This window comes from Camelus ferus, chromosome 11 (genome assembly GCF_009834535.1).
Source record: "Camelus ferus isolate YT-003-E chromosome 11, BCGSAC_Cfer_1.0, whole genome shotgun sequence".
In the NCBI taxonomy this organism is placed as follows: domain Eukaryota; kingdom Metazoa; phylum Chordata; class Mammalia; order Artiodactyla; family Camelidae; genus Camelus; species Camelus ferus.
In genome coordinates this window covers 8,704,360-8,847,121 of record NC_045706.1, presented here as the reverse complement: position 1 = coordinate 8,847,121, position 142,762 = coordinate 8,704,360, and the positions used below count along the sequence as shown (strand labels likewise).

General features: G+C 44.6%; 3 protein-coding genes across 13 annotated transcripts; 2 read left to right on the top strand and 1 right to left on the bottom strand.

Annotated features, from left to right (window-relative positions):
- Positions 1–14,408: 14,408 nt before the first annotated feature.
- PLEKHA1 (pleckstrin homology domain containing A1) lies at positions 14,409–60,609 on the top strand. 10 transcript variants are annotated; one of them, XM_014568403.2, is made up of 14 exons: positions 17,048–17,189; positions 18,565–18,640; positions 19,007–19,059; positions 27,821–27,981; positions 31,254–31,310; positions 33,584–33,629; positions 39,789–39,886; positions 44,541–44,666; positions 48,444–48,587; positions 50,052–50,120; positions 53,457–53,521; positions 54,145–54,208; positions 55,442–55,531; positions 58,194–60,609. In XM_014568403.2, exons 4-14 carry the CDS (start codon positions 27,841–27,843, stop codon positions 58,506–58,508), a joined length of 1,215 nt encoding a protein of 404 aa, XP_014423889.1. In that variant the 5' UTR covers positions 17,048–17,189; positions 18,565–18,640; positions 19,007–19,059; positions 27,821–27,840; the 3' UTR covers positions 58,509–60,609. The 10 variants fall into 10 exon arrangements, with proteins under 10 accessions (XP_032346625.1, XP_032346628.1, XP_032346627.1 ...); XM_032490737.1 differs by lacking the exons at positions 17,048–17,189; positions 18,565–18,640; positions 19,007–19,059 and adding exons at positions 14,544–14,775; positions 56,839–56,879; XM_032490736.1 differs by lacking the exons at positions 17,048–17,189; positions 18,565–18,640; positions 19,007–19,059 and adding exons at positions 14,544–14,775; positions 56,839–56,909.
- Positions 60,610–84,089: 23,480 nt separating this feature from the next.
- Positions 84,090–133,642, top strand: HTRA1 (HtrA serine peptidase 1). Of its 2 annotated transcripts, XM_032490728.1 has the most exons (10): positions 84,090–84,706; positions 109,195–109,294; positions 109,721–109,925; positions 110,958–111,002; positions 126,430–126,624; positions 127,561–127,593; positions 129,509–129,623; positions 130,262–130,319; positions 131,780–131,875; positions 132,929–133,642. In XM_032490728.1, exons 1-10 carry the CDS (start codon positions 84,112–84,114, stop codon positions 133,080–133,082), a joined length of 1,596 nt encoding a protein of 531 aa, XP_032346619.1. In that variant the 5' UTR covers positions 84,090–84,111; the 3' UTR covers positions 133,083–133,642. The 2 variants fall into 2 exon arrangements, with proteins under 2 accessions (XP_032346619.1, XP_032346620.1); XM_032490729.1 differs by lacking the exon at positions 110,958–111,002 and having other exon boundaries at positions 84,105–84,706.
- On the bottom strand, positions 127,665–128,612 carry LOC102510211 (60S ribosomal protein L28-like). The gene has a single exon (XM_032490730.1). The coding sequence runs from the start codon at positions 128,095–128,097 to the stop codon at positions 127,699–127,701; it is 399 nt and encodes a 132-aa protein (XP_032346621.1). The 5' UTR covers positions 128,098–128,612; the 3' UTR covers positions 127,665–127,698.
- Positions 133,643–142,762: the final 9,120 nt, after the last annotated feature.

Sequence of the window (142,762 nt, the reverse complement as noted above, 5' to 3'; positions counted from 1 at the left end):
CTGAGGAAGGAGTGTCGGTGTCCCTTAACCAGCAATGATGCTGCCAAGTTGCCAAGGAAACTGAGGGGAATTGGAGGGACCTGGGACACAGTACTTTAGAGGACAAGACTGGATGTCAAAGAGCCTCAACAGCTTAGCAATAAGGCCAGGAGCAGAGCCAACGCCCTCCGGTGGGCCTCGATGCTCCAGCACGTGCCTGTTGGATAAGACGCTAGGATCATATCCCCAAACCCCTCAAGGATTATAGAATGGAGCTTTGTGCTACGTTCTGGATTTTGTGGCTGAAAGGATTCCAAGAAGACATGCAAAGTGAATGAAGAGTTTGGAAACTCAAACCTGTCAGTAAAGGTTAAATGGGCAGGGATTCTCAGGCTTGGGGCTTAGGGATTGGGTTGGGGGAAGGTGAGGCCGGTCAGTACTAGAGTTTTTTTTAACACATGAAAGGTGTTGGTTTTGAGAATTAGCTATCTTCTGTTTCTACTCAGGACTCAGCAGGTTTTAAGGACCAATAAGAAGGCTTTGAGTTAGAGTCTTAGGGAGAAACTTTCCTCTGCTTTTTATCAACAGAGAATGCTGATAAACATTGGAAGTTATAGCAAAAGGAGATTTTTTTTAAAACTATGATTAACTCAGTTCCCTAGAAGTGCATAACATTTTATATTTGAAAGTCCTTTTTGCAAAATATCTCACATTGTAAAAATTAGACTAAATGCTCATCAGTAAGGCCCTGTAATGAAGTAGGAATTAGAAGCGGATGCCTGCTTGAGGATTCCATGTGGTGGGGGATGTTCCGGCTCAGTGTTCAGGTTCTAAGGAAAAGTCTACGGAGAGCCCTCTCTTTCTACTTTCTGAGAACGCCTGAAAATGGACAAGCACACATGCTAGGGGCAGAAAATCTATGGACCTCCAGTATTATCTGAACCTTCCTTACTCCTTCACTTGAATGTTTCCATCTCAAGCAGAGCAGCTGTGGAGGCCAGGCACCCCCGTGCAGTTCAAGTTCAAGGTCATCCCAGACAGTTCACACCTCCACCCAGCATGTGTGCACGCCTGAACCAGGTTATCATGCGGCGCAAGGGGGCCTTGAAAGGGAAAAAGAAAGACAGAGGTAACTACAGGGTTAAATGATCTTCAAGGGCAGTCGGGGCGTAAGATCTAGTGTGGGTCGAGGTTGGGGATATGGACACTTTAGGCCTAGTATAAATTTACAACTTTTCTAGAAAATCAAAAGCCTTCAAAAGTTGCTTATCTTCTGGCTAGTATTCCACAATGTGCAATTTATTACTAGGATAAAGTATACAAAGATATTATATATATAATATACATGTTATAATATAGTATGTATATATAAAGCACAGCATTATTTGGCACTAGTTGGAAATTAACCTAATTGCCCATTCATAGAGAACTTCTCATGCAAATTATAGGACATCCATTCAGCAAAACTTGGTGAGATGGGTCTGTATTTGTGGCTGTGGGTAAAGATGTACAGGTCATGTTGCTGAATTAAAAAAATAAGTATGTAGACATATTTGTCTGTATCCCTTCCACTAAGCACAACAAAAAATCCTGAATATTATATATAAAATAAACATTAGAAAACTTCGTAAAGTGGAAAGAAGACACACTAGCTAGGGACTTCAGGAGTCAAAGAATGACATGGTAGTGAGTTCTCTGGTTTTTGCTTATTTTATTTAATTCATTAATTCATTAATTAATGTTTTTTGCCTCATATAGTCCAGACTGCATACTAGAGAAGCTGGAAACTCAAAAACATCAATGAGTACAGACCACATTAAAACCCCTAAGAGAGCCTGCTCTGTCCAGCCAAAGGACCAAGAAAGGCACAGTCTAGCAAGATCGAAAACTCTTGGACAATGACCACTCCCCCTCAGCCAAACACCACAGGAAAAACTGTGGTCCCCCCTCCCGCCACTCAAGCCACTCCAGCCCCTCCCCATCAAGGGTGTTGTCAGAGCAGGCCAAGTGGGAAGATAAGGCCTGCAGGAACAAGCCCATCCTCCCCCACAGTGTTGGTGCAGAACACCTGGGGAGCCTGGACTTCCACTGTCATCTAGAGATTATGAGGTACCTCTCACCCTCCTTGATAGGGTGGTGTCAGAGGAGGTGTAGTGGGAAGTTAGGACTTCCACTACTGCTCAGCAGTAACAAGGCCATCCCCCCAAATTCAGGGTCAGTGGAGGCAATGTGGGAAGCAAAATGAACACCCTTACCCCTCACAGCCAGGGTGGTGTCAGCCGAGGCTTAATGGAGAGCTGGAGCTTCCAGACCTGCCCAGCAACAGTAAGGACGTCTTCCCTCTGGTGTCACTAGAGACCAAGGGGAGAGCCTGGAATTCTATCCCCTATCCTGAAGTAGCAAGGTGGCATCTTGCCACCTGCCAGAGTGATGTCACAGATGACCTGCTAAAACACGAGTTAAATATGACCCTGAATCTCATACTACTGTACCAAAGTGTCCAGGTTTCAATTAAAAATCACTCGTCATATCTACAACCAGGAAGATCTCCACGTGAACGAAAACAGACGACTGCCAGACACCAACATGTGGTGACACAGGTTTAGAATGACCTGACAGAGGTTGTAAAGCTGCCATCGTGAATATGCTTCAGTAGGCCATTGCAAACCTGCTTGAAACAAATGAAAAAGAGAAATTCTCCATAAAGACATAAAGTCTCAAAACAGATTATTCAAAGAAGGAACAAATGGCAAATTTAGACCTGAAAAATGTAATATCCAAAATTAAAACTCAATGGATGTTGTTTTCATTCTACAGAAGAATGGAAAGGACAGAGAAAGGAATCCGTGACCTTAATGGTAGAAACACAGAAATTACCCAATCTGAATAAAAGAGGAAAAAATAGACTGAAAAATAAAATGAACAGCCTAAGGGACCCACAGGACTATAACAAAAAATGTGTTGTCAGAGTCCACAGGGTGAGGGTGAGGAGGCATTCAAAGAAATAATGTCTAAAAGTGACTCTAATTTGGTAAAAGATATAAGCCAACAGATTCGAGAAGCTGAGTAAACCTCGAATAGGATAAACCGAAAGGAATCTATGCCAAGAAACATCATAGCTAACTTCTGAAGATGTAAGACAAAGTAAAATATCTTAAAACAGCCAGAGAGAAATGATGTATCAATTATAGGGGGAAAAAGAGAAAAAAAAGGGAGAGAGAAACTGCATTTGAATTACAGCAGATTTTCCATCAAAAACCATGGGAGCCAGAAGCAAGTGGCAGTGCATTTTTTTCAAGTGTGGAAAGAAGAGAATCACCAACCTGGAGTTCCATATCCACTGAAAATATCCTCCAAGTTGAGAGGGAAATTGAGATACTCTCTGATGAAGGAAAACTAAGAGAATGTATTGCTTGCAGACATACTCTAAAACATGGCTAAAGGAAGTTATCTGAGCACAAAGAAATGATAAAAGAAGTAATCTTGGGTATCATTGCACACTAGAATAACTAAAAATTTTAAAAGTGACAATACCAAATTCTGGTGAGGATGTGGGGTTCAGGGCTTTAGCCCCAGGAGGGATACTGGCCACCTTCCTTGTGGTGTCAGCTTCTCTGAAGAGCTCAATACAGCAGCAGTAGCCTCTCTGATCATAGACAAGAGGCTGGGCAACTAACCTACCTCACCCCCATCACTGCTCTTCACTGTGGCCTTGAGAATGCCTCTTAAAACTCAGTTAACTTCAAATTCTCACTGGAGCTGGGAATTTTTAAACTTCATTTGAACTCCAAGTAGAGAACAAACCATAGAAATCCTACTGTTTCTACAAACTGGTGGATATTAAATATTCTAACTAATAACAACAATAGTAATACAGTAATATTTTGAGCCCCAACGCGCTAACCAATGGTGTATCACCAACTCTTCATACATCCTAGAAGGCCCCATTTCATGCAAGTAAATTAGATAAACACATGCCATTTTTTGACATTATTCTTGGTTTCGATGAGCAAGGATTTGTTTTGATTCTCCCATTGGGAAATTTACACATGCAGGATTATGATATGAGCATGAACTGTTGTGTGTGTGTTTCTATTAAGCTCAGCACTCTTCTGTCTGTTAAAACAGACACAGTTGGTGTAGCAGGAAATGCAAGGCCTTGAGTCCAGGCTTCTCCACCTCCTGGGTGTGTGAGCTCTGGTTTCCTCACCTGTAAAATGAGTGAAATGCCTGAAGGGGCTGTTGTAAGCTTTGAATGCGACAACATGCATAAAACAGGGTCTAAAACTGGGACTAAAACAGGGTCTGGCCCACATGGCAGTTTGTGACACCTCACTTGTCTGTTGGCAAAAGAGGGGATTAAAAGCCAGTTCCTTCATGGCCTTAAAGAAGAGGTAAATGGCTAATGCAAAAATGTCTTGAGGGGAGAATGAGGCAATAATTCGCCAGCTTGCAGGCTTGATAAATATTTTTGGCGGGGGAGAGTAATTAGTTTTATTTATTTATGTAACTAATTTATTTTTTTTAATGGAGGTACTGGGGATTGAACCCAGGACCTTCGTGCGTGCTAAGCATGCACTCTACCACTGAGCTAAACCCTCCCCTCCAACTGATTTTCATAAGATGTTCATGAGACCTTTAATTTAACTGAAAGTGGGTCTCAGCTTTATACTGAGAGCCTGTAGAGAAGGGTGGAGGTATTAAGAGATTTGTATGTTTTTTTTTATCTGATGTTTCACTCTCCTACGCTGGGCAAGTCTTTTTTCCTATCTGGGCCTCTTTATCTACAAACGGATTGACAGAGAGGCAAGCACTGCCTGGCTGCCTCCGAGCGCACTCGTATAAGAAAGGAGCCCACACCGTGAATGGCTCTCGGTCAGGGCGCCTTTGCAGGTGGGTCTTTGTTCCTTGCCCGCAGGGTGTGCTGTGACTGATACAGCCATCTCCTAACCCACAAGCCCACGATCAGCGGGGGTGGAAGCCACGCCCCGCCTCTCTCCAGATCCCCACCTCCTGGGAGTCTCACGTCCCTAGCTTATTCAAGCCAGTTGCCATCTTCTCTAGTGGGACAAATGATGCCCCCCTTCCTCGGCAGGAAGTCAGGGACCCCCAAGGACACAGCCCCAGCCCAAGCTGGGAGAGCACCTGGCCTGAGCTTGACCGCTGGCTGCTCCGAGAGGGCACTTTCTCTAGTCCGTGTGGCCCCAGAACGTTTGTTCCTGTTGCTAAGATAGACCTAGATGGGCTTTTCAAGGAGCCACATGCTGCTACTCTTCAGGAACCTGGTTACCCCGGTTACCTGGCAGGGGCATCTGTCTGCCACTAAGAGAGAGCCTTCAAGGTGACTGGTGCAGGAAAACGTTGCCAGGTGGGGAGCACGCCAATGGGGCAGAAGTGCAGAGAGTCTGTGTAGGGGGTTAGCCAGGGCAGAAAACCTGTAGTGGGTAAAGGAAGGAGAAGATGCTGAAATACAAGGTGGGTCCTTCCCTTCCAGAAAGACTCCTGAGAGAGTTCAGGGGATTTTTCTAACCCATAAGTCTGATCATGTCCCTTTCTTATTTAAAACCTTTCAGTGACCCCTCTTGGTATCCCCCAAAATAAAGCCTACACCATGTGCTTGGTTTACAGGCCCTCTGTCCCCATCACTCTGCCTATGCACCCCTACCTCCAGCAGTCCTGCGCACAGGGTATCCTACCTCTGACATGCCTGTGGAGGTGTTTGGATGTGCTGGCTTCTCTCAGCAATGACTCAGGGAGCAACTTTTGTTTCAAGGAACCGCATGGGCAGGCCCGCCACTCCCTGGCTGGCCTCCTGCATCCAAAACAAACAGTCTGGCAGGCGGCATGTGGGCAGCAGAATGAAATGGGGGAGGGCATTTCAGGACAACCAGGAGAACTTCCAGAGCAAAGCCTGTGGAATGGGGCTGAGGGGAGGGGCATGAACCTTCTTCAGTGGCAGACACAATCATGGTAGCTACTTATTGAGCACCTGCTATGCACTAAGCCCCTGCCTTACAAACACTTTGCAGCAGAGAGATCACTTAGCCAGTGAGGAATCTGAAGCTCAGAACATGCAAACAAGGGGCTCAGTCACACAGCCAGCAAGCAGTAGATTTGAACTCGGGTCTGTCTGGCAGCAACAGCATCCCTTTGCAACAGCACCGTGGGTCAAAAAGCTTAGACCACAGAGATGTGATCATTTAGGTCTTTGTGAAAGCAGATTTTCTAAACGATGCTGATCATCTCTCTCTGACAAAAGGCATGAATTGATGGCTTCAGAGACTGAGCTTTCTGAGTAGGGCAGTTGGTTTGCCGTGCTGGACTGAACACTGGATTGGTGGCCTTATAAATGAAGGGCCAGAGAGAGAGCAGAAAAAGGAATCCCACAGCAAGAAATCCAGGGAACCCCTCTCACTCAGCTTCCTGGGTAACTGTAAATGGCCCACTGGAAGTGGGGTGGCAATCATGAGGGATCAGGACCTTGTGGCAGTTCTTTGAGTTCTGGACTGTGCCAGGACTCAGTAGCCCCTCCCCACCAGGTCCCTCATAGCTGGCTGGATCCCCTGATACCCTACCTAAGGGCTCCATTCTCCCAGGCTCCTAAGCCCGTCTTCAAAGGTGCTCAGCATCCAGAGCTAAGCTTGGGGCTTGGAGTGAAGGCACCTGGGGCTGCCACTGGGCGTGAGCCCTGGGCAGCTGCATGCTATGCTCACGCCCAGTTTGTCCCACTGGACTTCCTGTCAGGCATCCTTTGTGGCCTAGGCCCTTTCTATGCCTGGAAACCACTTTGTTTCTGCCTGCTTTCCTTCCCAAAGCCAGGATCTGCCCCCAGGTGTCCCCACCATCTCTGGCGGGGAGCCTGCCTCCCAGAAACCAGCCACAGTCTCTTGACCCCACCTGTCTTAAGGGCACTGTTCTAGGGACTGAGGCTAATGAGGTAACTGAGACATGGTTCCTGCCCTTCAGGAAATCACAGCCCCTTGGCAGAGAGACCCTTATATTTCAAACTGGGGAACAGTGGGGTCACGGAGGAGACAGGGTCACTTCTCTCTGAAAAGTCAGAAAGATTCCCAGAGACAGTCTTGATTGATGGCTTAGTGCTTGCTTCTCAGTGTAGGCAGGTTTTATTTGTGGGAGACTAAGGGGTGGGATGGGGCAGGAGGGAAAAGCCATTCTGGGCAGAGGAAGCAACATGGAAAAAGAAACAGGAGGGGAAACAATCAAAATGTCCATCTATAGGAGAATAGATAAATTGTGCTTTATTCATAAAATGAAGTATTACACAGCAATAAAAGAAAAACAGACATTATAACACATAATGACTTAGGTAAATCTCACAACCACAATGTTAAGCAAATGATATTGGGCCCAAAGAGACAGAACATAGTGTGTAATTACAATGACATGAAGTTTAAGGACAGGCAGAACTAATCGATGGTGGTAGAAATGAAGCAGTGGTTACCGCTGGCTGTCACAGGAAGCCCTCTGGGGTGTTAGGAGTGTATCTTGATGTGGATGTTGGTTACACACTGTATTGGCCTTTATGCTTAAGAGTTGTAGACTGTACTGTATGCCTTAGCTCAGGTTGGTATAACAGAACACCATGGGCTGGGTTGCTTAGACAGAAATTTATTTCTCACAGTTCTGGAGGCTGGAAGTCCAAGATCAAGGTGCTTTCTGGCTGATTCAGTTCTTGGTGAGGGCTCTCTACCTGACTTGCTGATGGTCACCTTCTCGCTGAGTCTTGACATTCTGGGGAGGTGAACTCTGATGTCTCTTCTCATACAGGACACTAATGCTATTGGATCAGGGCCTCACCCATATGACCTCATTTAACCTTAATTACCTCCACTTTTTAAGCTCTATCTCCAAATATAGTCACATTGGGGGTGGAGCTTCAACATATAACTTGGAGGGACACATTCAGCCCATAACACTATACTTAAGTTATATTTCAAAAGGAAACAAAGTAAAAGAAGAAGAAAGAAAGAGCACTAATGTCAATTCCTCATTGCCAGAGATTCTGATTCATTTGGCCTGGGATGGGATCTTGTCCTAAGAATTTTTTTAAACCACTCCCAGTGATCCCAACATGCATCAAGTTTTGAGACCCACTAGAGTACTTCCTCTTGAAGACCTTCTCTCTCTGAGGTTCTAGGACTTGAATCTGGCAGGAGAAGCCAGCTGCCAGGCTTATCCTGGAATCCACAGACTGCAGTGCTGGATAAGAAAATCAGTGCAGAGCTCTCTTTTATCTGAAGGAAGTCTTGCATGAATTGCTGGTGCAGAGACGGCTGCTGAAGCCTCCAGCCTGGGGGCAGTCTGGCCTTCTCACCATGTGACTGTGCAGACTTCTCAGGGCCAGCCCCCGCGTGCACACCTGCACGGGCTGCTCTTGGCAGGGGCCCAGGCTTGGCATCCCTTTTCAGCTTCTCGAAAGCCCTGCTGAGGAGGCAGGAAAGCTGTGATTCGAATAAGCCACAGTGGGACTAGGACCAGGCGAATAATTGTGAATGGGATTCATGCTTGAGACTTCTGGTTCTCACAGCTGCGGATGGGGGGTGGTGGAGGGGGATCACCATGGGAATTCTGAGTATTGTTCGGGGCTGACTGCAGCTTCCATTGTTGGGCTCTGATTACAGCTTTGTTTCACCATAAAGTACAGTTATTAAATGCCAGCCAGGAACAAAGATGTATTTACTTGCCAGGGGGTTGGGGAAGGCAAGCTATTTTTAGAGCTGCCCTGCCACTAAGTCTGCTAATGGGGGAGGGGCTGATGGGGGTGGGGTGGGGGACACCTTCCAGCTTTTAGGTGAAATGTTTCTGAAGGAGCAAAGATAATTGAAAATGGTGAAGAAGCCATCGCAATCCTGCTGTAATCCACCTAAGTCAGTGTGTTTCTATTTAATTATTTTTGTGTCCAGGGGAAGGGGCATGGTGGAGGGCACTTGGGAAAGCAAACTGAAGTCCCCCTGTATTAGTCAGGGATCTCCAGAGAAACAGATTAATAGGAGATAGACAGATAATACATAGATAGATAGGAAGGAGATTTATTACAGGAAATGTCTTACACGGTTATGGATGCTGAGAAGCCTCACTACCGGCTCTCTACAAGCTGGAGAATCAGGAAAAGCCAGTGGTGTCGTTCAGTCTAAGTCCAAGGGCCTGAGGATCAGGGGGTCAATATTTGAGGGCAGGTGAAGATGGGTGTCTCAGCTCGAGCAGAGAGAGTGAATTCACCCTACCCTTGCCTTTTTCTTCTATTCAGGCCTTAAATGAATCAGGATGGTGTCAACTCACATTAGGGAGGGTGATCTTCTTTACTCAGTCTACCAACTTAAATGTTAATCTCTTCCAGAGACACCCTCATAGACATGCCCAGAAATAATGTTCTATCAGCATCTTGGCATCCCTTAACCCACTCAGTTGAAACATACAATTAGCTCCAAGACTGGCATCCTGGGTCCTTCCAAATCCGGCACATCTTATTTCCCCAGCACCGTATCCACATGGCCCTGCTCCCCAGCCATACCAAATTCCCCAAGGTCCTAGACCGCAATGAAGACTTCTTTCTCTCCCAGTCACCCAGATATGGGTGAGGTCCACAGCAGATGAAAATAACCTTGGAACTGACTCCCTGCCTAGGTGAGAGACTCTGAGACTGTGTCACCCACCTTGCTCAGGTGGGCTCAGGAACTGAGCTAAATGAGATGATACAATTGCTGACGTGGATGGAAGCATTAATATGTGCCAGGCACTTGGCTAAGAGCTTTATATACGCATTATTTTATTTACGACTCATGAAGAGGCTGTGAAGTATTACGGGGAGTGTCATCGACTCCATTTTACAGATGAGGACATGTGGAAGCTCAGAGAAACATTGTAGCAAGCCCAGAGTCACAGCTGGTCAGCTCAGGTGGACTCCAGAGACCAGGCTCCTTGCTTGTCTTTCCAGGGTCAGCTGGTGGAAGCTGTGACTTCTGCTTCCCTTCCCCTGGGGGTCCCAGCCTGGCACGCAGTCAGGCCTCCCAAACACTTGAGGCATTGGTTCTTGTTGACGGTAAAGAAACTCTTCTGACAAGCAAGACGGATGAGAGAAAGCAGTGGCTTTTGACTCGAGGAGGAGCTTGGTTGGCATCAGACGGGTGAGTTGCAGGGGTCTGAGGAGGAATTCCCACAGGCCCAGGGGCTTGTAAAGTCCAAGACAGACTCATTCCCAGATCCTCTCCCAGCCTCGTCTGGAAAGAGCCCTTCACTTTCTAGAATATTCCCCACTTTGGTGTGGTAATTAGCTACCTGAGCAAGCACCTGGCCTTCAGAATAAACTTCCTTTTCAAGTTTTCATGCCACTCTGAAGCAAGAGTCCACGTGTTTGAGTGACAGCAGGCATTGTGGGCTCCACATCAGGGCTTTACCACATCCCCCACCTGCCACATGTGGTCAGGATGATTAATGCATGACCTCCCTGGGGAGTCTGATGGGGCTGGAACCTTACTAGAGCCCAGGGGTCACAGGGGTTGCCAGGGACCTGTATTTAGAGCTCCTGTGGCATCAGGCTTCCCCTCTTGTTGCCTGATTGTCCGGAGGCAGGAAAGACCTGGTCCTGCTCTCTAAAAAATCTTGGAGGCAATCCTCTCCCCTGACCTGCAAATTTTTTTTTTTTTTTTTTTTTGCCTTTGTGAACCTGGGATTTGAGTTGGTTGCTGACCTGTCTGGAAATTCTGTTCCTGCACCTCAGTAAGCATGATATACAGACAGTCCCTCACAGCTCCTCCCTGAGGGGGACTGTGTTCCAGGCCTGGGACGCAAGAATTAGCTCCAGAAGGAGAATCAGTCACCTGAACTGTATTCTGGGCAGGTCATCTAATCCCGTCCCATCCAGGGTGATGATTGAGAATCATCCTTCTAATGGCTTGGCTGAGGCCAGGTAGGGCCGGGAGGGCCCGTGGGTCATCTGACTCCTCAACCACAAAGGAAACCGCACTGACTCCCCAGCATGTGGGTTTCATTTTTACATTGAAATATAGGGAAGACCTGTCTTTAACTCTCTGCTACCCAGTTTCTGGAGGGGACAGGAGGGGAAAAAGGTGGATTTAGAGAGTGTTCGACTCATGGTTTTGTGTGTGTGTGAGTGACTATAACTTAATTTTACTTATTCATTTATTTATTGAAGTACAGTCAATTACAATGTGTCAATTTCTGGTGTACAGCCCAATGTCCCATTCATGCATATACATACATATATTTGTTTTCATTTTTTTTTCATTAAAGGTTATTACAAGATATTGAACATAGTTCCCTCTGCTATGCAGAAGAAACTTTTTTTTAAATCTATTTTTATATATAGTGGTTAACATTTGTAAATCTCAAACTGCCAAATTTATCCTTCCCCATCCGCTTTTCCTGATAACCTGTCCTTTTTTTTTTTTTTTTTTGATTCCACAATTCATACTTGATTCCTGTTCTCTCTTGGTTCTGATTTCTAGTAAAAATGGGAGTTTACTTCTGGAGTTGCTCCTTCTGTTAACTTCTGATTCTGACTATGTCCATAAAGGGAGGTGGTGGCATTTATCACTCAACAAATATTTCTGTTCTAGGCACTGAGGATACAGTGAGGGACAAGACAGATAAAATCCCTGTGGGTGTGGAGGTTACATTCTAGTGTGACAAGCAGAGAATAGACAAAGATAAATAAGTAAAATATATAATGTGTGGGAACGTGATCACTGCTAAGAAGAAAATGATAAAGCAGAAAAAAAAAAGCAGGAAAGGAGTTAGGAAGTGTCTGTGAGTGGAGGGAAAGTCAAATGTGAGAGAGGCAACAAGTGCTCAGTCATTTTCTGCGTGACTTCAGGTCAGTCTCCTGACTTCTCTTCACTGCTCTATTTGGTGTTGTCAGAGGAGCTAATGCCTGTCTGGAGGACCCAGTGCCCAGCATGTCAGCATTTGGAAAGGGCTCAATAAATATTTTTGATCGAAACATCCAAGTGCTTTATACGTGCAAGGCAGGATAATGACGATGACAAGGATGTTTTAAAGGTAAACTGCGGATTCTTGTATGCAGACTCCTCCACTCTCTTTTCTTCAGATGACAAGAAATCCATGGAATATTCCAGCATTCCTCAGCACCGTCTGTGGGACCTGAATGTTCTTGGTTTGCTCCCAGACTGTAATTTCAACAAGGGAATATTCCACATACTTTTTTTTTTTTTAAAATAACACTGAAAGTACTGTTATGTAATAAACCTCTCCATCCAAAAAAAGGCTGGAGGAAAAGCAGAGAGTGTTTTTTTGTTTTGTTTTCTTTTTTCTGGTTTTTTTTTTTTTTTTTTTGTCATTGTGTTTATTGGCTGGTTATATTGCAAACTCAGAGTAGCCCTGGGCTTACCTTGCTGTGTGTCTTTGGGCAATTGAGTCACTTCTCTGGCTTTCTTCATTGTAAATGTGACTCTCAAATGTCAAGCAACCTTTGGGGCTTGTTAAGCAAAAACAGCAAAAGAATAATTTAAAACCACTCAGTCAATAATGTCCACTGTTAATAGGAATCAAGAGAAAGATTCCCTCGGGTTCCCATCTGGAGGGAACAAGAGGCTCTCTGCTTCAGTGGTCTGTCTGATTGGTGAGCTAGGGTTTTCACATCAAATACAAAAGGTTAAGTGTGAATTTGAATTTCAGATAAACCAAGAATCTTTTTTTTTAATTTAAATATGTCCCAAATATCCTGTCTAGAATCTTCTAGGATTCTGAAGCTGGAGATCCTTCCAGATCTTTTAGACAGGGAAGACTAGCTCAAATGTCTAGAGAGATCAGGCAGGTGACATCTGGGCTCTTATGGGAAAGCTCCCTATTTTTAAACCTAAGCCACACATCCAGTTAAAAATAAAACCCACTATGTGGACAAAAGGAAACAGCTCTGGCCAGTTTATAAACTATGATGAGGCCAAATCCTTTCAACCATTGTAAAAATGAGGAAATGAGGCCTGGAGAGGACAGGTGGCAGCAAGACTACACAGCTAAGGTTTCTCAAAAGATAACAGAACAATCATCTTGGAAATGTTGAAGACAAGTAGCCTGGAAAATTCAGGACAAGAGCATTCCATGCAGTCTGGAGAGTGTTTTCTCCTCTACCAGCTTATCAGACTCTGAGAACATTCCATATGTGGGCGTCTGAGGTCACTGAGCATCAGAAAGGCAAAATGTCACCCTCTGCCTAAGATCACACAGGTAGTTCAGGGGTGTTTTTCACTCCACCTCTGATTTGGATGAGATAATATCTAAGCTTCCTTTAGGATCTAAAAGAGGAAGACTTCAAATCTGATTTTCTGCCTCATAAACATAAGTCTGAAGTAAGGATACTGGCCTGAGTGCTGAGCCTTTTAACTCATTTCACAAACAAAGAAGGGGTAAAGTAGTCAGGGTTCCAGCCATGTCACCAGGCTCATTGGCATTTACCTTGTATTTTCTGTCCTAGTAGCTGTACACGTACAGCTCGTCCTACCGCTGGACATTGATTTGTCTTCTGTATATCTTCGCCTAGGAAGGATGTTCTGAAAGGTGTTGGTAAAGATTTTGAAGGGGGAAGGATGTGATCTAAGGCTGTGCAGGGGAAGGAACGGAAGGAGGACACAGAAGGAACAAATATTTATTGAGAGCCTAGTGTGTGCCATGCATTGTGAAAGGCGTGGCATATAATCCTTTCGCAGGTCTCTTTTTGCAGGTTTCAGCTCAAAAATTACTTACTCAGAGAGCCTTCCCTGACTACCCTCTCTAAAGAGCCCCCCACCCCTCTAATCTCTTTAACTCGCTTAGTTTCTCTGTTGCATTAAAGTCTGTATTTATCTTGCTTATTTAAAGACTAGCTCCCCCTACAGACTGCACTCTCCATGAGGACAGGACAGTGTCTGTCTTGTTCTCAAGTGTATGCCTAGTGCCTGTTATGGGACTTGGCATAGTAGGTGCTCAACAAACATGTTAAATATTTATGATAATACATATTTATGTTCCAGCCTTTCGACTAATCGAATTTCGACTAATCATTCTCTAGGTTTCTCTAAGCTCCCTGTTCTACTCAGTAGGAGGTGGAGCTACAGTTCTAGGGAGAGAGAAATTGTTAGGAGCAAAGAATTGGTGCGAAGAGATGTAAGGCGTTTTTCCTCCAGGTCACACAGCAGCCCGTGCATTTATGCTTCCTGTACTGATTATGGGGCAGCTTGCAAACAAATTATCTGCAAATGAAGGAAGCCTATTTTTAAAGATCCCTGCGCCTGGAAGCTCTAGGTGATCACACAAGAGAACCCTGAGTTCCACCCCGAAGCCAAGCCCCGGGGTTCTCGAAAACTACGAATCCCAGGATGCACCGCAGCGCAAGGGCCCAGTGCTCTGCGTGCGCCCCTCCCCGACGCACCCGAGGTCGCCTCCCCTGGAACCAGGAAGACCTCGGGAACCGGCCCGTCACGCCTCCAGGACCCGCGCGAGGCCTGCCGGGACTTGTAGTCTCCGCGGGCTGGGAGTGCCCGCTCCGGAATCTCGGCGACCGTCTGAGGGCTGAGGCTGCGCGGGTACGCGTGCGCAGTGCGCGGGCGGGCCGTCGTGGGCGCCGCTCTGGGCAGCTCAGTGCTTGTGGGACCCGGGGCCGCGGCGGCGCGGGTGCTCCCGGCTGAGGGCTGCGGGGAAGTTCGCCGTGAGAAGCGCCGCCGCGCCGGGGCGGGGTGAGCGGGGCCGGGCTCCAGGAGCGCGGCGCCGGCTGAGACGAGCTGGGAGGCGGCCGCGCGTCCGCCGAGGGGCCGGCGGGCGCTGGTGAGTGCCGGGCGGCGGGTGGCGGGCGGCGCAGGGTCCCGGCTGCGTCCTCGCCACCCCTCTCCTCGTGGGGCCGCCCGCGCGGCTGTACCTGGGCGAGGCCGCGGGGCTGGCTCACCTGCGCGTTGCGGCTCCGGCGGCGGGAGGGGCGGCGTCCTCTTCCCGCGGCTCCTTCCTTTATTGTTTTCCTGACCTCGGCCCTCGGCGGCGTCCGGCCGAGGCAGGGTGGGGAGCCCGGCGGCGGTCGCCGTCGCCGAGGAGCAATTGGGTCGGTGGCTCTGCTCAGAAGGACGGTGGTGCCCTCCTCCCGGACGCCCGCGCCGGCCAGCTGTCCGGGGATTCCCGGCCGCCGACGCCTGTCGAAGTGGCTCGACTTCTGGGCTGTGCCCCCGGGGGCTCCACTGCCTGGGGGCATCGTTCTCTGTCGTTTTATTGCGCTTTCACTTTAGGACTCGCCGAGTCAGAAGTCGGCTCCGCCCTGTGCCGGAGCATCACGCAGGGTTAGTGCGTTACCCTCGCACCGTAGTGGTGCAGACGACCAGTGCCAGAGTTGGAGGTGACTTATCCAGGGTCACTGCAGGTAGGACCAAGGAGGGGACCAGAACCCAGGTCTTTAACCCTGTCGCACCGCTTTGGGGCCGTTTTGAGTGGTATGTGGTTTATTTCAGATGCTTTCTGTTGACCCTCCTGGATAGACCATCAGAGGGGAAAGTTGTCAATGAAAGTCGTGTTTACTACCTTTGGTAGAATTCTAGTTATGCTGTGCCCCAAAGTGGAGCATCTGCCCTCGGCTGGGCACATAAATAACGAAACTCGATCTGTCTGTTTGGGGGCAGGTCCAGGAGGAGGTTATAGAAGAAATATTCAGGCAATTTGTGCCCTTTTCCTCTCCTGTTTCACCTTCCAGGCCTATAATGTTTGTTTTCTTATTTCACGATTGATAGTTGTCTGTTTTGATAGCATTTTCTTTGCTTTAATGAAGTCATTGACCTTTTTTGAATTAGTTTTCTAAGTAGAAAGTCTTATTTCCTGTGTGCCCAATGACTGGAACCAATAGCGCACTATGAGGTTATACTGTTGTCTTTTTAGCTTAGAACTACTGATCAGCCTGCTTTATTTCCCCCGCAAGCGCTCAGCTTTCATGCTTTCTATGTTAGTTTAATGCCATTGAACCACTTCACAGCAAACTTTGAGCAAGCGTTATGTGATTCAGAGAGAAACTTGAGAAAAATCATTTTGTAAAACTCTGTTTTTCTTCACAATCTAAATAACTTGAAGAGCTGTTATTTGAAAAATAGTAAGAGTCATTCTGACTAAAAAGCCTATTACTTTTCTTACTGTAAGATTTCCGCATTAACACATTTGTGGCAAAAATATTTCCTCAGATAGAGTTTGTTTAGTAGTCCTTATCTTGGCCATGTCTTCCCAGGGGAAGTGACATTTTGGTATACTTGTATGTTTGAAGAAGAATATTTAAGCTTAGCAGAATTTGAGTTAATAATTTATTTTATAGTGCTGTAAACCCTACAGTGTATCCATTGACAGGATTATCTTGAAGAGTAAACCTGTATCAAGGGATGTGACTGAATTTGTCCTTTGTGGTAAGCAGTGCGTAACATTTGGGACATTAAGGAGATGTGGTTTATATGTATTGAAACTGCTTCCTACCTCACTTTATCTTGTTAATTAGTATTTTTATTGTTGCTTTGGGAAGGGGAAAGTAGCAGGTTTGTATCCCTCCCCCCCAAGTTTTAGCAGTGTAGCAAAATAGGAAAGAGATGGTGTGTAAATTTGAGTTTGTCATGGGCTAGGAGAGACAGTAAAACAGGATAAGTGTACAATTGTTAGGAAACTGCCATGAGTTCATAAGCCGGAAGGACCTTTTTAGAATTGTTTAAGGACATTAAGAATAGCATTGGGTTATTTTCTTTAAAAAGTCACTGGGCAATACTCGAATGTTGGTTGTTAAAATATAGGGTATGATGATATTGAAGACTCCTGGAAAATACTTGGGAAAGATGGAAATATTTTATCTTTCCCTGGGGCTTTTTCTCTAAAAACTTTTAATGCAGCTTAAAAAAGAGACTTTTACTTAAATTAAACTTGAAAGTTCATATAGTCCCACTGCGAAACTCACAGTTGCTTCTGTTGATGATAATTTGTAACCCAGAATGAAATCTATGAAGTAATTTATTTATGAAGTGTAATTTAAGTCGAGCTTTGATACTGAAATGTTGATGTTAAATGATTATTCTCGTTCTTATTTAAATAACTGTCATTTAAGAATGAGGATGATAGTTTTCTGAATAGAATGGAGTAATTATTCAGAAGTGACAATAGTTACTCACACTCCGCTTTTATTAGACAGAGAATTTCAAGTTCTGTGGTAGTCACTTCCTGAGCTGCGAGCTGAGGTATGATATACAAATACTACTTTTTCATATGAGTAAAAGCATTTTACTATTGATAACATTAAAATTTGATTTAACATTTTAAGATGATTCTCTCATTAGATCTGCAATGATACAGTAAAATGGCTTTAGTAGGAGATAAATACTAAAATTTAATTTTAATTCTTTTGACCGTTTGTAAGTACACAGCATTTGGAAATTTATTGACGGATGTCAGAAAGGAGTTCTTAGGGCAGAAACTTTCTTTAGATGCTTGTCTATAATGCTTAATTATTTTTAGAAACATAAATGTATGGGATTTTTTAATTTAAAAATAAAAATTCCTGTTGGTGTTTGTTGGAACAATAGGATTTTATAATGCTTAATGAGTAACATTAAACCATTTGAACTCTGAGTAATATTTTTTTCCTAGTAGTTGCTGTGTGATGAAGAACATGAGAGTTTGTAATTCCTGGAAGATATTTAAGCAAACATGTGTTTGCTGTTTATTTTGGTAAGCCTTTGATTAGTTGAATGGCTTTGATTCAGGAAGATGATATTTTGAGGATTTTGTATCATAAGCATTCTTTGAATTGGAATTTCAGTTCAATGTAAAGGAAAATTAAAGTCATTTTGGATATTTTTTAACACTTAAATAAGTCTTTAGAGTCTTAAAAATATTGCAGTCTCAAATACTGTTTCCTGCATGGAACCTTTATCAAAGTTGTCAATCTGATAGTTTTATTCTTCAAAACGTTGTGGTTTTATTCCTTTAGGCAGGCTAGCCTTTAATAGCTTAGCCATTGAAATCTGGATTCTGGATTCAATTTAACCTCTTGAAGAAAAGACAATCACAGGCACGCAGAATTGGAAGAGATCTCAGAGAGCTTCTAATGTAGCATCTTACTGGGTACAGCAAAGCCCCCATGGGAATTTCCATGTCAGGTATTCCTTCTCATCACCAAGGGCAGTAATGCTGTTCCGAATGTCATCAGGTTATTGAGCAGTCTGAGCTTGGTGAGAACAAACATGAGACAGTTACATTTTTCAACACTGATCTCTCTCCCTACTACCTCATGACTTCATGGGCAAATGGTAGCTTTTCTAACATTTACAGCTATCAAAATCTCAAGTCTAATCTATTTCAGTTTAAACCTTCAGTCTCCTATTAAAGCTCCTCTCCTCCCTTACCCCAGTATCTAGCTACTTATTCCCTGAAGCCTTGGAGTGGGGAGGGGTTGTGGTCTGCTCTCTGGGTACCTCTTCTCTTCCGTCTTCGGGGACTTATTTGGACAGGGACTAGTCAGAAGAAAAATGGAAACGGGTAAGTATTTCTTACCTGGTGTTATTAAAGCCCTCTCTAGATTAAGAATGGCAAGCTGTTAATGTCTTTTGGTAGGCTTCCAAACTGGAATTTTTGGCGAGATCTTGCAGGGAGACTCCCCACTGCACAGTTCCTGGATATAAAATTTGCTGTAGGTAAACCTTACCAACCTACAGTCCTACCTCCTTGTTCCTATCCTGTCAGTGTACCTGTTGGTTCCTGTGAGTGTTTGTGGGTGACGTGGGTTTCTCTCTGCAGCCAGATTTTTTGATAACAGTAAAACATCTTAAGTCCAGCTACCTTCTGTACTTTCCACTTAACCCACTGGAAACTTACTTCCTTTTGATGCCAAATGGTGGCCTGCAGGCTGCTTAGGTCTGCCCCCTTTTTGTGCCCTGCCGTTTCTGATTAATTCTGCTTGTCCCCCTGCTCAGATAGGCACAGGGTCAGTCACTCAGTCTATTTCATAAGCAGACATCGAACCGGAGAATGAGATGACAATCTCTCCTTCTTGTAGGCACTTCTGATCTTGGTGAATGATTCTCTTGGGGCCCCCACCACTGTTTTGGGGTGAGTATCCCCTTCCTTCCCCTGTGTTCTGTCTGATCACTTGGAAGACTATTCATTTTTTCCCTCTCTTCTGTCATCTTGCCTGTATAGAGTGGAGTGATGGTTAGCATTGGTTGGGGTGCCAGAGCCCTGAGCTCTGTGTGTGTGGGGATTGTTGGTGCCAGATTTCACAGATATTTGATCTTTGATGTCTGTAGATCTCAGCTTTGAGTTTGTCAGCAATTTGGGCACAAGACTAACCCTACTCAACATCTAATCATTACATAATAGTGAAGTCCTGTGGATCTAATGAAGTTTCACTGTGCAGAATTTATTGTTTCTTTTTCTTTTCTTTCTCTGTCTCTTTCTGATTTTTGTTGCGTTTTTAGTTTTTGACTTCATGGTTCCTGACTGATCAAGTGTTGACTGTGAATATGTTAATTTATGAATGTTTGTATGATCTGACTACCCCTTAGAGTACCAGGGAAGCTGAAGGACAGATTTTTGTGGAGGTTTTAGGTTTTACTAATACAATTTTATCTGTTCTTGCCTCATACTAGTTTTACTAAATATATAAATCCAAACAGAAATATAGTATTTGAACCTTTTTCCTTCCATCATCTAAAGCCAGTCAGTTAAATCTGCTGAATGATTTCTTATCACATGAGGAGAAAGCAACTTTCTGTCTGGAAACTTAAATATTAATATTTGATGCAATAATTATGTACTTCTTAATATTTCATTCAACAAATAGTTATTGAGTCCCTTCCATGTTCCAGCTACTGTTTTAGGCATTGGAGAAACAATGGTAAATAGAAACAAAAAACCTGCTTTCCTGGAGCCCACGTTCCAGTGTGGGGAAACAGACAGCGATAGGTAAATAAGTAAACGATATTGTTTGTTAGCAATAAATGATAAAGAAATGAATAAAGCAGGGGAGGGAGATGGGAGTTGGCAGGACAGTTTGGAGCATTTGCATTTTAGATATGATGTCAAGAAGGATTCACTGAGAAAGTGGCATTTGAATTAAAAGGTTTTGAGTGGGGAGTTTGTCTAGGGCAGTAGGAGTCCAGGGGCCAGATGAGTAAGCAAGGGGAGGACTGGGACAGGATGAGGGGGTGTAGTAGAGCCTGTGTATCTTTGCAACAGCTTTGGTTTTTATTTTGAATGAGATGAGATTGCATTAAAACAATGGTTCTTAACCTTGGCTGAATATGGGAATTACTTGGGGAGCTTTAAAAATGTACTGATGCTTAGATCCCATTCCAGAATTTCTGATTTAATTGGTCTAGGGGTATCAGTCTAGACATAAGGATTTTCAAAAATTCCTAGGTAATTCTAATAGGCAGCCAGAGTTCTTCAGCTTTGAGTTTTGAGCGGAATAACATGATATACTATTGAGGAGCGTGAGCTTTAGAGCCAGATTCCCCTGGATTGAATCCTGGCTTTGCCACTTCTTAATCATGTGAGCCTTCATTTTCTCATCTGTAAAGTTGTTATAAGGATTAAATTAATATTTAAATTTTCAGAATAGTGCTTGGCAAGTAATAATATGTGTAGTGTTTTTTGGATAAACACTTGAATATATAGTTAATGAATATGTGTCTGATAAGCTGTGTTGAGAATAGAGGGAAGAGGGCAAGGAAGCCCTTGCAGTAATCCAGCTGAGAGGTGATGTTGGCTTGGACCAGATTGGCAAATGGTGAGAAGTGGTGGGATTCTGGATATATTTAGGAGATAGATCCAGTAGGATTTGTTGATGCATTGAACATGACATGAGTGAAAGAAGGCTTAATCAAGTGTGACTCCAAGATATTTTGCCTGAACAGCTGGGAGAAGGGAGTGGCTTTTTACTGAGATGGGGAGGACAGAGAGGAACAGATTGCTGAGGGGGTGTATCTGGAGTTCAGTTTAAATATGAGATGCCTGTTAGATAAGTAAGTAGATCTGCAGCATGGGTGGTTGTGTACACGAGTATGGAGTTCAGCAGAGCGTCCAGGGCTGGAGATAGCAATTTGGAAGTCATCGGTATTTAGACCCATGTGAATGAGTGAGCTCATCAGGAGACTGAGTGTGTATAGAGAAGAGGTCTGTGGACTATTCCCTGGGACACTACAGCATTCACAGGTCTGGGAGACGAAAATGTTTTTTAAGGTTTCTGATGTGCTCTAGAATGAAAAGACAAAAGACAAGTGTAATTCTTTTTTTAAACAGCTTTATTGAGGTATAATTCACCATTTAAAGTGTGCAATTCGGGATTTTTAGTATATTGGCAGAATTGTGCAACTATTACCACAGTCAATTTTGGAGTATTTTTATCACCTTAAAAAGAAACCTTGTACCCTCCCATCTCTAGACAACTCTTCATTCCCCCTTGTACCCCATACTCCTAGGCAACTACTTACCTACTTTCTGTCTTTATGGATTTGCTCTTTCTGGGTATTTCATACCAGTGGACTCATATGATGTGTGGTCTGTTTAGAGAGGAGTGATACCCATTAGTACCTAGCTTTTAGATTCCTTAGGTACTTAATCATCTGGCAAAGGTGGGGGCTGAAAGATCCCTCCATTGTAAAGATACATTTTCCTCTTTGTGATTAGATAGGAACACTGTGGGGTGATAATTTTGAGATTGTATGATCTAACAACCGCTTTTCTCATGATATTAGTGTTCATTGAATACTCTTGCTTAAATCAGTGATTATACTGGAATTGCAAAGTGATGTTTTTCTATTACTAACATATTTTCAAAGATCCTGAATTCATACTACCTCTAATTCAGATGTATTGTATAGAATTTTTCCTTTTGCTTTTGTACATCTTTTCTCTTACTGTGGAAATCTAGGTTCATAATAACAAATAAAATTTGTTTTATTAGTTTTGTTTTTAAATAGTCATAGATAGCATCAATATGTTTACATTATCCTATGATGCATGTGAAGTTCTATCATATAAATAGTTTACAGAATTACAATACCAAGTAGGATTGCTGGATCACAGGATAAATGCATATGTGATTTTGTTAAACAGTGACAAATTCACCTCAGTAGGTGTACCATTTTGCATTCTCACCAGCAAATGTAAGAGTCCCTATTTTCTTACAGCCTTACCAATATAGTGTATTGTCAAACTTTAAAATTTTTGCCAATCTCATAGATGAGAAATTGTACCTCTGTGTGGCATAGATTTAAAAAAAAATTTCTGTTATGAAGAATTGTGAACATCCACAAAAGTAGACAGAATTGTATAACTACAGTATCCATCATTTAGCTCCAACAACTGTCAACCCCGGCCATCTCTCCTTCATCCATTCCCTCCTTCCCAGTTATTCAGATAACATTTTATCTTTGTATCAGTAAATATCTCTAAATAATAAGGGTGCATTTTCTTGGTAACATAACCACAATACCATCGTCATACTGAAAATACATATCTAGTTCCTTAGTATCATGAGGCAGTATTCAAATTTCCAGTCTCCTTAGATGAATCAGTGTTGTTTTTAACAAGATTTAAAGAGCGGTTCACATGTTGTGATTGTCTTTTTAAGTCTTTTAATTTATTGATTCTTCCAGTTTCTTTCCCCTTACTCCCTTGGAGTTTATTTTTGAAGAAAGCATGCTGTTTGTCCTGAGAAATTTCTTATAGTTTGGATTTTGCTATTTGAATCTCTGTGATAGAGTCTAATATGTCCTTCCTCTGTCTTTATTTCCTATAAATTTGTAGTTGGATCTGGAGTCTTGGTCAGATTCAGGTATTTTTATGCCTTTTTTTTTTTTTTCGTGAATGTCTTACACATGGTGTGAATTCTAGGAGGCATGTGAGGTCTGGTTGCCTTTTTTTGTGACGGTGGTAGCAATGCCTACTTATCTCTGTATGTTATTTTGGGATTTTCTTGTTATGAGTGAAGTTGAGCATCTCTTTATATGTTTAAGGATCATTTTTATATTGTGTTCTGTAAAATGTCTTTTAATGTCTTTGGACCATTTTTCTATTGAACTTTTGATATATCTTCCTTGACATTTTTTGCAAACTCTTTTAAGTGTTAGGGAGATGAGCTGCGAGTATTGTGATAGAAGCTGCAAGTATTTTCTGCTGGTTTTAACTTGATCAGGCTTTTGCCATGCAAAATTTTTTAAAGAGTTATTTATAGTCAAATATGTCAATGAATTTTTTTCATTGCTGCTGGATTTTTAAAAACTTTTTGGAGTTTAAATTACATACAATAAAATGTATTCATTTCAAGTTTGCAATTTGATGAGTTTTGACCATACTGCTGCACTTAGTAGTGGTTCCTTTATATTATAGAGTGCTGTTCCATACTATAGGCATACTACATTTTATTGCTCTATTCACCTTTTGATGGACATTTGGATTGTTTCTAGATTGGGGCTATTATGAGTAAAACTGCTCTAAGTATTTGTGAATTAGTCTTTGCATGCATATATGTTCTCATTTCTCTTGAGCAAATAGTTAGGAACGGGCTGGCTAGGTCATAGGATAGATGTATGTTTGGTTTTATTGCCAGAACTTTTCCCATAGTGATTGTACCACTTTATATTCCCATCGACAGTACATAAATTCTGGATGCATCACATCTTCGACAACATTTGGTATTGTCAGTCTGTTTTAATTTTAGACATTCTGGTGAGTGTTGATGGCATCTTTTTTTTTTTTAAATTCAGCATTATTGAGGTCTAATTTACATACAGTAAATTTTGCCTGTTTTAGTATACAGTTCTATATAAGTTTTGATATATGCATGTAATTATGTAAGCACTACCACGATCAAGATATGCAACACTTATGTTGCCAGAAAATTTTCTCTCAAGTTCTTTTGTAGTCAGGCCTATCACAAGCCCTAGGAACTCTGATCTGCTTTCTATTTACTGTAGGTGTTTTTTTTTTAAACTTGTATACAGTACAGCTCACTCTGTAGTGTATGAGCCTATGAGTTTTGATAAATGCGTATTTTGTGTCATATCAGAATCAAGATACAGAGCAGTTCTGTCACTCCATAAGTTACCTTTTGAAGTCAACCTCTCTCTCTCCACCCACTCATGGTGATCTGTTCTCCATTCCTGTAGCCATTTGGTCTGGCTTCTTTAACTTAGCAAGGTACATTTGACATTTACCCACATTGTGTTCATCAACAGTTTGTTCCCTTACTTTGCTAAGTAGTATTTCTTCATTGTGGATGTACCACAGTTTCTTCATTTACCAGTCAGAAGACATTTGGTTGTTTCTGCTCTTTGCTAATTATGAATAATGTTGCTTTAAATATTTGCATACAGGTTTTATGAAAATACAAGTTTTCGATTGGAATTGCTGGGTCATGTAGTTAGGGATATGTTTAACTTTCTAAGAAACTGCCAAACTGGGTTCCCAAATTGCTGTGCCATTTGTCATTCCCGTCAGCAATATGAGTGTTCATTTGCTTCACATCCTTGCTAGCATTTGGTATTGTCAGATTTTTTTTTCAGTGGTGGTGATGGGAATTGAACCCAGGACCCTGAGCATGTGCTCTCCCCCTGAGCTATACCCACCCACTCCTTGTTTGTTTTTGTTGTAGCCTTTCTAATAGGTGTGTAGTGATATCTCACAGTTTTGATTTGCAGTATCTTCTAATGATGATGAGCGTGTTTTTGTGCTTATTTACTATTTGTATGTCTTCCTTTTTCTTTCTTTTTTATTATTTAAAAAGCTGCATATCTTCTTTGTTAACTTGTCTATACAGATTTCTTGCCCATTTTCTAACTGATTGTTTGTCTTATTGTAATTCCTTGCCTGTTTTTGGATATCAGTAATTTGATAGATACATGTGTACAGAATATTTTCTCTCATTCTGTGGCTTGTCTTTTGATTTCTTATCGTTGTCTTTCAAAGAGCAGTTTTTAATTTTGATTAAGTCCAGTATAGCAACCATATATAGTTCAGGCTTTTTGTGTCATATCTAAGAAATCTTTGTGTACTCCAAGACCTTCATTTGTGTGTGTGTGTGTGTGTATAAATAATGTTTTTAGATGCTTTTTAATTTTTTAATTGTACATTAGGTTTCTGATCCATTTCAAGTTAATATTTTTCCATATGGATAGCTACTTGTTCCAGCACCATTTGTTGAAAGACCATGTTTGAAATTGCCTAGACATCTTTGTTGAAAATTAATCAACTGACAGTATATGTATGGGTCTGTGTCTGGATGCTATTCTGTTCCATTGATTTATTATATCTTTTCACCAATCCTACACTGTTTTTATTGCCATAGCTTTATTGTAACTCTTGAAATTAAGTAATGTAAGTCTATTCTTTGGGAGATAGATTTAGCTTTTCTAGGTCATTTACATTTCAATGTATAATAGCATTACCATGTCAAATTTTATATAAAGTATCCTTGAATTTTGATTGGATATATTGTATCGGTACTTCATTCCTTTCTGTGTCTGGATAATATTCCGTTGTTTGGCTGTATCACATTTTTGTTTATCCATTCACCTGTAGATGGACATATGGGTTGTTTATACTTTTTGGCTATTGCAGATAGTGCTGCTGTGAGCATTCTTGTGTAAGTGTTTGAGTATCTGTTTTCAGTTCTTTGGGATATATACCTAGGATTGGAAATGCTGGTCACATGGTAATTGTGTGTTTAACTTGTGAAGAACTACCAAACTTTTACACAGCTGTTGCACCATTTTACATTCCCACCAGCAGTGTAGGAGGGTTCCAGTTTCTCCACATCCTTGCCAATACTTTTTATTTTCCTCTTTTAATTGTATTTGTCCTAGTGGGTATGAAGTGGTATCTCATTGTGGTTTTAGTTTACATTTCCCTAATGACAAATAATGTTGAGCATCTTTTTGTGTTCTGATTGCCCATTTGGTTATCTTCTTTGGGCAAAATGCCTTTTCAAGTTCTTTGTCTATTTTTCAGTTGAGTTTTTTGGTTGTTGAGTTGTTAAGAGTTACTTGCATATTCTGTAGACTAGACCCTGATGCAAATACTTCCTCCCATTCTGTAGGTTGCCTTTTTCTTGTTGGCCTTTGATGCAAAAAAGTTTTGTTTTGTTTTTTTAAAAAAACTTGTCTTTTTTTTTGTTGTTGTTTTTTGTGCTTTTGGTATCATATCTAAGAATTCATTACCAAATCCAAGGTCATGAAGATTTTCCTCTATGCTAAAAAGTTTTATAGTTTTAGCTCTTATATTTAGATTAATTTATTTTGAGTTAATTTTTGTATATAGTATAAAATGGGGTCCAGTTTAATTCTTTAGCATGTGGGTGTCCAGTTGTCCCAGCAACATTTGTTAAAGAGGCTGTTTTTTCCCCATTGCATGATGTTGGCACTCTTGTTGAAAACCAGTTAGCCATAGATGTATGGGTTCTTCTCTGGTCTGTCAGTTCTGTTCCTTTGATCTATGTCTGTCCTCATGGCAGTACCACACAAGTTGATAGTTTTTGCCTGTAGTATGTGTTGGTATAGTGTATTGATTTTTCAAGTTCTGACTACGTTTTGGAAATGTTTAAAAACTTTGGGTAAATTCATTAAAAAATTATCTCCTCTAAATGCCAGATTTGTAATAACACACATCAAACTTTAATGAATGAATAGTTTAAAACTTTTTGATGTGTTTTGATGTTCTTCTGGCTGCATATAGAATAGTGATTAAGATGTGCAGTGTATCAGGGCGTATTCTAATTGAATTTACACTGTAAGTTAAATGAAGAACTAGTTATATAAATAAATTCAACCTGCCAAAATGTGTTGACACTGGCTATAGCAGTACCAGAGTAGGAACAGTCTGCAGGTTTGCATCACATCAGGAGGGAATCACATTATGGTTTTTAGAGAAAATGTCTAGAAACAACTGCTTTTTACCCAAATCATGGGTTTTAAGTTTAATCAGTACAACAGAAATTTCAGTCCTTTAGAATCAGAATATGTGCCTCTCAAGTCTCTTTTAATCTGTAACTTCTCTCTCTCTTTCCCTATAGTAATTTATTTGCTGAGGAAATGGCTGTTTGTCCTGGCATTTCCCATAGTCCGCTTTTGCTGGTTGAATACCTACAATGCAGTTTATATGTTCCTCTGTGTTCTTTGTTTCCTGTAAATTGGAAATTGAATATAGGGAAATTTGGAGACTTGATCAGAACATCTTGTTGTTATATGCACTTCATTGGTGATGCTTGTGTCTTCCATTAGGAGGCACATAATACCTGCTTATCTCTCTTCATGATGTTAGCTTTATTTTGATTCATTTTGGTTTTAATAATTAAAAGGATTTTAGAGAGACAGGATGATGTAAAGGTTAAGATAGAAGTTCTAGAGTTCAAGAATCTGCGTTCATGTTTTTTTTAATAGAAACATACATACATTTGTTTTCATATTCTTTTAAACTATAAGTTACTACAGGATATTGAATACAGCTCACTGTGCTGCACAGTATAAGCTTGTTTGTGTTCATGTTTTGATTCATTACCTACTAGTTCTCTAATCTTCTCAGTGTTAAATATCTTAACTGTGAAATGGGGATCATATGGAAAAAAGTAAGTAAATTATTCAACTAAGATGAATAGTTCTCCTTTGTCCCCATCAATGTGTACAGTTGCATTTAATAATCACTCACAATAAGCTTAATTTCAAGTGATTTTTGCCCATGCTTTTGTGTTCACATTAACCAGCCCTCACCTAATGTTGGAAAGCAAGCTCTTTGTTGAATAAACCTTACCATAGCCTGTTTTATGCTTGAAGTCCACTGAGAAGTACTTACTGTTAATGTTTTTATTTTACAGTGTAATGTGCAAGCTCAGAAATGCCTTATGTGGATCGTCAGAATCGCATTTGTGGTTTTCTAGACATTGAAGAAAATGAAAACAGTGGGAAATTTCTTCGGAGGTACTTCATACTGGATACCAGAGAAGATAGTTTTGTATGGTACATGGATAATCCGCAGGTTTGTAAAATCCATACGGTTACCTCTTCAAAAGCATACAAGAATTTTCATTATTAAAGTATTTGGTATACTATGTAGGTGGCAGGATTTGTCTTCCTAACCAACATACGTTTAGATTTATTTCTGCTGGCTGTTCTCTCCTTGCCCTGTACCCCCAACACCTGCTGTCTTACTTGAATTTCAGAAGATGAAACTAAGTTTATTTGATAAAAACTTAACGCATGTGTTTACATTTTCCTTCCTTGGGAGAGCCCATTCCATCTCTGGTAAAAAAATTTTTAAATCATTTAGATTTAAGATACGGTCCCTAGGATAGAGACTGCTATTTTTTGACATTCTTGCATGTGTGAGTCCTTTCATCTTGTAGTGTCATATTTGAGTGTCAGCCATTTGTGAATTTGATTTTATTGTTGCCTAGCAAATTATTGGAGGTAAATACCATAAATTAAAAGTTAGAATCCCAGTTTAAAGATCTGTGAGAGAGCTTGAATTAGAGATCACCTGTTGAGTAGTTTTAGATTTTCTCTACCTTTTTATTCAAATTAAGAAATATGTTGCAAGAATGAGTCCCTAGCAGACTTTTAAGTTGATCTGGTCTAGTGGACTCCTTGTGCAGGTGAGGTACGAAGAGTTAAGGAAGAGCAGGGCCTGGTAGGAGGATCCATTCTGTTTCAGAGAGCAGGAACTAGATCCCCTAACAACTAGTTTAGTATTCTTTGCCTATGGTGACTTTAAATTAGACAAAATACATATGTGTTCATGCATTTATATTTATTTATATAGAATTCAAGTTGCAGGGGACCTTAGTATTAATTCAGCCTCTCCTTAATGCAAGAAACCCATGTACCCCTGATCTTCACTTTAACTGTTGATTGAACTACACATAACTAAAAAGTATTTATTATATTTGAGACAGCTTTAATTATTATTTGTTCCGTGAGCCAAAAACTAGTTCCTTGTATCTTTTACCCATTGATCCTACTGCTGTAACAGCACTGTTTAACTGGTCATAATAACCCTGATAATAAAAGAAAATTAGTTTGACTCATTTGTCCTTGGGAGCCATTCTTTGTCTGATCACTGCTTTCTTCATTACTAACCGTTGGTTTAAGAATCCATTCTAGTATATTACGAGGGATCAATTTGGGACTTTCTGTGTTGTGTTAATGGTGTGAGTAATGGTGGAGAATTAAATAATTAAGTCTCTTTATTAGGAAGTGAATTTGAAGAAACTTGGAAAATTATTCTGGCAGAATGAATAAAGGAACTTATAACAAATGGTTTATTTCCCTTTTTATCTTAAATGTCATATTAGTTTATTATTCCTTACTCACTGTCAAGTAACAAATTTTGAAACCCACTTTTTTTGTGGTTGAACTTGGCAGCAATCATACCAGTTCATAGACTCTAGTTATTTTGAATATCTTTTATCTCCCAGCTACTTATATTTCCTTGTACTGTGCCACTGTTTAATCTAGGACCCCTTATGGCATGCAGTCATGACATAGTTGCTTGTTTCTCTTCCTCACATAAGAGATTAGAGCTATACTCAGCTGGTTAAAATAATAGACTTATGGAGGACTTAAAAATAATTGTTTTGAGTGGAAGGGTAGCAATGCTTGAAAAAAAGTCACTTTGGTAGTGGTTGGGAGATGTTGAAGGTATTTTAACATTTCATTTCCTTTGTCCAAAATTAAAAAAAAAAAAAGCATAGAACATTTTGTGTAAGAACACAACCATTTAAAATTAGACATTAAAAAACTATAATTTGATTTTGTATACATATTGATGATTTATATATAGAAACTTGTACATAGTTTAAAGCAGAACATAAAGCGGTTTACTTTACATAGATGTGATAGTTTTGAAAAGACCTGTCCATATCAACAATAATTAGTTCATGTTTGGGAATCTTAAGTATTTTAAATGTCTAGGCTTCCATGTAATTAACTATTTTCACTAAGCTTATAGAGATTTGAGCAAGATACCTTAATCATTCATGAAAATACACCCATAGATTTTTTTTTAATGTACATTATTATAAAGCAAGTTAAAAAGTTGATCCTTAATCTACAATGGAGGAAACTTCCAAAATCAGGATTGTTTTACTTTTACTTTTGAAATCTTCTATCAGTCTTTACATTTATATTTATTACTTTTTTCCAGACTATTTTATCTGGTTTTTCTACCTCCATCTTCCCGCTTTATAATCCATTTAGTTTATTATATTGTAAGATATAGTAATTAAAGCACAATTTTGATCACAAAACTGCTCACAAGCCTTCTTTAATGGATTCACATTCTTTACAGTATAAATTCCTGGCTACTTTGTTTCTTATTTAGGTCCTCTGTGATTAGGTTCTTAGTTCAAGTTCCTAAGCCACCATTTCCCACTTCAACCCTATGTGAGCCTGTATGATAACCCAGCACAGCAGCCTTCCCATCTCAGTACAGAGCTTCTGGCGTCCTCATCTGCTGGCTGTAGCTCATGTGTTTTCTCTGCCTGGAATACTCTCTTCTTCTGCTCTTTGTGTTTCGGAATTTTTCTTTGAGTCCAGCTTAAATGCTGTTCGTTACTCTGCAGTCTTTCCTGATAGCCTCAGCCAGAATGAGTCTCTTCTTAATTCTTTACCCTTTGCTCTTTTGTGATTCAAACCACATCCGAAATTTGTTAAGGGAAGAATAAAAATATTTTTTATGAAAGTGGCAATATATACATTCCCTGCATATGGTTTAAAAAGTATCAATTTTTTTGAAAAATGGTGTCAATGTAGATTAGTAATGGCATAATAAATACTCATAATTTAAATGAGAGAAAATCTAATCTTTTTAAAGAGAGATTTTTGATTAAAAATTTTAATAGAACAAAGTATTACGTATACTCTTGAAATTTCTTACAGCTCCGTTTGTTTTATGTCTCTAAATAGTTTTTCTCGTTGTTTTCTGGAACAAAACCAGATCTTGTTGATGGTTTGTTAAGCTCATGAAAACGAAAAGTTTAGCTACAGTGATAACAAAATAGCCTTTTAGTTATAGAATGCATTGTGGTGGAACAGCATAGAGTTCCATTTTTTAATCCGTGTTGTCAACTTGATTTCAGACCTAGTAAATACTTGAACTGAAAAGTTAATTTGTAAAATTCTGTGTAAAAAATGTAAAATGTGACATTAAACGATCTAATTTCTTAACTTTTTTGGTGTATGTAGAACATTATTATATGAAATAAATTAGTAATGTTGAATAATAATTAGATATTAATAATTTGTTTACAGAACCTACCTTCTGGATCATCACGTGTTGGAGCCATTAAACTTACCTACATTTCAAAGGTAAGTCTTTCTAATATTGTCTTACATTCAAGCATGAGTTAAAATCCCATAGAATGAGATTGTGAATGAAAAAGACCGATTTCCTCTCTTTGTCATTTAATGATGATGTTTGATTCATATCTTGCTGAACACAGTACCTGATTATTATGTTTAGGAAGTTTTTTGACAAAATTAGGAAGAATATGGAGTTAACTTACAGGATGCAGCAAATTGCAAACTTTTATTATCAGATATATGAACATCAGAAGGGGAGAAATCCCTTAACAATTAGGTTCTGTCTTTGGGAAGTCTGGAGAAGATTTTTCTAAGTCTGTGTTTATTTATTTAAACTGTAATTTTTTTTATCTCATTACCTTTTGACTTTTTGTTTCTGTTTTACTTTGAGGAAACTATGAACCATCTTCACGATGAAAGAATGATTTTTCCCTCATTTCACTTTGTCTCTACTAATTTGTTTTCTTGCTTGTTTATTTTTCCAGAATTTTGCAACACTATTTTTCTTTTGTCTTCAAAAATTTAGATTTGGTATAAAGTATTTTTCCCCCTTACTTTCTTTTATTGGTGTTTTGGGAACTGAGACAGAGATGCTGAGGAACTAGCTTTATGGGTCTTTTGTGTTTTACGCAAAGTAAGAATAAGCTTGATGATGACTTGAGATGAGATATGAAAAGGAGCCACACTGTATGACTGAGTAATATGCATACTATTACTGCATGTATTGGGGTTTGTTAGCTTCAACAGAAGACCAATTTACAAGTGTGCCTCTGTTTAAATGACAGATATTTTGATAAATAAAAAGCTTTGTTATCACTATCACAATGGAGCTATTCATTCTCTCATTGACCGAAAAAAAAATTTTTGTCCTTGGACAATTAGAATTATTACATATTTAAAGAGAACCATTTTATGTTAAGGCCATATTATGTAAATTTGCAAAAAAACAAATACTGTTTAAATATACTTCAAGTGTTCCTGTAAATATAAGACACTTAGTAATACTTCAGGGTAGCTTGCAGCTTCAATTCTACAAAGATTATTATTAGGAAGCATGGAATTCCATTATAGAATAAATTTCAGATCTCCTTCCCCTCACATGATTGCCTGCAGTATATGTTTACATGTAACTATAATGTAAATATGCTGCCAAGGAGTTTTGATTCTTAATGAAGTGATAGTGAAAGGCCTATTTTATTAGAATAGGCAGTTGAGGTAGAAATTGTCCATGTGTCTGTATCTTTTCAATTGCTTGTTGCCCAGTCTTTTTAAAAATGAGAAGTGTTTTTAAAAATTAAGGAATTAACTCAGTAAAGCAAGCAGACTGGCCAGCTCTTCCCCTCCTCCACTGCTTCCTTTTAAAGATATGTTCTTGTCTGTGTAGTTCTGTTAAGTTTTATCTCTGTCTCACAGTTTACTGAAGTTTGAATTATACAACTTGTATTCTACTTTAGATATGCCACTTTTTCCCCAGAATTTATTCCTGGAACAAATTTCATTGTGACTTGGAACTCTCAATTTGTAATTGGGATCAGCCAGGAATCCTAGACTAGAATTGTAGCATCTGTTTTGTACCTTCAGAAGGAATTCTCATTTCTGACCCTGGGCAGCAGCATGGCACTAGTCATGAGTGGGCTTACAAGAGAGTCACTTTATTGAAAGGGCTGGCAGCAGCCAGGTGCAGCTAGCTGCTTCACCTTCTAAATGGAGCTATGTGCTGCATTAGTAAGGGGGGGGGGCCCATCATCCTGGGGGATTTGAATGTACAAGTGGGGATCCAGTGCCGTTTTGAGTTCCTCATTACAAATTAATGCCTACTTTTGGACTCTATTAAATATGCCATCTCCCCCTTACCCACCACCATTTCCTCTTACAGTTCACAGCTACTTTAGAAGTACGCAGTTTGAGACGAATTCAGTTTCTGTGGAGTATTATTCATTGAGGGCATTTTGAAAATTATATTAAACCAAAAACATTTATATGTGTACCATAAAACTTAATGGTTTATTTTCAATTTCTTCACATTTCCTTTGGAAAAAAAAAATTTTGTTCAGAGAGAACATGGAAGTATCATTTGTTTTAAGCATCTTACAATTGGAACACATGTCCTAAATTTAATTTATAGTTCTTTTCCAGTTACTTTTAAAGTTTAATTTTAGATCCATGTGCTAAATGTGTAAGATTACTGGGAAATCGTACATGTGGAAATTCACATAGTATTTAAGGTTGGTTACAGTAGCGTATGAAGAAGTGAGTGATTCATCTCTCTTTCTTGTTAGGTTAGCGATGCAACTAAGCTAAGGCCAAAGGCTGAGTTCTGTTTTGGTGAGTAGCCATATTTTATATGTTAGTTATTTTAAGTTAGACAAATATAATTACACCATATTGTAAGAGAAAATAGTCACCGAAAACCACACAACACAATCCTTTGGTTTAATGAATTATTCTAAGGCAAATTCCCTTGAAACTACCATCTAGGTGAAGAAATAAAACTGCCCCTCCACCCCTGGATCCTCTTTCCTGTGTCCTGTCCCAGTCAGTCTCTTCCCTCTCTGCCCACGGGTAGTCATTATCTATGCATTTATAGTGATCCCATCCAGCAACATTAATTTTAAACTTTCTACCTGACATTATTTGATATTAAATACTTTAATAGTGGAAAGGACTTAGTTTGCAGCATGTGGGTAATGAGACATTTACAGTTTGTGGGCAGGGGTAGTTGAGGGTATTTGATTAACTTTTAGTGAATGACTAGTATATGTGCAGTATGCTTGGCATGGGGGCTATGTGAATAATAAGAGGCAGTTGTTGCCCTTAAGAATCTCACAGGCTGGTTACCTCACGGGCAGATACAAACCAGGTAATTATCATTGCATTTATCACAGTTGTAGATAAAGGGGTGTACAATCTAGTAAAGAATCACAAAGGAAGAGCTTCAAATTCTTATCAAGGATGTTGGGCATCAGGGGAGCTACACTTAATGAGTCTAACCTGATCCTCCTTTATCCCTGGGGAGAAAAGATGGGAGGCCCACACGGATAGAGGCGTGCATGGAGACGAACGTGGTGTGTGTGGGGAACTGAACACTCAGCAAAGCTGGAGGGATTGGTGAGAGACTAGAAAGTAAGAAGGAAGGCAGGAGTCAGGGTGTAATATGTTGACAAGTCGATTTTTTTTTTAAAGAGGCAGTAAATTAGCATCTAGAAAGTAGGTATAAGGTGAAGGAAGGTTTTGTTGTTTGTTTTTGACTTTTTTTTTTTTTTTTTGTATGGATAGGAGAGTTTGATGCAGATAAATTAGTTAAGTGACTTTTAAACTACTGTTCTTAATGTAAGAGCCTGAATTAAGGTGATGGCGTTGGGGGAAATAGGAGGGATAAAGAATATTGGAAGGTAAAGAATAAGGACTCAGTGACTGGATATGTGGGAGTCGGAGGGAAGAGAGAGGTGTCAGGTAGGTTTGCTCAAGAAAAATGAGGAATCAAAGAGAGCTGATTAGACAGGATAAAATGTTTGGTAAGGAGTTTGAAATGGAGTGGAGGAAACATCCAAATGGAAATATTCTGGTGACAGTAGTTGAGGACTGGTTGGTGCTTAAAGATCAAGGATGGAGAAAGTTAGAATCTGTTAAAATAGTGGGTGATCATTGAAGCTGGGAGAATTGATACACTTTCAGAGAGTAAGTTAGTGGACATTAGTGATGAAAGGGACAAAAGTTAGGAGTTTCCAGCTGACACCAAAAGGGACTCTTTTACGTTAAAGTAGAAAAGATGCTTCTTGGAGGAGAATTGATGTTAAGTTTCTTTGTTTTGTTTTGCTTGAAAAGAGTAGGTTTCTTCTGTAGGCAGTCTGTTAGGGATAGCATCTGATGGCAATCATATATGTCCAGTAAGAAAATATATGAGCAGGATGTAATATAGCTGTTCAGAGAATCCTCTGTAATGTCTTTATCACCACTAAAAAACTAATAAAAAGTCATTACAAATTTATAACTTTTGGTTGCTAAATAGGAAAATATCTCAGAACCTTGTGAGTGAAAGGCTACTGAGGGCAAGTCAAGTGACAGAAGCTTGTGTTTTAGAGTGTGTTGTGTACATACTCTTGACACATCTCTAATGTAAAATCTCGTACAGTTTGAAGGGCTAGTAATATACAGTAAGGGATTTGACATTCAGTTATTGGAGTATTTAGAATGAGTGTTTAGTTGAAATCAAAGATTAAGGTTAGTTTTTTTATTGGTCTGCCAGTAGTGTTAGTCTTCCACTACCAGAGGGAGTAAAGATTCTGTAATGTTCGCCTTCAGAGAGAGGCACTGGTCTCTAAAATGGAATTAAAATTCCATTCAAAATGGCAACATAAAGACTTCTCATCCTCACTTTCCTCTTATATTGCCTCCAAACCTTGAGAACAAGAAACATTCAAACCATCTTTGCTGAAGCTAGCAGACACCTGTAATCTATAGTGTATAAAGATGAAGAGTGGATGGAAGATGAGTAAATGACCTAGCAGAGTCATTTCAGTGTCCTGCCCCCACACCAATAGACTAGGTGCTGAATCCTGTCTAGGGAAGCAACAGAGGGGAGGGACTGAAAACAGGGGTTCATTAGAATGTCTGTATAAGAAACTGTCTCTGGTTCCTGCCTCCATCTGGCCCAGGCAGGCAGCCACCCTTCCCCCATCCCAGCAAGGAATGGCATGTGTAAGTATCTCCAGAAATAGAATCTGTGAGGCTATGTGCCTGGAGACACTAGTCCCAGAGAAGGGGGGAGATGAGGCATGAAATGGGAAACAGGAGGATTAAATGAAAGTCTGCACGCTGGGTGCAGCCCTTTCCTCTGTCTAGCCCCAGAGCGTCAGGCAGCCAGGTGGGTGTGGGACAAGAATCTGAACCCCCCAGAGAAGAGAGCTGTAGGCACTGACATCTGGATGTTTCTACCAGGGGAGCTTGCCATGCAGTAAAGTCCACCAGTCAGAAACCCTGTGTGTATTTAGGAGAGTTTCCAATCAGTGTTTTAGTACCTTGTTTTGAGTATGAATGGACAGCCCAGGATTACATGACATTTGATGAGAGAGGACTGTCAACTAGGAAAGGGAACAGGAGACAAGGCAAAAGTCAGATGAAAAAGTCAAAGAAAGCTAAAAATAGAACAAAGATAATAGGAGGGAAATAAAAGTAAAGCTTCCATTAAGAAAGTCACCATCTAATAGGGAAGGAAAGGATAGGGAAAGAAGAGGGAATAGAGAAAACGGGAGAAAATTGGCAAAGAAATACGATAAAAATGACTCATAACCATTTGATCCATAATCATGTTTGAACCATAAGCAGTTGATCCTAGGTTGTGAAATGATTTTTGTTTGGAGTCAAGCTAATGTTTATGCTTCACATTTTATCCATTTGATGTATTCACTTTGATGATAAAGATTTGAAATGAAATAAAGAAGTACTCAAGTGAAAAGGTAGTGAGCACTCAAGCCTCTGCTATACATTTATCATACACAGTGGAATCATTGCTTTAAAAGCACAGAGACTTACAGGTTTCATGTAGTTTTGTTATTGTTGTTGTTGTTGTTGTTATTTAAAGTTCTTTCTCTTCCTGTCCCTGTCCACCCTACCCCCAACATTGCTAATATTAATTTGTAGTAATTTGCTTTCCATTTTCCACAATGCTTCCTTACTTGGAAATCTCCAGATGATGGTGTTGATTAAAGGTGGTTAACAAGGATATCTCTTCTGTTCAAGCACTGCATCAGTTTCTTCACATACATCACCTCCACCCCTAAAGGAAGGGACGGATAGCATTCCATTTTATAGATGAGGAAAATGGGGCTCAGAGGTTAAATGCATTTTACAAGATGATACTGCTAGTAGGTGCATGAGCTTGTCAGGTCTGGCTGACTCCAGGCTCTGATCCGCCCCCCGCCCATCATATCACTATACCTCTTCCTACCATGAAGTAAAACTTAAAAGCACTTGAGTTTTTATTCAGACCACAAAGTGTGCTAAGAGTCTTTTTAGAGGTATATTTGCCTCTTTTATTTACCTTAAAAGAGATCCTTATATAAATATTATTTATTCAGAACTGTATGTATTAAGCAGGTGTAATGTATTACCAAGTGCTTAAATTTTTAAACTCTTAGATATTCTTGGCAGATGCTTGAAACAACATTGAAGAGAAAAAGCCATTTTGAGGAGAGCTCAGCTTCTGCCTAATCTGGAAAAAGATTATGAAAAGATGCTTTACTGATTGCTAGAAATTAGAAACAAAAGCTGTATATTGACATATATAATAGCCTTCTGAGTTACTAATTTATCTTAATTTATATTCATGGCTTTTACAATTTCTCCAGTCTCTACTAAGGTATAAAAGAATGGCTTTATAGTGTGTTAAATTTCTTTAGGTCCAGACTAATTGATTTATGTCATTTCACAAGATGAGACTCGTATCAATTCAAGGAAGCTCTGGTTTAGTGTCTTTGTGTCAGTTTCAAAATCTTGTGCATTTGAGAAATACCCTTTTTTTCTTTGATTTTCATTTCCTCATTCCTATAGTCACATTCAACTGAGTGTTAGTATATTATTTAAAATTTTGATGGAGGCTTCTGGAAGCTATTTGTATATTTAAAAAAAAATTGCAGCACTGTAGCTATTCAGATGCCTTAGCTCCTCAAATAATATTTGTTTTTAAAAATGAATTTATCTAAAATATAATTAATAAGCTTTAATTTAAAGGTTGACTGTAGTAATTTGTTGACAGCTGTATACGTAGGTATGCTTTGCTTTATAGAAGTAGGTAGTAAAGGGGTATTATACAAACTAAATTGCATAAAAAGTTCCAAATGTATTAAGATAATAAATATAGAGAAAACACATGTGGTTGGAAAATTAAGTGGTTTTTTTGTAATCTTGAGTTTCATCTTTCTAAATATAACTTGAAATCTAGAGTCATTAAAGGAAGAGAAAAAGACTGATAGAATATTTCTGTTTGATCAAAGATACAATGAACAGAGTGAAAAGACAAATGACAAACTGGGAAAAGTGCTTGAAATAAAACAGAAAGGATTAATATAAAATCTCTTACATATCAATAAAAAAATAAATGAACAACTCAGGAGAAATATGGGTACAGAAGATAAACAGAACTCATAAAACAAATGCAGGTAGCTGGAAAAAAAAAACACAGATGGCCAATAAACATATAAAACTAATTTGTCTCTGTAATCAAAGAAATTCAAATTTAAACAATGTATAGTTTTTCACCAGTTAGGTTGGCAGAGTGTCATGCTGTATCCGTCAGGATCGGGTCAGGAAAGCACACCACCCTGGGCATTTCTAACCCAGGGGATTTGTTACAGGGAATTGGTTTCCCAGCAGATGAAAGGCTGAAGGAGCACAAAGGGAATGCTGGAATAACCTAGAAATTAGAAACTGTATGAAGCAGCTATCACCCTCTCAGCTGGAGAGAGGAAAGGGAAGAGGGATGGTGTTACCAGAACCTAGGACTTTGAGGAGGGGCCACCATGGAGCTAGTGACTGGCGTCCGAGGGGACTTGTGAGTGGACTGCATGGCTGGTGTAGGGAGTAGCAGAAGAGCCTGAAGCAGTAGCTGGTTGTGTGTTGCTGCTGCTGGAGGGAGATCAGCAAAAGCAGGAATCTGCAGGAGAGTCCTTCTCCTCACCTTCCTCCCACCTTCCAGTCTCCCAGCAGTACCTCCCATTGGCAGAACATGGCCCAAGCTGCCAAGGAAGCCTAGAAAATATTGTTTGCAGACTTGCAGCCCCATTGCTACAGAGCCTTGGGGCTGAAAACGATATTAGGGGTGAGGAATATTACACAAAACAGGCCTTTGCATGTACTGTTGGTAGGAATGTGAACAGCCTTTAGTGAAGACAGTTTGCTAATATCTATAAAATTTTTATATATTTATTTATTTATTTTATATTGAAGTACAGTCAATTACAATGTGTCAGTTTCTGGTGTATAGCACAATGTCCCAGTCATGCATATACATACATATATTCGTTTTCATATTTTTTTTCATTAAAGGTTATTACAAGATATTGAACATAGTTCCCTATACTATAAAAAATTTTAAATGTGAATTTTCTTTGACCCAACAAGCCTATGTTAAGAAATTTATCCTATAGAAATGCTAGCCCAAGTATGGAGAAGTATATTTACGTGCTGTTTCACTGGGATATTTTATACAATTTCAAAATTTAGAAATAGCCTAAATTTTCTTCATTAGAGGATTGGCTAAATATATTGTTGTATTTCCACATTTAATGAAAACTGTGGCCATTAAATGTAAGAGTTTTACCTATGTTACTGAGTGATAAAAGCAGTTTTATGTGTGGTTTGACATTTTGTCAGGCTGAAGAGTCACTGTACTGAAACCAGCAAGATTTTTCAGCTGCTGCAGACATAAACTTAGAGATAATAAGTGCAAAATTTCATGTGTTGTAGTTTATTTTTTTCTCTCAACAGTTATGAATGCAGGGATGAGGAAATATTTCCTACAAGCCAATGATCAGCAGGACCTAGTAGAATGGGTAAATGTGTTGAACAAAGCTATAAAAATTACAGTAAGTATTTGTATTTTTTGTGAAAAAAATTTTAATGTCTGAAAGTGATTTTTACATTTTGAAAATATACCTACTGAATGTCTTCAGCTTACCAACAGTTTGTCCCAGACTTACTCAAAGTTTGTTTAAAAAACCGATGTTTATAATGGGAATATATTTTCTTGTACACGGTAACTATTGGCCCTTAAAATCAGCCCATAGATAGATGCCTTTTTAACCCCTTGTGTACTTAATAAGGATACATGTTACTGCAGATTTTAACCACTTTACAGTGGTGTTTCTAGGGGAAAATGCTTGTAGAGTTCTGCCTCGAGGTTGTGTCCTCTCCCCTACCTGACCCTAAGAGTAGATTAAGAGGCCTGAAGCCACCCACCCAGGGAATAGGAGGAGGCCTCCGTCTGTCCTCTGAGCTGGGGCTGGGACTGGTGTTAGATGTGGTGGGAGTTGAAGCTAGGAGCAGGACGAGGCTGGGCAGGGCTCAGAAGGGACTGATAGGGACTGATCTGAAGAGCTGTGGCAGCCAGAGTCCTGCCTACGTGGTCCTTGGACCTTTGTCTCAGGCTCGAAACTCCTTGCTGCAGCTGTTTGCCCTCCAGTTCCCAGGCCTGCTGTGCCCGCACTCCTTTTCTGTGCTGCAGCTTCCCCTTCCAGCCCGGGCTTCTCTTCTTGGTCTTCTGACGAATTTTAATACGCCCTGATTATTTACAGTGTGCCAGGCCTTGCACTGAAGGTTTTACCTAAATTATCTGGAAAAGGGAGGCTTAGAATTGTTGAGTAACTTTTACAGGTTTCGTAGGTGGTAATTGTGGAGCTGTGAGCCACACCCAGTCGGCTTGACTCTGGATCCTAACTCTGAGGCACAGTGCCTCACTGCTTCCTGAACAGAAGAGCCTCCATCCTTACTCTTTGACCCTAAAGCAGAAAACAGACTTCTCTGGGAGAGTTTACTCCTGCTGACCATAAGCGAGTAGACAGATCCCATGCCCTGATGAAGCCTCTCCTTCCCTTTCTTCTCAACACTGGTAGAGAAACAGAGTAGGCCCGCCCAGAAAAGGTCAGGAAGGAGATCCTGTGTAAGATTTGTGTAAATTGAAGTGTGTTTTGCTAAAATGAGATTATTTACTGACCATAAACGACTTATTCTTTCAAAACATATGCCCTGAAAGACAGCATATGTTTGTTTCCATTTAAAATGAATGATTCCATATTTATATCATAACACAATAAAGAGTTAATATAACTAAAGCTGTTCTCAGAGTTAAGTCGATTTTTTTATCTTGCACCAGAACAGCTTGTTACCACATGACAGAAAACACCCACGCACTGCATCTGATCTGTACATGAAGCAGAAGTTATTTTAGGTTTGTGCAGTTTCAGGAAAGGAATTTTTTGAACTTATTCAGAAGTATGAATTCTTAAAGAGTTTTAACTGATTGTTTTTAACTCAATAAATATTCTCTATTTGGAAAATTTCTTTAGAAAGTATGTAGTAACTTTACATAATTCATTTTTATAATAATTTGTAATAATAAGCAGCACTGGTTTCTTAAGAGAAAAAGTAGTGAATGGTCTCTGGCTTTTTATCATTTTGGGGGCTCTTGAATTAAAGATATGAAACCATCTTATACAGATGACACTTTAAACTTATTCAAATACAAGAGAAACTGATCAGGGATTGGGTGATGTTTCAAAGTATGCAGACTTTTAAGTAGCTTTTGTGGTCTTACAACTTTTACATGTTGAAATTTTCAAGTGTTTAAGATAAATCTACTGGTATTCATGTTTTTATAGTTCACATTTAGAAAACATAAATACGTATAAGATATAGAAATCCTTAGCTTGTTAACAAAGTGATTATTACTATGTTGAAGTGAATATAGAATAGATAGCACTTACTGAAAAATCAGCTTTATATAGATACACATTCACTCATAGGATAGAAATGAAAGGGTTTCCCATGCTTTAATAGGGTATGTTTTATTTAATTGTATTCTTTAAAAAATCTTAACTAGTTTTAATTTCGTATGGGATTTACTCATTTAAGTGTATTAGGGTGTGGAATCCTTAATTTGTCATACTTGCCTATGGAAATTGCTGGTGAGTTACATGTAGATTTCTTTGAAAATTTGAAGTTTACATTTTAATATGTGTGCAGTTCATCTTTCTAGGGAATCACTCCAAATGACATTTTGGTGAACTATGTGATTTTGTTGTCTGCAGAATACAATGTTATGTATAAACTTAAAATTTTTGAAAATCTAAAATTAGGTTTTGGAAGTATATGGTTTCATAACAGAGGTGATTAGAGGGTAGTGCGTAAGGAAATGGTGATTATTTAACTACTTATTAATTATTGTACCTTGCCATCTTAATAGACCATCATCCAACACCACAGTCCATGGTTTTCCTTACTTACTTTCATGAAGTGTATGTGAATGTGTGTTGGTGGCTGCCATTAAAAAAATTTCCCCTTATTAAAAAAAAAGCAACAGTAGAGGAACCAACCCTGAAGGGAGTATTGATGACTAGAGTTCATAAAATGAAATTTTAAAGTGAGCTTTCAACTAATTATTCATTTATATTAATAACTATAAATATGGTGGGATCTGGTCCCCTATTGATTATTAAAGATTACCCAAGATGTATATGGTATATTCCTAAGGAGAAACCTACTTTTAAAAATAGTGTCTTTTCCCACTATAGATTTTAATTTAAAAATCTATTAAAGTTTAATCTAAAAATTAGAGTTTTGAAATTGTGGCCAAAATTCCACACTTTTTTATTTTAATTGGCAAGTGGGAGCGAGTAGAATAAGCTAGAGGACTTTCAACCTAACAAAATGGTATATGCGCTGGTATTTGTGCCCCAAAGTTTAAAGCCTTATAATGTGTTTTTCAACCTGCAGGTCATGGGTAGCCCTCAGAGAGACCATAATACCCAGGGGTTTGTGTTTGATCTTTTTTAGCTTTCAGTCTTCAAGCCCTCCATTTTGTTCATTTCTTCTCTAGACATTTTTACCTTTTCTTTTTCTACTGTTGGAATTTCCTGCAGTTAGGATCATGTGCAAATGCCTGCTAAAAATACATTCAGATCTCTCACTGGAAAAAAAAAAACACGACAGTTATAATAAAAGAGGATAGGGAAGCTAGGGAGGGGGCAAGAGGTGACAGGCGATGAAACCAAGCGTGTTCAATGTCTTTGACGTTATCCTAGTGAGCTAAACAGTTGCCTGATTGGTTTTCTTGGTCCTGAAAAATATGTTTTTTTTAATGACCGAATTTAGACTAAATTTTCATTCAGAATTTTTAAGGGAGTTACTATATTCCAGGGTATTTTGCTTGTATTCTTCTGGTTCTTAGGGAATAAGATGATTACAATGTAGATAATTTTTTATTGTAAAATGTAATTCTAAGTAAATTATCAAACTATAAGGTTAGAATTATGCTATATTTAGCATTTTGTTTTATTATAAGGACAAATGAGAAGCAGTGGGTTTAACAGTATAGGCAGAGATTTTTAATATACTGTCATTTCTGGAAGAAAAATGGAAAAACAAATATAAATTTCAGTATATTTTTAGGATGTATTAAAGCTTTTTTTTTTTTAAGGAAATTCTCATATATGACTAAATTCTCAACTTCTTGAAAGAGGGAATAGGCACTTTCCATATGGGTCAACTTTAGCAGCACATTTCAGCTGTATTAGATAATTTTCTCTCTGTTTTCAAATTATTTTAATGCTATTTTCTGCTCTTAATGGGATAACTTGGCCACTTTTTCTCTATCAAAATAATTGAAATACATGGCGCTGTTCATTAGAAAACACTGGGGGCTTCCTTAGCAAATTGTTTCTAGGTGCAGTCTTTTGTAGTAGTGCTTTTACTCTTACATGTTTCTGTGAATCTTGTCAAATAAAATTCTGCCCATTATCATAATTGTCTTTAAAAAGCACTTCAAAATGTGCAACCTCTTAGAAAAAACTCTTAGAAGAATTCAGGAGGCATTCCTCTCTAGCATTCATTTCTCTTCTCTTTCCCGTTTTTTTCTCTCTCTCTCTTGTTTCTGCCCCTGACTGGTATTGTGGTGTAAATATGGATGACAGCATGGAGGGTTGGCCTAAGACCTGGGGAGAAAACCTTGAGGGGAAGCGTCTAAAGGGGTCTAAAGGGACAGGATCCCTTGTCCTCACGGATGTTGCAAAATCATGAGCAGAAATGGAGGAAAGGGAAAGGTAACAGCACTGAGCTATAATACAGCGTCAAGTGCTCTGATAAACTGGGGATGTGGGGTAATGGTGAGTGAGGAAGAGAGTTGCACAAACTTAACTAGGGCTTAGCATAGCCAGGGTCTAAAACTGTGTTCCTTAATGCCTCTGAGCCTGTTTTCTGAGGCTACAGTGGCGATGCCGCCCCTACACATAGGGTTAATAAGAGGATTAAACGGGAAAACACAGGAAATTGCACCTGCCCAAGCAAGCACCCAAATGATGGCTGTAGTACAGTAATACTGTAAAAGAAAGGTTAGTATGAAACTTACAGGGGTACATACACATACTAGAAATAATTTTTGTATGTGCCAATTATATATAAATTATTAGTTGGAAATATTGTGAGGAAGAAGGGTCTCATATAATGCTTGTTGACGTATTATTTTAGGTACCAAAGCAGTCAGACTCACAGCCTCATTCTGATAACGCAAGTCGCCAAGGTGAATGTGGGAAGAAGCAAGTGTCTTACAGAACTGACATTGTTGGTGGCGTGCCCATCATTACCCCAACTCAGGTGACAAGTTAATTCTTCCAGGGTGTTATGGTTTCACTGCTGTGTGTTGATTTTTGTCTTGTTATCAAAACTTAAAACAGTACATCTTTACTGAATTAATACAATAGTTAATTAATACAAAAAACTTTTGTATTTGTTTCTTATTTCAAAAGTATGCTTTTATTGTAAACATTTTGGAAAGCATAGATAAGCAACATGTAACGCTTTTCATGTTTTCTCTGAGCTTTTCTTCTGTGTACTTTTGCCCCAGCAATGAGAATACTTTATAAACAGTTTTTCACTTGCATCTCAAACGTTATTTCACACCATTTTAAATGACTGTGTAATAGTTTTGCCATGAATTTACCACAAATTACAAACCCTCTGTTGTTAGACAGAGTTCTTTTTCCTTTTTCTTCTGCAAACAGTGTAAGTAGGAAAAACCCACCTTTCCTCCTGTGTTCCTCCTTTATTCTCTCACTGCTGTTACACTCACAACACTTCTACCATAAAGTGAGTGGGATTTTCCTACAAAAGCAATTATGTGACACCAGCTGGGTGTCCTACCGTTTAACTCAGTTCTGACACTGTCTGCCTGGATCCCACAGATTAAGGACTCAGTCCCACAAGACTGCCCCTCCACCTCCTTCCATTGCCAGTCGCAAGTCCAGGTGCTTCCGACTGATGGGCTGTAAATTGGAGGCTCCTGTGAAACCCCCACGACCCCTTGGGTTCAGTTAATTTGCTAAAGCATCTCATAGAACTCAGAAAAACAGTTTAGTTACTGTATATCTGCTTATTATAAAAGGATATGATAAAGGATACAGATGAACACCCAGATGGAAGAAATGTGTAGGGCAAGGTATGTGGGAAGGGGGTGGAGCTTCCTTGCTTTCTCTGGGCGCACCACTCTCCCAGCACCTCCACGAATTCACCAACCAAGAAGCTCTGAATCCTGTACTTTGGGGATTTTTATGGAGTCTTCATCATGTAGGTGTGATTGATCTTTAATTCCATTTCCAGGCCCTCTCCCCTTTCTGGAGAATAGGGAGTGGGGCTGAAAATTCCAAGCTTTTAATTGTGGCTTGGTCTTTTTGGTGAATAGCTCTTATCCAGGAGCCCAGCAAGTCATCTCATTAGAACAAAAGACAGTCCTATCACCCAGGAAATTCCAAGGGATTTAGGAGCTCTGTGTCAGACACTAAATATTAGAACAAAAGAAGCTCCTAGTGCTCTGGCAACTTAGGAAATTACGAGGATTTTAGGAGCTCTGTGCCAGGAACCGGGTTTGGAGGGGTGGGCAGAGACCTATAGATGCATTTTCTATTATCTTACAAATGCTTTGATGAACATTGTTATAGCATAAACTTTAGAGACATAGATAATTATTTCTTAAAGGACAAACTCCTAGAAAGAAAATTGCCAATTCAGAGTGTTTGTTAATATGTGTAAATTTTTGAACTTGTTTTTCTACAGCCTGGCCTAGATGAGCTAGACAGAGGACTAGAATTTTGACTCATTTCTATCCCCGAAGTACTGATCTGCTAAGTTAATTCTTATTTGGCTACTATGAAAAATATAAACTTATTTTAAAACTCTTGTTGAAATTAAAACTTTTGTATGAACTTATATTTTTTGTGTTGATATTGAGTTGAATGAGTTTGTAATGCAAATTACTAGCAGTTGAGAAACTAAGAATTTTAAGGTCATTAATTGGTATTGCCAGTGTTGGGCATTTCATTACCTGTGTGCCTTTTTGGACTTAAATAACTTATTAGTTAATTAGTTACTAAGTGGTTTATTTTGCTAGGCAGAGGATATTTGTATTAATGAGCAAAAATTCCCTACTCTAGTGGAAAGTTACATTTTCCACCAGAATTGAATAAAAAATAAACTAGGATTTTTGTTTATATGTGTATGTGTGTTTACTTTTTTTAAAAAGTAATAATTTGCCTATAGTTGTATTAAGATATTGTAATAGTTTGTATCTGTGGCTGTTTTAATTTTGTATAGAATTAAGATTAAGTGTTTTAATTTTAACATAGATAATTCAGTAGGTTCTAAGAGTTGATGGCAGGTGCCATATTAAAAAGATCCCAAAGAATTTATTGCTTTATCACTTTGTAATATAGTTTATTTAAAGTAGTATTTACCCATTATAAAAGCATTTAGAGGCTATATTATCAGGAAAATTACAAACACATCTTATTTGCATGATTAATTTATTCAGTAACTGTTTAGCAGTGAGTTAAGTGCTAATTTACAAAGTTAAATACGTAATTAATCCTGTTGATCTGTCTAAATGTAGAACAGATTGAAAATTCCTTAAAATATGACTCGAGTTACTTAGTTTTTCTCTTGAAATTTAGGAGTTCTTGAAAATACGCCTTTGGTTAATTTGTAGAATAGATTATCACATGTGTGGTATGCTGTAACTAAACAGGAAGCTCATGCTTTGGGGAACATGAAAACCTGAGTATACTTTTTTTTTTTTTTTTAAAGCACTGGACTTAAATGTTAAAAAAATAAAACTGGGAGACTTTTAGAAAAGAGCAAAGGAAAAATGTTTAGTATCTAGGACAAGGCAAAGAGGTTTTGGACTTGACATCAAAAGCACAATCTATAGAGGGAAAAAGTTGATAACTTGGACCTTATCAAAATTAAAAATGTTCCCTGAAAGATCCTGTTAAGTGGATGAAAAGAAGCCCCACACTGGTAGAAAATATTTGCAAACCACATATCCAACAAAGCCCTTCTATCTGGAATATATATATAAAGAACTGTCAAAACTCAACAGTAAAAATATCAAACAACCCAATTAAAAATTAGGCAGAACTCACCAACAGAAATTTTACCAAAAAAATAAAAGATATGCCAATGGCAAGTAAGCGCTAGAAAGGATATTCACCATCATGACCCAGTAGAGGAATGCAGATTAAGGCCACAATGAGATATCACTGTGTACCTATCAGAATGACTCTACTAAAAATAAGTGATAATACAAATGCTGTCAAAGATGAGGAGAAACTGAATCACCCCCGTATATTGCTGGTGGGAATGTAAAATAGTATAAGCACTCTGAAAATACAAAGGCCAACGTGGATGAATCTTCAGAGAATGATGCTGATTAAAAAAAGCCAGTCTCAAAAGGTCACCTACTTACTGTATGGTTCCATTTATATCAAATTCTCTAAATGTCAGAATAATAAAGGTGGAGAACAAATCAGTGACTGCTGAGGAACTGGGAGTACAGGCTCTAAAGGGGTCTTGTGATGAACACTTCTGCACATTGGTTGTGGTGGTGGTCACACAAATCTGGTGATAAAATTGCACAGAACAGTATAGAAACAGAGACAGAGGAACGCGTGTAAAACTGATGAAACGTGAATAAGGTTGGTGGAAGGTTTCGGTATCAGCTTTGATACTGTGCTGTCGCTTTCCTGTGGGGGGAGACCAGTTGAAGGGTACATGGGCCTTCCTGTACATTTTTTTTAAACAACTTTCTGTGAATCTTTATAAATTATTTCAAAATAAAAAATAAAACCTCCCATCCAACCCCACTCAAAAAGCGCTGATGGCAGGACTTCTGCTGTAAAAGAGAAATCTGTGGTTTAATCAGTGGTATTGAAAGTTAATGATTAAGTATCTCAAATTAATTAGAAAACTCTTCAAAATCTGTGTTGCTAACTGACCTAAGAAAGATTTTAAGATTTTCTACTAGGATAATGACATGAACTACAAGTATGCTTTGAAACTAAACAAGCAAGAAAATAATTTCTTTATTTTGCTTCATTTTAGAAAGAAGAAGTAAATGAATGTGGTGAAAGTATTGACAGAAATAATTTGAAGCGGTCACAAAGCCATCTTCCTTACTTTACTCCTAAACCACCCTCAGACAGTGCAGTTATCAAAGCTGGATATTGTGTAAAACAAGGAGCAGTGGTGAGTAGCTGAACAAAGTACGTGAAATAATGGAAAATGAGTGTGTATTAGCGACTCCCAACATACAGATGGTTTACTTGGTTTTGTGAAAGCCCAGCATGCTGACCCGGAGTCAGGAGATAGAACAGGGTTGTTCTGTGTTCAGAACTCAGCGCTGTTATTTTCTTGGTCTGTCGGCAGCTGCGTAAGCTAATGCTTATTAGCACTAACCTTCAGTTTTAAATGAGCTTTCCTAACAGTTTACGTTTATTCCAGAAAGTCAGAGAAAGGGAGCTCTAGTAGGAAGATGGCAGGAAAGGGAGGGCCAGAGAACGCGGTGTAGAAGGGTCACTTACGTGACACGGTGCTTGGCTGACCCCAGTTGAAGGCGCTGAGACCTCGGGCTACTTACTTAACCTCTCAGGCTCTTCGTTTCTTTTTAAGGAAAATCATACTATAAAACCTACCATCCAGAGTTTTTCTTTGAAAGATGTAAGTAAGAGGGCAGTTATCACAGCACCTGGCCCTTAGTAAGAGCTGTTACGGGTTAGCCTGGATGCTCGCACCCAGCCAGATCCACGATGGGGAGTTGTGGGAAGAGCAAGTAAATTTCTAAGGTTCCAAAGCACCTTTCAAAACAAACTAAATCATAGACTTTCATAAGAAAATAAACTTCAGAGTTTGAAAATAATATTTACAAAATTTCTGTGAATAAAGAAATACTTAAAAGTCTACTGGTGGTTCTGCTTAACTTCACAACACTTCTGGTAACTCTAATTAGCTTACGTCAGCCAAAGGAAAGTTCTTTTGTTTGACTTTCTTTAGGCTAAGGAAAATGAAGGTGAGGGAAGAAGGTTTTTCATTCTAGCAAGTCTGTGAGTAAAGCCAGAATTCTCATTAGGCTGTGACTCACTTGGGTGGTTAATTCCTTTCTTTTAGTTTTACTCTTAAGTCCAAAATACTAACCCTTAAAGATATTGAAGTGCTTTCACAAAAACTATGTTTCATTGACAAAAAAAATTTGTAGAAAATAGGTTCATTTTATTAAATATTTGTTGCTTTGTTACTTAGTATTATAAAGTACCTGTAGAAGGATTCATGCATTCTACAGACAAAGAAACTTGATGTGGTTTAATAACATTTCCTGTGCTTGCTCTTGAACTCTGGTGGGGGGTGGGGGTGGGGAGGATGGGGAAGTGCCTTTGTTTTTTTTTTTCCTCCAACTTTTAGAGCATTAAAAATATAAGGCCAGATTATAAAATCATGTAGTAAGAGCTGAAAGCCAGCCATCAAAGTTGATCTAGGAGTTCGAGTCCTAAGTAGCAAAAGAGATGAAGTTTTATGTGTCTCCAGGGAGGGAGGGTAGTGAGGTTTGTCAGTGCTTGATTGTTTCTGACTGTGGGTTCACATCAGGATGATTAAGTGGTTATCAACATTTGACATTCTTAGAAACAGAAGTCTTATGTCTGTGTTTATCTCTGGTAGATGAAAAACTGGAAGAGAAGATACTTTCAATTGGATGAGAACACAATAGGGTACTTCAAATCTGAACTGGTATGTTGCTAATGTCATAAATGTTGTCAAGAAAGGGCATAATGAATATGGAAAAGAGGAAGAGTTTTCTGTTAGATTGGATGTATTGGTGTGAACTTCTAGTAAAGAGAGATGGATATATGAATACATGTAAATGTCCTCATGTGTTTATATATATATCTGTATGCATATAATATACTCCCTGGCTCTGTGTACTAAAAAGAAACTACCATTTTCCATGGAAAGAAACCTAGGCTCCCTGAAGAAAAGATAAGATTCCAGAGTCGGGACGGGAGAAATAAATATAAAATAAGATTGGAATGTCTTGTATCAGAAAGCAAGGAAGTGCTCACATAATGATAAGGACATGTCAGAAGGACCTCAGATCCAACTTGAAAATGTTACCCCACCAAATTTGGGTCAATTTGAGCATCAAAGTAAGTAATGATGATAATAGATTATTGCCCATTGAACAAAATAGGAATCCATGAACCCATATTCATATAATGAATAAATAAATGAACAAGTGGCTACATGCATGATGATGAGGAGCAACAGATTACATAGTTTCAAAGAACCTACCTACAAAATACGTAAGTACAAAGAGGGAAAGAGTAACTTTTCAGTAAAGAAGCCCAGCAGCTGCCATCTTAATCAGTGTGTCAGATGATTAAAGTGAACTTCATCAGTGTTCAGATGAATTAAAATCATTTACCACCTGACAGGCTAGCTTGAGAAGAATGCAGCATCACTCTGTGAAAATTCCTGCCAAAGCTGCGTAACCTGAATCTGAGCATGAGGAAGCGTTAGACACACCCAAATGGGGAACATTCTACAGAACAGCGCCCCTGTAATCTTCAATAGAGTCACGATTGTGGGAGTCAAGGAGAGAATAACTGAAGGAAAGGGAAGGACATGGCAAGTGAATGCAGTCTGCGATTCTGAACTGAATTCTTTCGCTTTAATGGAAGACATTGGTGGGGCACCATCCTGATTTTGACAGTTATATTGTGATGATATAAGAAAATATCTTTGTAGGAAATACACACTAAAATATTCAGGTTAGTCGTGTGGGCCAGGTTAGCAACTCACTCTGAAATGGTTCAGGAAAATCGGTTCTGTTTTCCTTGCTAGTTGGTTCAGAGTTTAGTGAAAGAGAAAATCAAGGGGAAAATATCTGGTAGAAAAATGAGCAGAAGACACGAACAGACAATTCATTTACAAAGAAATCTAAATGGTTCTTAAACATGTTAAAAATATGCAGCATCAGTCAAAGAAGCTCAAACTGAAACTTAACAAAAATATTTTTTCCCTCATAGCTGAGTGGAGAGATGGGCAAATCCTTTTTCCCAAAAGCAACTCTGAATGCCATTTCTAACAAAAGGACCCAGGGCGCCTTGGAGAAATGGCCCGTTTCAGAGCTGGGACAGGGAAAGTGCAAGAGGAGGCCATCTAGAGCTTCTAGTTGTGACAGAAAATACGGAAGTGGCTCAGAGGGTGATGGGGACAGGCTGAAAGGACACACAAGTCAGCTTGAAGGGGCTCCCAGTGCCCAAAACGAAGACAGTTTGAGCAACAAAATTAATGATAGTGTTGAATTACAACCCATAGAGCAAAATGAGTCATGAATAAATAAATGGAGAAGGAAAACATTTCCTTAGAGTAAAATTCCAGCTAATATATGTAGATAATTGATAGGGTTAGAAAAATCACCATTTGACAGCCACTATAGTAATGGTGGTTTCAGGCAAAAAAGCCTCCATGTTTGATAAAACTAGTGGGCAAAATTATGATGGGAACTGGGTATTACACAAGCTCCAGGTGTCTCTCCACAAGATACTTAACAATGATAAAGTGGAAAAGAGCAGTTTTACAGTTATGGGCAAATGTGACCTTAAGCTAACACACTAGTAATAGGACAAAGTACTCTCAGGTGCCCCTGAGAATGATGTGCTCGGAAGAACACATCAGCGTCTGTGGTTTCCTGCCAAACCCTAACCTGAATCCAAGCACGATTAACATCAGACAGACCCAGATTAAGGACATGCTACAGAATAACTGGCCTGGACACTTTAAAACTCTAAAAGTCGTGAAACAGAAAGACTGAAGAGCTATTCCACGGTAAAGGGGACTGAGAAACGTGACGACTGAACATAAGGTTATGATCCCAGATTGACCCCAGATTGACCCCAGGGTCAGAAAATGCCTAGTTTTTCTTTCGCTGTAAAAAGATACTGGTGGGGCAGTTAATGACGTCTGAATATGGTACTATAGATTAGATAGCAGTATTGCATGAGTGGAGTTTCTGGGTTTTGTAATGATACTGTGGTTATATAAGAGAACGTGCTTGTTTTAGGAAATATACACTGAAGTATTTAGTAGTATCATATCTGTAACTTGCCTTCAAACATTTCAGGGAAAATATATATACATACACCATATTCACATATATGTACACAAACAATGATTTAGCAAATTAAAAATAGTAATATCTTGGAAAACAGGGTGCAAGGTATACAGAAATTCTTTGTACTATTTTTCTATCTTTACTTTCTGAAAAGAATTTAAAATGAGCTGTTTTGTAAAATTTTTAAAAAGTGTTCAGCCATGATTTAATTATTTTCTTAGTGTTACATAGAATAATGGTATGTTTTAAGCTCATGATGTCATTCAGTAAAACACAGTATGTAGTATTTCATGAAACGTTTAGTGTAAATCTTACGCTGTTAGGAACTAGTTACGTCTTATACTTGAATCTCACATCAAGCTTTATAGCCTTAGGTAAGGTGCTTACTATGTCTAATCCTCGGTTTCTGCAGATAAATAGCAGTGTATGTATTCTAGGGTTGTGGAAAGTGAGATAACACATTTAACACCTAGCAGATGTCTTGGCACTTAGTGGATGTCTAATAAATTGTTCTTGTAATAATGCATTTATATAAAAGTAATATTCTTAAAATGACACATTTAACTCAAAGATGCTGGGTATTCACTGCTCTGGTACTTTCTATATGAAAGTAAAATTCCAAAAGAATAAGTACTCCATTTACTGGGTACATAGCGGTTCACTGGGGAAGAGTCCGATGGGTGATGGCTTTTAATAAGTTACACTGTCATTAAGGACGTAAATAATGTGATTATGGGTTATATGCCAGTTTCCTTGTTTCAAATCACAGTGTATGTAAGGTTGTAGTATTTGAGCTATTCGGATGCTGGATGATTCAAGAAGGTAGATTTATGTCTTAGATGTGCTCCAAGAAGCATGATTTTTACACAGATCTCCAAATAAGACAACCAATGTGTAAAAGGATTTTAAGAATGTATGTCATGTATCTGTTTATTTGCTTTTTTTGATAGGAAAAGGAACCTCTCCGTGTAATACCACTTAAAGAGGTTCATAAAGTCCAGGAATGTAAGCAGAGGTAAGTGCCAGCTCTGACTCGGTGCCTGACACAACTTTTTAATACCCAGTAGTGCCTTAATTTAATTGCTGTACGTAAAGGTGATATTTTTCTGTATTATTGCTAGTGCTAAAATCTCTATAGTTTGGTTATGCTAAAACTTTGAAAACCTTCAGATTAAATAAAATATTGAGATTTTTTTTGTTTGAAAACTAAAAATTATCGGTTTTTAAGCTTATTAATGGAAAGGACAAAATTTAATGTGAACAACTTCTGTCATATGTGACAGATTGATGTATTATTAATTTTAGTATTTCAAGGTTGCTGAAGAATAGCTTTTATAAGAAAACATGTTTACCTGTGCCATTGTTTGAGCAAGCTGATTTCTTCACAGTTGAAAACTTTGAATTTTAAAGTTGTTGTATAAACCTTTCTAAAAATACGTATACCTATATAAAATATGTAAAATTTAATGCAAAAATAAATTGAAAATCAGTAATTTGGTATTTTTCAGTTAAATCAGCATTTTACCGCTAATATTTATTTTCTTATTGACACATTTGGTACTGAGTAAACAAATGAAAGGAAAACTGTCAAACAACTGCAATTTAGGTACAATTGGAAAAAATTTTTTTTTGTTACAGTGACATAATGATGAGGGACAACCTCTTTGAAATTGTAACATCGTCTCGAACTTTCTATGTGCAGGTAAGATACTTCTTTGGAGATTATTGATCCTCCTAACAAGAAATTAATAACTTTAGAGGTAAAATAAATATGTTTCTCATAAAAATAAGCAAAAAATGTGAAAAATGTAATTGCCAACTTAATTTTAAAATGTTATATGTAAGATTATTGGTAGGTCATATATTCAGCAAATAGGGGTATTCTTTGCAGTAAGTTAGTTGAATAGAACTAAGTATTATTTGGAGGAAGGGAAATGTTATTTAACTTAGATACTAGTGTGTACTTTCAATTTAGATTATTTTGCACATATTTTGGAATTTTAGTTACATCACTTTTTGGTAATTTTATAAAAAAGGGGGCTCAAATGCTAATAATAAAAGTAGACAATAGGTCTTAAATTTTCACTAACGGTAGGTAAATATTCTGTGGTTAAGTTTAGATACACTTTTTACTTACCACATTGATTTACTGAGAAGTTTTTTAAAAGAACATTTGTTTTTGTTTTATAAAAATAAACATATGCTTATTGCAGAAAATTTAGAAAATAACAAGGCAGTGAATGAAAGTATTTGCAGTGAATGAAGGTATACTCTGCCTTTGACTACTCTGAGTTTTCCCTTTTAAAAAGTTTTTGTTAATATCATTGGTTCAAAAATATTACCTGTGTCTTTAAAATATTTAAACTTCTAGATTCTAGAATTACGTCTCCACCCCTCCGAGGGCCTTGTTTAGTTGGATTTAAGTCATAGTAATGTGTTTAATCCACGTTGGGAGCCGTGCTCCTGTCAAGGAAGATGATGATGCTTTGGAATAGGCCTACCAGCACTTCGTTTAGGGTTCAGGGTACGGTTAGACATTATTTTTAGAAAAATGATATAAAATGAAGTCAAAATGGCTTTTTTAAACTGCACAATTACATAAATATTTTTTCTGAAGATTCAGACAGTGCAGCAGAATGTAGAGCAAAATGAGGTCTTTGACTTCTTCCTCTCCGTGTTGTCTCCGGAGTTATTCATATTGACACTTTTTGATGTGTCTTCATCTTAAAATAGTAAGTGCCCAACTTATGTCTCTGTCATAACTTACCCAGGAAAACTTGGCTTAAAAAAGTGATTTCTAAAGTTTTTTGGAGACCATTGCCTTAGAATGATTTTGTTGTTGACACTATTGATTATTAAAATAACTACATTGGACTTATAGACGTAGGAGCTGATTTTGTGCAAAAACTGACTGAACGATTCCTTCCTTCCTTAGGCTGACAGCCCGGAGGAGATGCACAGCTGGATTAAAGCGGTCTCGGGTGCCATTGTAGCACAGCGGGGGCCCGGCAGATCGGCAGCTTCTGTATGTTTCCTGTTCCCTGGGGTGATGCTCCCATGGGTCCCTTGATCCTGTCAAGTTATTTTTCTTCCTCTCCCCTTAATCCTTCTGGTTTCTTTCTGTTTTGAGATTTATCTGCATGTTGACTTTCATACCAATTGGATTTGCAAAAAAAAATAATGCATTTCTAATTTAATGCTTCCTGTAGTGTTATGTATACATAACTCTCTGTGCATTGTATTGTCTTAAATGCACAAGCAGGGCAGCTAAAGAATGAACGTATCCTTGTTTTGTTTTAAGAGTTCTTACTGGACAGTAGGTCCAGGTTTGGTATAACCTTACCAGTTCTTAGCTTGGTATTTGACCTAATCATGTAAGGCACCTTCAGTTGTAGCACTGTACAGTTTTGTGAGTGACTCAATTTCCTTTTTATTTCCTATAATTTCAGTTTAGGTTTTTTGCCTTAATAGTTCCATAAGACAGTTGAGCAGCTCAAACCGTAAATATAGCCTAGTGTTCTCAGTCAGTATTTTACATCTCATGATTTCCTTCTCATTTTTCACTAGGTTAATTTAAAAGGCTGATTTTCTCTATCTTAATTATCTTTGTGGTAGTATTATAATAATAAAACTGAAACAGCTAAACATTCTCAGATGGTAAGGAAAATGTATTTACTTTTTTTCCCCCAAGAGGAGGAAGTAAGGAGAACGCTGGGGATCTTTCTTTGCTTTTTAGTTCACCGTGTACATCACAGGAGTAAGGTTTGGCTTTAGAATACTTTGTCACTGATCTCTGAACTGAAAATGCAAATTCTACTGAGGAATGAAAAACTTTTTAAGAGTCTTGAAATGCAGCACAGCTGCCTGCAGAAGGCGGTCTCCTACCTACGTGACGGCCTTCATTATCTAGCCTCACGGTCCATGCTAGGTATTTTGCACTTCTAGTACTTTCCTGGCACTAATATTGCAGTAATGCTGTCTTTTAATAGTTTCTTGTTAGAAATAATTGAAGATCAGTAAATACAAATCCATTTTTCTCATTTTAAAAGTTACTCTTCTATAATGTTTTTGAAATATCTCAGAAATGATTTTCATAGTTGTTAATTTTGTAACTGCCCGTGTTTTCTGTGACCCTTTCAGCAGTCAGGTATGAGATTCTCTGTAAAAACAGTGTCTGTTGGGAAGAGGAGAAGCTGGAGAAGGGCGTCTGTGTTTCTTGCTTCGTGGTGGGGCAAACTGGGCTCTCCAGCTGTCACTGTCAGCAGAACTTTCTTTTTCCTCCTCGTCTCCAGTATAGGTTAACTCTAATCTTAGCTTTGCACTGTGTTCCAGATGCGGCAGGCCAGAAGGCTGTCGAATCCTTGTATACAGAGGTATACGTCAAGAACTGGGGAATGCAGCACGTATGTGGGCTCTCATGCAAACGTGCCTTCTTACTAGAGGGCCTGGACTTAACTCACTACTCACAGCTGATTCTAGAAAGTTGAGTTAACCACACTGCCTTCTGCAGTTACCATAACTGACTTTGTCAACACTAACGCAAACTATTTCACTACAGTCGACAGGTTGGATATGTATATTTTAAAAAGTAATGAAAAAATAGAACTTAACTAATTTTGAAAAAGTTGTAGCTATCTTCTAAAGTTTAATTTACTGAATTACCACGAGAATTTCAATTTCTGTATTTTATGTATTTTGTAATTTTTTATACTACACCACTTGAAGTGCGCCTTTGTGGTAATAATATGTGCAGACTCATGCATGCATATGCATTGGATAAACTCCCCATTGCTGTAGTTTGCATGGCGTATTGAATCTCAAATGAAACAGGAGTCTGTAGTGTTCTGGTGATTTGTAGCTCTTTGTTTTCAAAGCCACTAACATCATAAATGAACACAGTATACTAGGAACTATATGGCAATGCATTTGGAATGGTCATATTTAAGGATAGCTTTAGATTTGATTTAGTTAGAAGCATACCGAAAATAATATTCACAACTGAAATTATCTCACCACAGTTTTAATAAATGCTTACATTTGTACCCTTTGTTACCTTTAAAATCTTAAGCCTATGAATGGATGGCATAGGCAAAAATAAATAAATGCAATTAAATAAGAAATGAAAAGTCTCTGCTATTATTGTTTGCAGTGAAATTCAGGGAAGCAAAAGCTAAGTTTGTCAGGTTGCCAGACAAAATAATGCGTTTGAAAAATGTTGAGTTCTGCTTATTAAAGAAATAATGGCCTTTTATTTTTAAATTCTGCATTTTCCATTTTTAATCTTTCAGAATTATGTGGGGTAATTCCTAGTGTATTGAGAATGTACCCTTAAATAAAATGATCAAGCTGGCAGGCCCCCTGTTAGACACAGCTGAGTAGCAGTTGGAGCACTGCATTCTGGTTTAGGCTGACGGAGCCTTCAAAGTGTCAAAGCTGCAGATTTGGCTTTGGTGGCAGAACTGGGTTTCTTAGCGGAAATGGTTGTTGGCTGTCATTGCTTTAAACTCACTCCTAAAAATGCATTGCTTTGGGAAAGGACTTGCACATGAATGCTGCATGGCTCATGCTTCTGCTCTGTGTGTGTATGTGTTTTGTTCTGTTTGTTTTTCAGAGAATAAAGTCTCAGACTGAGTTACTAGCCTTGTGGTTAATGATTGCGTGTGTCTGACCACCACTCCTCTTTGCAGGAGCATTCCAGCGGTCCTTCCGAGTCCAGACCCTCTCTCCGCTCGGCCAGCGCCGCCGCAGCCACCTCACATTCCACAGCCTCTCGCAGCAACTCTCTGGTCTCAAGCTTTACCGTGGAGAAGCGAGGATTTTACGAATCTCTTGCCAAGGTCAAGCCAGGGAACTTCAAGGTCCAGACTGTCTCTCCAGGAGAACCAGCTTCCAAAGTGACTGAACCAGCTGTGCTAAAACCTCAAAGTAAAAATGGCCCTCAGGACCACGACTGTGACCCTGTGGACCTGGATGACGCGAGCTTGCCAGTCAGTGACGTGTGAGACAGAGACGCGTGGAGCCCGGGCCGCCTCGTCCACCCTTGTGTCCTCTCGTGAGGCTCCAGCCAAAGATGGTCACGGGGAAACGGTTTTATGTGCATGTGTTATGCTGCCTTGTAGGTGTTCTATTTATAGGCTGGTAAATCAAGAGTCTAGGGACTGGCCAAACTAAACGTAACATCTTTAAAAAAAGAAAGAAAACCCCTAAGTCTCTCAGTATCAACCGTCGAAGTTTTGTCTGTTCTCATTGGGGGGATAAAAATGTGTGATATTTTTTTCCTAGTGAATGACAATTTAAATGTTTCACCATTTAAAACATTAAAAATGCTTATTAGTCGTTTTGGTTATTTTAAAAATGCTACTGTGACTTCCTATCAGATGTTCAGTCTTTACACATTCTTACTGTTTAATATTACTGAGTGAACTATTGTCAGACAAAGATCTCTGAACTTACGACGTCTGTGGTGCTGTTAAATTTGTAGTACAGTGTGGACAGTTTTGAAATGATACCCGTTGTTGACGCTCTGGATCTCCAGGTGAGTGGTGAGTTTTGCGCAGAGGATATTATTGGACCGTTAGTGAGAGTTGTGGGATGTACTGGGGTGGAGAAAAGGGGAAAATTAGAATTCAGGCACCTGTACCTCAGACATTGGTTTGTAAACGCTGAATGGAGAGCTACAGCAGTCATTGCTTTATTCAGTGAAAATTATTTGGTATGAAATTTCTGAGTGATCTGATTTTCTTATCAAAGTTTTGTAAATAGTTCTTATTTCTGTATTTGGATCAGTGAAAGACCTCAAGTTTATATGTAAAGACATACTTTCCTGAGATGCGGCTGTGACTTCTACTGTTTGTCACTAATAACCTATATTCAAGTGCCTGTGTTTTTTCATCTTGTTTAGGAATGTTTTGAGATTAATGTGCTCAAAAGTCCTACATGATTGGTTTTAAGTAATTGGAATAAGATTAATTTCCAGTAGCATAGGGTAATATGTTAAATAAGATACCATTTTGTGTTAGAGATACCAGAGTGCTTTCCGCTACTACCTGTGCAATATGTATGTTTTAAAACACAGATTTGAGTGTACATTTAATCACGGGGGTATCACAGATATAAGCACCTCTCTAAAAAAATCCTTAGTTTCAGGTGTTGACTAATAGACCAGTTGGAGCAAGTACCGTTTTTACGGTTCAGTCTTAAGCATTTGCTTTAAGAAAATAGTCTTGAATTCACATGCTGCTATTTTTATGATATTTTGCCATACTACAGTACTGTTTCGTTTTGAATTCATACATGTCACTCTTTCTCCTTTTCATTTTCTAAGATGATTTCTTGTTTGAGAAAGAGGTTTCTTACTGCAGTGGTGGGGTCCAGAGGTTACTGTTATCCTCGGATTCTTAGAGCATCCGTTTAAAAATCCAAATACATAAAGAATGCACCACTCAACCTTTTTATCCATAAGCTAGTATTTTTAAAGTTATATTTAGGTTGTTCTCTTTTTTGCAGCTACATTTAAAAATGAGAGAATGAAAAGTAATAAGTAGTTATTCTGCTGATGTATCCATTAGAGCGGCTCTTTTGAAAGCTCCTATTTTGTGAACACACCTAAGAAGTCTTGTGTGGACAGTTGGTGACATTCATGAGCCTAATGCTGTTTTTCTCTGGTACAGCTTCCACATTGCATGTTCACTCTAACATACTTTGGAATTGGTAATTTGATATATTTCATAGTGGCAAAATATTAGCTCTATTTTGGGACTTTTTATAGAACTATACTTGTATTCAATAGCATAAGAAAATGTTCTTGTGATTGTCAGGGTCTCCTAATATTTATCTCAGTACTTTTATAATTCTATGAAAATTATTTAATTATTTTAAAACTTATACATTTTTCTTGTAAATATGTCACATCTGAATTGTCAGAAATTACTTTGAACACCTTAATATTTGCTGCATTTTTTTCTGTATATATAACATGTCTTCTTTCAGAATGGGAATACATGTGTGCTTCCCAGAGTTTACTTTTACGTCTGGTATCTTTATATGTCAAACTGGTTGAACACTGTAATGATTTGAGAATAAACTGCCCCAAATTAATTCTAACTCATTTCTCATTTGTTCTGGCTCAGCTCTTGGGTGAAGTAAACAGAACTAGGATAAAATGTGTTTGGTTGATTGAATTTACATATTTAAGGACAGGCTAATTATTTGGTAACCTTTGAAAGGCATAGCTTGATATGCAATTGCACAAGGAAAGATGAGTCCTTTTGGAAAAAAGAGCTTGCCTTTTTTGCTTAGTTACAAAACATGTTCTCAAAAGCAGAATTATGTTGGCTTCGGAGCATAGTTTGAATCATCTGGGCTGCTTTTGCAGTGCTTGGTTATTGGCTAGACTGGATATGACATAAGTAAGGTTGAGTGCAGAGGACATGCTGGTCCCCACGTGGCTGTGGACATGCACCCATGAAAATGCCTCGTCAAGTGTTAGAGGCTGCTTTTTGCACACCTGCTGTTAGTAACAAATAGTCCACATCTGCTCTCTGTCCAGCATCTAATAATAATGGAATTGGATAAAGGATATCTGTCTTGGTAATTTTTATTAACTGGTGCAACTTAATTTTCTTTCCCTGAAAAGTATTTTAAATATTTTTATCTTAAAAAAAAAGAGAGAAAGTTCTGACACTTTATTGCTTCTCCCCTCCACCCCCCAAAAGAGATCCCTTTCTCAGCCATTTTTACTTCTAGTTTAAGTAGGGCTTGTGTCTTTATCAAAAGTTCTAACAGTTGATGAGCAGCATAAAAATGGAATGACCATAACTAACAGCTTAGTACCAGATTTGGTAAGAATCTTCCTTGTCATCGGAAGGGTTTGACAGTCCATATAGGACATAAAGAAAAATACACTTAGGTGGGATTGTATTTTCCATTTGTAAACTTCCCTGTTAAGCAGATCCAGAATTGATTATTCATATGTTGTTTATTTTTTTAATGACTTATGAAAATCGTATTTTTGTCAAACCTCATGTAATACGTGTATTGAAAATATTGCCGAATTGGGGTTAGCATTTACAGTTTTGATTGATAAAATCCTATTTTTAATGGCAAAGTGAATAGTGCCTTACTATGGTATATTCGTGTGGTAATAGCGCCACCTTCTGGTTACGTTGCTAAATTTAAAGTAATTGGAGTTTCACTTTATTTCACTCAGAAAATTAGAGAAGATATGTAATTGCCTAGGATAGTGTGGAAAGTAATTTAAAATTTAGGTCAATATTTGTGAATGACTTCTTCAACTGAATTTTTATTTGGAGATAATTTCAGATTCTTGTGTATCTGTAAGAAACAATAACAGGGTTCTAGTATACCCTTTTAATTTTACCCAATAACATTGAAAAACTCTGTAAAGTAATATAACCAGGATATTGACACTGATACAGGCAAGAAACAGAACAATTCCATCATCCCAAGGATCTCTCATTGTTGGCCCTTTTATAATGACATCTACCTCCCATTTTACAGATTTGGAAATAAAAGTCATTTGCCTAAAATCACATTAGGTTTAAAATTGAATCTTTTTTTATCCCAAGGTCTGTGCTCTTAACCATTATGGCTTTCTGCCTCAGTAGAAGTCTTAAAAATTCCTCTTTGTTTATCCTGTACTGTCTCCAGATTAGTAAATGAGTTGCACTTTTCCTTTAACCTTTTTTCAGTATTTTTCAGAGCCATAATATTTGATCGATTTCTTTATAGATACATCTAAATTTAACATTTAAAAATCAATAATAGGTATATACCCTGATCATAATCTCCTTGAGAGGTTTTAAGCCCTGACATCTGACATTATATAATTTAGTAAGATTTCCAGAATAAGGGTTATAAAGTAAAATAGCTTTAGGATGTCAAATTCTTGCGTTGAAAATAGTTGGAGAGATTGACTATAGTCACTGGGTGTCGGGTAAGAGTGAGGTGTTTTTCCATGTGAAGAAACTTGGCCTTCTGATGAAGTCTTGGGTCAAATTGTTATCTTCGGTGTACAATACGCAGTGCACAGGAGCCCGAAGAAGATGGTGAAGGCGGCCCCGGGGAATTTGCCCAAAGAAATAGAAGGTGTGCTATGTGATAAAATCAGTCATGGAAAACTACAGTAGCATGGGAAACTACACGTCCAGGGACAGATGGTCCATGAATGATGGAGTGGGTGATAAGGGAAACATTGTGATGGAGGGGACTTTAAAAGTTCCCAGAAGAAGAAAAGGTACTTATAAGTAAAAACATGACATGATAATTTGGGAATGTTGATTTGGAATTTGAAGTATCCAAATTGGTGCATAAAATTTAAACTGTTCTCTTGAAGGCTCATTGCCTCTCTCCCCTTCCAAACTGTGGGGCTTTACCCGTCACGCTAGTCTTCTTCAGCATTGTGGGTGTTGGGGCGGGGAAGCAGGGAGAGAATGAGTGGGTGGGAAATGTGGGGGAGCATTCCCTGATTTAGGAAGTTAACCACATCAAAATTCATTTTCGCTTAGCTTTGGCACCTTCACCACATGAACTTAATCTGTTCCCTGTGGACCCTTATTATTATTTCCAAATAGAGGCCATTGGTCCCAGTGACATCTATCCCTTTGTGACTTTCATATGTATCAGGCTCCTTGTCTTGGTTCATGTTACCCTTTTTTCCTCCCTCTCCTTTTGTTTGTCTGTATTATGACGGTGGAAGATTTCCTGATGGATTAGAAATGGTGATTGAAAGGAAGTGATGGGTTAAGGATGATGGCAAGTCTTTTGGCCCCGACACCTGGAAGAACAGAGAGCCCATGAAGGGAGGTGGCAAAGGTTGCAGGCACTGCAGGTAGAGTGAAAAGGTTGTGACTGCAGTGTTGAATGTGATGGTTTGAGTTGAGTATTCGATACCCAAGTAGAAATGTCAGGAAGGTAGTTGGATATACAGATTTGGAATTGGAAGAAATCTTCATTGGAGATAAAAATTGGGGAGTCTTGAATATGCTAGGTGCCATTTAAAACTATGAGGCTGGATTAGATGAAGAAAGAAGAAAAGAGGACCAAGGAATGGATGGGGCATTCCAACATTAAGAGCTCAGAAGAGGAAGTAGCAGTGCAAAATGAGAAGGTGTGATTACCAGGTCAGTAAGATACCGAGAGTATGTGGTGTCTTGTGAGCCAAGTGAAGAAAATGAGTCAAGGATGAGGGGGAGGTCAGATGTGTCAAATGGTGCTCCTCGGTCAACCAAGAGGCAGACTGAGAAGTGACCTTTGGGTTTGGCATTGTGGAGGCCTTTAGTAATCTTAAAAGGAGCAGGTGGAGTGGACCAAATAGAACTATTATAGAGTTTTGCTGCAACAGGGGCAGAGAAATGGGATGGTTGCTGGTGGCAAACAGCAGAGTCAAGATTTTTTTTTGTTGTTTTTTTAAGATAGAAGAAATAGTGGCATTTTGTGGATGGGATGACCCAAAAGGGAAAGGAGGATCGAGGATGTAGGAGATGGGGAGAACTGTTGGAACCAAGCCCTTGAGGAGCTGAGATGAGATCCAGTGCACAAGCAGAGGGCTTGGCTTTGCGCGAGAGCGTCGGGGTCCGTCTGTGGTTGGAGGGCAGACGAAGTGGGTGCATGTGGAAGGAGGGAGTCTCTGAAGGTCTGACTGCCTCAGTCTCAGCAAACTAGGAAACAGAATCCTCAGTGGTGAGTGGGACGGGGCAGGCGGTATTAGAGGTTTGAGGAGAGAGTAGAAGATGTGAATTTGTCTTGGATTAAGGAGAAGGAATGGACTGGGGAAATGCAGGCTATCCTGGCAGCACTGAGGAAGAGCCCACCTGAGCTCTGTGGTCATGAAGTACGGTGCTAAGTGACAGATGATTGCAGTCACTTTTGTCAGGCTCCTGACTTTAGTGGAAAGACCTCTAGTGGTTCCCATTAAACATGGTGCTGGCTTTGGGCTGAGATGGAAATATTTTACTAGATTAAAGCAGCATTCAACTATTCATATTTTATTGAGTTTGTGTGTGTGTGTGTGTGTGTGTGTGTGTGTGTGTGTGAAGAATGGTAGTTGAATTTTATCAAATGTCTTCAGTATCTGTGGAAATAATCTCATTTCCCTTCTAAGATCAAATAATTTGGTGAATAATATTAATTCATTTCCTAATATTTAACTAACATTATATTTCAGGAATAAATACCATTTGGCCAGGATGTATTATTTTTAAATATATTGCTTTAGTCTGTTTGCTGTTATTTTATTTGGGATTTTTGCATAAATACAAGTGATACTGGTTTGTATTTTTCTTTTGTGTGGGTCTAGTCTTAGATTTTATGGTTTTATACTAGCTTCATAGAAAGAACTTGGAAGATTTTCTTTTAAGCTGTTTTGGAACAGCTTAAAAAGAATTGGAATTATTACTCAAAAGAGTTGGTGAACTTTCCCTATGAAACCCTTTGGACCTTCCTTGCTGGGGCGCATCTGACAACTTCCTCATTTCCTCTATGAAAATTGATGCAGTTAGGTTTTCTCTCTTTTCCAGAATCAGTTTTAATAAATTATAGTCCTAGAAAATTACACATTCTAAGTTTTCAAATGGATTTGTATGTAGCTGAGCAAAACACACAGTGCAAGAACTCACCTCGTCTATAACTTAAAATATATGAACTTGAAATATTGTGTAGAGAAAAATGCTGCTAATTAGAACAGTTGCAAATTTTTAGCATATAATTACAAGAGCAGCCTGTGGTTATGATCACTTAAGTAATTTTGTGATGGTTTGTGCCATTGCTTTTTTATTTAAAAAAAGTTTTATAATTAAATGCATTTTTCTAAATTAAAAAGAAAGTACATTATGTTATACACCAGAAATTGACACAACGTTGTAAACTGACTATACTTCAATAAAAAATGGTTTAAAAATATATATGAACTAACACGAACATTTTATTTATATGGCAAGTTGATATCATCTGATTTTTACTTGGTACCAAGGTGATTACGAACACTATTATGGATACCAGAATAAAATGGTGGTATTCAGGTATAAGGGGGCCATCTAAATCAAACTTAGGAGTCTTACAAAAATTAAAATTCAAGTGTGACATGTATAATTTCTCATGATCATAACCGCTGATGCCCGGAGAACAAGTCTGGGTTTCCCATCTGAGACACACTCTCCTTTTGGGAAGGGTTCAAACTTCTTAGCTTGCATTCAGGCCCCTGTTTCCACCTCCCACACAGGGCTTCTTGTGTCTCCTACACTCCACTTCAGCTGACCATTCTTTGCTTCCTGGTTTTCCCACCTCCCCGTCTTTATTCTTGCTGTTCCTTCTGCCTGAGCGCCACGTTCCTGACCATCTGCGCAGTTTAATTCCACTCATCCTTCAAGTCTCACTAAGATGCACCTTTCTCCTTGAGATGTTAGACTTGCTTTCTCATCTTGCCCACAACACACGCCATGATGACCCCAAAATACCTGATGGCCTCTCCCTTCCCATGCCAACATTCAATTCAGTTAATTGGAACTGGAATTCAATGTAAGCTTTTGTTCTTAAACTCAGGGCTAAATAGCTTTTTCTCTCACTGCTGCAGTCTTTTTAAAAAGCCAATGACTTCAAAGTTTGGAAGAAATTAGAAAATGGAAACAGCCCAAATCTAGCTGTTTGTTGATTAGATTGGCCCCAAAGAGGAGTAAATAAGGCAGGAAGAAATTTTAAACAGATCCTGGGAGTGATGGCCACTCTGCAGAAGTACTACGAGAATGCTGTGGGCGGGTGTCAGCAGACGCTCACAGCTGTTGGAGGTCAAGGGCGCCTTTCACACTCAGCACATTCAATTTTACATTGACTTTCAGGGCACTCTTAACCACTCCGTGGCTCCTCTGAGCCTGCAGTGAGAGAAAGCAAACTCTAATTCCTGGAAGCAGTGGCTCTCAAAGGCTGGTCTTGAGACCAGCAGCATCCACATCACCTGAGAACTTGGGAGATGCGCAAGTTATCGGGCTCCTCCCCAGTGCTACCGAACCAGAGCCTCTGGGGACAGGGACCAGCAAATCTATTTGAACACCTCCAGGCGATCCTAGTTTGACCCCCTGCCTTAAAGCATCCATTGCGTGTGATGAATTCTCTCCTAGGCATCTCCTTAGGAGAAAATAGAAAATAGGAGCTGAGGAAATAGTCACCCACATCCTCATCTGTGTTCTGGGGCTCAGCTGAGGAACCCCACTGGGAAAGGCTGCGTGTATCCACCTGCTTTGCCAGATCACACTCAGATGGGAATAAAAAGTCTTCCTTATTTGATATCTTCTTAGAGATAGAATTTTATCAGGAAGCTAGGAAAGGCGCTTACACCATTTGACTCTGAGCCTCCTGCTAATGGAAGAAGCAGACATTGTGCTATAACACCTGGGCTGAGCCAGAGAACATTCTTGGCATTGAATATTCAGAAGCTTCTGTCATATGGACGTGTTATAAGGGACACTGAGTAACATAGGGACGATGTCCTTAACACCCCAGCGCATGAATTCAACCAGTTTTCTCTATGCTGTTAGTATTAAAAATCTGTTTCTTTCCGCTGATTTGGAATAAGAAGACTTTCATCAGTGTCTTAGTTCGGGCTGCTACAACAGAATACCTGAGACTGGGTGGCTTACAAAAAATGGAAATTTATTTCGGACCCTTCTGGAGGCTGGGGAGTCCAAGATCACGCTGTTTCGGGGTTTGGTGGGAACCCTCCTCCTGGTTCATAGACGGCTGTCTCTTCTGTCCTGACATGGTGGAGGGGGCGAGGGAGCTCTCTGGGGTCTCCCCTAAGGATAAAAGTGGAGCCCTCATGAACTTTTCACCTCACAAAGGCCCCTCCTCCTTATACCATCACCTTGGGGATTAGGTTTCAAGACGTGAATTTTGAGGGGGACACAAACATTCAGGTCATGGCACTCAAGCCATAATCTCTTAGACTGGAGTTCGTTTCTGAACTTTCTGTAACATGAATAAGGAGCGTTCTCTGCCAGTATCATACAATATGAGTAATTGTAGTTAATAATACATTTTAATCTCATAGAAATGTTTTTCTATTCAATTTTTGAACCTCCGAATCTTTATTTTGGAGTTCCAAAGTATCCTAGTTTTTAAAAATTTGAAGTTATGTCAAGTTCATAGTGTTGCGAGGAGCTCGTCCCCATTACACGTGAAATGAGACACTAGCTGTGTTTGGTGACTCTGTGGACAGGTGAGTCTCCCAGCTAACTAGGGATCTTCCTGGTCTGCGCTTGGGGGAAGGAGGTGTGCAGACTGGAAGCTGTGTGCTGGAGGCAGAGGAAGGGTGGGTGGGTGCTCTGAACACAGAGAACGCTGTGAGTCACACCTGCCTTTGCAGATGGGACAAGAGGTGCCGCTGCTTCCCGGCCAGGTGGCAGAGAAGGGTGTTTCCAGTTCTGTGGGACCCGGTGTGCACACGGGCCACAGGGCTGACATCTGCCTGGCCACTGGTCACTCCAATCAGTGGGTGCTGGGGCTGGCTCATGAGAGTCAACTGTTGAATTGGGGGGACTTTTGTAAGCTGGTTGTTAAAGACAGCCATTCTTGAAAGTTAGACTATATAGACTTACAATTAAATCAATCACGTCAGGAACAAAGGTAACAAAGAACTCAGAACTCATCACTTCCGAGTTGTTTCATTGCACCTACTCTTACCTACGCTTGGGGTTGTTTACCACCACGGGGCCGTGTGGTTGGCAGACCACGTAGCGCTGTGCTCTCTGCCTCTCCTCCCAGTTCCACATCCAGTGATGTCATGCTGGTAGCTTGACGCGCTCACAGTGGGAATATTTATACCACGGAATTTGGCAAATGCTACAAATTGGGCTCGAATTATTCTCTTATTGATTGTCTAGATGATGGTTTGGTAACTTTTTCTGTACAGGGCTGGATAGCAAACGTTTTAGTCTCTGCAGGAGGCCACGGTCCCCGTTATAAGTCTTCATTCTGCCCCTGCAGAGCAACAGAAACCTTAGACAAGACAGAAATGAGCGAGCGAGGCTGGGTTCCAATATAACTTTACCTGTGGATGCTGATATTGGAATTGCATATAGTTTTCATGTGAAATGAAATACTATTCTTGTTTTGACTGTTTTTGTCAGTCATTCAAAAATGTAAAAAGCATTCTCAGTTTGCTGGGGATGGATTGCATTTGCTAACCCCTGTTCTCTAAGCAGGCATTCTGTGAGAGTCAGCTGGCTACAGGAATTCACAATCAAGAGTGTTATATTTTATTATTATTTGTAAATCATGTGCTACATTATCCCACATATCAGGGAAACTTACAATAAAATTTTTCCCCCTCAGAGAACTGGTTGTTAAGCGCTTACCAGCACAATACTGCTTCGAGGGTTTTACAAATTGTCGGGGGTCAGGATGGGGGGTCGGCAGCACCCTGGGGAGGGAGGCGGTTCCTTCCCACTAAAACCCCCTGGCACTGGGGACAGCAGTGAGCTCTGCCCCTCGGAAGACCTGCCAACAACTGTCTTGGATTTTTGCAAAGGAAGAACAGCCGATTGCTGCTCTGGGGTGGTGTGCAATACTCTGGGCGTTATCAGAAATAATACTGCAGACTTTGAGGTGGGGATCGAGGTTTTGTACTTGTAAAGGAGGAGCCCGTGAGCTGGTAAAAATTTGTGTATTCACAGAGGAAGGAATTGGAAAATTCCAGTTATGTAATATTTTTCCCATCCAGTAATATTATAGTCTGTCTCTCCATTTAGTCAAATTTTTATTTAAATCGTTTGATAATTTTAGTCATACAGCTCTTACGTGTTTTTTGGAAATTCCTAGGTATTTTATTTTTACTTCTATTGGATGGTGTCTTTTTTCTATTATTTCCTATTATTAGTTGTCTGTAAGAAAGCTAATAGTTTGTATAAATTAATTTTTTAAGCTAGTCACCATACTGAATTATTAGAAGATTTTTTTTAGGTTGATTCTCTTGTGTTTTCAGTAATACAGTAATATCATCAGTCATAAATAATCCTTTTACCTCCTTCTTCCCGATTTTTGTTCTTGGTTTCTTACTGAGTTGGCCTGAATGTCTAGTGCCAGGCATCCGTGCTTTAGTCCAGATAGTAATAGGAATGTCTGTGGGTTTCATTATTATGTATGATACTGGCTGTTAAGATATTTTTTATCATATATTTTTGGTAGGCTTCTTGTATTTTTAGTTTTTTAAATCTTTTTACTTCCTCTCTTAAATGGATATGAAATTGTATTAAGTTCTTTATGGGATTTGGGAATTTTTTGAGATGATATGGTGAATTATATTAAAAAAATTCTTAATACTATACTATTCTTTCATTCTTATTGAGATCTTTAATATAATGCCAGCTTGATTTGCTTACATTATATTTAGTAATGCCCCTAAATAATACTGATTTGTAAATTGTTTTGCAGGGCAAGAAGGCAGGCTATCTTTCACAAGTTTTAGTATTGGCATGTGTCTGCTTTATAAAACGAACTGGAAAGTTTTTCATTTTTCCCTGTGCTCTATTCTACATCAGTTAAAAACCATGAAATTATCTGTTCATTTAAGGTTTCAAAGAATTCAACCATGAAGCCATTTGGCCTTGAGAATTTTTCCATAGGTGATTTTTTTGTTTGAACAAAAGTTTCTTTTTTCCATAGACTCTAGTTTATTTATGATTTCTGAGAACATTTTTATTTCACCCCAGTTCCCTGTTTCTACTCTTGTCTCCCTACAGTCCACTCTCACAACATTTAAAATATCAGATTGTCACTCCCCTGAGTAAAAACCTTTGCTAGTTTTCCATTGGTCTTATCCTTTGGTCTCTGAAGGCCCTACGTGACCTAGTCCTGAGTCCTCCAGCTCCCTCCTGCCTTGGGTTTGGTGTCAGTGCTGCTGGCGGCACCTCAGCCTCCTGCTTAGAGCAACAGGAAGGCCCAAGAGGAGAAGCCAGCACACATGCTAAAAACTGGGTTTCATTCTGATTCTGCAAACAACTCCATTCCATCTTTAAAGGGGTCTTCGTCATTTTGGGGTTTTTGCTGACATAATACAGCTTGACTCGTGATGGATTCTTGTCCTTACGCTTAAATGCAGAACAGGCATTCGTAAATCCCACACTATGTCTTCGGTTGTGCTCAGCCAGTTTTTTATTTCCAGCAGAAGAAATACTGTGCTTAATTAAATTCAATCAATATTTTTCAAGGGCTTCCTAGGAACAAGAAATTTTCTTGGACTCTGGGGTATAAGAAATAAGGGGGACAGACACACAGAAGTTTCCTCTATTCCAAGGCAGGCCAGAGGAGAACGTATCTGAGAGCAGATGTGAGGCCACAGTGCAGTGACGAAGATCCCAGCAGGCTTATCACCATAGAGGTTTATTGATCAGTTGGGCCGTCTGTCCATCATGGATTGGCTATAGCCCTGCACCTGCGTTTTCACCCTGGAACCCAGGTTAACTGAGTAACCTCCACCTGGAAAATGGTGATCATGGCAGAGGGAAAAGATATGCTTGCCAATCGAGCAACCACTCCTAAAACTTTGCCCAGACGTGCCACATGCCATGGAAGCTCACATTTCATTGGCCAGAGAAAATGACATGCTCAAGCCTGACCTCCAAGGGGCAGGGAAGGATGAGGTTGAATCATAGGTGATTACCATTTTGTTAATCAAAAATGATCAACTGTCAGCAGTTTTATGTGGTCCAACCTAACATAATCCTTCCAGAGGGAAGGCAATGAAAGTTTGAACTGTACAATCTGCCCCCATAGAGGTACCAGCAAAATTACAAAATGTCTACAGTATGAAAGATTTTCTTTTAAATTCAGATGAGTCCTTTGTAATCCAAAAATCCTGCATTTTACTTGAGATGGACACAGACAACCAACCCATCCATGTGTAGAATGGCACAGGGTGTCTCAAAACCTTTGGATTTGGATTCCAGCTTCGAGGAGCATCTCTCAGTCAGTTAAATGTAAAATGTGCTGAGTTCTTGCAATGTGTCAGTCTCTGTGCGAGGTGCTGGGATACAGCCATGAAACAGACAGATGGACAGACAAGCTGCCTGTCTTCAAGGAGCCGATGTTCTAGTTTCTGCTCCACATCAGGCACAGATGATTTGTAGATAGGAGATGGGGTGGGGTGGGGAGGTCATGGGAGCTTGAGGTCCTCTTCTGGTGCACATGGTTGTTGACAGTTCATTTGCACACGGCAGTAGAATTCATGGTGGTTGCCTCTTCAAGGCCAGCAGGAGACCCTCTCTAAGCTCATGGCACTTATGCCCTTTCTAAAGGGCTCACCTGATTAGGTCAGGCCCACCCAGGGTACTCTCCTTTTGATTAGCTCAAGGTTAAACTGATTAGAGACCTTAGTTACATTTGTAAAATCCCTCCATTTTGGTATGTAACGTAACCTAATCACAGAAGTGATGTCCAGCATATCTGTGGGTCCTGTCCACAATCAAGGGAGGGGATTATATGAAGCTTGTACCCTTGGGGGTGGGAAGCTTGGAGGTCAAAATAGAATTCTGCCTGCCTTGGGGTTGTTAGTCTTTAATTTTAGCGATTCTTGTGGGTGTGTCTCATTGTTATTTTAACCTGTATTTTCCTGACATCATTTGCATGTCTTTTATGAATCTTTGACACAAATTTTTAAAAAATGTCTTTGTCTTTTTATTTTTGAGTTGTATATTCCGAATATAAGCCCTTGGTTAAATACAGGTATTGTAAATATCTTCTCCCAGTTGATGGTTTGTCTTTACATTTTTGATGAACAGAAGTTCTTTATTTTAATTAATTGTATTTATCAATTATTTTAATGGTGTATTTCAGGTCCTGTTTATGAAATCTTTGCCTACTCCAGGATCAGAAAGATATTTTCCTCTCTGGATTCTCTTCTCCTGGCCTCTTTATTTTTACTTGTCAAACTTAGGTCTGTGATCCACTTTGAATGAATTATGTTTGATGTCTGTATGGGACCTAGGTTAATTTTATTTCCCCATATGAATAGACAATTGATCCAGCACCATTTATTGAAATGACCCTATGTAACTGCAGTTGTGCCTGTGCTAAATCAGGTGACTATTTGTATGAGTCCGATTTGGGCTCCTTCCTGTTCCATTTAACTGTATTTTCATCCATATGCCAATACCCAGCTGTCCTGATTATTGTCAAATTATGTTGTGATATCTAAACACCATCTTCGAAGGTATCCTGAGATGCCACCTTCTGTAGCATTTGCAAGGCCATTTCTTGTTCCAGGACACAGAGCACTGGCCCTTAGGGATGGGGACAGGAAAACAGGGAAAACAGGGAGTGGATAAGCCAGGTCCAGATACCAAAAGAGCTTTTCTAAAGATGTCAAGGTTGAATTCTTTTTTTAAGATATGTAGATGTCCTGGTGGATTAAAAAGCATAGAAAAATAGCCTCATTTTAAAATGTCAGAAAATACAGATTTGGAACAATCTGTAATCTTTTGTATTCGTTCCATGCTTAGCACCTGGTGCATAGTCTACTGTGTGCCCAGTACATAGACGGCAGTCATGGATAGAGTTTATAAAGCAGTCGGGGCAGAAGCTGAGCTCAGAGGTGGGACAGGGTGGGTTTGAAGTGCCTAAGGGACTAGGAGTGACCAACGTAGGACCACTGCCCAATGTTGGGGAGTCCTAGGAGAGAGGGCCCCCTGCTTCAAGGAGAGCATACCCAGGGAGCCCAGACCCCCAGAGGCTTTCTTGACCTTCCCTTCCTTCATTTTAGTTTTTTTTCCCCCTTGGTAGGGAGAGATAATTAGGTTTATTTACTTATTTATTTATTTATTTTTAGCGGGGTTACTGGGATTGAACCGAGGACCTTGTGCCTGCTAAGCGTGCACTCTACCACTTGAGCTATACCCTCCCCCTTCTTTCCTCCATTTTAAATTGCCCATTTCCCCCAGTATTAATAGTCAGTACAGAAAATAAAAAGAAGCAGAAACTATCAACCATCACCCATCACCCCTCCACCCAGAAAGAACCACTGTTAACACTCAGACTTTGTTCCATCTAGGTTTGAGTCTGATGATCATTTTCTTAAACAATCAGGAGCAAACAGCATGCACAGTTTTATATCCTGCATTTCTTGTTCAGTGCAGAAGTAACCCCCTGGGTCGTTACTCTGTTTCCTCTGAAATCTCAAACCAGGGAAACTGGGCCCTTCTCAAGGATTTCCTGAAATCTCGTTGAATGATCACAGTGGTTGGGCTTGTTCTTCCTGAAGCTGAGGGTTCTGGCTTTTTCTCCCTCCCTCCTATCCAGCTGCAGGTCTTCGGGGCAGAAAGGCAGGTGTAAATGCAAGAGACTCAGCTTTCAGGTCTGAGTTCTAAAATGGGGTAGTTAATTTTTTTTTTAAAGGAATTGATAGTCAATTTAATAACTGAGTGCCAGGTGCTAGGTTAGGCTTGGCTACCCAGAAATTGTTCCCAAGAAGTGGAGTCCAGTGGGAGAGAAGGCGATGCCAGACTCTATGGTGTGAGGTGACGCTAAGGAAGGATGGAGAAAGGGCTGTGGCTGCGGGCCCAGTGGAAAAGTACCCCGGCATGAATCATCATGGATAATGCGCTGCCGGTGCCATGCCATCGCCATCCAGGAGTGCTGACGGTGACAGCTGGAAGTCATGTCACAAATGGAACCAAGTTTAAGGGAACAAAGTAAATGAAAATTCAAGCTGAAAATGTATTACTTCAAGGCAATACCCGGCTTCCGCTGCGAGCAAACATCTGACTCAGCCAAGATGAGACCAGGGTCTGCTGTGTGGCTGGTGCTGTCTGGCTCAGTGGGCAGGCAGTGTCCTGTTCCTGCCAGGGGGTGGGCAGGGGATTGTTGGGGGGCAAGTGGTGGCTCATCTGAACACAGTTTGGGCTGATTAAATAAGGGCTGAAGATTAGACAAATGGAATTCCCAGTGCCACCGAATTTTGGATCTCTCAGGACATTATGCTGGCTTTAGAAAAACTGGATGGTTTAAACAGGTGTTCCTGTAGCATCAATTACCTCTGCAGTTCCCCATGCTACCAGCTGAGCTATCGAAGGGTGCAATTCATGTAGCATCAATACATAGAAATAGCCTGTTCGTGATTCTCAGCCAGGCTGCTCACTGGAGTCTCTGGGGGGCCCTGAAAACTGGATAGCAGAGATGCTCAATCACAACTCCTAGAGGGTCTTTTAAAAAATATTTTTATTTTTTAATTTTTTTGTGTTTTTTTTTGGGGGGGTGAATTAAATTTATTTAGCTATTTGTTTATTATTACTTTTTAATGGAGGCACTGGGGATTGAACCCAGGACCTCATGCATGCTAGGCATGCTCTCTACCACTGAGCTATATACACCTGCCCCCCTCAGGGTCTTTTTAAACAGTTTTATTAAGATAGAATTCAAATAGCATACAATTCACCATATAAAAGTGTACAATTCAATGGTTTTTAGTATGTTCACAGATATGTGCAACCGTCACCACAGTCAGTTTTGAAATATTTCCAAAAAGAAACCCTGTGTGCCTTAGCTATATTCTCTCCATCCCCTCATCCTCCCCACAGCCCCTCCACAGCCCTAAGCAACCACTAATCAACTTTCGATCTCTGCGGACTTTCCCGTTCTAGACCTTGAATGTGAATGAACTCGTAGAGTATGGAGTCTTTTGTGACTGGCTTCCTCCACTTGGGTAGTCCATCACGAGGTAATCCCAAGGAAGAGCTGGTGAATCTCTCACGAGGATCACCCCTGTCATGGCATGAATAGCATGTATCAGTCCTTCGTTCTTTTCTACGGCTGCGTAACATTCCATCATATAGCTCTACCACATCAGTGGGACACCTGGGTTGTTCCCACATTTTGGCTATTGTGAATAATGTTGCTATGAGCACTAATGCACCAGTTTCTGGATATATTCGTTTGTGTCTCTTGGGTATACACCTAGACATGGAGTTGCTGCTAAATCTTGTGTTCAATTATTTAAGGAGCAGCCAGGCTGTTTTTCAAAGTGGCTGTACCATTTTCCATTCCCAACAGCAGTGAATGAGGGTTCCCATTTCTCCACATCCTCTCCATTTCTTGCTACCGCCCAGCTTTTTGATTCTAGTCACCCTAGTGGGTGTGAAATGGGATCTCACTGTGGCGTTGATTTGCTGATTTGTTGATGGTTAACAATGTTAAGAATCTTTTCACGTGCTCCTTGGTGCCTTTTTTTTCCCTTTTAAAAAAGTTTTTTTATTTTGAAATAATTTTAGGGTTAGAGAAAAGATGCAAAATTTGTACAAAACTCTCATGTACCCTAGGCCCGGATACATCATTCTCCATCTCTGAAACGTTTGAGTAAGTTACAGAAGGCCCGTGACCGCTAAATACTTCAGTGTGTCTTTCCTTAAAACAAAACAAAGCAAAACAAACAAAACAAAACAAAACACTAACTTTCTCTTATGCAACCACAGTAAAATGATCAAAATCAGAAAATCAACACTGACTCAATACTATTGTTCACTGAATTTATTCAATTTTGCCAAATTCCTGGTACTGTCATTTTTTAAAAAGCTTTTTTAAAAGATGATTCTAATAGATTCCAGGGATCTCTGTCACCCCCTCTCGCTGAAGAAGACAATGAAAGCTAGAAAGAACGCCTGCCCCGAGGTCACCAGCAATTTGGGGCAGTTTTCAGGATGCCTCAACCCCTGGGGCAACTTTGTGTGACTTGGGAAAAGATGCCTCTCCCGGAGCTGAACCAGATGTGCAGCCGGCCTGCACGGGGACAGCACCCTGGTCACTGTGTCATGCCCCCTGCACCTGGCACAGGGCACATTCTCCATCCAGGACTGGCTGTAGCTGGGGAGGAGAAGGAGGACGGGAGAGCCGGGGCTCCTGAGGGCACGGGACAGTGAGTCCGTTCTGCTTAGTTGGATGTCCGCCCTTCATTTCCGCCCTTGGAGAGTCTGTGCTTGACATCTGAGGGCGAGGGTGGGGGGAGCTGGTTACAAGCAGAGGGGCAAACTCTTTCCATGTTGCACAACAGGATCCCAGCTGCTAAAATCCTTGTCGATACTGTGTCTTCTCTCTCCTTTCAGAACCTGCTTCCAGAGACCACCCCTCTTCGTCGACTCCCCCATCCCTCAGACCAGCTTCTGCCCTGGTCCTGGTGGTCTTTCCAACACACAAATCGGAGCATATCCTGCTCCTGATTAAAACCCTGTATCTAGATGAAGCCCGGGTTCCTTCATATTCAATAAAGCAGAGCAGTGGCTGTCTGTGCTCTGTTCTTCCCTACCCACTGGCCCCTAATTCCCACTCACTTCGTAAGACTTACTCCGAGGAAGCCACTCTGAGACCGGTTATTTGCTCCCCCATGGAAGCCTTGCTTCTGCCCCGTAATACCACCCGGAGGGTGTATATGGAGACAGGTTTGCAACCAGAGAAGGATGGAGAGGGGACACAGATGAATCGACTAGTGCCTTGTTATCCAAAGTGGTGTCTCCAGACACCACTGAAACTTGCTAGAAATGCGAATTCTCGGGGCTACCCCAGACCTGTCCAATCAGACTTAGGGGGTGGAGCTCAGCATCTGAGCTGTTGCCAGCCCTCCAGGTGCACGCTCAGGCTTGAGACACCTGGTCTAGTAACTATGGCCACAGGGAGGTCCAGGCAGGACCAGACCTTCTCTGGTTCATGTAATTCAAAGTACTTGTTCTCTGCATCTGGTGCATCAAGAATGTTAACAAATATTTGCGGTGCACCTACTCTGCGCCAGACAAAGGAAACAGGAAGATGAGCTGGTTGGGAGGATGTGACCAGGTTAGTGGAATCCCAAAGCCTGTAGAAGGCCATCTGGGCAGCCCCTCCACTTGGTGGTGGGGTTTGGGGTAAACACCAATGGAAGCAGAGACCTCAGCCATCAGTGCCTTCTGGTCCGGGTTTTTAAAGTAGACATTGGGAAGTTTGCATAATTCTTTTATATTCTCACAGCTTTACGTATCTCGTGGTTTTCATTAGTTTAAGGACTAAAAAAAAAAAAAAAAAAAACAACAAAAAACACTTGGCAGTATATGTAAGAAAACAACAATTCAAGTTTGCAGAGAAAGAATCTGGGCCTTCTAGGTCAAGTTGGTTGACTTCCAAGCGCCTTAGAGATCCTATTGCTAAATAAACTTAGCAATTAAGCTTTTTAATGCTTTTCGAATTTTGACACTTTGGGGTACTTTAGTGCCTATATAACTAGATGGTGAGATAACTCAAAAGTTGGAACCCCCCCTTCCCTTTAAACAGTCTTTTCACAAGCACCTTTAAAATTCTGGCTCATAATTTCCTTGAGTCAAAGTCAAACAATCTTGCCTAAAAGACAGCATGTTCTGTATGTGACTTTGTTCACATACAGGTGAAGGGGGGTCAGATCTGGTTCACATATGGGTGAAAGGGGTCAAAATGTACAAACTTTCAGTTATATGATGAACGAGTCCTGGGGATGTAATGTACAGCATGGTGATTACAGTTAATAATATTGTATTACATATTTGAAAGTTGCTAAGAGAGTAGATCTTAAAAGTTCTCATCACAAGAAAAAAGTGTGTATCTATTCATGATGATAGACGTTGACTGGAATTACTGTGGTGATCATTTCATAATATATAAATACCCCATCATTGTGTTGTACACCTTAAACTAATAAAATGGTATATGTCAATTACACCTCAATCAAATGCACGCTTACAAACAATATCATTTGCAGAAACACATTGAACCATTAGAATGACTGACAGCAGGACAGAGGTGGGGAGATGGATATGTGAATAAAAGAGAATAAATAAATACATAAAGAAGCAAGAGTGGAAAAATATAAAAAATATGTTTACTCTATCCTCTGCACTGAGGTCCAAAATAAATACATCAACAAAAATATGAAACATCCTTTAAAAAAGAACTATACATTCAAAAAAAACTCTTAAATGTTAAAAAAATATTTTCTTTAAAAATAAAAAAAAACCTTTTCTGAAGGCAGTTTTTTTTTTTTCCCAATAAGTGTTTTTCCAACTAATTTCTGAATTATATTTTCCAGGGCACATTTTGTGACTAACCCAAGAGGCAAGCAGGATGCTACCTTCGTTCGCTACATAAAGGTGATATCATCAACCCACGATCAGCGGGGTTTGCATTTTGGTTTGTTTTCTGTGATGTGGTGCTGGTTTGTGTTGACTCATCCGAACTCCTCAGCAAGGCACATGAACTTGCCCCAATCTCCCTTCCCATTCTTATTTCCTACCTGTCTAGACAAAGTGAGCTCCTCGCTGCTCTTTAAACAGCCTTGTCATAATTCTGTGCCTTTAGACATACTCCCTGTGCCTTCTTTCCAAGGTCACTTCCTCCATGAAATTTTTTCCAACTTGGCCAGGAAGAGTTAATTACACACAAGTGGCAAGAAACAGAATGACCTGGGTACCAGATCTCACCTCTAACACTGATGAGCTGCATGACCTCAGTAATTTCCTGGATTTTTCCAAGCCTCAGTTTCCTTATTTAAAAAACAAGTTTGTAATAATAATAATACCTACACTACGGGTTGTTGTAAGGCTTGTATTTTTAAACTACTGGGAATCTGCCGGTGCTCAGTAAATGCTGGTTCCCATCCTCCCCTCCAAAAAATAAAAAAGTCAAACAATCTTGCCTGAAAGGCAGAATGTTCTACATGTGACCCTGTTCAGCTTTTCACGCTGCTCCTGAATGACAGAAAATCGACAAGCTGTCATTCATTACACTTTGGTGGCTGCCTGTGGATCTATTTGAACTTGGGTCTGTCCAATATTTGGTCACTGAGAGTGGAAAAAATTGGTCATGCACCATGCGCTTTTAATTTTCTAAAACAAATATATTGGAAAGATCCAATTAGTGCAAACATGGACTGCTGGTCTTTTGCAGTTGATTTACGGGACAGGTTAGTCTAAATTAATGAAAGATCTGAATTATAGGTCCTGAAGGTTTGAAAGGACACAGAGCAGCAGCCCGGTCTAGACTGGTTTTAGGAGGGTCCTTCTTTAATTAATAGACATGAATATTTTGTGATTTGATATTAGAAATGTTAATATTTCTAAAGTGCTTTAGAAGATCTCAAAAATATTTTAAACATCCTCACCATTGGCACTAGTTTTGAAGGAGGGGTTTGCTGGGAAGAGGTCGCTGTGGAAATGAATTAACTATTACAAAGCTAATGGAATCTCTTTCCTTCTTATCCCATTGAGTTAAGCTAACTGCAACTTCAATATAATTCAAAGTGCTCCTTCACCTAAAATCTATATTTAAAAATGCCTGTTACTGAATCCACTTTTTTCAGTCTACCATCCATACTGCAGCATGGTGATTCTGCCAAAACACAGCTCCTTAAAAGCCTAGTGGAACTTCTCACCAGCATCAGTGCAAGCCCAAATTCCTTAGGAGGACAGCAGAGCCCTTCACAACCTGGGCCCCCACTCCAGCTGCCTCTCCTGCCCACGGGGACCCCTTTCCTGCCTGCAGCCACGCTTGAATTTCCCCAACAGGGTGGACTCATAACATCGACCCCCAGGGAAGTCCTGCCCACCCCCCAAGATGCAGCTCAGTCAGTACCTCTCTAACATCCCGATTTCCCCTCTCCCCAGTGCCCCTGCATGTGTTTTCTTATCCTTCTCTCTACAGTGTAACAGGCGCTGGTTTCATGTAGCTCACGGGGTGCACCCGTGCTGCTATCTACACTTGAATGAATTAAAATGAAAGAAAAAGAAAATTCAGTTTCTCAGTCCCACTTGCCACATGTGCAATGCTCAGCAGGCACACATAGTGACTACTGTTCTGGACAGCACAAGTAGAGAGTGTTCCCGTCACTGCAGGAAATGCTGGACTTTGAGCTCCTTGGGGGCAGGGGCTCAGTCATTCACTACCACATCTCCAGTGTCCAGGAGAGTGTCTGGCAGATGCTCAAGAAGTTTCTCTTGAACTAAACACAGACTGTCTTCAGGGAAGCAGGACCAGGGAGTGCCTGTCGTCACAGAAGGTGATGGCCTTCTGACTGTGGAGTGGCGGGAGGGGATAGGAGGAAAGGGAGCCAGAACCAGCTCAGAGGTCACCTTTTATCTGGGGGGCCAGGGTTCTGTTACTATGGAGAGGGGGGAAATGGGTGCTAGTGGAAACTCAGGCTATCTGGCCCCCTGCGACCAGAGGACAGCCTGGCTTGAGGGCAGCTTGGATGAGAGCATGGAGCACTTTGGATGTCAAGATAAGAAGTCTGGACTTCGTTTGAGTGGGACTGAGAGAAATCAGGGCGTAGGGGAGTGTGAAGACTGGAAGAGTCAGAATATTACTTGAGGAACTGAGCTTCCAGTCCTGTGGATTAGGAAAGGCAGTAGGGGCCCCCACCCATTCAGGGTCCTTCCTGCAGTCAGGAGGCCCCACGTGGGAGATCTTTCTCCTTTTGGGAAGCACAGGCATGTCTGCTTTGTTCCAGTGCAGAAGCCCCATTTCCTAACCCAGGCTTTGGCAACCATGGTGTTTCATTGTTCATTATTCATGAATAGACTTGACTTTGTTCAAAATTAAGGCTTACAAGCTGTAAATCTGGGCCACAGAGAGGATGGCAGGGAACTTGCCTGTGTGGCTTCAGAATTGCCCCCTTTTCTCTGGAAAAATCCTCTCTAGGAATCTGTGCCCAGACCCAGTGAGTGAGAAATGACTTTCCATGGTGTATTAAAAAAATGCATCTTTTAAGAAACTGTCTTTATGAATGGCATCAGAGTGGGGGAGAAATGAAGGAGAGAAAGAGTAACCCTTTCAGATCAAAAGCATTATTTCTAGATACGGAGATGTTATGACAAAGGGAAGGTCAGTGATGAGCCCATGATGCCAGGTTTCACCTGCTTTATTCTGCGTCCTTTCAAATGTGCCCTCTCATGGACACACAATGGCAAACACAGAACATCCTCTGTGGACTGTTCAGGGCTCCCATAATCCTTCTAGAGGGACTTTAATTTTTTTTAACTGAGCATCCATGGACTTGTTGGGACACCACCGGTCAAGTTGTCTCCTCAGTGATCTGTGTTACCTTCAGAGCAGGGAGGTGAGCTGCACTCACACCTGGGAGATGATCGTGATGTGATCGTGGTCCTTCTAAAATCTTGGGCATTTCCAATCCTGCTTCTCAGGTACTGCTCCGTCTTCCATTCCTCCCTCTGTTGATTCCTCCAGATGAAAACACCAGCATGGCTTTCAATGGCAGGGAGGTACATCTTGCTTCCCTGGTAGAACTGCCGTGTGGCGTCTACAGCTTGCACTTCTGATCATCACAGTCAAACACCTCTTCTAGGCTGTGAACCATCACGGGAGTGATTCTATTGCCAAAAACACACTTAGGTCAGTTGCTCCAGGGAGACCCGCAGTCACTGCCATTTTCTTGGTGAAGGTCCCTGAGGGCCTTACACAACTTGCAGAAAGTCACAGAATTAAGGACCGAAAGTGGGATCTGGGATCCAAGCCCATCAGATGACATGGTTCCTGCCTCCTTCACTAGGTCATGGTAACTCACACTGGAGGGGAGGAAGGGCGTTTCAGGTAGAGAGGAGAGCATGAGCAAGGCACAGAAACTTTAAACAGGAAGGTATGCTCCAGAAAATGCAAGTTATTCAGCGCTGGGGGAGTAAAGAGTGTGTGGTGGGGGGATGGGATGGAGAACGGGGCAAGGGAGTGATGGGGACTCAGTGGGATCCTCAGAGACTTATTCTCTGACAAGGGAGGAGCTTGGATAAGCTGTGGTCACATTTTGTTTTGAATCGGTTAGTTCACTCTGCAGTCTGGCCACTTGGCTGGAGGGTGGAATGGGAGCTTGCAGAGTTTAGAAGGTGTCCTGGCTCCATCACTCTTAACTTGTGGTGTGACTCTGGGCAGTCACTTATCCTTTCTGGCCCTCAGTGTTGTCATCTGTCAAATACGAGTATTGGGATGAAAAGAAGTTTTCACCAATTTATTCACCTCAGGCCCCGTTGATCTCATCTGCCCGCTGAACTGCAGTGGGGAAAGTGTTTATCTCCTGATGGGACTTTGCTAATTATTCCCTTCACCCAGTCCACCCCCTTTTGGGGCGATCACAGCTAGCCAGGCACTCAGAGCCTCTCATCAGCAGAGGTATTGCCCTCATCAGTATCTGGCTAAGTGAATTGTGGATGAAGGCCTCACTTCCCACAAGGATGAGGTTCTGGCTTTAGGAAGTACTGCCATGGGGTCTAGGGATCCCGATTGGGGACCCCAACGTCTTTGTCATGCCCCAGGCTGCTGGACCTCCTTCTTCAGGGATCTTGGTCCCAGGGATGCCTCTGGACCCTGGATGCTAACTTACCTCACATTGGGAGGTGCTCTGAGGGGGGGAGGGTTATACATATTTGGATTTTACTTTTATACTGTTTTTGTTGGAAAAGTACCACGTGCGCAAATACAGAAGAATGGTGAAAAGTCACTAAGCGTCTAGCGCCCCTCCCCACCAAGGGCGGCCGTCTCAGCCCAATTGTACCCACTCGCCCTTGGGAGCCTCTGCCCGGCCTGGCCCAAGGCTGCGCGAGCCCGCCTCTTTCTGGGTCCTCCGGCGCAAGCTTTGCCCGTCTGCTCGGTGTTGGTTTGGAGGCCGCCACCGGCCTGGCACAGCCTGGGCATGGGGACCCATCTCCAGGGTCGCCACTGCTCCTCCTGGGGACGCCGAGACTGGCATCTGTTCCAAATGATGCACTGAGGTCTCTCAAGTGCAAGATCAAAGGCGAACTCTTCCATTTAATAACAACAATGTATTGAGATAATCATGCACGTGGTGAAAAACTCAAACACTACAACGCCCCTCTCCCACCCAAGAATCCCCCGCCGACTCCGCGCATTATCAGCTTCTCGCGTTTCCTTCCGGAGCTGTTCCGTACATGTACAAGCACGCATCCCACCCATAACAACTTTTCAAAAGAATCTCATTCTGAAGATTATATTCTAATTACTTCTGCTCTTCTCTTTCTTTCACTTAACGGTGGGTTTGGGCGCTGGCTTTCTGCCAGGTCCACGGGCCCCGCCTTCTTTGTACAGCTGCACAGGGTCCACGGTCACGGTCTCGCGTGCCGCGCACTGGGGTCAGTTCCAGAGAGGTGCTCGTCCTCCTCCTCTGGAGCGCGTGACCGGGGCGAGCGGTGTCACCGCCGCCCGGGGTCTGGGCCACGGCCCCTCCCGCGGCCGGGGCGGGACCCCAACTCGGCACTTTGCGGGAACTTTCCCGGGCGCTCGCGCGCGGGGCCGCCGCCGGTTCCCCTGTGTAGAGCCTCTTTTTCATTTTAAGGTCGCGAGTCGCGGGGAGGGAAACCGCGAAAGGAGGCTACGTGGGAAGCGTAGACCGGGAAACCGAGCCCAGAGAGCCGGCTGACCCACCCGCGCGCCGCCCCGCCCGCGCCCACGAGCCGCGCCGTGCCCAGGCGTGCCCGCCCTGCCCCCGCCGCGGGCGGTCCCCGGTCCAGCAGCCCGCCCGCCCTCCCGCCATCCGGCCGGCCCCCCTCCCGGGCGCCGTGCCCGTCCCCAAGGCGGCTCGTCACCGCCGCGAGGCCAATGGGCTGGGCCGCGCGGCCGCGCGCACTCGCACCCGCTCGCTCCGAGTCCCTCCCGCGCTCTCCCCGGCGCTGCTCTCAGGCCCTCGCCCAGCCCGCCGCCGCCGCTGCCGTCGGAGCCGCCATGCAGCCCCCGCGCGCCTCGTTCCTCCCGCTGCTGCTGCTGCTGCTCGCGGCGCCCGGCTCCGCGCTGCCTCCTCGGTCCGGCCGCTCGGCGCCCGGCGCCGCCGGGTGTCCGGAGCGCTGCGAGCCCTCGCGCTGCGCCCCGCCGCCGGGACACTGCGAGGGCGGCCGCGTCCGCGACGCGTGCGGCTGCTGCGAGGTGTGCGGCGCGCCGGAGGGGGCCGAGTGCGGTCTGCAGGAGGGTCCGTGCGGCGAGGGGCTGCAGTGCGTGGTGCCCTTCGGGGTGCCGGCCTCGGCCACGGTGCGGCGGCGCGCGCAGGCCGGCCTCTGCGTGTGCGCCAGCAGCGAGCCGGTGTGCGGCAGCGACGCCAAAACCTACGGCAACCTGTGCCAGCTGCGCGCCGCCAGCCGCCGCTCCGAGAGTCTGCACCAGCCGCCGGTCATCGTCCTGCAGCGCGGCGCCTGCGGCCAAGGTACCTGCACTCCGGGAGCTCCCGGGTCTCCCTGCCCCGTCCCCGACCCGCCCCCGCGGGACTGACGGGCTGGCCGACGGACAGCGAAGTGTTGAGGGGTGTTCCGAGTACCCACTGGCTGGGAGAGGCGGGCATTGGCCCCGGGGTGGCAGCGTTCCGCTGGCTTCCTCGGAACCGAGCTTTGCACCTAGCCCAGGGTCGGTTCCGCGCGCGGCGGGTCCTGGCCGCGCTCTGTCCCTAAGCCCGGAGCCCGGGTGACGGGACATCCCGCTCAATGGCTGGCTGCTGGGTGCCCCGCGGGGGGCCACACTGCATCAGGGCCCGGGGGACAAACAAGACAGGAATGTAGGCATAAAGAGAGTAGAGAAGTTAGGGGCTGGGAAAGGTGCCTTGGACTGAGCGAGCCCGAGGCGTTGGGACAAGGACTAATTTCTGGGGCTTTCCCTTCCTTCTCTGTATCTGCGCCCCTCCCCCCTTTAAAATTAAGCATGCATTCATTTTTTAAAAATTACTTATCCTGTCACTGAAAACTTTAACTTTTTATTTAAGAGTAACAGTACTGCCCGTCCAGCTCCCCAGTTTCCCCAGGTGACCCCCTGGGCAGGCACCGGTTTACTACCGCGGGCATTATAGCGGCGTCGCTGACTGCTTTGCTTCCCGTTTTGAGCCAACTCTACAAAAATGAAAGTGACTCCTTTTGAATTAGCTGAACGTGGCAATGGATCACGAAAAATGCAGAGGCAGGGGTTGGGGAGGGAGGGTTAGGGATGAGGAAGAAGTGTACATCTTTCCCTCTTTACGCATCTTTTCTCTATCAGCAAGCCCGGTCTTGGCGGGGGAGGTGGTGGTGATGGGGCGAAGGGTGGAGCGATCGTCTAACTCTCTCGCGGGACCTTCCGGAGAGATGCTTCTGCTCTCCAGTCAGAGAGACCATGTGGAAAAACAATACGGAGCTCAGCGTTGGCCAATCCAGCGGGGAAGGGACGGGCCAGCCCTGCTTGGCAGTGCACTTGGCTGCAGCCACACGCTGCCTCCTCACCGTGGCCAGTGCATGGAAAGGGAAAGCGGGGAGCCCAGCGTGAGGGGCTGGTCTAGGTTTTCTTTGTAGGAAAATAATGCGGCCGTAGGGCCTGCACAGTTTGACTGACACAGAGAGGAAGGTGCTAGAATGGGGTAGGTGACAGAGATGGTGTATTCCAGCAGCAGGGGAGCAGAGAGCCAGCCTCCGCCCTCAGGAAACAGACTAGAGGGTGGAGGAGAGTTATGCTGGAGAGAAGGGACCCTGCAGCGTCTGAGGTATGGGCATGAAAACACGTGCTGAGTCCGTGCGCCAGGTGTGTTACAGGTGTGACCCCACTTCGCGTTCACCACCTGGCGAGGAGGGAGCCCCTGCTGTCATTCTCACTTAAGGGTGGGGGAACTGCTTGCCCAAGGCCACTCAGCTGGAATTTGAACCTCCAGACAGTCATACTCAAAAGCAACCCAGTGCTTAACTCAAGGCTGGGGAAGAGAGGTCAGGCAGGGTAAAGGAAGTTTCTGGGGGGGAAGGGGCGGGGAGGGCAGGAAGTGCATCCCAGGTGGCCTGGGGAGAAGGCTGAGCAAAGTCTTGTTTGGGAGGTGGTGAATAGATTGGTGTGGCTGGGAATGATTGGGGAAGGCATCCAGAGTGACCCGGCTGTTGGCACAGAGTACCGGGGCCGAAGAGGCTGGCCTGTGCTACGCGTACTCAGATGTTCTTGAACCAGGGCAGCTCAAAAAAAAAAAAAAAAAAATTCCTGGATAGGACCAGCCTAGTGGTGGAATGCAGAATGTACCAGGGCGCGGAGTTAGGGCTAGTGCAATAGTCTGGGTGTGAGGTGATGACTTTAAAAAAGCACATTGTACGCTTATGTCAAAAACAAGCCAGCTGTTACTGTTTGGAGTCTCGCTGCGCGGGGTCTGGAGTAACTGGCACTATCCAAACACCTAATTTATTGCCAGTGAGGTGGAGTCACTTAGCAGGCCTTGGAGTTGGCAGAGTTGTTAATAGTCACCATGTGAAGGGAAACAGGTCCTCTCCCACTGGCCATCAGGCCTGCGGCAGGCTCCTGGGAGAGCCAGTGTGGGGACAGCCATGGAAGGATAAGCTTGGCGGTCTAGAAATGCCGGAGAGACAGACAGGGTGCAAAGCCATGTTCCTCTGTCCCTCTTTCTTCCTGCAAATATTTACTGAGCACTGCAGTGCGCCTGGCACTGCTTGTGTGTGTCTGCCTGGCACATTGGGGCACCTGGCAGATAGGTGGGTGGATGATGAATGAATAAGTGAATGAATGGAGAAACAAGAGGTGCTGGAGATACACGGCCATCCAGTCTTTCTTCAATGGAAAGCTTCGCTTTTGCTGCCCTTCTCCCCTCATCGAACACTCCACCCGCCCTTGACTTCCCGGAGGTACCTCTGAGGACAGGAGCCTGGGAGCCAAGACTTCATTCAGTGGAAGCCCTGCCCACGAGCAGGTCACCTGACGTCATTGTTAAATGCGGTGAATTGGCCGCCGGCTCTGGCTGAGAGGCTTGGCAGGAGTGCTGTTTTAGCTGGAGTGGACATGGGGGGCCTTACGGAGGAGGTGCTGTTGGACTAGAAGCCTGGAGTTGGAGCGAGGATGTGGAGAAGGAGCTCCCCAGACAGGAGCGGCTCCACGACTCACAGGATCATGAGGAGGGTTTGTCTGGAGCAGAGAGCCAGGCGGACAGGAGGGAGGAAATGCTGGCAAGGGGCACCCGGGAGCCACAGTGGATCGTTGGATGGCAAATGTGTCACCATCCAAAGGAAAGCCCTTTTATCTATAAGCTGTTTAACAAAGACTTCAGAGAGAGCCTCTAATCATGGTGCTGGAAATGTGCCGGCAAATCATTTATTTCAGAAATCAACACTGCTGTCAGGGTTTGGATGAGAAAGTAGATGGTTATACCACAGAACAAAGCTGTCATCTGCCACCAGGAGCAGTTTGGATTAGTTTAATGCAAAAATTACATACCAGTCAGGGGACTACAAAAAAGAAAGAAATTGCAATTAATAATAGTCTGATAGTGAGGGTTACATACATTTTGTGCTTGTTATGTGCCAGGTACGTGTTAACCCATTTGATTCTTCTCACCACCCTGGGAGGGTGTCCTGCAGTCCTTCCTGTGTTATAGCTGGGAGAGAGAGTCCCAGAGCAGCACCTCGCCCAGGACTTGAACCCATGCATCTGGTCCACAGCCCATTCATAATCACCATGCTGTGCTGTTGACAGAGAAACTGAGATTATAAGCCAACCCCAGCTAAGCTGAAGCTAATAGCTGAAATAAACAGTGCTCCAGATGGCCGTGGCCTTGAGATGAAACGTAGGACACGACACAGCTCTCTCTCCACCAGTGCGGGGGCTGGAGGACACTGTGGCCCCCAGTTGCCTTCAAGGCAGCCTTTGATGAAGGAAAGCAAAAAAGCAGAAGGGGCTGTGATAAAGATGCTTGCAGACCAGAGCTCCAGGCCCCAAGCCTCTGCTCTTGGGGAGAGAAAGGTCTCTCTGGACTCCCAGACATTGCAACAGACCAGCCAGAATGGGCAGCCTTGCAGATCTCTGCTAAAAATGGACAGGAAGCCAGGAAGGGAGCCTGAAAAAAGCTCTCCAAACGTCAGGAGTCTAGTCCGTTTCTCCTAGCACTCACTCCGGGAAAGCCCCCCTCAAGCAGCAGCCCGCAGTCCCGAGGTCTCCAAGCCCAGGAACTCCCCATCCTGGTCTCATGCCAGGCCTGATGAGGGAGGGCTTCTGAAGGTGGAGGCCGGTCACGCCTTCCTGATGCAGAACCACCACTGGCTTAGATGTCTTCTGAACAGTTTATAAGGCTTGGCTCACTCTGGTTGATTATCGTCTTTTATTCTCTGTTGGTTTTGCTAAAGAGTTAAAATATTGAGGTTTTATAAAATTAGTAAGCCAAGAGTATAGAAGCCAAGCGTTTGAGTAACTTCATTCCATCCAGAAGGGCTGTAAATAGGTTGCATTAGCGCTTAAAATAACTGCATTCAGTAAGAGATTATGGCTGGGACCATGAGCTAACTGCGGTCAGACGCCCGACAGCCTCGGGACTGCGGGGCTGGATCCTGAGTCCGTTTGCCGTTGTGTGCTCCTGGACGCAGTTTGATGCCTTGGATTGAGAAATCAGACTTTCCATGAGCTTATATTTCAAGTGAATAGCTCTGGTCAGGCTTAATTTGAAGAAGAAATCAAGCTTGGCAGTGGGTGAGGGTTCCTTGGAAGGGGTGGAGGGGGCGGCAGGCGGAGACTGGCCCTGACCCTTCCTAGGCTGTTACCTGGCCAGGTGACCAGCCCCTGACCTCTCAGAGCCTTGGCAATGAGGGGATTGGACCACATCTCTCCGAGGGCTCTTCTAGCTGGAATGGTGTGTGATTCTTGTAGGAAAATGAGTCTCTGAAGAATTGTGGTAACCTCATCAGTGTTTTAGAGCCTGGGCTGGCGTCTTTAAGCGTTCTTTCTTTTTCTCAAATTATTGATGATTCAAGCCAAGGTTGGTGTTGAATGCCTTTGGCCCATCTTGGGCCTGGTGACCTTGCACTGCAACTTTGTGCTGGCTGCTGAAAGCCCCTGGATGGCCACCGTGGTGACATGCCCAGCCCCAAGGTATAAGCTCTGTTGAACCTGGTGCCCCTTGCTGACCTGGGGGCTCTGAGGCCAGGCTGCATGGGTCCTCTGGGGAGAGAATCCTCCCCGAGCCCTTTATCCTTCCTTCCCCATCTCTACTGAGAAACTGAGACATACAGTCATTCCAGATGCTTTTCCAGAAGGCTCCCAGAAATGGCCGGGAAGTTGGTGTGGCCCAGTGCTACTGGGTGACATGTGACTAGAGCCACCGACAGGTACCAATGGACAACTCGCTGAAGGACAGAAATGAGTGGCAGCGAAGACACATGTCTGTTGCTGCTGGAAGGTTGCTGAGTCCAGGTTTCAGAATTAGTGACATGAGTGCTATTTCTTAATTCATTCAGAGCATTTATTGAGCACCTACTGTGTACTCAGAAGGTCCAAGTATAGGGAATTACAGGTGAGTAAAGCTGTGTAGCCTATGATCTCAAGGAGTTCGTAATAGGTCATATCATACCTGGCTTAAGGAGTCAGAGCACCACTTTCTAAATGTGTGACTTGTATGTGACGAACTCTCCAAGTCTCTTGTTTCCTCATCAGTAAAATAATAAAAATACATACATCGCATACGCATGTCCCAGGATTGTTGAAAGATGGAAGCACTCAATTATATGTTTTTGGTGCTTAGAGCTGTGCCCAGTGCATTACTAGAACTGGGTCAATATTAGCTGTAATAACATTTACCATCACCATCCCCATCATCAAGACATCTAACAAGGAGTCAGCTCAGTGGAGAAGTGCAGTGAGGATGTCTCCCTGCGGATAAGGTGGGCAGGTGGCTTAAAGACGGCATCACAGAGAAGGAGGGTGATGTGGGACCTGTGTGCTGGAGGCTGCCTTGGAATTTGCCAGTGAATACGTTAGAAAAGTTTCTCTGGGCAGAGGGAGTCAGATACCACCTTGGCTGTCACCTGCTGAAACCCCCAGTTGTTGTCTGGTTCGTCTGAGGCATGTGTGACTTCTCTTGAATGAAGAGCTGCGTGTCTGGAATCCCTGGGATTTTACAAATGTCACTCTTGAGTTGGTGATGCTCCAGAGACAGCGGGATATAGAAGCCCCAGGACCTTCTTGAATGATGCTTTGTTTGGTTTCCATGCTTTGGGACTTCTTCACGAGGAAAGATTTGTCACATCTTAAGGAAAAAAAAATTTGGGAGTCTACAGATAACCTATTATTTTAGATTCCTAGGACAAAGTGTGAAGTCAGCGCATTCCATAAAAACAGTCCTCCACAGCATCACGTGACAGCAGCTGGTCCCTCACCAGGAGATAATCATGTCTCCTCGGGCACATGATGGTTTTGGAAGGCATATTGTAGTGGCTGGAATTTTTGATAATTTTCAAATTTGAATAAGCCCTGTCTTAATGAGTCAGAGCCTTGTGCAACATTTTCAAACTTCAGGAAACATCTTTTTCATTAGTTGTGCAATCAGATCTTGAGAAGAAGACAGTAGGCCTGTCTGCATGATGAGCTGGGTGTTTTGTTTTTTTTTCCTCAGAGTTTGGCGAGATTTGCAGTAGAGTTCCCTTTCACATAGTCTCGGGTGAGATTTTACTGGATCATCCAACAGTTGAGTCATCTCACACCCCATGACTAGGAGAGCCCTCTCTTTGGTGCCAGTATTCCAAGTGGCAGTCACCGCTTGGTGGGGATGGATGGACACAGAGGCTTCTTCTGCCAGTTGGGGTTGCCCAGACAGATGGCTGCCAACTGGTACAGAGGAGAGAAGGCTCAGCATTCAGGGTCACATCTGCTTTTCTTTTTCTCTGGCAGAGTGAGCTGGTATGGGGTCGGGGAGTGGTAAGATAGGGGACGGGGTTCTCCAGCACAGCCGGCTGGTGGGGAACAGCACTGGGCAGAACAGGGACGTGAAAGCTACCACCGCTGGGTGTGTTCAGGGGGTTGGGTGTGTGCTCATTGTGTTACGGGCCAACCTTGTGCTTCCCTCATCGCCACCCAGGGAGGGAGGAGCGTTATCTCGTCCTCTAGTAGAGGAAATAGGTGAGGCTCCAAGCAGTGACCGATAATTGTCCAAGGCGACCTGGGAGGACGACACAGAGTCAGGATCTGAGCCCAAGTTGGCCTCACCCCCAGCTGCCCTCAAGACTTCTTTGACTCAAGTGTTACTTGGAAGCGTGTTGTTTAATCTCCAGAGTCTTGGGGCTTTCCCAGCTCTCCTCTGTTATTTCTAGTTCAGTTTCATTGCAGTCTGAGAACAGACTTTGTATGATTTCTGTTCTTTTAAATTTGTTAGGATGTGTTTTCGGGTCAAGAATGCGGTCTCTCTTGCTGAGCGTCCCATATGAACAGCAGCCTCTTCTCCTCTTGTCGTGTGGAGTGTTCCATAAGCCTCAGTTAGGTCTTGGGGATTGATAATGCTTTTCGGGTCAACTGTGTCCTTACTGATCGTCTCCCTGCTTGGTCTGTCCATTCCTGGAAGATGAATGTTGAAGTTTCTGGAGTCTCTTCTGAAGCTCTGAACTGCTGTCTCCTTTATGGCCTCTGAGTGTTCTAGCCTCATCTTGGACCTTTTAGTTGCCAACTCCCTTTGGCCTCCGTTTCCTCATCTACAACGAGGGGATAACAGTGCTGCCAAGGAGACCTCAGAAGGACACTGTGAGGGTCAGATGAGATAATGAGTGTGAAGGTGCTTTGTCAACTTCCGGTGCTGGAGCACTGAGGTTGCAAGGAATTAGGACCTCGAATTGGCAATGCCAGACTCTTCCAGGACTCCCGGGAGAACCAGCACCAAACACGGGATCCAGAAATATGGAGAAAATAATATGCTTCCTGGGTGCCAAGACCTGGGTCACCTCTGGACTTGTCAAGCACTGACCTTCTGTTTCAGGGAAGCCAAAAGCAGAGCTCACTACCATCATCTCCCATGGCAGAATGCTTTGGCTCAAAACACTAGCATCCAAATATTATACAGGGCACACAACCATCTCTTGTGCCTACATCCTAGAGAACACATGCTCCTTATCGGGGAAGCCGTAGTCTGTATTCTGAGCTCCTCAGGCTGAGTTCCTATTGAACATTTGTTGGTCAAGAAATGGCCCGAGTTGAGGTTTCTTAGATCCTAGTTTGACATTTCTCCACCAGTTTGACATTTTTGGCTCTGAAAAATGTAGCTCAGTATGGTTCAGCCCTCACTGGCAAACACCCAGGAGGAAAAGTCTGGTCATAGCACAGAAGGTACAGGAGGAAGGGCAAGAACCCGGGACCACCTAGAAGGGCCCCATGTGCTCTGACATCTTCCCGTCTGTGGGGTTCTGTAGTACTGTCGTCCAGGTCTCTTCTCTTGGAGTGCCCACCGCTGGCCACCCATACAGTCCTCCGTCCTCTGAAAAGCATCACTGTGCTCTTGCCTTCCACAGCCTGCCTCTAACCACATCAACTCCCCGTTTTCATGTTTTCTGGGATCTGATGGACAGAGACACCTCCTTCCCTGCAGAGATGCTCTTGACTGGCCGAAGCCACCAGTTGGCTTATGGACAGAATCCCAGAGCACAAAATCTAAGTGCGGAAGGTTCTCGCAGTTCCCATGGCCCAACCCGTCACTTTAGAGAGAGGCATCCAAAGGGAATATGACTCTCACAAGCTGCTTAGCTCATCGGGGAGGGAGGCAGGGTTGTTGGCCAGTGTGGACTCCATCCTGAGGCCCAAGGCAGAGCCTTGGAGCCCTGCCCACCTCAGCTGCACCTTTCTGCTGGAGCTGGTGGGTATTTGGGACAGGCTAGGGTCCATGCACATGATTTTCCCAGGAGGCAGAGAAACTGGGTGCTTCCACTTAGTCTCCCACTAAACAATGATGCTGAAGAAAACTCCTCCCACCCCTCACCCCAAAAATCCCCTCTTTGGGTTGGAAAATGACCAAAAAGCTATCTATGTAATGACTGACTTCTCATCTCAAGAGTTATAAGCACATATTAATGCCCTTGAACCAAAATTACAGTGCTCTTGCTAAAAGGAAAAGAAATCAGTATAAACAGCCTGGTAAATGTGCCAGATAAGTCAGCGCTAAGACGCTTCAATGTCTTTTAAGCTGTGGTTAGATTTTCTTTGGGATGACTGTACCAAGATTTTCCTCTCTTAGCATAAAGGCTCTTTTTAACTTTTCACCGTACTGTTCCGATATCATGAGAAATGCATTCATACATTTGATGGCATATTGCACTGTACCAGTTTTTTAAAAAAGTTATAAAGAGAACTTGTTACGTTGAAAATGAAAGAAGACAAAAGATGCAGGATTCCCCCATCATTCCAGCAGCTTCATCACTTCTGTCCCGAGCAGCACCATGCTTTGGTTTACTAGTCCCTCTTTGTGTCCATTTGGGCCCTGGTTGCTATTGTAGACAATACAGAAACAAACGTTTTCATGTTCATGGTTATTTCTGTACTAGGGTGGTTCTTTTGGGATAGATCCTAAGAAGTGCAGTGGCTGGATGGAAGGGTGAGGACTTTCTATGTCCTTTGGTGTATGTTGCCAAATTATTTTCTAGGGGGTTGGACCCATATTCATTGCTCTCAGCTATAGAATTATCAACCTCCTAAATCAGTGGAAGCTGGGGCAGCCAAGAAGAAATTCTCCCAAAAGAGATCCTTCAGGATAAATGGAATAGGGCGGTACCAGCCGCTCTGCTCAGTCAGTAAATTACGTGGTCTGTCTTTAAGTGACTTTTATTCCCAGGTTGACTGATTTTAAAAGATAAGCAGCATTTGAGGTAGAATGAGAACTTTTAAAATTTGGTTTTGCTTGTGAATGGAGCTGTGATTACAGACTGACCGAAAGGGGATTGTGTGGTTGTCAGGTCAGCTGATCCAAAACTTGTGTTTTCGGCGATGGACCAGGACCAGCCAGGGGACGTGAAGGCCTGAGGTCACAAGCCCGGCTGTGTCAGAAACTCTGAGTCCCTGGCCGCCCAGCCCAGGGCTCTGTGCCCTGAGCCTCCCGGCTGCCAGCTCTGTCCAGGATGCAGGAGGAGGCCAGACCGTGTTTGTTTGGAAAAGTGAACAATATGTTTATTCAAATGTTTGTTTACACATAGACCAAAATATAATGTAGACCAAAATATAACGTGAGCCACATGTATAAAATACAATTTTCTAGTAGCTACATTAAAGAAGTAAAAAGAAACAGTGATCCCTTTTTTCTTTTTTAATGCACTTCTATTGAGATATAATTCACGTGCCATAAAATTCACCCTTTCAGAGTGTACAGTTGAGAGTTTTTATGTTGTCTACAGCGAGGTGCATCTATCATCACTATGTAATTCTAGAACAGTTTTATCACTCCAGAAAGTAATCCAGTACCCATTAGCAGCCCCCCCATACTTCCCTTCTGCCCTAGGCAACCAGTAATCTGCTTTCTGTCTGTATGGATTTCCCTCTTCTGGACATTTAATGTAAAAGGAATCATGCATTTGTGGTCCTTTGTGACAGGCCTTCTTTCACTCAGCATAATGTGCTCATGTTGCAACGTGTATCCGAGCTTCATCTCGTTTTATGACTGAATAATATTCTGTTGTGTGAACATAGGAAGGCCATGCTTTTATTTTATTTCCTTTTCCTGATGGGGAAACCCTAATCCCAGCCCCCAAAGTCACTTTGAAAGTCTAGGTGGCTGAGGTGGCCCTGACTTGTTCTATCGGGAGACACTGGAGCATGGGATGCAGGAAGCCAGCCTTGAAAATGAGAGTATTCTGTACAGATGGGAATTATATGCTGGAAGGAAAAGATCAGGAAATGCACTTTTCAGATTTATTAGATCATGTAACTTTTTCTGGAGCTGGCAAGGATGTCGGCAATGGTCTAGCCTACCCCCTCGTCTTACTGACGAGGTAACTGAGGCCCAGAGAGGGGAAATGGCTTGTCTTGGGTCTGAAAGCCCACTTTTCACTTCTCACGTGAGCTGAAGATTCCTTCTGACTTTTGTCTCAGTTTTACAAGTCCCCCTCATTCTCCTCCTCACACCTCAAGCAAATGGGCAGGGGATACTTCTCAGGAAGAACGGTCCCCTTCCTGGATGGAGGGTCTTGATTCACAGCCCCCCCCCCCCATCTTCCCAACTTCCTACCCCAAACCCCAGGCCCGCCCTCCTCCACTGGGGGCCGTGGGAGGGTGGCTGCTGACAGCTCAGGAGCCTGTCCCAGACGCATTAATAAGCAGAACCATCACTTCCCAGCCCGCTGCTTGTGGCTGGACGATTCGGGAGCCTGAACTGCCCTGGCTCCTTCAGACACAACAGCCAGGAGGAGCTGGCGCAGGAAGAGAACCCAGCTGAGAAATCTGGGAAGGTCATGACCGGAGCCAGATGCTTATCAAGAGGAGAGTTAATAGCGTTTTTGTGGACTGAGCAGTCAGCCTTTTCCCCAAGGATAATAATAGACACCATGTCGGCCATCCAGGAGACTTCCGAAAAAAGACATTGTGGGGTGGAATTGATGGGAAACTTTTCTCCTAATACATAAAATAGGTCAGCAAAGACGATTAAAGGTGACAGTACCCACCAAATCCACATTCACCACAGGTTTACAAGCAAGGACTTTTTTTTTTGGCCAGTGAGACTGAAAAGTGATTATCAAAGACAGGCACCTTTAAACATAGACGCGTTGTTCTGGAAAAGCCACCTTTTCCCGGGAAAGTGGTTGCTGCAGAACCGGGCCGTGCTGGTAACTGACAGCCAGCTGGCCAGGTGCCCCTCCAAGCTCGTTCCTCACCCGCAGGCTGTCTTAGACTTGTTTGGGTGGCCCTTTCTCTTCCTTCACTTCACCTGCCCAAGTCTTTGCAGCACCATCGACAACAGCCTTGGCCCAGCCCCTGCAAACAGTCATTTGCTCAGGGCACATGGATGTGGGGGACGGCTCTGCAGGCTGAGGTCTGGCGTCGGGTGAGCTTTTCCCACCCTGCGCCGTCTGGGAGACTGCAGTGGAAAGAGGGGCTGCCAGCGCTTGGATGTGCCAGTGTGGGCAGGAGACTGAGGCCGGGCGCCCAGGCTCTGCCGCCTTCCCTCTTTATTCATCAGGAGGGATGAAATGGGTCACACCTCGCTCTCCTGAATTTTATTTATTTCCGTGCAAATGGCAGGGAGTGCAGCAGCCCGCCATTCCATTTTGAATCTTAAAGAAAAAAAAAAACAAAAAACAGTTGCTACTTGCGAATTCAGTTTAAGAAAAATAGTAAACTGACTATACTGCAATTAAAAAAATTAAGAAAAGAAAAATAAGGATGAGGGCCTTTGGCCATGGGAAGCTTGTCTCCAAAGCTGCGTCTTTACCATCTCTTTCTCCCTTTGATTTGCAGACAGTGGCCCCAGTGATGTGCGGGACATTCAGGTTGATTTCAGACTTCAGCCAGCTGCCTTGGCCACAAGCAATGCCTTTCTCCTGCTAGTGCATTTTCTCTGCAGGGTTCAGAGAAACCTAGTTGCATGGGCCCCTCTGCCCTGGAATTTGCAGCCGCAGCACCGATTAGAATGGGGGTCTGGTTTTCTGGAATGTGCAAGGTCTCGCTTCTGTTTCTGCTGCCTTCATGGTCCAGACCAGCGCTGGGCCAGACTCTGGGTTGCCGCTATGGCTGACAAGTCTCCTTGGAATTCAATGGAGTGGGACAGACAGAAGGCAGTCACTCAAACTGCGGACATGGAGAAAATGAGTCTTGCTGGGCATCTTTGCTGCATTCACTGGGTTGTGCTTTTCTTTCCTCCCCCAGGCCCCAGCTCTTGCCAAAGGAGGCCCCATCCCCTTTACAGTTCATGCGTCATTACCCATTAGGAACCTGTTTAAAAAGATTCCTCTCCTGACCCTCAGGGAGAAAGTAGTCAAAGTTCAGTGGAAGAGGAGGAAGCACTGTGTTTCTCCGCTGTCCTGGCTGCTTTCAGCGCAGCCTGCCTGCTGCTCTTTCTTCCCCTCCGCTGGGCTGGACTTCTCCTCTGCCTTCAAGGTAATTCTCAAATTCATCACGCAGACTCACAAAGAGAGCTTTTCTTAGTGAAAAAGCATCCCCCGTGCTCTCCCTGACGGTGGGCCAGCCCTTCTCCCAGCTGTGTGGTGTTAGGTTAGTTAACTGCTGGCCTGTCTCCTGGGCCTGTCGCCACACGCCTGCACACCTGGGACAGGTGTCCCACCTGGGCCTCGGGTGCCCGCGCTTGGCCAGGTTCTGGAGGCCAGACTCCAGGCCTGCCACAAAGGTCCTGGTGTGGGAGAAGCGTGGCGGGGCCCCGGCGGGCAGTGGAAAGCTCAGTCTTCTGGCTTCTCTTTCCGCGGTGCCAGCGGCTGGCTGTTGCAGGCGCCCCCGCATCAGCCGGCCTTGGACTGCAGCCGCTCCTTCTCTCTGCTGCTTTGTCTCCCTGCAGGTACACCCCTGCCCCATCAGAAGTGTGGGGACCTTTGGCTCTGGGCAGTAGGCACAGGGGAAGTAGAGGGAAAAGCTTTGGATCCATCCCTGTGTCCCCTCCCCACCTGCACCCCCAGCCTTGCCAGGCTCCACGTGGCCTCTCTGTAAAAGAACAGAGTGGGTGAACATGGGCCCCGGGCCCTTGTGACGATGTGCCTGGAGTGTGATAATTTCCTCCTGGTGGGATCCCTCTGGATTTGGGCCTGGATTTATTTAACATCCAGTAGCCTCCTTGTAGTTATGATCAATCTGACCGTACTGAGGACAAAGAAATGTCCGGACATGACCCCGGGACCACCTAAAGATGAGGAAGAGGACAGCCTCCGCCTGCAGCCCCATGGCAAAGAGTTCTGGGGTGTCACTGGATTCTAGGCCTGAATCTAGGCTGGCACTTGGAGGATGGGGCTCCAGAAACTGGATCCCATATTGGGGGGGGGGGGAGAAGCTCCTGCTTGGGGTGTTGGGGCTGTGGGAGGGTGGCTGATGACAGCCGAGGAGTGTGTCCCAGACCCTTACTCAACTGAACCATCCTCAGTGGCTATTTAAAGTGTTCATGGCGCCCCACTGGGAGTCTGCTGTGTTTGTTCCTTTATTTACAGTTTCTGAGCCTGTAGGAGACTGGCTGGCTGTGTCTGCTGGTGGCCAAGAGAAATTTCCCAAGGCTTTTGGGCAAGACTTTGAATCTAGAGCAGTGGTGGGTCCCAGCTGGCATCTCAGGGTAATTACTTCTCCTGGTCCTTCATATGAAAATGGGAACATGTTTTTCATTGGCTTTCATTTCCAGCCTCCTCTGTGCAATGCATTTGTGTCCTTGCCTTCAAAAGAACTGTATTTCCTTTGTCACTTATACCCAGGCCCACACCACAGAAAGGACGGGAGGCGTCAGGGGGACTGGGGCAAGTGCAGGAGGGTGGCTGCCCTGACCGGCCTGCCATAGTCCCTTGGTGAGCAGACCCTGGATGCATCCAGCCATCATTTTGGTGGAGTTTCTTCCCATATTGTCCTTTTCTCAGCATCCTGTCAGTTGTCAGGACTGGACTGTGCTATGACTAGTAGTCTTTAAAATATGAATATCTTTGCTGGCACTTAAAGTTGAAGAAATTAGGTTAAAAATCCTAAGTGAATTCTTCCCTTAACTCCGTGGAGCTGAGAGGGACCTTGGAAGCCACTAGGTTGAGCCTCCTTATTTTAAAGTGGAGCAGCCTTTGGTTTGAGGGGGCTGGCCTCACGGCCTGTGAGCTGTGCTCAGCATCCTAGGTCATGGGAGATGGGCACCTGCCTCCCAGTTCTTGGAGTGTTGCCTCCGCCCCTGTAGGCTGACTCCTGGGCTCAACCAGATTAAGGCAGCATCTCTATCAGGTCCTGAGCAAATGTGATGCTTCTCAGTATTTCATGGGCATTTTGGATTTTAAATCAAATGACTTTGGAATACAGGTAGGGCCGGTTTCACGGGTGTGCGACCTGTCCAGTCCCGCTGGATTTGCTTAGGAGGACGCTGCATGGTTTAATGCTCTGCTGTGACTATCTTGGAATTCATAATAATTTTGAAACAAGGAGCCCCCACATTTTCCTTTTGCACTGGGCTCTGCAAATCATCTAGCTGGTCCTGAATATAGGACAGTGCATTAAAATGCGAGTGATTTGATCAATCTGCTCCTGCAGCTGATTTGAATTTGGGGAACATGCTGTTCCCGTTGAATAAAGGAGGATTCATCCCTTTTCCCTCGAATACACTGCGTTCTGTTTTCCAAATTAGCTCTACTTATCGACTCAGTTGAGAATTTGGAAGGCGCGATTGTTCTTGCTGGAAGCGAAGGTTGGGTCGTTAATCCTGAATCCTGGCTCTGAGTTCTCAGGCTTGGGAGTGGGAAGTGTGTTCCCACAACTGTGTGGGCCACAGGGGGCCGGAGGCTGGGGTGAAAGGGCTGGGACCTGGAAGCGAGGCCGCAGATGCAGAGCAAAGAGCTCCAGCCCAGGAGCCGGACAGATGGGGTCAGCCTCCTGCCTCTCCTGGTCCCCAGCTCTGAAGCTTTGAGCAACGTGCTTGACTTCTCTGAGCCTCAGTTTCCTCATCTCTCTGTAGACAGGGGGATCCACCCTGCAGGTTTGCAGGAATAACTAGAGAAAAATGTATTCGGTGCTGAGCATTGTGCTTGACGCACAGGGGATGCTCTGTAAATGCATGCTATTATTCTTGCTGGTGTTAGTACTTTACCGCCAAGACTGAAAGTTGGGTAGGATTGACCAGCTGCTGGGGAGGGGAATAAGAGTTTTAGGCAGGAAGGAAAATAGATGTGAATGCAAGGAGGCGGGGTGGAGCGTGGTATTTCTGGAGGCCTGGCAAGAGGTTTGCAGGAGTGGAGATTGTGCATTAAGGTGTCTTGGGAGGCAGAGCTGGGGACTCAGAGCTACGGGCTGGAGTGGCTTGTGGGGGAGACAGGAGACAGGGATGCCATGGGGTCCTGCATTAAGTTCACGCACCCCAAGTGGCAATTTTGTTGGGGGAGACTTCGAAAACAGGCCAGACCTGCCTGAGTTAGAATGTAAAGGTGGGATTCTGAGACGTTGCAGAAGTATGAGCAGTGCCTCGCGGAGGGGCTGAATTGTACCTGGGAGGCTGAGCGCAGGGCTGAGAGCTGGCAGGCGACCTCGTGGCCTCAAGATGGGCATGAAGTTTAGTGCTTTACCTGCTTCTCTCACTCAGAACCCCCAGTCCCCAGAAGAAGCAGGTCTTAGCTCCACGTTGCAGGAGGAGAGAGACCGAGGCTTGGACAGGGAGGGCCACTGCCTGAAGTGACCCAGCTGTGAGGGGCAGAGTCAGGACTGGAGTTGCCCTGGAATTACAAAGAACCTGGTGACCTTTCCCAGCCCTGCCAATCCTGCTAGAAGGAACTGGGGTGGGGATTCAGCTCAGCCCGTCTCTCCCAGACACACTGAGTTTGTGAACCCGAGTTGCCACGCCAGGTGGCAGCTCAGCATGGAGAAGGGACAAGGGACAGAGCCGAGGGGCAGAACATCCAGATCCAATTCTAGGATGACTGGAGCTGGGTCTGGGGCACCTGCACTGACGTGGAGCAGGGGCTGCTCTGGAGGGCTCCCTTGGTCCTTCTAAAGTGGATCCGTCCCACGCTGGCCATGGTGACTGGTCGGTGACTGGCAGCCCAGCTGGTGTCCTGTAGGGGCAGCTCAGGTGTCCTGCTGGCCTGGTTCAGGCGTCTCCATTCTACCCTGTGAGCCAGCCATGTGCTCTGGAGGGTCAGGGAGCCGCGAGGGTGTCCCACCACCTGGGCGGGGATTGGCACGCCTACCTTTCCCCTGGCAGATCCAGGTTTGATGGGCTCTGAAACTTGTACGATTCGGGGCACCCTTTTTAAGAAAAGAATTCAAAATTATGAATGCAACCTTAGGCATGGAAATGATTCTTTATTTAGATTGAAAAAACAAACTGCCACAAATTAAAATTGTATGAAGTGGGCAAATACTACAAACTCCACACAACCCAGAAAAATGTCATGATGTTGTTAGTAACTACCAGGTGGACCTTCACCTTTAAAATACTCCTCCCTCCCCCCACTCTTTGGCTGTAGGCTCTTTGATCAGCTTTTCATGTGACATATTTTGTAATGTTTCCTATGGAGAGACAAGAATGATTATTATTATTACTCGTATTAGTAATTTAGTCTTTCCGGGCATACTTCTCTGCTGCCCACATACTTCCAGAATGGATCGGTGTGGTCCATATGTGTAACCTCTGGCCTCAGGTAGGGGAGCAAGCAGGGTGGCAGTGGCAGTGTCCCTGGAAACCATTTCTGTCCCAGGACAGGTAACTTAACTAGATGCAGAAGTGACTTCAAAGCACATGAATATACATCATTAAACCCAAAGAAGATGATCCCTTCGGTTTTATTTTCCCTTCAGCCACGTTCCCAAATGCCCACAGCCTCTCGGACAGGACAGAAGATGTGTGACAGAGGGAACGAGACACTGCAGTTTAAATATTTTCCTTCTACAGTTGTCCCAGAAGCCTCTGACCACCGAATGCTTGGCTAGGGCCCTCGCAGGGCGAATGCGGGCTCTAAGCCGCAGCCTTGTTTACCTTTCCTGTAAATGCACTTCTGCTCCGAACTGTGGCAGCTGTGCCGGAGTCAGGATTATCTGCTGGAGAGAGCGCGAGAGACATCAGGCTGAGGTTCCCAGACTTGCATGGTTTGTGACACTCTTGGTGTCTGAGTAATTTTTCACGCCCCACCATCCACCCAACCTGGGCCAACAGAAGGATTTGGCTGTTTCATTTGTCAAGTAATTAGGTCCCAACAACTTAATAAGTATTTGCATCCTTCCAACACGGTAGTCATTTGACAAAAAAAAAAAAGGAAAAAAAAAAGACATTTTAATTGCATTATTCAATAACCACAATTACTTACAAGTGGTCAGTGTGCGCCTGTTGGCTGCCATACAGTCTCTCAAATCTTGGAACCAGATTGGATCCCACCACCCCATTTCCAGTTCAGCATTGATTTTTGTATGGTACTTGCTTTTAATCACAGTGACCACCAGAAATCCAAATCCACAAAGATATGGGACCATCAGAAGAACGTAGCGCAATCTGATTTCAACTCTGTGAGCAACCTAAAGCTTCTTCTCAGGGTGTCCACCAGATACTTGACAGTCCAGGGTATCAAGCAGCACTGTGTTTCCCCAGAAAACTTGGAATATCCTGTGGGTTTGCTGTGGCACTCGGGGGTGGCTCGCTGCAGAGTTTGAGAACCACAGCCTTAGGACTGGAAAGATTTCTTTCTTCTTCTGCCTCACATCTAATCTTTACCTGACATTTTTGCCATAAAGTTGAAAGAAACACACATTTCAATGCATTTAAAGCGCGTATGCAATTGTGTGCTAAACCTTTTCTGTTTTTGTTTTTTGGGGCGGGGAGGGTAATCAGGTTTATTTTATTTTTTTTAAGAGGAGGTACTGGGGATGCGCTCTGCCACTTGAGCTATACCCTCCGCCCTGAAACGTTTTGAGAGAAATACAGATAAAAGTCTGTCCTTTGATTCATAGTCCTCTCATTGTGATTTACACTTTCACTGCAACAAATTTTCTTCCTTGTGATAATGTGTGTCAAGTACTTCACTTAGTGCCTGGCTCTTATCAGTAAGCACTGAATAATGGAAGTGTCTCTTATTCAATTTTGATAATAATTATTGAAACTTAACACTATTGGGGGGCGTGTCCAGGACACGTGGTTCTCAAACTGTGTGTATATCTCTCTTCCTATAAAGAAGTTGTTGAAAGTAGTTAAGAAGTATTATCTGTAAAACTCCAGGGATGATGGGTTCCAAGGAAGCAACATTTGTGGAGTTTTGTGCATGACTAGTAGTTCATAAAGAGGAAAGATGAATAATTTACTGTCTTTGGATGGGAACCTGGCAAATGTTGGCTACTCTTAATGGGTCATTTGTTATGTTAAAAATCAGCAGTGATAAATATTTATTAGGTAAGTAGAAAGATCTGTCTTTTGTAAAATGTGACTCAACATTCTTCTAATCTTAGTTTTTCAGAATTTTTCTGTTTAAAATAAAATCATGTAGTATGTCATTCAATTTTTCTCTTTTTGAGAATTATTTTGATATCCTAGGTTCTTTGCTTCTCACATAAATTTTAGAAATAGCTTATCAATTTCTACAAAAACTGCTGGGATTTTCTTTGGGAGTATATTGAGTCTGTAGAGCAATTTTAGGAAAATTGATAGCTTAGTAATAGCCTTTTGACCCCTAAGTATTTATTTAGGTTTTCTTTAATTCAGTTCAGCAGTGTTTTGCAGCTTTCAGTGTAAGGTCTTGCATATATTCTCTTTCTGTTTGCTGAGTGTTGTTTTTTTTTTTATCATGAATGGATATTCAGTTATGTCAGCTCTTCTTTTTGCATCTGTTGAGATGATTGGGTTTTCTTTTTTTAGTATGTTACTGCAGTAAGTTACATTGTTAGGCTTTCAGACGCTACACCTACCTTATTCATCCCTTCCTGGGATAAACCCCACCTGGTAATGATATGGTATCCTTTTTATTATATTGCTAAATTCTGTTAGTTAAAAAATTTAAGGACATTTAGTCTATGTTCATGTTGGATATTAGTCTATAATTTTCTTATAATATCTTTGGATTTTATATTAGGGTGATGCTGACTTTATAACGTAAGCTGAGCAGTGTTTCCCTTCTGTTTTTAGAGAAAGTTTGTGAAGTGTTATGTTGCTTCTTTCTTAACCGTTTGGTGGAATTCACCAATGAAGCCACATGGGCCTGACATTTTCTCTGTGGGAACATTTTTAACGATAAATACAATTTCTTTAATAGGTACGTAGGATTATTCAAGTTATCAATATCTTCTTGAGTGAGCTTTGATAAATTATGTCTTTAAAAGAAATTTGTCCATTTCACATAAGCTGTAGAATGTACGTGCGTAAGTTCATTCATAATACTCCCTTATCCTGCTTTTAATGTCTGTAAGGTCTGCAGGGGTGATCTTTCTTTGATTCCCTATATTGGTCATTTTTGCTTTTTCTCTTTTTTCATTAATCAAGAAGGTAGAAAATACCTACCTTTCACTTTTCTGAATTCTGAATTGCCAGCTTTCTGAATGCCAGCTCATTCCAACTTTCTGTTCAATAGTGGAGCAGCTAGAAGGGCCAGGCCTCGACCCTGCTTGAGACCTCTCAGCCTCATTACCTTCCACCACGTGAGCTCTGGCCTAACTGAACCAGGCCCTCGCTTTGCAGAGGGGGTCGTATTTGTCTCCTTCTGGTGCAGCTCAGCTTCCGTTCATGCTGGATTCTTCTGCTGACCCAGCTCCTTGTCTCTGTCTGAGATGGCTGTGAGGTGCTCTCGTAAGCTGGGCAACAGAGGTACACGTCACAGCCAGAAAAGCTGGCCTGCCACACAGCTTCCCCCTGCTGCCTCTGCGCTGGTGGCCACAATGGCCCTGCTGGGGGGCGTGTCCAGGACGCGCATAAATGTGCCAAGGTGGGGAGAGTGGTTTTCCGGACGCCTTCACCTCTCCCTTCGCTTCTCTGCTGTGCCGCTGAGGTGTGTGGTGCTCACACCTGTCCAGGGCTGCCCCTGAGCAGCACCTTCACCAGTTCCTTTTTTTTTTTTTTTTAATTTTTAAACCGTATGCCATGACTTGGCCAAGCACTTCATCATATACAGAAGCTCATAAAATCAGCACCAGAAACACATGTAGTAGGTGTTATCATCATTGCATTTTATGGACGAAGGGATAAAACTTGGAGGCGTTAGTTCACACACTTAAGGTCACACAGCAAGTAAATCCTACGCCAGGTGTCACACTCCAGTCCTTCTGAGACCAGAACCTGTGCTCTTGTTATGGAAACGACAGGCCAGTCAAGAAACAAGCACCACTCGGAGGGTTGGAGTACTTAGATATATTACGCCGGCGGGCTCAGAGGGGCTTCTGCTCCGAAGCTCTGAGCACCTCCAAGACGTGCGCATGAGGTTTTATAGGGTAAAGTACAAGCTTGGGGTATTTGGCCAATAGGCATGGAACAGCTTTAGCAGCATTATCATCACAAAAGTGGAGGCGGGGAGGCAGCAAACCAACATTCCAAAGCCAGATATGTATCTTTGAAAATCCAGCTGGCTAGCAAAAAAACGTAAACAGCAAACCAACACTAATTAACTTAGATTTACAAGTTAGTCCAGCAGAACTCAGATCAGTATTTCAATACTTAGACTTGTGAGTTATCTTGTTAGCCCAGCCCAGCCTCTCCTTCACATTCCTAGACCTGTGAGTTATCTTGTTAGACCAGCCCAGCTTTTCCTTCACACTCTTACCCAGTCTCCCCATGCTGAGCGGCCTGGACACCCCAGCCTTTTGTCTATCTGCATCACTCAGAAAGTGGGTCGTGGCAGAGCCAGCCTGGGTCCATCTCTGGGAATTTTCCGCCCAGGCAGACCCCTCGGGGAGGAAGACAGTTGACCTGCAGTTGAGATCAGAGCAGATGGGGCCAGCCAGGGTTTCTAAAGACCAGGAGGCAGCAGCGGCTTCCCCTGGTTTGATGGACGACCTTTTAAATGGAGCAGGACCCTAGCACTGTGCCAAGCTGCTCTTAGCAACACTATTCCTCATTCTGAGATTGCATTTGGAGAAGACAAACGCTTCTTCTTTGGCTCAACATTTTGCCCACCTTTGAACTCTTAGTTGGCAGTTCAGCTGTTTCTGCTCTATTTCATCCTCCCACTGACCTCGATCCACTGATGATGATAACAGAGGTCATTCATTGCTTTTTCACCCAAGCTGCACAATCAAGGCTTGTCAGTGGAGCTTTTCAGTATGGTCTGTGCACCCACTGCTCCTCCTTCCTGTTCACTCATCTGCAGAATTAGGAGAGTCCTGTGCCCAGTCGCAAATTCCACAAGCTCCTTATCTTGCTGTGGCATGTTGGAGTGAGAGGGAGACTCAGGGATTACATCATAGAATGTTGGAGAGGAACAGACTTCACAGCTCATTCTAGAGGTGGTTGGCCCCATTTTACAGACGGGAAATGGAGACCACCCAGTAGACTATGGATGGAGCCCGGGAGTTCTAGTGTCCCGGCCAGGGTCCTCCCTGCTCTCCCACATTGCTGTCCCAGGTGGGCAGGTCTGGGGCCACTTTCTCTAGGGTGCGAGAAAGCAACTGCTTCTCATTTTAGTTGGAAAAACCCATTCACTTTCACCCCTGATGTGGGCAGATTCTCCCAGGCCTACGTGGAAAGTAGAAAAAGGAAGTAAGTGAATGAGTTTTTAGTGGCAAGACTCTAGTAATTGTCCTTCTTGTGAGGATCTCAGAAACTCCATCCTTCCCTGGGGGTTGCTGGCCTTGTTAAAGGAGTTCAAACTGCTTTTGACCTTTCCCAGGGAGCTGGTCTAGGAAACCCACATGCATCTGTTTACAGCTGCCTTTGGGTGATGTTCACCAGGTTCTGTGTCCAGGAGGAATGTTTCTGTCCCCTTATTTATGGCTCCCATTGGAGACTTAGGGAGAAACATCAATTAAACACAGCTACCTGGAATCCTGGGAGGGCAGCAGACACGGGTGGGGCCAGTATGAAACGGAAAAGTTGTAGATTTGGCCAGATTTGTCTGTGATTTATACAATCTCTTAAGAAAAGTTGGTATCTATGGAGAAGTCATTTATAGTTTATGAGCCTCAGTTTCCCTAAATATAACATGGGAGCAGCATCTGATTTTCCTCTTCTACAGGAAGGGGACCATGTGAAAAGGTTTTGGAAGCAAAAGTAGTAAGCATGATGCTATCGTGACTTTGTGGAATTGGTTTATCTTGCTGAGTACTTGCAAGTCTTTTCCTGCCCCTTGGAAAAATCAAGCCATGCAAAAAGAGAGCGGATTCCAACTGTGAAATAAAGCATCAGCCACATGGATCCGTCTCTGGGACCAAGAGGGGCCCTTTGTTCACCCATGGTCCCTCACTCACCTCCAGGAGGGAAAGCTTGGGAGGATGTCCTGTGCCCAGAGGTCTTGAGTCGGAAAGCTGAGACCCTTGCTGGGGTCTGGACAGAAGCTGTGGTGTCCTAGGGTCGTCTACGGACATGCAGCTCTGAGAGCCACAGGGGCTTGAGAAATGCCATAGTTTCCACAGTCACGAGCCCGGGGAATGGCTGTGCCCGCCTCGCAGAGGGAGGCGTATGCGTACGTGTGAATTTATGTATGTGCGCGAATGTAAGAGTATGTGTATTGAATGTGTGTTTCCGTGAGAGTCGGAGGGAGTCTGCGTGAGTGTGTATGCATGAGTGCGAGTGTGTACGTGTGTGTGGATGAGTTTGTGTACGTGTGAGTGTGAGTGCTCATGAGTGTGTTTGTGTGAGTGTATGTGTGTGCATGTGTAATTGTGTGTATGTTGGGGACGGGGCGCACGGGCCCTTTGGTGAGCTGGGGCATTTTTGCAGGCCAGCTGTTCCCTCGTAAACTATGGGCTGTTTGTGAGTCCTGCTGAGTGACCAGTGACAGGAGAGACCAGTGCTTCTCAGACCCTCTGTGGTGAATGATCAGCATTCTTTTCCTTTTATTTCCTGCCCATCGCGGACCAATACTTTTGTAAAATATGCTAAAAATGAATTACTACCAAGATGTAATTAAAAAGATACAGAATACCAGCCCCAATTTCAAATTTTTAGATGCAAGAGGCATAAAATTCCTCTGTCAAATTGCTCTGAAGGTTTCAGAAAGCTCCCTGTGGGTTTCTGCATGGGGCCGGGTGGTTGCAGGGTGGCGGAGCCGCCCAGCGCTGCCCTGAGCTGGACCCACGGGCCGAGGCGGAGATGCGAGAAGGGCTGGGATGTGTGGGTCTCTAGCTGCAGACTAGCCTGGAACCCCTCTGATGTTCGAGCAGAGACTTAATGAAGGGTCTCAGCAGGTGGCACGGATTTGGGGCCAAAGTAAGAGGCTCAGGCTGCGCCTCCCAGCCACGCCACCTCTGCCACCCGCGTGCCAGCAAAGTGGGGGCTCTCGGACCCTGAGTCTCTGGTCCCTGAGCTCATTTCTGAGTCAGAAGCCATGGGTGTGTGCACCTGGCTGGTGGTAACTAACTTTTTGCTTTGCTGGGAGCCCGACATTGGATGTGTGATAGCTTTGTCTGAAAGTAGCTTTACAAATGCCCCCCATATGGGGATTCACTAATTATAGTGCATATATTTTATACAGAGAATTACAATCATTTGATTTTTCTTTTTTTCTCCAACAGCATCAAAGCGTGTCTTGTACCTTTTGGTCTGGGGTGTCTCGGGGTGGAGGGAGTGGACTGAATGGTCAAGGTGTGGTGGAAAACTGCTGTGGGGACAGACAGCAGGAAAGACACAATCTGTCTTTGCCTTAACGCTTTTTCATAATAGTCTTTTTAAAATCTGAAGCATCTGATGAGCATCCCATCAAAACAGCCTCAGCCTACCCCCGATGGTGGTGATGTGCTGAGAAGGACGGTTTTGTGGTGCTGGGGAGTCGGGGAAGGGACTCTGGCAGAGGATGATGCCATTTCAAGGTGACCCTGGATGGCCAACTTTTTGGAATAGCCAGTAAGAGGTTCAGGTGTTTGCCGATGCCTCTGGCTCAACATTTTCGGGGTGAAATCTTTGAGCGCAAGGAAGTCAAGCAAAGGGGTCATCTTTGCTGGATTTTGCTATCTTATCTGAGTGGGTATTTTCTCAAGAGCCAGGAAGACTTTTGCAACTGAGCCCAAGTGTAGGATCTTGTCCTCACCTCCCTTCTGGTTCTAGAGACCTCTGTGCGCATCTTTTGGCTCCTCTAACCCACACCTTTCTCTAGGTGACCGCAGCACAGGGCACCTTAAATATCTTGTCTTTGTTAAGCATCTTAAATATCCTGTCTTTGTTTCTGTTCTCAGGGCAGGAAGATCCAAACAGTCTGCGCCATAAATACAACTTTATTGCCGACGTGGTGGAGAAGATTGCTCCTGCCGTGGTTCACATCGAACTGTTTCGCAAGTAAAGAGAGCCTTCGTTTTTTTCCACTGCCTCTGAAGCTCCCACCAAAAACGCTGCCGTTAACAAAACATCAGAGCTATTTTTGAGACACTTTAGAGTGTCACTGAATATAGTCCTACAGGAAGATAAGCATTTCTCCCGTGGGATGTTTTCCTGTTTGACTATTTAAATCTACATTCTTGACCCTTCTAGATGTTTTAAGAACCTCTGGTTCTGAAGAGGTTCCCTAAGAATATTTTCTAAGTGGAATTTTTAGATGCATATCAAAGTCAGCCTAATATTCCATTTTTTAAAGTTAAATAAACCCAATATATAAAGTAGCAATTGCTGAGTGTTTGTTGCTGTTACCAAACCAATTCATCAATGTGTCAAAGAATTGATTTTTAAGGTGTTTCAGCCTTAACTGGGTACCTTTTTTGGTTCTAGGCTTCCTTTTTCTAAGAGGGAGGTGCCGGTGGCCAGTGGGTCTGGGTTTATCGTGTCTGAAGATGGACTGATTGTAACAAATGCCCACGTGGTGACCAACAAGCATCGGGTCAAAGTTGAGCTGAAGAACGGTGCCACCTATGAAGCCAAAATCAAAGATGTGGATGAGAAGGCAGACATTGCACTGATCAAAATTGACCACCAGGTAAATGTGTTCCCACCTCCAGGACCACGTTCTCAGGTGCCTTGGCTAAAATTTAGCAGAACCTGGAGAGATCAAAAGGACTGGAACTCCCTGATTTCATGAGATTCTCAGGGAGAGCACCAAAGCGGGTCTGAACCAGTCAAGTCTGGACCAAAGGAGAGCATTTAGGAGATGCTGAGTGTGGTCTGGGGTGGGGAAAGGGAGGGAGCTCATGGGAGCTTCTTTAATAAGCAGGCGATAAGAGCAGAGTTCTAACAACAGTATTTTTTGTTTGTTGTTTGCTTGTTTTAATGGAGGGACTGGGGATTGCATCCAGGACCTTGAGCATGCTAAGAATGTGCTCTACCACTGAGCTATTTCCCTCCCTTCTCTGCTTTAAATTTTTATAAAGTAAAGCAATAGGTTTGTGAAGAAATGAGTAGATAAGCAGTGAAATTGAGTCTCCCTTCTATTCCTGCCCCCGAGGCAACTGTTGCTACAGGTTTTTGTTTATTTGTGCACTCACCCGTGTATAGAGTATTTACCGGTTTTGAAGTTAGCCATCATTAGCATGTAAACAGCCGCTGTGAAAACAAACCAGGTCTCCCCAGTTGGGTCTTTGCAGAGTTAGGAGATGTATTTTAAAGCAATACTCCGTACTCAAAGTTTTGGAAATCTTGAGTTAAAACAAAGCTACTGAATTTCTTCCTCGTAGCCACTTCTCAGCGCTTTTAATATGCTCATGTGGCTCTCCTGCCAAAGGATGTGTGCAGGGAAAACTACAAATATCTCAGTGTAGAACTTGTCGTTCCCCCGCCTCCCCAAAACTGAGACATTAAGAGCTCAGTTTAGGAAATGGTTTGCTTTCTATTGAAATACTCTTCTTGTAGTCATTTTCCCTCTGTTGATTTGTTTAGCGAAGTCTTTCTCTCTGAAATTGAATCCCATTGCTGTTAGACTGTCAGAAATTTCCACTTGCTGATCTGTTGATGACAGGGGTTTGGTTTGCTCCGTGCCAGGTGCTAAGGAGGTTGTGTCTTCTGGTTTCTCCAGGCCCCTGTCATTTTTCCCGGACTTCCTGTGGAAGGAGGACTCAGCGTAGGTTCGAACCTCGTTTCTGGCCCAGGAACAGATCGTAGACTGAGAGCCAGGAGGAATCTTCCTTTCCAGCTCTCCGTACATTTTACCTGGATGGGGGCTGTGAGGTCAGACCCGGGTGGCACAGCACAGACTGTTCATCCGGACAGAAACGGGTTCTGTGCCCGGTGTAGGTGACTGGCCTTTAATGAGGTTGCAATTGCATATTATTTCTGTTGGGTTGCCGTGGAATTTCTGTAACAACTCGTCTTTCAAAATGTGCTTATTGGTCACAGCGTAATCATAATAACTTCTACTCGACAAGCTCCAAAGCTGGACCAGGCTCTGACTTCATTTGTCACTGTCACCTGACCTTCAAGTTAGCTGTATCGTTCCCATTTTATATAGGAAGAAACAGCGGTTCAGAGAGCTTAAGCCACCTGCCTGAGGCCACACAGCTATGCTGTGGTGAGTTACAGCCTCCGAAGCCAGCCAGACTTCCCAAGTGCCCAAGCCCATGGTCATTATAGGAAGGATACAGCTGGTCTTCTGTTGTGATGGGTGGTCTGATGGGATGGCTCAACTTTAAATAGCCCATGGGGAGGCTGGCGCACCCCTGTTTAGGAACAGGCTGCTTGAAAGGAGTCCAGGATGTGGTAGTCTCACCGGAAGGAGGCTGGCCAGAATAGCACATCCTGTGGCTGCACGCGGGGCTTCTCAGCTCCTCCGAGCCCTGGGAGGGCAGCCCGCCGTGGGGGCTCTCTGCAGGCAGGACGCTGGTCGGATGCTGTGTGCGCTGCCCCCGCTGAGTAATTTCATGTTTGGCACGCGTGGGTGAATCCCATGCAACTGCTCTGGCCCGGGGATATTCTTTTCAGATTTTGAGCCAAGGTGGAGAGTGTCTCCTCCTGTCATCCCCGGCATGTCTAGGCAGGATGTGAACCAACTCCACAGACCAGCTTTGCAGGGTGTTTCTGACCCGGCTCTCGCTGTTCCCGGGAGGCTAGCCTTCTGCCAGCAGCATGCTATTTGAGATGAGTTTCTAGCCCAAGAAAAAGGAGCTTGCAAATTTAAAGTTGAACTAATGTGGCTTTTCAAAATGGAATCGGAAATGAAAGGATATTGAATTGCAAACACCCACACAAGAGACTGGTTTCCACTGACTAACCTTTTTTTTTTTTTTGCTGATAGTCATTGGAAGTGGGAGAGTGAAAACATCTCTTCCAGCTCTTTCTATTTTGTTCCCTTAGTTTGATGATGGATTATTTAGGAGAAGGGGGCGGAGACCGGCTTGTAATGAGGCTCAGTTTGGATGGAGCCTCTCACCTCGGTGAATACAAATTTGCCCAAACGATTTTATAACGTGCAGGCAATGCGTTGGTGGGGGGTTGGAGGGGAAAGGGGGAGGTGGGCTTGCTTTGCACTGTGTCTCCTCCGGAGCAAGAAACAGAGCAGGAAATCTCAGAAGAAGCAGAACAGAACCAACAAAAATTAGACTCATGGACCGAAATCATTCCAAATGGCGCTTATGCTATGAGGTCAAGGTCCAGCCTCCCCAGGGCCATTTCCAAATAACTCAGTAAAACTTGTGTGACCACCCCCCACATACATGGGCCCAGTGGTTAAGTTGGTGGCTCACAAGCTGGGCCCATTTCCTCTCCGCAGCACCAGCATTTCATGTGAAGGGTTCTCCATTACTTAAACAGCAATCCTCCTTCCTGAGCGTGCTATTCTTGCCACTTTTAATGAATGGAAATGACCGCGGACACCTGTTGTCACTGTCCACTTGTCACCCACGCCGCTCCCTCTTCTTTTGGGAGCAGCAGCCAGCATTTTCCTTTGGGGTCTACTTCTTCCGCACTGGACAGTCTTGGTGGGGACATCAGTCATGGCGCCCCACCCCCTGGGGCCAAGGGGTGGGCACAGGACCATCAGATCGAGCAGGTCCTCCTCTTGGAGCTGCAGCTGGATGTCACTGGCAGATAAACTACATGGGGAAGGCTGGTGTAGCCCCCGCTACTGAGACCTCCGGCGCTGAGTCCCTGTCCTTTCTGAGCCTGATCTGCCTCCTTTCTCTTCCATTCTTCAGGCCCCCCTCACATTTTCAGTAAACCTCCCTTGCCTTGAAGTTGCCAGAGATATTTCTGGGCTTGCAACCAAAGGCCTTTTTTGCTTTTCACTGCTGAGCAGACACATGTGCACTCACTTTCCCCGCTGTCTTGAGCCAGGAAGAACTTTTGGAAGAAAGCTCACTGAGCAGGGCAGCCGTCTTTTCCTGCTCTGCTGCCCCCACCAAGCTGGAGGAGGAGGGTGTCCCCCAACAGGCCCGCCCCCTCCAACCGCAGCTGGCCTGGACATTTCTTTCTGTGCTTCTGTCCTAGCATTTGCAACTCCCCTTTCTTTGGAGCCGTGACTGGGGCCAGCATTCACCAGGGGAGGGGAGTAAGGACAGTGTGCATGCAAACAGTTTAATAGAAAGCAGCTTTGAGGGCAAACTAGTTCAGCTTCAGATAAAAACAGGTTCCAAATGTGTTTAACATGACGCTGGCTGTGTTTGCAGAACATTTAAAAATTTTATCCAAAGGCAGCATTTTGTCCGTGCAGTTTTTTGCTGAGTCGTTCAGGAAGAGAGAGAGAAAATATTTGGTTTCTTTAGGCCAGAGTGCAGGACAGAAATACTGGGGATGGACTGAAGGAGGGAAGAGAGGAAAGTCACTTTTGTCCCAGCTGTTTCTCCAGCCAAGTTGATTAGGAACAAGCAAGAGAAAAGCACATACACCCCCGTTGATGGTTGCAACTTTCAGATGTGTCCTGTCTGCCCCCTGGGAGCCCCTTCATTCTTACAGAGAGATCTTAACTCCTTAGCGGGGCCTTCAAGACCCACCCAGCCTGATGGGCACCCCTCTCTCCCCATCTCCTCTGCTCTCTCTGCCCCTCACCCACTCTGCTTAGCTACCCCCTCCTCTGTTGTCTCCCACAAAGCAGGGGTGTTCTCCTGGAGCCTTGGCCTCCCTTCTCGGGGTGTCTCCCTCCAGCTTCTCCATAGGTGACCCTCCGCTCTTTAGGCCTTGGATTAAAATCTGCCTCAGACAGCCCTTCCCTGACCCACTGCCCAGGGGTGTGCCCCACGTCCCAATCCCCCCATCACTCGGGGCACACTTCACCCCTGAGATGATCACATCTCACTGTTCATCTTTCCCTCCTCATCTCTTCATCGTTACAATTGTCTTCTTCACTTGTAGATTTAAGTTCCTCTGTGCTGCTAGAGTGGGAGGGACACACCTGTCTTTGTCACTTGTCACGTAGTAGATGTGCTCACCAGCAAAGTCCAGGGGATGAATTCAGAGCCCTCTGCCCAGGAGGAAGCAGGCCCACTCACCGTGGGAAGGGGGTGCAGGAAGGCCCCAGGGCCCATACCATGAGTTACTCCCCTGCTTCCTGGGGACAAGGTGACTGGGCAGCAGGCTGCTGGCAGAGCAGAACCCCCACCCTCCAGACTCCGAGGCTAGTGCTCATCCGATCCCGAGGGCTCCCTGCAGTGTGGATGGCGTGTGGCTTTGCTGGGGCCCCAGGAGCTCTGAGGTCTTTGGGAACTCAAAGCCCTGGTGAGGTGGTGAGGTTTCCTGTGGGCTTTTCCCTGACGCCAGCAGCCCGGGGAGTATTTGGAAGCAGCCCTGTCGAGGCTTGTGTGGTGATTCTCTGCCTTCACCCCTAGGCCTGCATCAGTTCCCGGCTACCTTCGGGCCAGATGCCACCTACAGCCCTGTTTGAAGTGGCTGAAGAGTGACACCTCCGGGCCCAGGGGCTGCTTTGTTGGCAGAGGGTCCTTTTCCTGCTGGGCTGGCTGCTGGAGCCAGAGGAGCTGACGCCACTGATTGTGAAGTTCAGAACTGGGGTCTCTTTGGCGGGTATCGAGGGGCCTGGGCCCTTCAGGCAGGAGTCCTGGGAGCTGCTGGGCCGGCTCTGGTCCCCGCAGGCCTGTCTCTCAGAACTTGGTCTGCTGTGTGGGGGGTCTGCTGGGCTGACTTCTCTGAGCCAGGAGGGTCCAGGCGGCCCCAGGGACGATGGCGAGGGAGGGGAGTGGTGTGTCAGGCGTGACTCATGCCCCCTGTTCAGCCAGTTTGCCTCAGACAACCTGACTGTCAGAAGACGGCGCTGACTCAGCCGCCTGAGCCCGTCCAGAAGTGAATCAGATAACACGGAGCCTGGGCTGGAGCGGCCGCCCATCTCCTGGAGTCCGTCACTCATCCTTGTAAAGTAACGGGAGCCTGGAATGCGGCTTGCAGTACCATAGCTACCCACGTATTTTGTTTCTGTATTTTTCCATTTCGAATTCCCCCGACTCCCTCCGTCCGGGTCCCGGTCGTTTTGTGGTTTGTCCTCTTTCCCTCACCGAACCGTCAGGGCTGCACTGCGTTGGCTCAGAGGCCACAGCCCCTGACGATTTTTATGAGGCTTCTATTACCGTATTGATTTCTAACCATTTTTAGGGGGATGTGAATCAGTATTTCATTAGGTGATGTCAGTCCAGACGCTGGCGTGGAGGCCGGCCTCTTTGCTCTGGGCCAGCCTTTGTCCCGGGGCTCCCGGGGACGCGGCTCCTGCGTGTTCCAATGGCAGCTTCTCGTGGAATGTGAAAACATTTCAGTTCCCCAAACTATCAAAACCGGAGCCCTGTGTGTTCTCTGGCCCCTTTTCAAGAACTTCGTTGATTGTTAAGGAAATTCTTTGGCGATGTTTTTCTCTTAATATGGTAATGCTTTTTTTTTTTTTTTCACTTTGGCAGTCTCTCTTCAGGGAATTAGACTAAGACGATCCTTTATGGTTCTGACCAAGCAGTTCCCAGCTTGTGGGGACTGAATTTGTAGGTGCCCCGCTGGGAGTGTCTCCTGTCCCTTTCACTGAGCGGGGAGGGCATACATCGGTTCCATTTGCCAGGTTAGTGAGTGTGTAGCCACGTGTTGGGGTCCAGGGTTGGCTAACTGTGGCTGCAGGCCAAATCTGGGCCCCCATCTTTTTTTGTAAATAAAGTTTTATTGAAACACGGCTATGCCTATTTGCTTATGTAAAGTCTATGGCTGCTTTTGCTGACAGCAGCAGAGTTGAATAGTTGGGATGGAGACCACATGGCCCGTGAAGCCAAAAGCACTTACTTTTTGGCCTTTCCCAGAAAAAGTTTGCCAACCCTGGTGTGAGATGATTAACACCTTATTCTAGAGGAGCCGAATGTGCTTGGAGCCGAAGATGCTCTTAAGACCCAGGTGAGGTGAAGCATGAGGTGACCCCGGGGGGAAGGGCAGGGAAGCTGCCCTCGTGTTCTTGCTCTTGGGAGACTGTGCTTCTTTGCTGAAGAAGAGGCTTCGGTCTTGCCGGATGAAGCACAGAGAGGCCTAGTTTTGACCCATTTCTCTGTGATATCTGTAGAGAGGAATTTTGTGAATTCCAAGATGTTTTGCAAATGACTATCCAATTTTCAATCCTGATGATCTGTTAAGGTCTCGTTTGTTTTTTCTTTCAGTTATTCCTTATCCATTCACGGAGTCTGTAAATATTTACTGCGTATTTATTTGGCCAAACACTGTGTTAGGTACTGAGGATGTAACAGCCATGGGCAAAAGCCACAGAGCTTATGGTCTAGTGCGGGAAACAGGTCAACTAGGGTAAATGTGGTGGTGGGTACAAGGAAGGAACAAATGGAAGGAGCGGTAGGAGGCACTGGGGGCTGGGGAGCCCTCCGATGCTAGTGTAGGCGGGGAAGCTTATCTGAGCAGGTGACGTCAAGGCTGAGACATGAAGGACAGGTAGAGCCAGCCAAAGGGAAGATCAGGGGACTAGAGTTGCTTAGTTTTTCCTTTTCTGCTCAGTCTGAGGACCTGGACCTTGGGCCTAATGTAAACTTATTTCCCAGTGAGTTCATTAGGGCCCCCCAGAACACAAGCTTATCCTTGGGATTAGCTGATTCCTCTGCGTATTGTCTACGCCCCTTGTTGGCTTTGGTTCTTTGAGGTTCCTGGCTGTGCTCTGGAAAGCTCCAATTTCTTATGTAGTTTATCTCCTGAGAGTCTAGAGGTGCACAGGGTTCATAATGAGCTGGTCACCTTTCATTCATGGCAGGATGGGGGCAGTTTCCCAAAATGGGTTTTCTAAAACCATCCAGACCACCTTCTATGGTGAGGCAAAAATAAGGCCTTCTGGTGAATTGAGGACCGATTGTTCTAATAAATGTGCTAATTAACAGGTCACTCTTGTTCAGTAGGGCCCCAGAATCTGATAACGAGAACATGTGACTCATGGTTTTTCCCTCTTTGCCTTGGCTGCCAAGCAGCTCATAGAAACTGTTGGCCCTGTGGCTAGAATATTCTCTACGCCCCATTTTATGTTGTGAATATATATGAATTAACTTATTGTAATAAGCCCTGTGTCATTGACCATCTCAAGTTATTTTTACATAGAGGAGGTTATACATCTTTAAAATTTTTTTTTTAAAGAATGATACATCCTGGACAACTTCCCTGCATATGGACCACACGGGCTCTAAGCGGTTGTAGGGGAGCAGCGTGAGGGGAGCCACTGCGCCTTCAATTCAGTTCCGCAGATACTGAGTGGCTGCCATGTGTTGAGCACTGAGCCTACCAAACACAGTGAGACCGTGGCCCTTCCCTTTGGGGAGCTGGTGGGTATAAGTTGCCCCTTTGTCCACCTAAGCCCTGAGCCTGCAACTTTACAGATGCCTGAAAACCAGGCTGCATCCAGAGTCAGTTAGCTGCCGTCCTTGGCTAACCCCAGATATTGGACTAATCCTCCTTTTGAGATTCTGATGGCTCTTTTAAGATCTGGTTTGTTTATTCTTTCATTTATTCACTTTCACATCCGTTGATTTTCATAAACATTTCTTGGCCAAACAACGTTGTAGCAGCAGTGGCCAACTTGAAGTCGCGGATAAAAGTAGAAGGCTGACGTCCGGAGAGGACCAGAGTCACACTTGATGAGACAGTGCTTTTCCTCCTGCAGATGCCACCGAATATATACAGTCACTGGCCGCTGGGCTCCCGTATAGAACTGTTGATATTTTATGGTTTAAATAACAAGCATACGGGAATAGAAATGCCGGTGTTTCTTGATACAGCTTAAAGGGGAGTAAATATTCTGGTGGTTTTTGTAAACTGGGGAGGAAGTGTGTCTTATTTGCTCTTTCTCTTTTGTTTTTGTGCAACCGTCACTCCCTGTTCTTTTTCTCTCTTTGCTTCCATCTCCCCCACTTCTCTTCTCTCTCCCACTTGAATCACGGCCCCACCACCCTCCCATTCTTCCCACGTCTTCCCTTCCTCCCCTCCCTGTATGGCAACTAGAGAAGTCACTCTGGGGCAACGGGTGCTGGTAACTCTTGATGACACCGTTCTTCTGAGCTCTGTGTGTGTTGTGATCTCCGTGCCGTGTAGGAGAGCCGTCCCGCCCTGGCCCCTCGGCTCACCTGCTCACTGCAGCCACCCTCCCTTGGTTGTGCCCTTGACCTTGTCATCACTGATCTCCACCTTCTCTGATCTGAATCCCAAGCATCTCATTCTTGGTCCATCACCTTCTCACCAGGCCTGGCTGCTTGGTGGGCATGTGACCCCAGCACTCACAGGCCCTGTGCTCAGAAGGGAACCCCGCTTGACGGTTTAATTCTCTGAGGTCTCCGTTTTAATTTTATCTTTGAATTTGTGTTTTGTAAGTGAATTTGCTGAGACAGTAGAGTGTGTGCTGGGGGCTTGGAGCCCTCCCCAGGATGGGTTCTTGGCTTCCCTGCTCCCCAGTGCCTGGGACCCCTGGCTACACACAACGATCACTGCCACCCTCTTCCCCCAGGGAGTGCAGGCACAGGAAAAGTCGGATTTGAGTGCAAACACCCTATGGCATTTGGGGCAGCAGATAGTGGCAGGGCTCAGGTGGATGATGCCACAGGGCATTTTCCCAGCAACGAGGCAGGGACAAGCCTCTCCCACCCCATCCAGGGGCCTAGTGCATCCTGGTGCAGAAGGAAGTTGCAGTGCCCTTGGGGGTCATCCATCCTCTGTGAGTTGGGACAGTGGGCCCTTGGGATGGGAAGATGCCTGGCTTGACTTCCCTGCCCCTGATCGGGCACAGTGCATGGGTCTGTCCAGGAGCTTGGTGAGCAGAGCCCTGAGTCTGAGGCCCCTGGGTCTGCATTCCCTCCATGAATGTGTTTGTGCCCCAGGGAGCATGACACCAACCAGCAGATGAAAACATCAGGACGGATCAAGAGAGAGAATGTGGAAGAAAAGAAAAAGCTTTGTATTTTAGTTCCTTTAATGGTACTTTTTATGCACTTTATGAACAAGGGGTCTATACTTTCATTTTGTCCTGGGCCCTGCAAATTATGTAGCAGATTTCTAGTTCGTCTGGGTCCACTGATCTGCCCACCTTTCCACAGCCCCTCGCGAGCTCATGTCCCTCCTCGCCCAGACTGATCTCTGTCTCTCAGGTCAGTCTTAGATGCTCACAGCCTCCTGAAGTCCTCCGAGGTCTAGTTTGTTGTACCTTAGGAAGCATGCAAGTTCAATGGGTCTGCTTGCTGAGTAGGGGGCACGTGCTGTTTTCCCCCACTGTATATATTTCTTTTTTTTTTTTTAAAGAAAATGAAATGTTAGCATAACTCTTTCCAGAAGACGCGCTGAATCACTTAGCTGAGTCTCAGCCAGTTACTGCAACATTAGCCTTTGAAGCAAATTTCAGCCAGCACCCAGGGCCAGCCTGGGAGCCCCAGCCCCTTGAAAATGTGTGTGCCAGGCAGCTGGCAAAGACAGTGGCGTCTGCAGATTGAACAACAAAAATATTTTTGTAACAGGAGCACTTATACTTTGCAAGGAAGAGAAAGAGCAGTGGACTTGCATCATGAGGTTAAAAAAAAAAAGCTGCCAATTTTTCTTCTAGTTTTATTGGTCTGTTTTATTGCTCCTCTCTCCCGGTTCCAGGGAGTGAGGTTGCGATGAGAGGAGGGCTCAGGGCTGTGAGACAAAAGCCAGGGTGGCCAGAAGCTGAGATGTTGATGGGTCATGGCTTTTAGGTCCTCTCTAGATGATTACTGGCTGAGCCAGCGCCTGGAGGATTCCAGGAGTCCCCTCTCCTCTTGCAGCTGTAAGAGTTTGCAGGGATCAGCTGACCCCGTTGCGGAGTTGTATGGAAAGAGGTTTATTAAGGACTCAGGGGCCTGTTTTGATCTGACCAGTTTAACCATTTTCTGCTAATAGGGTTTTTGGGAAATCTACCAGGTCTTCTGGAGAGATCCCTCACTGTCAGAGCTGCGATGACCCCGACTTTAAAAGCGGTAAAACTGAGACCCAGAGAAGTTGTCAAGTGGCCCAAGGTCAGAGTGAGTTAATTCAGATGTCCTGCTCCTTGGGACTGGGCGCCCCCAGGCTACGTGGCAGCCACGGTGGTGTGTATGTGTGTATGTGTGTGTGAATGTGTGCAGGTGTGTAGTATTTTGTCTGTGTCTTCACTTCTGCACTGCCCTTTGTTGACGCTGGAGAATAAGCCAGAAGGACCCGTCAGCCGGGGGCCTTACTCAGCACTATGGTTTCTTCCCTGCGGGCATCAGCAGCTGTGACGCACCTTTGGGGGAGCCCAGGCCACACAGAGAGCCGGTGAAGCCGCCAGTGCCACAGAGGCCTGCCTCCCCCACCCCAGCCGGGGCTTGTCTGAGGATATTTCAGGCTCCCATCGGGAGAAAGAGCGTGGCCGGGGCTCCCACCCTGAGGACTTACCAACTCAGCTTCCTCTGACTGGCCTGTCTGGATTTTCCTTCATCTCCGCCGTGACCCTGGTGTGTCCTCTCTGCGGCTGTCTCCCACCCCGTGGAAAGGTCTGGCACAGAGCAGCTCTTTTTTGATGGCTGGCTGCGTGCCCTGAACACCTGGGCTGTGGGCAGAGTGGGCTGGCGAGAACATGTGGAGTCTGGGTACCTCCACCACCAGCAGTGGTGGGACTGTCAGTCCCGTGTCCCACCTGCCCACGGCGCGGCTGGTTGTGAAGGCCGAGGGGGTGACAGGGCACGAGGCATGGAGGGGGTGAGAGTAAGGGAGGAGGTGCGTCTACACTGGCCAGGCCCTGCTCGGGCCGCTCGGATCTTGCGCTGACTGCCGTGTGCAGCTGTGACCATTGCTCTCCTTTGAAGCAGACTTCTCTTGCTCCCACCCCACCCCCGAAAAACCTGCATGAAGGACTTAGAGCCCTTTCGAGAGCCCTTTTGAGACCACTGGGAAAGGAACCATTTCTTCCTAGGCTTTGGTGGACTCCGATGGCGGCCTACCACGCGGCCTTCCTCCTCCCTGCTGCCGCAGCCCTGAGTTAGTTTCAGGTCCACTCCTGACCCCACTCCATTCCTAATTCAGGCAAGTCCCCAGAGGGCTAAGGCAGTCATGGGGGCCACAGTCCCCCTCGCCAAAGGGCAGTTGAGGGTAACCTGATGACTGGACAGTGGCCGATGACCCAGGAGGAGGACTGTGCGGGGCCCTTCTGGAGTCTCAAGCTGTTCGAAAGAGATGCAGTAGGGAGAAAGGATCTTGTTACTTCCATGGGGCATCTTCACATCCTCAGGAATGCCTGGAATGGTGGTGGCCCTCTTGTGACCGTGAGAACAGGCTGCCGTCGGTCAGATGGAAAGATGGAGGAAGCCCCTCCTTGACCTTGTCCTTGAGCCTTTGAAGTGATCAGCCCTGCCCCTACCCTACCCTTGAACAGGTGAAATTTACTCCATTTCACTTTGGGTTTTCTGTTACTTGCAGCGGGGAAAAAAAAAAACCCTAATTGATGCACCCAAAACATTTTTAGTGTTGACTTCTATATTTAGCCCTTAGGGAAGATTCTAGGCTGAGTTGCCGTTAGGGAGGGAGATGGATGTTATCTCTTTTTACTGCTCTGTGTCCTCCTGGCTTGTATGTATCCCTGCCCATCAGACAGTAAGCCTGGAGGGCACGGGTGGGTTTCATTGATCTTTTGTGTTCTCTGTGCCAGGCCCCAAATGGATGCTCAGGGGATGTTTGTTGAGAAGTTCTGTTTCATGTAGGCAGGGTTTCGTGCTGCCAGGCCCTCTGGTGGTTGTTCTTTTGTTTGTTGTAATCTAAACGAATGGTGAGAGCCTTCTTTACTCATGCTGTGCGCCAACCTCTTCTAAGTTTTTGCAGTAAATCCATCACACAGTTAGTATCCTGCCTACAGCTCGTGTTTAGTAACCTAACACGGACATGGTATGTCTGGAGTCCACACGCAGGACGTCTGACAACCTCATCTGGGCTGTTTCTCCCTCGACCAGGGTGGCGTGACCGACAACCCGGGTGCTCAGGGGATCCGGGTTCCCTTCCAGGCCCTCTTGTTGGCTGTTCCGTGAGGCTGTGTGTTTAGTACAAGTGAGCCACTTGCAGGCTGAGGTGGGTGTGCATTTTAGCCTAGACTTCCCCTCTCCCCTGCTGGCCTCCCAGGCTCTTCCCTCTCTTGAGCAAGAGCCCGAACCTTGAAAACTGGCAGTGTGGTGGATTCACCTTGGGATGCCCTTTGTCCTGGAAGGACTGGGCCAGCATGAGCTACAGGCTCTCCTGGTGAGGCTCCGGGAGCCTCGGGGTTTAGCTTCTGCCCCCGGGAGCTCTTTCACGTCGCTGCTTTGCTGCATCCCCTGCCCCCGCTCCCCTGCAGTGGCTGGAGAACCTGAGGTGATGCATGCACGTGCCCGTTCTTCCTCCTCCCCCGTTGTTCCTCCCATCTGCCAAATGGAGGATGGATGTCTGCACTCTTCCTTTGTAGGCGAACTGCAAGGCTCCAGCGAGATGCTGAGATGTGGGAAGTGGCTGTCAGGAGAGGGGCTGGCGTCTCCATGATGGCCTGTGGCCTGGCCGCTTCAGAGGGAGACTCAGACAGAGTGTCTGCAGCCGGAGCCTTGAGACGCCTTTGATGTGGGTGGCGCGGGAACCAGCTTGCGGATGACGGCGCAGGGTTAAAGCAGGAACGCATGGCCCCGGCGTTTCCCATCCACGGATCAAGGCTGAGGCGTGCCTTGGCGCTTCCAGCCATATCTGCATTTCATCTCCCCCAGGTCCCCTCATGGAGCATGTGTCTAGACAGCTCTGGAATAACATGCTCAATTACCAAGTAGGAATTTGGCCAGCGGAGGTATAGCTGCGCTGAGCAGACAGGCCAGAGGTGAGGACAGAGGCTCAGGATGAGCCCCACCTGGACCTGGAACAGGCTGGAGAGCCTGACAGTCACGGGGCCGGCCGGCACCTGAGGGGAGCAGGGGCCAGACGGCTCCCATAAGGCATTTTGACCTCACGAAGAGCCGTAAATCTGGCCTGGCCCACACCTCTGTCCCACGTGACTCCCTTGTAACGATTTCTGCCTACAACCAGAATTCCAGGTTAACACTTACAAGCAGAGAGGTGGGGGGCCTGTTCTCTTATTTAGCCAAGCTGCTTATGAGCCTCGAGGAGTCACTACTCCTCTGAGCCTCACACATCCGTACAATGCGGGGAAACACGCCCCAACTGCCCGGGTGGTCATGGAAGTGCTTTGTCACCTGGGAGGTCAGAGATCATCCCTTTCACACCAATCCAGGCTCATGTTCTAGGAATCCCGCCTTGATGTGTGTCCACTTGCTGATTTCTGTCTTAACGATTGTCCTTCAGAATCTATGAGACGTTTGAATGAATAAAAACTTAAACTTGCTGTTGCCATCGGTGCAGGTTTGGCTAAATGACCACCTGTGATCCGAATTTCCTCCCCTTGTGTTCAAGTGAGGACTGGTTCTCTAGGAGACTCTGGGCTCTTATCACTGGTGTCCGTTCATCCAACCCTGCCTGGTCACTTTAGTGTGGACGACTTCACTGCGCCGAGCCAAGCTTGTCCACAGGGTTCTCTGGGCCTCGTTACTGGTCGCAGGCTTGGCCCTCCCACAGCTGAATGACATGCAGGCCCTCGGGGTTCTCCTCCCCTCCTGGGGGTCTCTCTGTCCTCACAGCTTCTGCTTCCCCAAGAGCTTCTGTCTTCTCTCCACATCCCCTGGGCCTGAGCTCAGACTTGGAAGAGAGGAGTTCCAGAGGGAACTGTCTTTAGGCCCCTCTGCCTTCTAAACCCCCTGAGAGACGAGGGCCTGGCTCTGGCCCCCTTCCTGGGGGGAGGAGGTGGAGTGGCAGGCCGGGGAATTGAGACCTCCACAATGAGTCCTGCCATGTAACTTTCTCATGTGCTTCCAGCTTGTGGCTGAGCTGATGTGGGCTGGGCCCACGTTTTTGGGTTTGAACTTGACCTCTTGTCTTGAAGTTGGTGGAAAGCAACTAATCCTGGGCAGCCTGGCAGATCCTGCCCAGGAGACTTCACCGCTGCGTCCCCTTGCCCACCCCTCAAGCCCAGCCCTGAAGGCCATTCCTGGGCCCTGAAGAACGGCAGTGTCCATGGTGGGCCTCCCCCAGAGTGGCCAAGTGCACATCGCCAGCCCTGACTCCTGCCCGTCCACCCGCTGTGCCTGTTGGATGAAGTCATTCTTGGCAAGGGCGGCTGGCGCTGGCCCAGGGTAAACAGGCCGGGCTGAGCTCATTGGCGTGCTGCTGGACTCTGATGAGCTTGGGGAGGGGGAGCTGCAGGCCTCCCCTTCTAGAGCAGCCCTACGTGCTTCAGCCTCAGGTGACTCCCAAGGGCGAAGTGTCACTGTCAGGGCAGACCTGAGCCGCCAGTCTTCTCCTGAGTGGAGGGCTGGATGACATGGACTAGCTGGCAGGAGTTTAGTTGGTGGGGTTCCCCCCACTGAGTCTGCACAGACCCCAATGTTAATAACAATAACCAACACACCTGATGCTTACCTGTCCCACTTACATGATGCTTGGTGGAGCCAGGTGTCAATCAAAGAGCTGCTCAGATCTTAAGTCACTTAATTCTCACAACAAACTGATGAGGAAAGTGTGCTAAATTATACCTGTTTTCCAGATGAGAACACTGAGAGAGGTTGGAAGCTCAGGCCCAGAGCTAATCAGGCCACCTGGCTCCGGGTCAGTGTGCTTGACCGTGGTGCTCTCCTGGGAGGTCTCCCTGTCTGTGATTTGAGGGGCAATCCTCTTATGCAGCCCCCTAAAGTTTTAGGTCTTGGATCCTTCCTTCAACATCCCTTCTTCCTCCATGAGTTTGACTCAACATGTTCCTGACCAGCACCTTCCTTACTGGGGACTGCAGGGGATCTTTGTGGCTTGGTATCGTGTAGTGGATGAGAGAATCTGGGTTCAGGGTTGCTGTTTTAAGTCCCTGGCCTATCACAAGTCACTCAGTTGCTTGGAGACTCCATTTCCTCATCTGTTAAATGGGCCCACCTCATGAGCTGGTGTCTGCTCCACCCCCAGCAGAGGGGATGCTGAGCTCCACCCACCCTATCCTCCCAGCCCCCTCTCCTCTTTCCTTCTTTTTTCGAGGCGGACAAACATGAAGATGCTTGTAATTAGCATGAGGCCTGGGCTAGGTCTTTGCTTTCTGGGCTGGCCCTCATTGTTCAGAGCAGCTGCTCATTTTGACTTGGGAAACAAAGGTGAAAGGAACTTGGTTTGCTTTGCTCCAGGGAGGAAGGGAGGGAGGAGAGCCTAGAGCCTTCGGATGGCAGCCCTGCTCTCCTCAGCCCTGGTGATGCGAGCTGGCTTTCTTTTGTCAGTTTGGGTCTGAACACTAGTTTGGGGCTCCTGACTGCCTGGCTGCCATAGGACACTGGGGATACATCAGGCTTTGTTGGGTTAATCAGCCCACTTGGGCCCAGAGCAGAGGGGGTTGATGGAAGACTGTTCCTGGTGAGGAGAGGGCCCATCTCTTGGGTCTTGGCATCTCAGGGCTCTGGATGCCTTGCTGCCCCCAGCCCCATCCCTGCCCCTGCCCAGGACGGCATGTGCTCAGCACAGAGACGCACCGGACTGAGTCAGGGCAGCTCCGAGCCTGCACAACTCCCGCTTCTCCAGGCCCGGGACGGATGTGCCTATGATAAGTGGGGGCAAATCCAGTCTTTCCCTCCACCTGGGGGTGTGGGCTCCGGGTCCTCCCTGGGACTTGACTCTCTGAGACCACTGCAGTCAGGCTTGCCCCAAATCTTAAATTTGTCCCCCTCTGTCTCCCAGTCTCAAGGTTTGAGAGCAGGTCTGTGCTGATAGCTTCAAGATGTGCCGAGACCCTGAGTCGGCCTCCAGGGTCCTTCCCACGTCTTGGCGTGCGGCTTCAGTGCTCGCTTGACCCACAACAGCTTATGACGCGCTGATTATCTTGGGTGGGAGGGAAGTTAGTCCTCAGCCGGGAAGGGATGTGAGGCTGGACCTCGGTTTCCTACAAGGCCTGGTGAATTCTAGCGGCCCTCACTTCTTGGTGTTCCACATCTGTGCATTTATCTGTTCCATTAACTTAACCAAACGCAGCAACGCCAACCTTGTGTTTCCAGGGAAAGCTGCCCGTGCTACTGCTTGGCCGCTCCTCCGAGCTGCGGCCGGGAGAGTTCGTGGTCGCCATCGGAAGCCCGTTTTCCCTTCAAAACACAGTCACCACTGGGATTGTCAGCACCACCCAGCGCGGCGGCAAAGAGCTGGGGCTCCGGAACTCGGACATGGACTACATCCAGACTGATGCCATCATCAATGTGAGCCGGCTGCTGCCGCCCATGGGGGTCGGACGGGGTTTGGGAACCAGGAGTGGAGTCGGGATCCCCAAGGTGCTTCCAAGGGGTTCCCTTTGAACCTTTAAAGCAGACAAGGCCGAGGGCTTGTCCTCAGCCTGTTGGCAATTTCCAGGGACTCCTGTGATGGTCACTTTAGTTTGCTAGAGCCTGCAGCCTGGAGGAGCTCTCCATCCTTCCCCCACCTCAAAGGTCAGCGGCCCCTGGTCAGAACTACTTGTGCAGCTTGGTGGCAGGAGGGACACTCACCTTGGCACAGGCTCTGTAGCCCCCAGAGGTGTTTGCACTGCTTTGGGGTACAGTCTGAGCACCAGGCCCACCCATTCAACATCTAATGAGGTCAGGGATAATCCTGCACAATCTCATCAACGGAATCTTTTTTTAAGTCACATTTTTCCACTTCAGCTGTTTCCCTGTAGGACTGACATTTCTAAAAAGCATTTCCCCTACATCTGTCCACTAAATAAGAAACACAGCGTGTTTTGTGCATGTGCTGCCTCTAATAGGCTTTATTCCCAAACTTTCTTGTGATCTGCATGAAGTAATGAAAATAGGACAAACCTGTGGATTTCCAGTCCCAACAGCAAAGTAGGGGGTCACACAGGTTAGTGGGGCGGGGAGTTCGGATGTGAAATGCCGTGATACGGGAGCAAGTGGGCCGGAGCCTTTTGCCGAGAAAAGATGTGTTGGGTGTTTTAGGGAGTTTGTAGTTGGCCTCTGGGCTTTGAAGCAATATACAAATGTATGTGTGTATGTATGTGTAATCTCCCATTTATGGCACATCTAAAATTTTCTGAAAGTTGTTAAGGTCCTTTTTTTCCAGCAAAATATTAGGTTGACAGTAAATTGGACCATGTCATGACGTGAACTCATAACCTTTTAATTTTTGCTTAATTTCAGTATGGAAACTCTGGAGGCCCATTAGTAAACCTGGTAAGGCCTTTAAAAAGCTATGCACATGCTTTTTTTTTTTTTGCTTTCGCTTTCTTTTCTTTTCTTTTTTCGGCTGACATCTTTATTGCTTTTGGGAGGGGGTGCTCAGGAGCTTTTGGTGGGGCGGGTCTGCTTCCTCTTCACCATCACCGGCTTCTGGCTGTGCAGGATGGCTCTGGCTCTGCGGATGGCAGCCACGCGCAGATCCATGCGGATCATGTGACGGATGCTGCTGAGGGTGGCCCGAGCATTTTTGTTGGTGGTGGTCCGCACACAGAAAGTGGCTGGCTTGGGCTGGCGGGACCTCTGCTTCATCACCACCAAGACACCTTTGCCGTCGGCTGCTGGCTCCACGCCCACCGTCTTGCGGTGGATCAGTCCCTCGTAGCGGAAGGAGTTGCGGGCCTTCAGGTTATTGGGTTCGGGGCTGTACGCCTGCTTGCGCCTCTTGATTAAGAAGCTGGAGCAGTTCTGCACGACTGTCCGTTGCAGATGCGCAGACATGGCGGCAGCTCCTCTCTTTTCGGCGGCCGGAGACGGTCTTTTGCTTTCTTTTCAAACATGAGCTTACCAAAGCACATCATCAAATTCTTTTAAAGTGAAATCTGTGAAATTTAAAGTGAACATACCGTACCTTGCAAATTACCCTTACCTTTTCTGGAAAGAGTCAGGCCTGCTGGCATTGCAATTGGAAATGTTATGCCAGTGGAATGCTTGTGTTACAATATGACAAGCAAATGCAGTGGAATTCAGGTCCAATCCAGGAGAAGCTAAAGGAGCTCGTCTTTATTTTGAAGGTGTCAGCAGTCCTGGCCTATCCCTGAAGGCATGTTCCTCAAATAAAGTCTCCAGGCTGCGGAGGGAGCTGGCTCGGCTCATCCACAGTCTTTGTCTTGGCTGGGAGCCCTCCCTTAAGACCTGGCTGGAACGAGGAGTTACCCAGCTCACAAAGATGTCGCCTAAGCTTATATTTAAACTCATAAGCACACAAAGGGAAGCCTTGGAATCAGACTGTCAGAGCCGAGATCACCCATCTCAACTCTCCTTTACAGGTGGTAAAATTGAGGCCCTGTTTAGCCAAGCCCAGGATAGCAGTGCCACCTGGCTGGTCCCTGGAGCTGGGGGCTGAATTCTCAGTGCTACAGGAAGTGTGGGAGGAGTGACTTACACTCTCCTGGCAGTTCCCTGTTCTAAGCCTGAGCTGAACAAACCTGCAACAATAGTGTTCGGAATAATGGTTGGATGGCGTGAGGCGAGGCTTTTATTCTGGGATCATTTCCTATGGTGTGGCGTTCACTCGACTGAGACTTTATCTTGAATCGAAGCACACCGGGTAGATTGGCTTCCTCCACAATTTAAAGCTACTCGGTGACACGCAGAGGAAATGAGACACAATGTGGCCCCTCTGCCTCCTGCCAGCCCCCGCAGTGCCCCTGAGGCTGCTCTGAGATGAGGCTTTGTTTTCCTGGTGATGGAGCGAGTCTGCCCTAAGCACCAAGGTGGTTTCTCCCTGATGTCAGCAGAGGAGTCTTAAGAGCATTAAAAATAGAGAAGCAGGAAGGTGTGGACATCACCTGAAGGACTCTGGGGGTTTTAGAAATGTATTTCTGGTCAAAGGAGCAAATATGCACTTTGAGATTGTTTGATGCTGCGCTTGCATCCTGGCGATCACCGAGGTTCCAGTCTGAAGTGGGTGTTGGGTCTTCCAGTCACTGAGTATGGCTTATGCTGTGCAAGTCAGGCCTTTCCATCTACGACCCAGCAGCCTCCTCCCTCCATTCCGCCCACCCTACCCCACTCGTTCTGGAAAGTAGCTCTGAGACTTCCTTTCATGCAAATCCTCCATTCTCTTTGGGTGTGGAGCTTCCGGTCAACCTTCCCGGATTCAGTCAGCTGTTTCCATCTTGCTTTTCAGGATGGTGAAGTGATTGGAATTAACACACTGAAAGTGACAGCTGGAATCTCCTTTGCGATCCCATCTGATAAGATTAAAAAGTTCCTAACGGAATCCCACGACCGACAAGCCAAAGGTACAGCAAGGCCCAGGCAGTCCACAGGAGGTTTAGGCCCAGGGCTGGGCTGCCCCTTGGGGACTTGGGGCAGGGCCAAGGGCACGCTTGAAGGTCAACCACGCTTTTCCTATCAAGAAGGAAAGGAATGCACACTGTAAGCCCCTGGTATTAGGTCATAGATGTTTGACAACTTTTGACCTACAGTCGTGACTGTTTTTTAGGGTTTGACCTAACAGGTATGGGGCATGAGCCTAGGTGATTTCTGTACATCATTTTACTGCATTATTGGTTATGTCATTTAATTCCTTTGCCCAGTCAGGTGGGAATTATTAGTCCCATTTTACTGATGAGAAAACTGAGATCCAGGAGCTCCTTCATTCTGCAAACGCTTATTGACCCGTCTGCTCGAGGTCAGGTTGGGGGTTCAGGGCTCATCAGGTTCCCTTGCAGGCGTGATGTTTACCTTCTGCCTGGAGGAGGGAGGAGGCAGGCAGGGGGCCCAGTCAGGAATTCGAATCACAACGTGAGTGCCTCCCCCGACGGCCCTGACCTTATGCTCCAAACAAGGGGGTTGGACCCCATGGCTCCTGGTGTCCCGGGCACAGCCACCAACTGGGCTGACCTTCTCTTGTCCTTTTTTTTTTCTGTCACACCAGGCAAAGCCATCACCAAGAAGAAGTATATTGGCATCCGAATGATGTCTCTCACATCCAGGTGGGTCCCAGGACCTCCGTGTCTGTCTGTGTCTTAAATTTAAAACAAACATGAACTTCAGAAGACTCTCACTGGCACCCCTGGAAGAGAAACCTTACTTTGCCTCCAGACAGCTCAGTTTCTGGTTAAAATCAAGTACCATCAGGAAAGAGAGGAGGGGCCATTAGCCTTGGCCTCTGGTTTTATCTTTTGTGTTTGTTTTGGGGTTCTGAGTGGGTCCTTCCTTCTGGAAGATTCTGCTCTCCTCTTCGAAGGCAGGCCGGGGTGCTGGGCAGTCTCCCTCCTGCTTTCCTTTCATCACTTGTTCTGTTGAAACCACATTCCTGGAGTGCCCCCAGCACCTCCCTCAGCCCCAGAGCGCCCTGCCTTTCCTGAGCTCTGCCGCCTGTGGGCTGTGCTCCTGGAATGCCGGTCAGACTCAGCATGACCGATGGCTTGTTTTCCTGAGCTGATGGAAGTTGTGGTGTGTGGCTGCCAAGCTTATAGCACTGGTGTTTTAACCTTGGTGGAAAAATCTGGTGTAATCGCAGGAGTCCTGAGACCTAAGGACCTGCTTGAAACTGTGGTAGGTAAAGCTGGCAAAGAGCAGAATGTGTTAATATAGAATTAATATCTTAATTATTATAATTACTTACCTATTAATTAATTGTGAACATAGGACTGTAGTTCAGATACATATGGTGGTGCCTTTCTTAGCACTCCAGAATGTGGGCTGATTTGCCAAGATGGCACTGTGAATCAGGTCTTGTCCTGGAACTCTGGTCTGGAGACGGAGGCGTAGGGAGGGAATACAGGCCCCAGGATCCAGGTCCCTGGGTCCTCATCCCAGATCTGCTACTCCCTGGCTTGTGACCTCGGGATGACCTGACCCCTGAGTGCCTCAGTTTCCTCCTCTCCAGGTGAGGGTAACAGTGCAGGCGTCTTGGTGTGTGGTGAGGATTGAGAGATCTCATGCGTGTCAGAACTCGGATGAATGGGTGGTGGCCGTGATCACTAGTGGTCATGGTGGTAACACCCCTTACTAATCACGTGATTGCTCTGTGCCTGGCACCGGGCCAGGTCCTGGACCTAAATAATCTCATCTAATCCTCATGACAACCCCATGTCATTATCCCTGTTTTGCAGGTGAGAAAAACAAGGCACAGAGAGGTTAAGCAACTGCCCAAGATCACACAGTGGGAAAGAGGCAGAGCTGGGGTTCCAAAGCAGGCCAGCTGCTATATTGTACTGACTCCTTAAGCTACTGTCAATTAATTAGTAATAATAATGATAAAACAGTTCCCTTGCTGTTACCTAGTAAACTGTGACACTAGTCAACAGGCAATTTAAAGTGGAAGTGAAACCCTTGAGGGATTTTACCTTAGAATCAGGGACAGGAGGAGAAGCCAGGCAGGAGCCCCGTCTCAGCAGTGGAAGGCCTGTTACTTAATGTTAACACAAGTGCTTTTTCTCCTGAGCAGCAAAGCCAAAGAGCTGAAGGACCGCCACCGAGACTTCCCAGATGTGCTTTCAGGAGCGTATATCATTGAAGTAATTCCTGACACCCCCGCAGAAGCGTGAGTTCGCCGTTTTTCCCCCCTTTCCCAATACCCCTGTGTTTCCTGGAGGCAGTGGGGTGAGAGGGTGGTTCTTTTCATATCAGCTCAGGTGACAGTGAGAATCCTTGACAAAGTGGTCAGACATCCTTGGTCAATCCTGCCGGTCAGGCCTTCCGACCTGGTTCAGCTTAGGACTCATCAGCAAAAGGGTGCTTCCTTTCTGCAGAAGTCCTCTTCATGAGCGGGTATCAGATGGAAAGAGTGAAATTGGACTTGTTATGAGTCTCCAGGATGGGCCTGGCTGAGGAAGGAGGGTTTAGGGAGAAGTGTCCCTGAGACCTTGGACAGTGATCCCACGCTAAGCTTCTGGAGGCATCTCCTCCTGAAGCCTTCTCTAATTGTCTGTTATCAGTCAGGCCATGCTTGTCCATACCCCTCAAAAAGTAACCCAGGGAACATCAAAGTACGTGAAAAGAAGTAGCTCAACTCACAGTCAGGGTTTGTTACCTGGTTTCACGCAAAGAGAGAAGTGCCAGACCAAGGAGGGGCCAGCTGACTGTTTCCAGCCATTTACAGAAAAGGTTTGCTGACCCCTGTGCTAGACCATTAAGGACCAAAACAGCTTATTTGATGCTGTCATACAGAAGAGCTTAAGTTTCAGCAACAAGAACACAAAGCGGGTGTCTCACAGTAGAACCATCAGGCCATCCCTGTGGGAGCTGCTCTGAGTTGTGACCCATCACAAGCAAGTTGGCCACCGTCATTGTAGGTGGTGGAGGCTTATATCCTCACCCACTTTGGGATCATTCTGTGATAAGGTCACGCTAGTGTTGGTAGGCATTTCTGCAATGGACATGATTGATGATTTGGCCCAAAAGCCTCAAAAGGAAATAATGCGACCCACTGGCGGTTTAAGCCATTCTCACATAAGCTAACTGCCACCCCACTCTGTTTGCTCTGGGTTTTTAGGTTGTAAACTGTGCCCCTGTTGATGTTAAAGCTGATCCCCTCTCATGGAGTTAGACCAGGAGGAATGGGAACATTACGATTGTGTTTCCCTTTGTGTTGCAGGGGTGGGCTCAAGGAAAATGATGTCATAATCAGCATCAATGGACAGTCGGTGGTCTCCGCCAATGACGTCAGCGACGTCATTAAGAAGGAAAGCACCCTCAACATGGTTGTCCGCAGGGGCAATGAAGACATTATGATCACCGTGATTCCCTGAAGAAATCGACCCGTAGGCAGAGGCATGAGCTGGACTTCATGTTTCCCTCAAAGACTCTCCAGGGGACGCTGCACGATGACTCTGGGCTGGTGGCACCAGGGTGCCCAAGACTTTTGACTGCTATGTTGCTTGTTCAGCAGAAACACTCTGGCCAACGAATCCTTCTTGATAGTTCGCAGGCAAAGCAAATGTAATGTTGTAGCCCCGCAGACAGAAGCTCGCCCTTCTGTATCCTATGTATGCAGTGTGCTTTTTCTTGCCAGCTTGGACTGTTCCTGCTTGGACAGTCAGCATTTGTCTCCTTTAACTGAGTCGTCATCTTAGTCCAACTAAGGCTGTTGCTATAACGTGTAGATGAGAGCAAGGTCCCATGGAAGCCAGAATGGTACTGGGCGCGTTTGTGCTTTCCTCCAGGTCAGCCCCCAGAGGAAGGAGATGCCGAGACCGCGGGAGGGTGAACGCTGGCTTCCCAAACGGCCAAAGTTGCCTCTTTTAGGAATCTCTTCAGAACTGGGAGCACAATGACTTGGAGTTTGACCTATTAAAAATACTTCGTCATACTTTGCTTTCTGGTGTCCTTCTTTCCCGGAAACAGCTGGTTGCAGTCTCTTTGAATTGATTGTAACGACAGCGGGCTCCTCATTAACCGCATTGTCCACGTGGGCTGAGCCCGAGGGCCTATCAGTTACTTCAGAGTCATCCTAGGGGCTCTGCCAGTGCTGTGGAAAACTGCTCAGCCACCCTGGCTTCACGGAAGGGGCCTTGAAGACGGTTGCACTTGCATCTGGAGCTTTTCAAACTAAAGAGGGGCTGTCAGCCAAGATGTCCACACTTCGTGCCGTTGGTCAGCCAAGATTTTCTGGGCCTCTGCTCTGTGCCAGGTACGGCACAGGGCTGAGTGTAGAGGGGGAAATACAGAGCGGGACCCCAGAGCTTCTGTTGAGAAAGCAGGTCTCTTCCTGAAAGGGAGATGGTTCAGGAGACCAGGACAGGACCCAAGAACAGCCTTAAATCCCTAGAAAGCATAGGCTAAAGCTGATTCCAGTTGTCCTGGGCTCTGAAATAGAGCTAGACCTTAAGTCTTGGTGGGGTGGGAGCAGGGCTCCTGTACACATGCCCTTGAACAGGTGCAAGCTTAAGCAACGGTGGGCACTTCTATCTCTGTAAAAGCTTCCAGGGAAGCTGGACCCCAGAAGATGGCTGCAAAACTTAGCTGGGAAGTTTGCACAGTTCTGAGTCCCTGTGGGGAAGCACACACTGCAGGGAGGCTCTTTGCAGCAGAAGCAGACGCTGAAGGCTTTCTAAGCATCAGCAGTCAAAAGGGGGACCTTGGACAGGATGGAGGTTCAGTTCTCTGGACGAGAGCTTAATCCTTCCCCGACCACTAGATCTCTCAGATCCGTTTGTAGCTGGCGAGGCCGTGGGAGGCTGAAGGCCCAAGTGAAATGGAGGCGCAGCAAAGCCAAGCCCTAGTCAGTATCGATGCTCAGCCGCTGAGCAGCGCGGTTCTGTGGAACCCGGTGCACCCCTTTGCGCTCTGCTTAGATGGCCTCGTGGGGTCAGGAAGGAGTCAGCAAATCTCTTTCCTCCTGGCACGGGTTTTGCATTCCCTCCCTCCTCACTGAAGGTGGTGACTCAGAGAACGGCTTGTGGCTTCAGGGGTTCATGCTCAGACGTTTTGCCTGCGGGCCTGCCTCTCTGGTGGTCCCCGGGGCTGAGGGGCCGCCGCAGGTGGGGAAGATATGCTGGGTGGCATTGAGGTCAGAGCAGCCCGGTCCCCGCCCATCTGTCTTCAGCCTGTCATCCGCTCGGGAGATCACAGATGGTTCTTCTGGAAGGAATCAGCCTGGCGGCTGACGGGCTTGAATTCTCCATAAACACTCAGCAGCATCTCCCGAAGGTCCACAGGACGCTGGGTGGGGTCAGAGTTTTGCCTGTGTATGTGGCAACACACAAGGCTGCAGAAAGGACAGTGTGGCATGTTGTCGGCACACGATGTGTTTGGTTACAAGGCGGCAGTGACCTGTGGGACCCTGTGTTCTGGGGGCTGCACGTCCTAGCACCCCATACTCATCCCTTAAGCTTTCACAGGACCTCTCAAGAACAGATGTTTAATCCTGCTTTGGCCTGTGATGGAGGTTTTGTGCAACGTGAATGAGACTTAAAACCAGGGAGGCAGAGCTAAGTGGAAAGAGCATGGCTTTTGGAGCTCAAGAGGCTTGGGTTCAACTCCACTGTCTTCATTTTACTGGCTGTGTGACCTCTGAGCCACTTACTTAACCTCTCTGCCCCTGTTTTCCATCTGTAATATGGGGGTAATATTAGTATCTACTTCCTGTGACTGTTGTGGGGATTGAATGAATTAACACACAGCACATAGCAAGCACTCAATGAACACTAGCAGTATATATGTTAACTGTCTTTGAGGCTCAGTTTCTCCCTGGGTAAAATGAGGAATAATAATGTCCCCCTTGGACTGGAGTTGGGAGGGTTAACCACGATGGCATGTGGTTACAGCTGCCATTGTAGTTGTTAGTCTGCCCTCGTTCTGGTCTTCAAGGACACTCACAGTAGCTGACATCTGTTGGGTGCTTGCTGTGTGACAGACACCATGCTGAGCATCTTACCTTTATTAGCTGGTCATTCAGTCCTCAGATCAGGCAGATGCTAGCTGGTGGAGCAGCAGCTGCCCCTCTTCTCTGTCTCTGCAAAGCCCCCTCTGCTCACCGATGTATCTTCCAATCTTGGCTCCCATGGCACCCGTCCCCTGGTTCCAGCTTTTGTGAAAATTCTAGCAATGATGCTGGGTTTCGCCAGCACGTTTGCATCACTGAACCATCCCCATCCAACCCTGCCAGATGTTTTGCTAGATGCTTTGGCCAGGAGAGAGGCCCCGAGTACAGGGGTCTCTTCTCTGTGCCTTCCCGGCCCAGCTACGGGGTGTTGTGCCGGCCGCTCTGCACAGGACCCTACTCTTCTCTGGCTTTATTTCTCCACCTGAAAATTTGGAATAAGGCCCCTGTCTGGTAAGCGTGGTGAAGGGCAGCGTGTGTTTATCAGAACCTGCTCAGAGCTTGTCTCCACCCGGTTAGCACTTCAGATAGCCCATGCCTTGGAATGGTGGTGATTTGATTCGCTGGCAAGGGTACTAGGCCCATTTTGGTAAATGTCTCTGATGTCAGAGCCAGGCTCGCTGAGGTTGTGCAGAAGCCGGTGTATGTCTGGGTGAATGGGCCAGTCCAGGTTCAAGGTTACTGTGAAAGCTGCCATCATTTCTGAAGTTGTATATAGTGGGAGGAGAGGGGTCCTGGAAGGTCCCGGGCCTAGTAGCCCCACCCCTCACCTCCGGGTCAGCCCTCCTTTCCCCACTGCCTGCCTGCCTGGGTGCGGGTCTCCCCCGCTCCACAGTGCCTCCTGCAGCTTTCTCCCAGGGTCATCTTTACAGCCCATGCCACCGCCCAGCTCTCCTGCAGGGACCCCCACGCAGTTCTAAAGAATTATCGCCAGAATTGGTTCACGAGATGTGACCATTTGCCACCTGGATCTGAGAGGACCATCAGGATGCTCGCTCAGAGAGCCTCCTGGTTTTGAAAATAGTGCTGTTGGTTACACTTCTGAGCAACCCCCCTACCTTGTTCCCCACCCCAGGACGCAGTGAGCCACAGTGCACAGAAAGGAAGCTGCCTGCCAAGCACAAGGCCAGTTCTTGGAATGAAGTAATGCCCATGTGTCGGAAGCACACATCAGGAGGGCCCTGGCCTTTGCGGGTGCTGAGCCTGGTTCTGCAGGGGCTACCTGGGCCGCTGAGCCCCGTCTGTGTCCTGCCTCTGGGGCTCCTCTGGGCAGACTCACCGCTGTCCACGGCGGCTCCCACGCGGAGGCTGTGGTCCCCTGGCACTTCCAGCAAAATGTGGCTGGAGCACACATCGAGCAGAGGCCTTCCTGCCATTAGGAAGCTGTTTAATTTAGAAATTTTAAACTTAAATGTAGCTCAGTGGTAGAGCACATGTTTAGCATGAATGGGCCCTAGGTTCAGTCCCTAGTACCTCCATTAAAAAGAAAAAAAAAAGAAAAACCTTTAAAAGGTGATTGCCTCAGTGTGATGGTGCCTGCCAAGAATTAGCAAACATCAAGTGAAATAAATGCTAACAAATGTATTACTAGTTTAAAAAAAAACATAAAATGAAAAGTGACTCAGACTCTTTATGGAAACAGTTTTCTGTTAAATGTGTCTCACTGGGTTAGGGAAGATTTTGTAAATGAACTGCCTGATCCTCTTTCACCCTGTCTCCTCCTCCTCTTGTCCCTCACCATTGTTGAATCCCCCTTGTATTGACACTGAGGCACAGAGCAGTTAAGTAACCAGCCCAAAGTCACACAGCAAGGAAGAAGCTAAAGCCTGCTGCATTGGAACCAGGGGTCTGGCTCCAAGCCCTCTCTCTCAACCAGGAGGCCGAGGCCGTTATCCCCTTTGGCTGATGGCTCCTGGTGACATTTGTAACTGAAGACCCACATTTCCACTGTGGTACAATTTCCCTTTGGCCCATCTCTGAAGCCGTAAAATGCTTAGCGGCCGTTTTGCGAGAATCACTTTGCCAACTAGGAAAGCTCCCACGGTTTTCCAGGCATCGCCCCCCCCAGAAAGGGTCATACATGCTGCAGGCAGGCGGAGAGAGCCTGAAGCTTGCCTGCCTCGCCTTCTCACAGGTTCCCCTGGACCCCCGGCTCTGTTAACTCCCAGGTGCCCGTCTGCCTTCGTGCCTTTCTGCTGTGCCATCATCTCATGAGTCATTAGATCCAGAACACGGTCTGAAACGATACCCAGGGTAAGAAATGCGCTGCATCGTCGGAGGCTGGCCCCGATACTGAGCACAGAGAATACGTCCTAGGACCCTCCAGGGAGAGGAGATCACTAAACCACTTACGGGGCCTCAGACCGCATCAGAAATCCCGACAATCAGAATCCTCCACGTCTGTGGCTGTTTTCTCATTTGTCATGCTTGTCCTCTCCTCGTAAATTAACTGCACTGACATGTAACAACTGGAATTAAGAAAAGTGGAGTCTGGAGGAGTCTGAGCTGCTCTCCTGTATTAATGAAAGTAGATCAGAGGGAATGGGGATTTCGAGAGAACTCAAGACAGGCTGCTGAGTCAGGGGCTTGCCAGATCGGTTTCTACTTTTAATCTGGGTCACGCACCCATTCCTGTGACCTTTTATCCAGCACTGGTTCTGCGCCCTGTGCTGCGCTAAGGCTTTCCAGCACCGTCTCAGGGAGTTCTCAGGGTGCCTTAGTCAATCTTGCTGTCCCTCTTTTTAGAGGAGGAAACTGAAGCTCAGAGGGGCGGTGTTCCTCATTCAGTGACTGAGGTCAGAGCCCAGGGTCGAAACCAGGCTGTCTGCCTCCTGAACCTGTTCACTGGTTCCCACTGCAGGGGCTTCCGGCGCAGCCTCCCGATGGTGCTCACAATCCTGTCCTGGCTGCTTCAGTGTTTCAGAGCCCCAAGCCCGGTCCCCATCCTGGATGTGGGTGGGGAAAGGGGGTAAACATTCGCCAGCACAGTTTTCTTGTCTGTAAAAATCACTTTAAGCTGAAAAATCCACGGAGAGTAAAAACAAAAGCATCTGGAAGGAAAACTTACATCCACACAAAAACCTGCACATGGAGATTTTAGCAGCTTTATTCAGAATTGCCAAGACTTAGAAGCGACCGAGGTGCTCTTCAGTAGGTGAATGGGTAAGTAAACTGTGATACAGCCGGTGTTGGAATATTACCCAGTGCTGAAAAGAAATGAGCTGTCAAACCATGAAAAGCCATGGAGGAATTTTAAATGCTTATAACTAAGTGAAAGAAGCCAATTTGTAAAGGCTACATGCTGTATGATCCCAACTGTATGACGTTCTGAGAAAGGCAAAACTATGGAAATAGTGAAAAATCAGTGTCTGCTGAGAATCAGGGGGAGAGAATCAGGTGGAACACAGAGGATTTTTAGGACAACAAAACTATTTTGTATGATACTGTAGTGATGGACACATACCTTAGTCCAAACCTATAGAATGTACAACACTAGAGTGAACCCTAATGTAAACCGTGGACTCTGGGTGACAATGATGTCAGCGTAGGTTCCCCAGGCGTAACAAAGGTCCCACCCTGGTCGGGGATGCTGACAGGCAGGAGGCTGCGCATTGGGGTGGGGGTGGGGGTAAAGGGTGTATGGGAACTCTACTTTCTGCTCAATTTTGCTGTGAAACTAAAACTGCTCTCAAAAATAGTCTATTACTTAAAATTTAAAAACAAACATCTGAACAGCATGAACTCACAATCAAGCCCTAGAGCCAAAGGAAGCACCTGCCTGACCCAGAAAGTGACTTCAGATTCTGCTCACTGACAATGGGCCTCCAGCAGCGGCCCCGTTCTGCTTCCTGTGGCCCAGATTGCAAATCCAAGACATGTGTTCCGGGCAAAGGTGAGAGGAGAGGGCTTTTTAGAGCCTCCAAAGGAAGAGATTCTCCAGCAGGTTCAAGGCTGCAAAGTTAACCCTGAAATAAAAATGAAAACCCCAACCGCGTTGGTGGGAGGGTGGCTGCCGGCCCCAGTGTGGAGCCACGTAGCTCCAAGCCCCGTTCCTTGCAACCTGCTCTGCCAGTGCTTCCCGACCCCAGAGACACATGTTCTGATGGAACAAAATCTGTTCTTGACGGAGGAGGCCGGGGATGGGGTGGGGGAGCCAGGAGTGCTGTGCTTTGGGCTGGTGTGTGTGGGGGCTCCAGCTGGGCCACACCTGTGTCTTTCTACATCCTGGGTGCAAGCAGGGCCCCTTCTATGACAGTGACCTGCTCTTGTGACAAAACCTCTCAGAGCCCAAGCAGGATCCAGGAGGCTTTGATGACCAGGGCTGCCTCAGCTCCATGAAGCCATAGTCACCTCCCTCCTGGGCTGTTGGGCGGTGCCTTTTGGCCTGGTGCATGGCCCACCTGCCCCAGGTGCACTTGCCTGACAAACAGGTTCTCTTCCCTCCGTCAAGGCCCCGGCCAAGCCTGCTTGGGGGGTGGGGGTTGGGCTACTAAGTCTGGGACCACCCCATCCCTGCTCACACAGGGCCCCTCTCCTTCCACTGGTTCATTTTACAACCTTCTCTCTAACCGTGAGGCAGGCATAGCATATCTGAGCTCCAGAACAGCTGCGTTCTGCGTTATTGGGGCTGGGAGAAGACGGAAAGAGCCCATTCAATATTGTGTCTGGGCTGACAGCGTAGGTGTGTCCACTAGGGGGAGAACTGACCTCATGAAACTCCAGGGAGGTGTCGGGGACCTGGATGTGAGAGGGAAGCTACGGGTGTCTGGAGGAAGCAAGGAGAGGACTGGCTTGCGAGCCTTCGGCAGGAGTGGGCATCTTCCTCCAGCACTGCCAAGCCTGGGATGGGGGCGGTCCTGAGCCCCCCGCCTCTCCTGCTTCCCTTCTGCGCTCTGGCCACGGCAGCCTCCTTCTCTTCCGTGTACACGCCAACCTCGTTTGCTTGTCTGTTTGTTTATTGCTTGTTTCTTCTGCTAAAATGTAAGCCCTGTGGGAGCAGCAACTTTATGCACAGTCGCTCCAGCGCCCCCAAGAACGTGGGGCGAGGAGCAGGAAACAGTTGAAGGATGGATGAAAAACTGGGCGGCTGTAGAGAAATGTCTGCCATCTGCTCAGGTTTTCAGGGTCCCTCCCAGTCAATGGGAAGCATCCTGCTGCCTCTGTCCTACACTTTGAAATTTGAGACGATTTTAGACCTAAGGGGCAGGGGAGCACCACTGGGGCCCCTCTCAGATCTTTAATCTGGGTAGTTGGTTTCCTCCCCTGCTGTATTTATCTTCTCTGCTCATGGTTCTCTTTACTTGCCAATCATCTCTCCCATTTTTGAAGATCAGCAGGACTTAAGTCTCCCCTGCGGCACTGGGCTGTGATCTGGTGTCCACCACTGTGTATTTGTTCCTAGGGACACACCTGGTCTGAGCATCCCTTCCACTGTGATTTCTGACCCCAGAGACCCACCTGGAGCGGAGCCTGGGAACCTGCACGCTAACAGGCACTGTAGCTGAGAAACCTCTGCCTGGGAGATCAGATCTGTTTCCACCTCACGCTGGGCCCTCTTCCTCCTGGCAAGAAATGCTGGGAACCCAGACGATAAGTGAGTCTTCTCCAGGGTGGGAAACTGTCAGGCTGAGAACATTTATTTACAGCCATTTCTGCCCTCCTCTGTTCCCACACCCCCAGGCCTCCAGGCCTCTAGCCATCACTGATGTTTTCTCAGGCTCTGATGTGAGTCATTAACTACTCGCAGGGACGCTGAGCAAGTGATTCACTCCCCCAGACCTCTTGAATCTTCCCTGTTATTAAATGTTGAGGCCACAGAGGGTTCCAGAAAACAAACAGTGGGGAGACGGGGGAGGGGCATTGAGTGTGAGGTTCCAGTCCAGCGTGAGGCAGAGGCAGAACTGGGTCAGAATCCACTTGCTGTTGGGTGCCCAGCCTGGGAAGTGCGTTTCAGCCAGTGACCCAGGTGATGCTGGGTCTCTTGGGGCCCCAGTTTGATTCTGTCTCTGTCTCCCAGAATAGCGAACACCTACCTTCCCTTTAAACAGATTTAACGATTGCTCCCACTTTGCTATATTTGCTGTTTTTAAATAAATAAAAAAGAAATTCTCTACAAATAGATCTGGACTTCCCTTTGACCACCTAATCCCCTTCCTCCTGCCTCTTCACCCCAGTGGCAACCATTGCTATAATTTGGTGTGTCACTTTTTCATACATTTATATTCCTGCATATATATCTATGGGCAATATGTATAGTTTTGTATGGAATTTAAGAATTTCATTAAGGACATCATAGTATTTTTCTATAACTTTGTTTTTATACAACTTTGTTTTTTGGGATTTATCCTGTTCAGATACAGGTATGTGGGTAGACATTCTATATTTCACTCCTTTGTAGTATTCCGTCACATGAATGTGCCGTGATGAGTTTTTCTGTTTCCTGATTGATGGACCTTTATGGTGATGGGGTTCAGTGTCTTGATCTGTAAAATGGGAATCACACATTGTGGAGTCTATGTGAGGGGGCACGGGGAAGCGCACTTCCCAAGGCACTTGGCCATAGAATCTTCCTAAGACCTGCAGGGAGTGGTTTTCCAGACGCCAGGATGAGTCCTGTTGCAGGACACACTGTGCCCAGTGTCTTCTCCAATATCCAGCAATGACAGCCTTTCTGGTTGGCCCCGTAAATGGAGGGCTTGTGACCCAGTGAGCGGGGTCAGCCCAGGGGGCTCCACTGTAAGACTGGAAGGATTTTTAGGAGTCATCTAATCCAATTTCGTTCACAAATTACCACCGTGAGCTGTCCATTCCTTCCTATCCCTTGAGGGCAGCTCAATCTTCTATTGGGTCAAAAATCTGTATCCTCATAAGGTCCACTTTCTGGCCCTGGTTCTGATGCAGGGGTCATACAGGCCATCTGAGTCCTCAGTGGACCTCAGCATATTGTACATTGAACAGCAGCAGCTCCATCCATCCCTACTCCTGTCTTTCGTTCTCTCTGCCAAACATCCACGATTTAAGGCAATGCAGCCTTCCTAGGATACATTCTCCCATCCCCTCGCCATCCTGGTCATCCTCTGAACATGTTTTCTGTTTCTAATCTTAGAC

What these genes read in the sequence shown, in the direction of transcription:
- PLEKHA1 (XM_032490734.1), top strand. Translation starts at nt 27,841, where the DNA reads ATGCCTTATGTGGATCGTCAGAATCGCATTTGTGGTTTTCTAGACATT. An exon ending in AAAGGCTGAGTTCTGTTTTG is followed by an intron (nt 33,630 to 39,788) that starts GTGAGTAGCCAT and finishes TTCTCTCAACAG; the next exon opens with TTATGAATGCAGGGATGAGG. An exon ending in CCATCATTACCCCAACTCAG is followed by an intron (nt 44,667 to 48,443) that starts GTGACAAGTTAA and finishes GCTTCATTTTAG; the next exon opens with AAAGAAGAAGTAAATGAATG.
- HTRA1 (XM_032490728.1), top strand. Translation starts at nt 84,112, where the DNA reads ATGGGCTGGGCCGCGCGGCCGCGCGCACTCGCACCCGCTCGCTCCGAG. An exon ending in CCACGACCGACAAGCCAAAG is followed by an intron (nt 129,624 to 130,261) that starts GTACAGCAAGGC and finishes CTGTCACACCAG; the next exon opens with GCAAAGCCATCACCAAGAAG. An exon ending in CCTGACACCCCCGCAGAAGC is followed by an intron (nt 131,876 to 132,928) that starts GTGAGTTCGCCG and finishes TTTGTGTTGCAG; the next exon opens with GGGTGGGCTCAAGGAAAATG.
- LOC102510211 (XM_032490730.1), bottom strand. Translation starts at nt 128,097, where the DNA reads ATGTCTGCGCATCTGCAACGGACAGTCGTGCAGAACTGCTCCAGCTTC.